Source organism: Desmodus rotundus, chromosome 2, assembly GCF_022682495.2.
Source record: "Desmodus rotundus isolate HL8 chromosome 2, HLdesRot8A.1, whole genome shotgun sequence".
In the NCBI taxonomy this organism is placed as follows: domain Eukaryota; kingdom Metazoa; phylum Chordata; class Mammalia; order Chiroptera; family Phyllostomidae; genus Desmodus; species Desmodus rotundus.
In genome coordinates, this window is record NC_071388.1 from 12,368,581 (window position 1) to 12,512,759 (window position 144,179).

A 144,179-nucleotide genomic window follows, 5' to 3' on the forward strand; every position below is an offset into this window, starting at 1 on the left:
GGCGACATATCAGAAGGGAAGTTCAAAGTAATTAAAAGTTATGTCCCAGGAGAAGGAAATGTGCTGTGCTTAAGGCAATTCATAAACCTGAGCTGAGCACTATTAGGTACATGAATACTTGCCAAACAGAAGCATAAAAGAGGTAAGCAGTGGTTCCTAGTGACAAATTACCATCGAAAAGTTGCTAAACAAAGTGAGCAGAAAACTGAGGCTTTCAGGAAATGCTAAGAACAATAAAAACTTACTCACGTAACAACTACTTATACTCTGAGGAAGATCCGAATAGATGACATACAGAATTGATTTGTGTAAGTTTAGAAGCTGGGATTCAAAGAGTAGAATAAAGTACTCATCTCATATATAACTTTTCATTTTCTTTCTCAAAGATGATAATTTCCACACTTAAGCAACTAATTTAGTTAAAATTGAAGCCTCCAGTTAGTGAAATAAAAATAGCAATGGGCGTTAACTTTTCAATGTGTTACAGTGTCTAGTCCTGGTGAAATGTATTGTAAAGACCCAAACAAAATTTCAGGGGACAAGCCAAGTCCCCATAAGTAATCTTTGGTAACTCCTGGCAAACAGGAGAACCAAAAGACATAACATGTTTTTTGGTTTTGTTTTTTAATTTTCAAAGTGGTGATGAACGCAGATTTCAGCTCTGATTGGAGGCAACGGCCAGCGGAGTACTTACAGTGCACTAAGATTTAACTTAAGATTATTGCCTCACCTGAGGAATTTGGGGATTTAACTTCAATTGGACTTACTGCAAGTTTCTTAGGAGAACCTGGAAAACATAGGAAGTCGTTATCACTAGATAACACCTCAGATTTATGATTCTGGGAGGGAGTTAAAAAAAAAAGATGTGAAAAAGATGTAAAATTGTAATTAATAGAGAGAGTAAACTAAGATGGGTTAATTCAAATAAATAAATTTTTAATGAGTAAAAAAATAAAATAATCATTTTCAAAATTTATGTCTTTACACTTATTAAATATTTGAGGCTCAATATTAGCCCTTTTCCTCTCCTAACTGTTATTTTTTATATGACTCTTCAAGGCATCGTGAATGTGAGTCAAAATTAGGAAGGGGAAATTATGCAGGGGTGCCGATCCAAGACTGGGAAATGGCATGCTCATTGAGGCTGAAATATGTTAGTGATGACGTTATTCGAGAAACTAACTATAGACTTGAAGCCCCACAAAAGTCAAGTATAGCAGAAGAATGGCTCAGAGCCTGAGACATCATCGTTCGCCTGTGCAGCCTACCTGACATGAGGGCCTACGGTGTGTTAGAGCCTATCCTGACAACTAGAACGCTTAATGGTCGGTTTTGTGTGTCCAGTGGCCTAGGCTGTAACGCCCAGTCATTCAGTCAAACAGTGATCTGGGAGTTTCTGTGAACGTAGTTTGTAGATGTGATTAAAGCCAGGTGAACTAAGTAAAGGAGAGTATTCTTAACAATGATCTGGGTGGGCCTGATCTAATCGGTCCAAAGGTCTTAGGGTAGAACCGAGACTTCCTGAAAAATAAATCCTGCCTGCGGCCTGCAGCTTCAGACTGTGCTTGAAAGCTCAGCCTGCCCTTCCTGAAAGGCTGCCTTACAGACTTTTAATTAATAAAGCCAGTCCCCACAATTTCATAAGCTAGTTCCTTGCCATAAATATCCTAATATATATATTCTCTTTATTCTGTTTCTCTGGTGGAAACTTAACTGTTACAGATTTTATTACCAGAAGTGGGGCACTACTGTAACGAATAAGTAAATGTGTGGGAGTGACTATGAAATTGGGTAATGGGTAGAAGGTGGAAGAATTTTGAGACACACAATAGGAGAAGTCTAAATTGCCTTAAACCAACTCCTGGTAGAAAAATATAGATGTTAAAGGCATTTCTGGTAAAGTTCAGAAGGAAATCAGAAACATGTCATTGGAAACTTATTAAAGGCAATTCTTGTTATATAATGGAAGTAAATTGAGCTGAATCATACCCTATAGTTGTGTGGAAAGCAGAATTTGTAAGCTATTAACTTGCATTTTTAGCTGAGCAGATTTAGAGCAAAGTGTTGAGATCCACTTTTTTTTCCTTTTGCTTATAATAAAATATGAGTTAATTGAGGAAAGAACTATTTTAAAAAAGGAACCAATAGTGGAAACATTCTCAGACTATCCAGATTGCAAAAAAAAAGCTAAATTTTAGAAATTCATTACTAGGAAAGTATGTTCTGGACAGAAGGCCAAATGGACAAGAGTTGGCTAGTGCTGAAGAGAATAGGTGTGTGATTCACGGATCTCCTCAGCCCTCCCAGCAGCAGATAGGAAGAGAGGTGGAATCACGCAGGAAAGATCTTTGGAGGACACCTTTCCCTAATGAAGTGAATCCCCATGACATACACTGGGAAGCCACAACGTTTTTTAAAGAATTTATATCAGCAAAAAACTGTCAGCGTGCATTGAAAGTGAAAGAGACAGGAGAAAACAAAAAAAGGTTGTCAGAGTCCCAAACTTCTAGAAGCAGGAAACAGGTCGATAAAACTAGTCAGCTGCCAGGGATGTGATGCAGAGAGAGGGTAAACAAGCTAGTCTGACAGATCTCCCTGCCCTTGGTCAGAGACACAACAGGGGAGGTGCAGACCTGCCAGTCTCGGATGGGATTGGCTGAGAAGCTGGACACCTCCGCAGCACATGGAATTATGGGGCAGGAGATTTAAACAGAAGAAGGGCAGTGACTCGCTCGCTTTGTCTTCCTGGGGAGCATCCTGGATGATCGTGCTGCAGCCACTGCATATCCCAAAGGACAGTATCCTTAAATGGGGAAAAGAACCCTGGGCACAGCCTAGGGACTGGTCTGGCCTGGCAGAAAGTGGCAGGGTTATTTTTCTCTGGGTGCGGCAGAGGGGACAGGCTCTGAGGAAGAAGCTTGCCATTCTTCCAAATTTGTGTAGCTTTTGTATCTTATGTAGTTTTAGTTTGTCAATTAATCTTATAGAAATAAGGTAATTAAAAATTAGCAAGGGGAATTGTAGGGGAACTTAAGAGTTAGAGATTTTAGCCTAAATTAATAGACTTAAGTGGTTAAAGCTGGAACTCAAGAGTTATAGTTTCAGCCTTAAAAGATAGATTTATTCGACTAATGCATGTGGAAAGTTGTTGTTCCAAAATTGTGTAGGTTTTGAATAAAGACTCCTTTCGTTTTTCACCAAACCTTTGCCTCTGGCATTTCGACTAAAGGGTGGCGGCAGGGGGGGGGGGCAGCCAGACCTCACTTGCTGCTCAGTGACAGCAGGACCCCACTTGCTGTTCAGTAACAGGTGCAGAGGCTGGGACAGTGGGTATAGAGACTGGAACCCTAGGCCCAGAGAGTGGAACCACAGAGGCCAGAGCCTCTAATCCACAGAGGATTGTTCCCAGGCCCTGAAACCTAATGGAATTTGCCCTATGGGATTTCAAATTTTCATAAAACTAGTGGTTTCCTTTTGCCCTCCATTTTCCCCTTTTGGGATGGGAATTTCTGTGACTGTTATACCACGTCTACCCCACCATTATACTTTGTGAAGAGGTAATCTGGTTTCTAGTTTCATTGGCCCATGGATGAAAAAGAGTTTTTGCTTCAGGATGGATCATACCCAAAGTCTCACCTATTTGTTTTTAGATGATTTAGGTAGTGAGATTTGGAACTTTGATCTAAGGATATTTAAATGAGATTTTGGACTTGAGTTGATGCTGTGAGGCATTTAGACTTTTGGAAATGATGGGATTGTGTGAGTTTATTTTGGTTTTGGTATAGATATGAACTGAATAGTGGTCCCCAAAGATGTCAGCTCCTAAATCCTAGAAACTGTGAATGTTACCTTATTTAGGGAAAAAAAAAAAAGAGAAATATTTGCAGGTGTAATTAAATTAAGGATCTTGAGACTAGGAGATTACCCTATATTATCTAAATCCATTCACTCGTATCCTTATAAGAGGGAGACGGAGTTTTGATTCCAACAGAAGAGAAGCCAAGTTACCTAAGAAGGCAAGAGATTGGGGTGATGCAGCTACAAAGCCAGAGGTGCTGGCAAGCACCAGAACATGGGAGAGACAATGAACAGATGACCTCCTCAAGTGCCCAGAAGCAGCACAGCCGCACTGACACTTAGATTTTGGCCTAGTGATACTAATTTGCACTTTTGGCCTTCAAAACTGAGAAAACAAGTTCAGCTGTTTTAAGCTATCAAGTTTGTGAACATCTTTCTTAGAAAACAAAGCCACAGGAAGCTAATACAGTTACAGGGAAGAGCAGAATGAGGATTCTTCCATGGAGATTATCACAGTCACATGAGAGAGCCGGAGCGATGTTAAGGATAATTACAACCCCTTGCAATAACAGTGCATCTACATAAGAAATGTCCAACCCTGTAGTTTGTTGGAGCCAAGCTGATGACACATGCTAGCAGCAAGAATGCTCTAAAATGCTCTGGAGAATGACAACTTACAGTTTCTTCTGTGCATTTAAAGTTAAGGAGAGAAGGTAAGGAAGATTATGGGGAGATGGGAGAAAGCCTGGAGGGGTGTCAGAGTACAGGGTAGTTAAGACTGCTTGCTTGAAGGTGGTCATCTTTTAGAAGGAGGGGTCCGAAAGGAGACATTTCAAAGGTATGTTAACCTAGGTGCACAAGAACAATGGACAGGGCTGGCTTACACTCCTTTCACTGATGCCTGGAACGTAACCACCCACCATGACCTGCCCGGTTAGGAATTTATGATTTATCATCCTTCATTGTCCACAGTAGGTACACAAATGAAGAGAGATCAGTTTCTCCTTGAGTCAAGGTATGTAGCATAAATTTTCTTGCTATAATTACAGTTTAAATACATATTACCTAGATAAGTGAGAAGGTCATTAAAAGAACAAAGACCAGAAATAAAAGGTAAAGGGGAAATGAAAAAGTAAAGGGATGTTTAAAAATGGAAAGAAATTCTATTTGACTGGAATATGGAATGGATGAAAGAAAGGATAGCAATGAAGTAGTAAGGCGATCTGGGACCTCATTGTTGATGGCCTTGTATAGGGTACTAAAGCATGTAGATTTATTCATGTAAGAAAGGGGGGATTTAATGCAGTACATCAATAGAGGTTCATGAGACAGAGAAGGGATCAGTTAAATACAATGGCAACATCCCAGTGAGACAATATGACAAAAGTAACAGAAAGGGGAAGACGAAGTCTGGGTTATTTTTTAGGTCAATTGCCAGGACTTTTGACCAAATAAGTAGGTAAGGAAGAATCCACAGGATTTTTTTCTGCAACAGATGAATGAAAGCCAATGCCATTAACTGGAAAAAAATGATAGGGAGAACTTGTGGGCTGTTTACACAATTCATTTATTCACCTAATAAATATTTACCATCCACCTACTTTGTCCAGGCTCTGGGCTAGTGATGTTCAGCTGGGGTGACTCCAGGACCTTAATAAGGTCAAGCAATACAAGAAGGGTGAGGACGGAAGCAAGTCATTCAGGGAGTGTTTAATTTTTTGTGTTTATTTTCATTTATGGATTGATGATAGATTTATTAGTGGTTTGACAGTGCAGAAAAGGGAGATTAATATGTGAAGAGGTATGGTTTTAGAAGGTAGTATGTGTGGAAACGAAGAATGTAAAGAGTTGTTAAAACAAGGAGTAAACCAGCTGTCGATAAGAATGTTCTCTCTCCTTGAACACAAATGAAACTTGGAAACCTCTCAGTGGTTGATTGACTTTGACATGTTTTGGCTTTAAGGGTAAATGACATGCCATATGCATCTCTTCTTCCCTCTCCTCCTACATGCATTTTTTTAGACTTTGTCACTGTGTAAAAATGTACACTGGGTTATTGACATGTACACTCCAATATGTTTACAGGTGGAAGGTGAGACACTCAGCATAGCACTTCATTAACATTTCAGGCTCAAACTTAACCTCGAAGTTTAAAAACAATTGCATTTGTAATTTACTAACTCTTATACGGGACAAACATTGGTATATTGGTATGCTGTGAGGTACTTATTACATTTATATATCATCTAAACACAACTAAAAAAATGTAACAGCCTAGGCAATAAACCAGAATATTCCTCTTTTTATTTCTACCCATGTGTCAATTGTATGAAAAGACAGAATACAATAAACAATGATTATTTTGTTTTCTGCTTGAAAGTCAGCATTATTCTTAGTCCAAGGGCATGGTGATTCCTTTATATCAATTATCAATGAATGTGCAATGCTTTACAGGCCAATAAAGGTGATGGCTACATGCAAACACCTCACAAACTTGATGTCTCAGCTCAAAAGAAGATACATTGAAATAATGGAGAAACTTTGCATAGCAAGAATTATGTACAGGGTGTTTGACATCCTTCTTGCACAGTGAATGGTTTGTTTCACACATATAAAATGGTCCTATTCTTATCCTGAGCAGAATTTAACTTCGCCATAACCTCTTGGAGAATACTCCACAGCATTGCTAATCTGTAATTCTGCAGCAAAGCCATTCCTAATAATTAAAGGCCTCCAAAGTACCTGGTACTATATAAAAATGACTTCTCCTCTGCCCAACATTGCTGAAACGGAAATGTTATTGTAATAGGTGTAGAAACCGGTAATTTTCTCACTTTAATAGATGAGAAAAATATTATTGGGTGTTTTAATAGATGAGGAAATGTACCTGGCAGAGTTGAGATTCAAACTAAACGCGTGATTCTTCAACCTGAAAGCCATGCTATTCCTAGCACAGTAAACTACCTCATAAAAACACCACTTAAGATCCCTAAATAATCAAAATATTTATCTGGGAGGAGGTTTGACCCCGATTTAGCTCTTTGGAAGAAACATAATTTTTCTATTGCATATCTATGGGCATTGCCGTTAGCTGGCTTAAAGGAGGCAAGTAAAGGAGAACATGCTCACTTTAACTAGAGATATCACTTCTTTGGAATTGAAAAATATTTAATTAATTTATTTTTAACCAAGGTATGCACTTTGCCAAAATATTTAAGCTAAATGAAAACTCATGGCATAGTCACATGCATTTTTTAAATAATAGATTTTTCAAAAAAATAATTTCTGTTGTTCTCATAAGCATACAAAATTGATGACAAGTATTTTTGTCCTCTCCCTTCCCTTCTCAAAAACACAAGAAAGGAACTGGTTAACCACCTTATTCTCCTACTCTCCTAGGTCGCCCTGCCTCATATTGTCTCTCTGCTCAAACCTCCAAAGTCTTCTCTCTTTTTTTGCTCTCTGCCAACAAGTTTGCTTCTTATATAGTGGGGAAATATGACTTTCACAAGCTACTGATTTTATCTACAATTTTTGTTTAACTATTGGGTACATATAGAGAGAAAAAATAGGTGGGGTGCTGTATAAGAGATTGAGTTAGCATATAAAGTCACTGAGTGGTGATTAAAATGGTTAAATCAAGAAATAACATTATGAACATACTACCTAACAACATGGAAGTAAATAGCAAAAGGACCAGCTAAACTCTTTGCAATAGTTTCTTCTGCGGACAAGAACTAGTGGGTCTGGAATCATAGGCATAGTATTTTTTAACTCTAACCCTTATCCCATTTGAAAAGAATCTATATGATAAAAAATACAACTGGCCCTGGCCAGTGTGGGTCAGTTGGTTGGACCATCATCCCATAACTGCAAGGCTGCAAGTCCCATTTCTGGCCAGGACACAAACCTAAGCAGGGGTTCTGCTCTCTGTCCGGGCGCATACAGAGGGCAGCCATCTGCGCCATCTTCCTTGCATCCTTGTTTCTCTCTCTCCGTTCCTCTCTCTCTAAAAAAAAAAAAGAAAAAGAAAAAGAAAAAAATGTCCTCAGGTGAGGATTAAAAAAAAATGCAATTGATAAAATTGTAAAATTAAAGACTGGAATAAGGTACACAAAAAACTATAATTGCCTGACAAGATATTCTTTTGGATGATAATTTTATCATGTTTTCTCAACATTTGTAAATGTTACTTAAATCAAATAATTACCAATGCATCTTTACAAAGAATACATAAATGTCTTAGTCATTTATGTAGTCAGGACAAGAGATTACTGTCATTGACCCTTTTACTGGCCTCCACATGCAATGAGAGGGGACAAAAATGTTTCCAGGACTAAAGCAGATGCCAGCTTTATCAGTAAATTTAATATGTCGAAGAAATTACTTACCAAGGAAGGTTGTCAGCACTGACAGGGGAGTGAGCTAGGGAGATGAAAGGCCCCGTGTTTTATCTGCGAGCTAAAGATCAGATCTCAGGCCATGAAAACTCACCGAGGTAGTAAGAATCTTCAAGGGTTGTTTTTGGTTTTTGGTTGTGGGGTTTTTTGGTTTTTGTTTTTTGTTTTGTAGACAGCAAGCTGATCTCAGAAGACAGTCCCTTCATAGCTCTGAATGACATCCCAGCAGAATCATCAAGAGTCGTTCTTAACAAGGACGACCTCAAGCTCCAGGAAACTGGAACAACTCAGGGCCCCCTGAGGACGGGTGATACTGTACAGAAGGAACAAGATGCAGACTTGGAAGACTCAAATTAATGCCAGCTCTGCCACATACTATCTCTTTGGTTTTGTCTAAGTCACACATTATTTTCAAAACTTCAACATACCTATAAGCAAACTACGATTTATATACAATTTATGATGTCTTCACCATAGGATTGTTAAAGGATTAAATATACTCCTCTACCAAAAGTGACTACTCTAGTGACTGTCGCATAGTAAGTGCTCATAAATATTTGGTTATTGGCCCAAATTGGTACAAAATGAAAGAACATGTGCACAAGAGAGAATAACAAAGCTTTACATGTGTATCCTACATTACCATTGTCATTATTGATTATTGACAAGGAATGTTTGAGACTTAAGAGCCAAAAAGGACTCCAGCAGAGAGAGCTGTGCCAGCTGCCAGGAGGCCACTTGAAGTCAAGGACCCAGGCCATAGGGTCCGCAGTATTTGTGATGTCCAGAAGCAGACAGAGCCAATGTCTGGCCTCCTGCCAGGCCTCTGAGTAACTGGCAGAGCACTGAGCAAGTGAATCATTATAAGTCAAATTGCTGTAAGTGAGGAACCACCTGTAGTTAAAACAAGTGCCTCATTGAAGTTTTTAGGGCATAAGGAAACTCAGGGAAGGAGTAAACTCTTTGATGCAAAATATGCAGTCCTCAACCCTGACTTGCAGGACTTTCTAGGAATTCCCTCTTGCCACATCCATATCTGGTCAAAGCATCTTTTCTAAGCTTCCTTTTTGGAGGAAACAGGGGTCTGGGCCCATGTGGCAAATATACGTGCTATGGCTCTCCTTCGTTACAACATTGTGAGTTACTCTAAAATATCAAAAGGGCAGTTATTTCCATTTAGCTTCGTGTGTGACCCTTCCTAGAAAGCCCTGTCCTACCTACTTAGTCTGAGACCTGGTCCACTTAAACACACTCAAACTTTAATTCAGTTTCCTAAACCAAAATATCATCACCATTCACAAATCTGTTTGTTTCCTCTTGCCCTTCAGCTTTGTCAGGGCAATTTTTTCTTTTTAACATTAGAGTTAAATCCTACCTGGATATTGCCACACCTTGCCTGACAATTTCCTGTCTCTTCTCTCTTCACTATTAAAGTTTCACAAACTCACTAGTTCTCTTCGTCCCTCTCACGGGGCCCAAATCCACCTCACTTTCTCTCATTATTTTTTCTATATTTACATTTCTGTTTCACTTCTGGGCTTCTTTAAAACTTCCCTTTCTTTCCGCTCCTAAGTTCTCAGCAACATTAGTCTCCCATGTTTTTATCACGGTTGCACTGAGGTTGTAGGCGTCTAGGAGGAATACAAAGGAGATAAAAGGTGAAATGTCATTCTCCTCACCTCACATCACATCAAGGGGACATGTTAGGGACATTACTTATCACTGGCATTGTTAACCTTGATCACCTGGCAAGGTAGTGTTTGTAGAATTTCTCTGCTATAAAGGTATTTTCCCCCTTTCCAAACTATTCACTGGATGCCAATCATTAAGTGCAATCTATAATCAAAGCATAAAGGGCTAAGCTTCATTTCCTTAAGGGAGAAAGTATTGACATATTATGTGGAATTCTGTATGAATAGTTGCCCCATTGTATTCATTCATTCAATAATATATTATTTATATCAGTATATACTCTTGGATGATTATTATATGCTTGGATAATTTGTAGTGTTGCTCGAATTATCCCACTTTTGGGCCCTGAGAGTTCTTTCAGGCTGGCTCTCGAGTTAAAGTTCATAATAATCTCCCTTGTTTTATTATTTTAGATAAATGCTTTAACCAGTAGCATGCAACATGTTTTTCATTTATGTTGAAATTCAAATGTTAATTAACATGTCATGTCGATCTTGCATTCATTATTTTATCTTGTATCTCATGCCTTTCCTCTGTGCTGACTTGCCTTCTGGCTAATTTTTATCTTTTCACAGTCTCTATATAAAGGCCTGTTGGTTGATGGGAAAATTTATTAGTCTTGGAGATTTTTAAAATGTCTTTTTTACCTCATTCTAGAAAAAATAATAAAAGGAATAAAACTCAAGGCTTACCATGATTTTCCCTGAGTCTTTTAAAAATATTAATGCACTGTTTTCTGTTACATATTTATTTTGCTGACAAAAAGTTTACAAAGTGTTTATCTGGGTTTGCCCCACTCTGGTGACCCTGAGATAAACTTCATGTTAGAAATCTTTCACGTTAGAAAGTTTCAGTCTAATTCGTCTAAGTAGAAATTATTTCTATTAGTTCATCTTTGTACTCAGAGTAAACTCGTGACCTGATGAATTCTGAAAACCTATCAAATATTTTCTCTTCCTGGACTTGTTCTCTACCATTCTCTCTGCTCCCCACTCTGTTGGACCCTCCCCGATTAGTGCTGATATCGCTTACCTGCTCGTTCAGTGTGCTGCTCTGTGATGCTGCTGGGGTCTGCATGAAGGTGTCCTCCCCAAATCCGTATGTTAAAGTCACAATGCCCAAGGTGGTGGTATTAGGAGATGGGGTCTTTGGGAGGTGATGAGGTCATGAGGGTGAGACGCTAATAAATGGGATGTGCCCTTACAAAGTACCTCACAGTGCTTCCCAGCCCCTTCCACCATATGAGGACAATGGAAAGTTGATGACCCAGAAGAGGGCCCTTATCCAACTTCACTGGCACCCTGATCTTGGGTGCCAGCCTGCAGAATTAAGAGAAATAAGTGTTTGGTGTTTACAAGCCACCCAATTCAGGCTCTTCTGTCGTAGTACTCCCAAGTACTGAGACAGATGCACTGTAGGCAAATGCTTCAATGTTTTCTTCCAAATCACTATTTTTAACGGTATGCAGTTTATTGGGTATATTGTCTGTATTTTTTATTTTCTCTGTATTATGATGGTTTGACATCTTAATAAACCATTCTGGTTGGGAAGAGACTGCTCCACACAGGGCTAGCCAGTTCTCTTAGAGATAGAAAGGGATTCAGCTGAGGAGCATGTCTGATTGGCAAACTCGCCAGCCAGAGGCCTTACCTCCTCCATCTGGCCTGTGCATCACAGATGGCAGGCAATATTCCTCTGCCTTACGCATTCCAGGGCCCGGTACCAGGCACCTAGGGACCATATCTGAGTCCCTAAGTGTAACAACATTATCCAAACTAGACAATCTGTTGTCTAGTTTACCCTGTACTGTTTACCCTGTACTGCCTTGCCCCTTTACTGGGAAAACCCCAATAAAAGCCATGGCCTAAGCGTGCCCTGGCTTCTGCTTCTGCTCCCTGACTAACACCTAGACTCCTCCTGTGGTCCTGTGAGGTTAGCTGTGACTGTCATTTCTAGGGGACCCTGAGAGTGAATCAAATTTTTTTTTCAATGGCATTGATCTTTCTGTGACATCACTCAGTCACCTCTATAATTAAGACTTCAGCATAGAACAATGGAATTAATTAAAATAGATATATATTTTAAAAATAAACTTTTAAAATTCATTGTAGCTCATTTCTAAAACAATATATTGCTTACGTTAGCCTGTAAAAGATTGATATTATTACTCAGTGAATAAATAAATACTTCTTTGAGTTCTATTTGCTATTATGGTAACTATAAACAGATATGATCACATATTGAGGACCCCACATAAACCAACGTTTTTTGGCATCCTCAATAATATTAAAGGAGTAAAGGGACCCTAAAAATGTTTGAGATTCATTGCTTTGTGGAGGATGAAAGTTTATTTTTACTGTTTCAGCAGAAACATGAAGAAAAAGTATAAAGCATTCTACCTTACCCAGGTGTCAAGAAAATATTGACAACCCACACGTTTAAAAATATCACCTTAGTACCAAGTATTTGTGGACATTTTTGAAAGAAAAAGAAGAATTTAACCACGTCTTATATTCTTGTTAATGGAAAGTCAATAAACATTAATGGAGTTCTTATTCGAGTCCCTTAATGTTGGGAAACGACAGAACAGAAAAACAAGTGAGTCTTAATCCCAAAATATGCCGCATTGCCACAAAAGTAGATGAGTCAGTTTGTCCTTGGCCTCCTTAAATCCTCGTGTTTGCTTACCCATCTCATGGATGACTGAATGTTCGGGAAGGTATTTTCCTCATTGAACATGTTATTGCTCCTCCACGAGCTTCTTTTCAAGGGAACACTTCTGGAGCAATGAGTCCAATAATGCCTGTGTTGACTTCCAATGTGTCAAAGAATAAAATGCTTCTGGAAGTTTCAAACCAACACTTACTCCAGGGAGCTTAGTCAACTGCCTCCTCTTGCCTTCACCACTTTGTAGAAATGTTTGCACTTTTGACTTTCTCTTCGACCTCATTTTAACGGAAATTCACGGTTGGTGCTTTTGTGCGTAACAGCACATTTCGTCACCTTGCAGTTCTTCCGAATCTTTTATCTCTTTTGCGAGTAAACCCTGCATTGCATGAACGAACCACCTGAGCCTCCATCCCCTTCCCCCCTTTTCTTAGATGCCTGGGCAGCATAAGTGAGATTGTTCGCCTGGTAGACCTGAGCCATTACTGAATTCCTTTTCAAATACACAAGATATCTAATTTATTTTCTGCCTTAAAATACAACTGTCACACACTCATTTACATTCTCCTTGCTTCTCCCACCAACAAAATAGTTACCTCCTTTCAAGAAATGTCCCTTTGAAAAAAACAAAAACAAAAAAAGACTTTAGTTTTATGGGGTTTGCTTTTGCTTTTTGGCTCAAAACAACAAAAATGTATTCTCTCATATCCTGGAGGCCAGAAGTCCAAAAGCAAAGCATCAACGAGGTCACAGTCCCTCTGAGGACACCAGGGGAGAATCCTTTCTTGTCTCTTGTAGCTTCTGGTGGTTGCCAGCAATCCTTGGCCTGCCTTGGCTTATAGCTGCTGCATCGCTCAGATCTCCACCCTCACGTGGCCATCTGCTCCCTGTGTGTGTGTCTTTATCTGTGTCTTGTAAGGTCACCAGTCACTGAATGTGAGGCCCACCCTTATGCTGTATGACCTCATCTTAACTAAGTATGTCTGGAACAACCCTCTTTCTAAATGAGGTCACATTCTGTGGTTTTCAGTGGTATCTTTTAAAGAAACAATGAGTTGTGGTGATAGTTTCTGCTGAACCTCGTTACCGTAGCTGCTTGCTGTGTGATCATGAGTATTTAAAAGAAAACAAACAAAACCCAGAACCAGAAATGCCAGGCGATTTGCACAGGCTGACCACATTACAAATGATGAGTTGCCATGCCCTACATATCTAAGAGCTTCAGGAGCCGCCCGTGATTGGCAGTGGGGATGTCATACTCACTGTATTACATCATGTGGTAGGAAAGATAAGAGTTATTGTGTTCCCTCAAGCACCAACAGCCACTATCTTACCATCACCACTTGAATTCTCTTCTGGACGTGGGCCTCCAGGATGCAAAAGTCTCTATAAAACTGAGTTATAGTCATGATTATTTTCATAAGCTAGAATTCTTTCTCTTTTTCTTCAACTCAGACCAAGATCGTAACAAATAAACAGAAATGGAATATTTTTGGCTTTGTTTCTCCTTACCCAACACTTCTGAGATTGGAGGAATTGGTTTCATTGAAATTAATGTATGCACATTTCTGTCGAGGGGCCCTGAGTTCTGATGTTGTACTAGAGGCTGGAGGCACGTTCAGCTGGGGCTAGCAGTCCCCACACTCTGTGATGGCAGGAGAGAGAAAAAGACAAGCACACAAATGACTTTAATCCTACCAGGAAGCATAAACACAAATGGGACAAATAAAGTGGTGTTTAACATTTGTCTGTACAGTTCACACAGATGTCAGAGGTAATGATTGTTAGAAGGGGCAGCTCTCAACCCTTTCAGAACTTCTACTTCGCCATCAGCCTTGCGTCCATCTTTAGCACCCGGAATATTTTAAATATCTTTATTCTTCACAGCCATAGTGATTTTCTTTCAGCACCTCCTCTCAGAACAAAGTCAGAGACACACTCTTTGACCCAAAATATAAAATGGACATGAAAGAGTCCAACCCAAATCCTGGACAGCTGGAGTGGAGTCATTGTCGTCATTGTAGTGATACATTTACTATTTATTTACTATGGACCAAACACTTCACACATATTTAAACTGTTCACCTTCTGGGGTCGGGAAGCCAACTCTATTAACTGGATTACTAAGGTATGTGTTACAATTGTCACACTTTAGCATATGAGGAAATAGGTACACAGAGGGTCTGTGTAACTTGCCCAGGATCACAGAGGTACCTAGGTTGGTATATAAACTTGGGCTTTTCAGCTTGTGGATGTTGTTGTTCTTGAAGGGGTGTGGCCAATCATACCGAAAGTTAGCACAATGTACGTCTTCTGCTAATCCCATGCCTCACAATACCCCGGGGGTTTTGTTACAATGCTCAGCTCTGACAGTGGTCTGACTGCTTGGCGCAGTGTGGTCTGTCTCTGCACTGCAGGGTGAGGCACAGTGAGGAGGCTGGTGAGCCGCCCATCTCCTTGGAGTACACACTGGAGGGGTGTAGGTGCCCATGTGTTCCAGAATTTCACGCATTTGCGGTACTTAATAAGATTAAACAAACTTAGAATAACAGAAACACAATGGTGTGTCAGTTTTAACTAATCGTAAATGTCTGTAATTAGCATATCAACCCAGATACAAGGTGTTGACAGTTTTGATGCAGACCAGCACGAGACAGGAACAGGTGAGCGACAGAAGGCAGAATAACAGAAAATGCAATAATTAAATAAGTGGCGTAGTTATCAGTTACTTGAGATAACAATCTTCAGGAACGATGAACGATAGAAGCTTAATAGCTAGTTTCAGACCAACACATTATCAACGAGTATTTATTCTTATAATCTTTGATTCGAAAATTATTTAGACTACCACATGCAAAGAATTGAGCTGCAGACCAGACATAACATGGAAAGCAAAACAGAGGTGTGTTCATCCAAATGCTATTTTAGGTAACAAATTCCTGATAAACTAACATAAACAGAAATAAGGATTTTATTGACATTGCTGGACTCAAGGGTTCTAATGGTATTATCTTCTCTTTGTTTTTCTTTTTTTTACGATTTTACTTATTTTTAGAGAGGTGGAAAGGAGGGAGAAGGGCAGAGACAGAAACATCAGTGTGTGAGAGAAATGTTGATCTTTGTGCACTCCCCCAACTGGGGACCAGGACTGCAACCCGGCCTGTGTCCTGACCTGGAATCCGACCGGTGGCCTTTTGCTTCACAGGACAAAGTTCAACCCGCTGAGCCACACCCATCAGGGCTCTTTGTTTTGGGGTGTGGGTTTCCTTCCTCTTTCTTACTTTCTCACTCACATTCTCTTTCTCACCACTGCTTGGCTTTATTCTTAGTCTTTTTCTATTATGTGGCATCACTAAGATAAATGGCAAACAGCAGAGACCGATTAGATGGGTTTTTTTCCCCTTTCTTCTTGAGCTCACAGCTGCTCTATATTCCCCAGCTGCCTACCTCCACCTTGTATCTGGATGGGGCCGTGTGGATAGTTTTGCCGATGGGCTGCAAGCAGATGTGAAGTGTGCCACTTGTAGAATGAGGCAACTGGGGGAAGATGGCTTGTCTACCCTGTCTTTCTTCCCTTTCCAAGTCTGCCTTCAAGGTAACAGGTGAAGGATGTGGTAGGATCCCAGAATGGAACAAGCCTGAATTCCTGATTGATTGCATAGACTGTTACCAACCCACAGAGAACTGTGATATGAGCAAAGAATACAATTTGATCATGTAAGACCACTGAGGATTTCAGGGTGGGTTTTTTTTTTTTTTTAACAACAATCAAATAAACTTCAATTGTGTGAGATCATTGAGGATTGGGGGTTTATTATATTGGTAAGACTTCCATTTTAATACATGGTCTGTATAGCAGCTGATCATGGAGAGTAAGTACACTTGGCTAATGACTTGGGGAAATGTCCTGAGTGAGACTCCAAAGGGCAGAGTTCTTCCTGGGAACAATAGCTACGGCCAAGTGCCTGGTGCACTGGGAAGGTGTGAAGTGCCCAGACCTGTCAGAAGGGGTCAGGAATGGGATCAGCTTTATTCAAACACATGGATTGGGTTTCCCTGGAAAGGTGTAGCTTTATTCTTAGAGAAAGAACAGTTAAGAAAGGTGACAGACAAATATCAAAGGACTTTAAAAATAATTAATCGACATGTTTTGCCTTCTATATGTCAGCTACTGGGGTTGAAACTGGAGATACAATGGTTGACAAAGACAAGTATGGTTCTGTTCTCAGGGAGTGTGCATTCTGGTGGGGAGGATGAAGGGAAAGACTGTGGAAAGAAGGAAGGGAGGGAGGCCAAGAACAATTCTGAAACATTATTTTGAGCATGCAAAAAGTACTTGGGTAGGAGGGACCCAACCACTAGACTTGTCAATGGTCAACGATCAAACCAAAAACAAGGTTTATGATGGAGAGAGAGGAGGGAACAAAAAAACACGTCATAGTCTCAAGACATTGTTTTACATTTGGGGGAGGGGAAATTGTTTGGCTGGAAGCCAGGAAGAGTCCATTTGGGATTGGTTGGTTGCCCTGTAATCCTCGGATTACCAGCATTTTTTAAAAGTTCTTTTCTTTTCAGGCTCTGAAAATGCCACTGAGTTTAGTTGTGTGATGTATGTGTGAGGCTGTCTTTGTGTCAATGCTAACAGACCCCTCCGCAAATGCCTCCACCGCTGTGCCATTTCCCTCACTTGATTTTTTGTTTTAAGAAAGGCATCTCATAAGCAGATAGATGAATAAAATAATGACCCATTTGCTTAATGCTCTGGCATAAATAAGTCAGGACCTGAGATGTGTTAAAAACAGGCTAAAGATTATACAGTTAGTTGTGTTTAGTAATTCACAACCAACTACTGGAAATCCATTCCAAAGTCATGAGTTAAAAGAATTCTTTCAGATCTCATTCAGCAGTCACCTAAAACATTTGGGCCCCAACTGGCTTGTGCCATCGAGGGGCCGATTACCTTTGTTGGCAGATTCCGTGAGGAAGGACACCTTTTGGAGGATGATTTTGAGCATCGGTTTGAGTTTCATGAGTGATAGAACCACAACCTCATGCTTTCCTGCACAGCCTCTGTTCTCACAAGAAATTGGAGCCATGCCCCCTTCCCAGCCCATACCTGAAGGAAAAGGAGAATCTTGTTTAATCACTGACAACGGTGTCAATCAGTGGGTTGGAAGAGTTTCCTGAAATGAAAAAAAGAGAGGCACAAAATCAATAATTGGGCCTGGGGACAGAACAGAAGAAAATGTGGGCCATGATTAGTTCTCAGAACTATACATCAGTCAAGCCCTGCTTCCTATTTGCTTTCTACTGTCTCCAGCTCATCTGCCCATGTCTTTAAAGATCAGAGGTGGCAACATTGTTGGGACTCTGGGGCATGTTAGCTAGTGGTAAAAGGGGAGATTTCAAGCCTGGCCACCTGGCAAGGGAACTGAGTCAGGGGTTCATTGTGATTGTCACATAGGGGTTCCTTCCTGAGACTTAGCTCCTAATCTTCATTCTGTCCGTCAGGTGGCCTCATTTCCTGTTTTCCTGTTTCCAACGTGACTCAGGGGCTGGGAAGAGGGGTATAGGAAGAGTGGCCTCTCCTAAATAAAAATAAAAACTGCAATGCCTTTACCTGAACCTCCGTCCTCATGTAGGATCATAACTTGAATGCCTGTTTTTCTACTTGCCAGTACCTGACTAGGAAATTATGTATTAGAAAGGTATGATGGTCCATGGGCAGCCATGAATAAAAAGGACACTAAATATCTTTATTAAACCATGCAAGCAACTTGCAGTGATCCCAGCATTGTGCATGGGAGGTAACCTTGTTGATTAGGCCACTACTGTTTCTCTTTTCTTACTGACCAGGGTGAGTGAGGCAGTAACCAATGATGTTACTTTACCAATCAGAATAAGAGAGATACAGTTCACAGGGAGAGACTGGATAGTTTCCAGGAAGACTGTGATACTCCAGAGTTAAAAGGCTAATTGCTAGGCTGTGGAACAGCTCTTACCTGCTACAGTTACAACTAGAACTACCAGTCATTCAGTAATCTGAAATCTTTCCTTGAATTTGCCATCATGTAGGAAAAAATAAAAACCTCAACTGTTTCAAATTACACTAGGCTGGAAATTCCTGATTTTCCATGTGTTTCCAGTAAGGTTTGATTTTGAGATGATTTCCGGAAAATAGGGGAGAAAGCAGAACTCGGGTAACTCATAAAAGCAAGTAATACGCGCATAATTGTGTAAGGAAAGCTAAAACAACATTTCACAGCTGGTCAACGTAAAACTGACTTGTTGGTTTTACTTCACCAATAGCACCTGTATGTCTTAAATAATTCACATGTACATTACTCATGTGAAGACTTTTAGACAGTAGAAAATTCCCATGTATATGAAAAATGAAAATGTAGCTTTTCCAAAAATTTATTTTCTTATAATACTAAGTAAAATTGATTCTGAAGCATATGTTATCCATCACCGTGGATAGACTGGTCTGTAATATGTCCTAAGCAGATAGCAGGAAAATGTTCAGAATTTTATTAGGAATGCAAGAAATGTCCCTGAAAAAATAAAATCTCCACAGTGCAGGTCCCAAGAAAATTTTTCTTAGCAAGGGGTAAGGTAGGGTTGGTAAAACCCCCTCTCCTACTACCTCAGCTTTGCCCAGAACTTTCTACCCACCACTCAGTGTAGTTAGTGTACAAGGGAAACTGAGTCGGGGTGAGTGTGTGTGTGAGCACATGCGTGCTGATATGCCCTGTGTGTCTAATGTGTGTGAGATTGCACCTGTGCGCTGACACGTCAAGATGCATGTTAGACCACCGTGGATCATAGGAGGAGACAGAGAGAGAGGAACAGGGCTGGAAGAGGAGAGCAGGACTGTTCAGGCATCGTTTTATCCTCTAAAAATTTAGGATTCATATCAAAGTTGATGTAGTTAATCCATTCCTTTCCCTACTCCCAAAGTGTTATCTTGGGTTTTGTTTTGTGGTAAGAACATTTAACATGAAATCTACCCTCAGTAGTGTGTGAAGTGTGTACAATACAGTGTTGTTAACTGCGGGCATGATGTTGTACAAAAGATTTCTACAAGTTATTTTTCCAGCAAAACTGAAACATTATACTTATTGAATGACAACTCCCCATTTTCCTGCCCCTCGCCCCTGGCAACCATCATTCTATTCTCTGCCTCTGTGAGTTTGACTACTTTATGTGAGCTGACATGGTAAACTAAAAGATATCATGCTTTGTGAAATATAAACAAGTCACAGAGAACCAATACTGTATATTGCATTTATACAAGGCACCTAAAATAACTTCTGGCTTTAAAGAAAGTCTTCGGATAGTTAGAATTTGTGAAGCTAAGTGACACTGGAGGAAAAGGCGGGCCCAAGTGCCCTCAGGCAGCACACAGGGCTCAAGTAGTAGTGGAGTGTTCCACTCCCAACATCCACCATCTGCCACGGAGGAAGATGATGTTAAGGGAGCTCAAAATACTGCGAGGCCAAGGGTAGAGATCTTGATGTGAGAAAGAAACACTACTACGAAGTTGAGAGCCTGCGATTCTCCTACATGGGAGGTAAGGAGCAGGTGTTTGTTTGAAGGAAAATATTTTACTGTCAGTAACTGCCTCACTCTTACCATTCAAATCATAGGTGGGGGAGAGGAAGGAAATGACACTTCGGCAAATGGAAATTTGGGAAAATACAACTGCAGGAATGCACAGATTCTATGGAGTGAAGCTGTAGTGGAAACACACAATTTGGAGAAGCTGTAGGAGCTATTCTCTTGCTTTTTTCCCTTCTGTACTTGCATTTTCCAGCATGTACTCCAATATGTCTTGGTACTGTTGGCTCCATCTCTGAACTGTGAGCTTCTCTGAAGATTAATCATGGCTTACTCGTCTTTATATGCCTTCAGAGAACCTCACAGAGTACTTTGCAGTGGTCCCTGGATGGGTATTTGTCAAACTGGATAGATTTTTAAGAGGTGCTGTAGATTGAATACCAATCAAGGGAGTAAGGGATTTCAGTTTCGGCAGAGCTGGCCACTGGTGGATGTTTTAACCACAGGCAAGTCACTTTGGTCTCTCTTCTCAGTTTCTCATGAGTAGAGAGAGGGAGTTGCCTTAAGTGACCTTCAAGATAACTTCCAACTGTAATAGTCTGCAGTAAAAGTCTCTCTTCCTTTTGGAAAATGTAAAATGTAAAATTATATATCAGATGTGATCATACACTCTATAAATGCAGTGGAAATTTCTCATTAAATATTCCCAAATAAAACTGCTACTTGGAATAATGAAATAATAAAGTAGCAGCCAGTTCACCTAAACATGATTGCTAATATATTTTATCTTTCTACTGTAAAAAAAATTTAAATAAAAACTACTTTCATTCAGTGCAAATTTCTTCCTTGGACTGACAGGCATGAATTTTTTAGGAAAATAACAGTTCATCCTAATCCACTAGGGTAATATTTTTAAAGTATCACCAAATGTACTTTATAAAGTATCCAAATTACTTTCACAGAAATAAAAGTTATATCCAAGTAGAAATTTTCTGAATATGAAAAAATTTACTCATATGTTTAAACAGTACAAGTCCTTCCCTTGTGAATAGATGATTCTAATAAATATTTAGTACTTGATATTCACATTTGGAGTTCTGTTTCTCTCCTTTCCTTCAATGTATTTCTAAACATTTAAATAATTTATCTGAGTGTAAATGTCCTTATTTAATTAAACTTAGAGTTAAGCATGAAATTCAGAGATATAATTCATGTGAGCAATATAGCATTTTAGAAAGAAGAGAAAATTTTTCATGAAGAAGAATATTCAGTTGAAATTTCTTTCCATGCTAAATAAGAAATCTCTGGTCTGTGAATACAAATAATTGTAATCAATAAATTTAAAGGACTGTCCTCTGAAATGCCTATGAAAATGATCCTGAGGTTAGCAATAATGAAATGGTTAAAATTAGTGAATCGAAATTGTTTTAGAGATGGTGTGCAGTGCCAAATATTGAACTATTTGTCATTGAAATTGTTAGAGAAAAAAAAAATGCTTAGTGTAGACACAAAGACCACAACACTTGAAGGCTATTGGAAAGGAGAAGACTGCTGGGACCTAGGCTCTCCTTTCTAGCCTGATCCAGAACATCTTTGGTTCTTCAAAATATTCAGCTGGTAGTAGTGAGGGTGGGCAACTAACTGACCACTGAGGGACAGGGGTGTTGGGGAATTAAAAGGCCTTTAGCAACAGCAACTTCCTCCCAAGTCTGGAAGTACTTCAGAATCCCCGAGGGGCTGTTGGGTGGACCAGGCCCCCAGTGCCCAAGTCAGTTATAAATGTGAGCTAAATCTCAGGACGAGTTTCACTCCCATGCCTCCCAGGCGACTCCAGAGGGTGCACGGGGCATAGGCAAAGGGAATCTGCTGAGCAAATCTGGGGTTTCGGCCTGGGGTTCATGATCCCTCCGAGGGCCTCAAATCAGTCCAAGACCCTCCTGCTCTCCCTGGAAAAGTAATCAGATCTCTTAGCAAGGATCTGGGGAAAGCACTGAAGCTTGGGGTCCCCTGAGGCCTCCACACCCCTGTAAGTTAAACAAACATAGAAATACCGATTCATTATTATAACAGATTCTAATTATACCGGATTCATTTTTTCACTGATATATGCATTAATTTGCCTAAAGTATAATGAGGGAGGAGGATGTTCCTGCCCCAACAGTGGAGTCCTATCCATGACCAGGTAATGCTTACGAAGTCATCGGATTTTCTTTCTTTTCTAATAAAGTTGCTGATTAGAACAACAAAGAAGGAGAAAACAAGGCACAGTGCCAATGTCACTCATATAGGCACTAACCTGCATCATCCTGTCCCTCACCCCAAATCTCTTTCTCCTAAACGGACATTCTGAGAATGATAGCAAGTTGGGGCCTTGGGCGGTCGGTGGTTGTTTCAGGAGACGTAAATACAACTACCAGTATCTATCATTTAATTGTCAGTGTGGGCACAAATTTTAATATCTTTTTAAAAATGAGCGCAATTCCTTTCAAGCGTTAACTCCTTCAGGCCCAGCCTTCTTAAGGCAAAGGAAGTTCCAGTAGTCCGGGATTAAGTGACAAATTGTGGGCGCTGATGCAAAGCACGCTGAAGAAGGGTCGCTGCGGCCGGGGGGGCGGGGGCCGCTGCGGCTCGCACACAAAGACGCGGAGTTCCCAGGCCGCGGGCGGCCCTGCGGGGGGCACAGCGGAGCTCCGGGCGCAGCGACGCGCCAGGAAGCGCCTGCGGCACTCTGGCTGCCCGGCCCCTGTGCTGGTGGCTGGGAGAAGTTAGTCACCCGGAGCCCCGAGCCGGCCAGCGTCAGAGCGCGCAAACCCGGGGATGGGGAGGGAGGAAACTCGGTACCGGGACGGCTGGGAGGAGGCGACGGGAGCGCGGGACCAGGGAGCGCCAGGGAAGCCGAAAGCGCTTTACCGGTGCAGGGAGTTGCAAGGTTTACCAGGCCGGAGCGCACGGGCGTGCGGAGGGGAGAAACTTGCGGCAGGAACTTCCTACCGAGGGAAAGAAAAGCAGGAGAGAAGGAGGCAGGGAGAGACTTGAACTGTCTCAGTAACTTTAAAAACACACCAAACACCCCTTCCGAAGATGAGGTAAGCCTAGGTTAGCCAACCCCGACTCGTTGTGAAATATCAAACAAATCCCGAGCGGCTGTGGCTTTAAATAAAGCCAAGGAAATCTTCTGTTTTTCTTACCCCAGTACTTTTTCCCCCCACGTCCTTGCTCCCTCCCTCATCCCTCCTTCCACCTCGCCGGGTCCCTTCCTCCTTCCCCGTCTCCCTTTCCTCGATCACCCCCCCTCGCCCGCCCTCCCCCATCTGATTAGGCGCGGACTGGGAAGGGTGGGAGTGGTGGGGGAAGCTCTCCCTTTAAGAGGCAGCTTGCAGTGACGAATTGTTGAAATTGCCATTGCAGGATGGCATGCCGCTATAAATGCATTGTTCCACCTCCTCGCATCTTCACAGCGCTCGCGCTGCTCTCCGCGCTCGCAGCGGCAGACTGGGGATGACGGCGGGCAGGACAGCACTGCACCCGAAGGGACACGGACGCGCCGCTTCACCGGCTCGCTGCAGGCCGCCCCTGGCATTTTTGTTTTAATTTTTATGACTTTTCTCTCTCTCTCTTTCTTCCCTTCCTCCTGGTTTCATTAGAGTCAAGGAAACCCACGAAATAAAAAGAAAGTGGGCTCCGGAGCTTGGAATCCCCGCTGCCAAAGGGTCCCGGGCAGCAGGGGGGCGGGAGACAGTGCGCACTAGTTGCCCGCCTGGTGCGCGGCACCTTCCTTACTCTCCTTGGTGCAGCGATAGTGGCTGCATTTGGGAAGGATTTAGGGTTTTTTCCCCTCTTTTCTCGTATTTGCTGAATCTCTCCAGTCCGGCTTTTCTCTTTTTAATTTTTTCCCCTTTCCGGAGCACGAATCCAAACATTTTCCAAACCAACAAAGAAAAGTTCGCACGCTGGCACCGCGGCCCGGACAGGCTGGCGTTACCGCTGGGTCCCCCTCCCTCCGACTCTTGACTCAACTTGCAAGCAAGTGTGTGTGTGCCCCCACCTCCCGCCCCGGTAACTTCCATAGCGAATAACAAATACCCATAAAGTCCCCGCCGCGCAGCCCCTCCCCGCGGGCAGCGCACTATGCTGCTCGGGTGGGCGTCCCTGCTGCTGTGCGCGCTCCGCCTGTCCCTGATCGCGGCTGGCCCCGCCGCGGCACCTGCCCAGGATAAAGCCGGGCAGCCCTGGGCTGCTGCAGTGGCCGCCCAGCCCCGCCGGCGGCAAGGGGAGGAGGCGCAGGAGCCGGCCGAGCCTCCCGGCCACCCGCACCCCCTGGCGCCGCAGCGCAAGAGCAGCGGGCTTGTGCAGAACATCGACCAGATCTACTCCGGTGGCGGCAAGGTGGGCTACCTCGTCTACGCGGGCGGCCGGAGGTTCCTCCTGGACCTGGAGCGAGATGGTTCGGTGGGCGCCGCTGGCTTTGTGCCCGCAGGAGGCGGGCCGAACGCGACCCGGCGCCACCGGGGCCACTGCTTCTACCGGGGCACGGTGGACGGCACCCCCAGATCCCTGGCTGTCTTTGACCTCTGCGGTGGTCTGGACGGTTTCTTCGCCGTGAAGCACGCGCGCTACACCCTGAAGCCACTGCTGCGCGGGCCCTGGGCCGAGGCTGACGCTGGGCGAGTGTACGGAGATGGATCCACGAGGATCCTGCACGCCTACACCCGCGAGGGATTCAGCTTTGAGGCCCTGCCACCGCGCACCAGCTGCGAGACGCCCCCGTCCCCGCCAGGGCCCCGCGAGCGCCACCCGCGACAAGGCAACGCTGACCGACGCTGGACGCTGGCTCCGCAGTTCCTGGACCAGTCGACTCCCTCTTCGGATGGGGGCCAGGGACCACAGACCTGGTGGCGGCGGCAGCGCCGCTCCATCTCCCGGGCCCGCCAGGTGGAGCTGCTCCTGGTGGCCGACACGTCCATGGTGCAGATGTATGGCCGGGGCCTGCAGCATTACTTGTTGACCCTGGCCTCCATCGCCAACCGGTTGTACAGCCACGCCAGCATCGAGAATCACATACGCCTGGTCGTGGTGAAGGTGGTGGTGCTGGGCGACAAGGATAAGAGCCTGGAAGTGAGCAAGAACGCGGCCACCACGCTCAAGAACTTTTGCAAGTGGCAGCACCAGCACAACCAGCTGGGGGATGACCATGAGGAGCACTACGATGCGGCCATCCTGTTTACTCGCGAGGTAGGTCCAGCCTAGACGGGCGGCTCCAGCACTGATGGAGGTGGGTCAAGCTTTACTGACCGCCTTGTTTCTCCCACAAACCACCTGCCACTTTGGGTAGGCTTAATTGCTTCTTGAAGGAAACCCAGTCACCCCCCAACTCTGCTCCTGTACTGAGTGTAACCCCAGAAGTCAACTCTTGCCTTAAAGAACCAGACCTGGTTAGACAATCTATCAGTCAACCAGGCAGGATGGCTGCAGTGGGAGATAGCAGTGTCCTAGATGCATATGATAGGACAGGGCTAGAATGCCTGGGGAAATGCAGACAGCTAAGTGGGAAAAGGGAAAAGCAAGTTTGTCTTTGACATCAGGGACCTGCTACTTTCCAGTGAACCCCAACATAGAACTTAGTCCAACCTAATGGAATGGGCTTAATGGTTCATCCACTACAGTCACTTTTATCCATGATTCTTCTTTGTAATGTCCATGTACAGTCTTACTTAAACCTCTTCCACATTAAGTTGAGGGAAGCGCTCACGAAGGAAGAACTCTCTTTTCAATCTGGTTTCCTAATGAGGTTCGTACATGTCCACCCCGGTGGAATTTCATTCCCGGGAAGGAAGGAATGCAGGAGGGTGGGAAGGATACAGAAACCCAGTCTTGTGAGGTTCTTTAGTTACTCCTTTGCACTGCCTGCTCCAGTGAAGGGTCACTTCCAGCTTACATTTTTGGGTTTTGGATGATGTTCCTGAAGCCCCAGGGTGGAAAGATCTGGGCAAAGAGTCAAGAAGACATGGGGAAGAATGTTTTCCCAGGACTTCCTCTTTTAAGGAAGATGGTTACAGAAAGGAAAAGAAATTGATCTGTGCAGGCCCAGAGGTTCTGGGAAGAACACAGTCTCTATTTGCAGAGTCATTAGACCACCATGGGAGTGTGACAGGCAGGCACAAAGTCTGGGGGAGTTTGAGCCGGGCTTGCTCAGAGCTCTGAGCCTCAGTTTTCACAGCTCTACTCTGATTGGCAGTTATGCTTCTCAGATAACTGGTAAGAATCACCTTCTAAAGCTCCTTCTTTAAGTGTTTGAGCTGCAGGATAGATGAAGGGTCAGAAACTTTGAAATATGCAAAATCATGGGATGAAATGGCGCGACCAGAGCTAGGATAGGAAGTGCAATGATGACTCGCAGGAGGCTTTAGAATCGCAGAACTCCACCACCAAATTCCTGTTTTTTTTACAAAGGCACCCCCGGAATGAAGGGAAAGTGTTGATAAATTTGGAGTGGAGAAACGCTTGTGGTTTATGGGGTAGACACAAATGTAAACCACATGTAAACAAGGACAGCAGAGGGCAGCAGTTTAGGGACAGCCGGGCAAGGACACACGCTCTGCACAATGGAAAAGTCTTTCTCCTCATTGAAGCGATCTCCTGGAAACCGTCCTGTAATTTCTGCGCACAGTATTAATCTTTGAAGAGGAAGGACATTCGTTGTGTAGCCTTCAGTATGAAGTTCTCCTGCAAAACTATTTCTTTCTTGTTTAGTTTCCAAGTTCTTTTTTTTTTTTTTTTCTTTGTGAGCAACTTTCCATGTCTGGATTTCTTGCCTTGCTCCACCACAAGAGGCTGCCAAGAAGGAGGCTTCAGAGAGTTTATGGAAGGAAGTTCTCTAAAGACAGAGGAAAAAAATACTTTTGTAGGCAAGCTGTTCCAAAGAGTAGGTCATTTAAATGCTTCGCTTTCATTTTTTAATACAAATGCACATTCTGTAATTTTCTAAATAAAAATTAATAGACAACTTCATTACTTCTTACCACCTGCCCCACAACTTCCCTAATTGCTTCCCTGGAAAAGGGAGAACTGGTCAGTGATACTAAATGACCTGTCTGTTGCTTTTTCTGGATTTGTTTTTAGTTTGGGGAGCTACCATTTCCTATTTCCCAAGCTCTGAAACCTATTAGTATATTTTAAGTAGATAAAAGCAAGGAAGAAATAAATCAGCAGTCTCTGGTAATTTTAATAAGTATTATACTAACGTTTATTTCACAAACTAGGCTATACATGAGCTCTCCCTGGCCTCCTCACCAGGCAGAGGCATACTTTTAGTAAAGCACTTGTCCTTTAATGTGTAGCTGGCCCTCTGGTATATACATTGAACTTGATGAGAACCAAATATTTGAAAAGCATGTGTGTTATGAATGCCTGCATTTAATGTAAAAGAGTGCTATTAATTAGGGGACTGAAAAAGTACTATAAGACCCTTATGCAACATTCACTGGAGAATAGTTCAGAAATGTAAAGTTAATCTCCACCTAATACTTTAGAATGTGGAAAACACCCGCTAGACTAGAGGCGAAGTGGTCTTAGCTCTTCTGTCCCATGGAAATCAGATATCTCAAGACCTAAAGAAAAATGTTCACGGCTATTATTTTTTCAATGAGAAGTACCCAGAGTTGGCACCAGGATCCTACTTTTACAACTCTGTTTTGATGTCAGAAATCCGTTGCTTAGCAGCCGGACGCCAAGCCATGAAATCCATGTTTTGATGGGCTCTGAGCTCCGTTCAAATTGTGTGTCCAGATGTCTTCTCCTAAATTACTTGTTTTCCAGGCATGAAGCAAATGTGTGAGGGTATGTTTTCCACCCCTGTTTACTAGCGGAGGCCACCTTGAGCGTTGTGTCTGGGAGTCAGCAGAAGAGTGCTTGTAATTCGTCTATCAAAGGAACACGCTCCATTCTCCGGACTGCACCCGGCACTCAGTACTGTTCTAATTAGAGAAACGTTAGCACCAGTCAGTTGTCTGGCATAAGAACCATTTTTTCATTCTGGAATGGCACTTATGCTGGAATTCACACCACTTTTGCCACCAAACAGCAGAAACCCAGTCTCCCCAGGACTTCATGGTGCTTTCCAGAATCCTTTGCTTGCTCCTAGCTTCTTCGTTTAACGTAGTTTCCTTAAAGACAGACTTTTAAAGCCCTTTTGGAGACCATGAGCTCTACTTGAGAAGCAAAAGCCTTGATAACAAACCTGGCAATGTTTAGCATCCCTTAACTGGTACAACACCCATGAAAGTGTCACTCGTTCATGGACGGAAAGCTTTGGATTGAAACTGAACCAGCTATGAGACTAAGCAATATAAAAGGTTCATTCACTTTCACTAATCATCAGTGTGCCAGGTAACGGGCAGCTGTCTCTCAACTAACACCTCCCTTTATGTTCTGCCTTGTACTGCTGTGGTAGGGACTCCACAGGTAGCATTTCTACATCACCATCTGGGTTCTCGTTAGGTTCAGACAATAGGGGGCCCTAGAGGGAGACCAGAAGCTTGGAGAAGGCAGAAGGATGTGCTTTTTCTTATTTGCTGGCTGACTGGATTGACAAAAGCAATCTCATGTTTGAGTTCAAATCCCACTTAAAGCCAAAAGTGAACCCTTAGCAAGGAGTTATAGCCTATAGGTCAACCCCAATCAATAAAAGGCAAAATAGCTAACAAATGGGAAGACTGGGGCAGATTAAGCAGCTCTAGTTGACATTTGGAAAATGATTGAGGAACTGAAAGTTGCTAAGAGAGTAGATTTCGAAAGTTCTTACCACAAGAAAAAGACTGTAACTGTGCCTGGCGACAGATGTTACCTAGATGTACTGTGCTAATCATTTCATGATATGTACATACATTCTGTTGTACACTTGAAACTAGTATAATGTTATATGTCAATTACATAACAATTAAAATAAATTGTGAAGAATATTCTGAAAAATCTAAAATCTGCTAGAGACAATGTAGCGCAATACACAGAACCCATGTCATTATTGTCTCGTGCAGCACGTGCCAGTAATGCTTTCTATGGGTGAGGCACTCTTTCGGCATCTGAAGGTGGCAAAATGGAAAATACCGGTTCTTCCCACCAGGGCCTATCCCAGGGGAGAGGGAGCAGATACACGGACACGTCTCTCTAATGTTGGGGAAGCTGATAAATGCTACAACTAAGCTAGAAGCAAAGCCCACGACAGGAGAGGGGAGGTAACAATCCATTCTGCCTGTGGATCTTTGTACAGGCTTCATTGCAAATGTAGGATTGAGTTGACCCTTGCAGGATGGGTAGATTTTATTAGGAATCAGCCAGCTTTTAGTGAGCATCCTTTACATACTGTCCATAATCATAAACAGTTTTACAAATAATCCTTTCAACAACCTATGACCTCAGTATCGTTGTTATAATTTGACAGGTAAGGACATTCATGCAGAGAGAAATAGAGATAATCTTTTCAGAGTTACAGTCGATGAATGACAGAGAAAGTAAGTAGTCTGGTCTACATCTAGTGCTCTCTAAACTAAAAATATTATAATTCATTTACTCAGATATTTAATATGTTCCTAAGAGGCAGAGAGGGACTCAGAGGTTTAAAAAGTGGCCCCTTTCCTAAAAACCATTCGAGGAAACAGACAAGGAAATGGTCATTGTTGTACAGCATGATGACTTTTCTGAAAGACGTGGTCATTAGAAATCATTCAAGTACGTAAGAAGGTCACCTAACCCATCTGGTTCAATTTGGAAGAAAAAATAGGCGTCAGTCAGACTCATAAGGAGGAGACAGGCAATGCACACACCCAAACTACCATGTGCCATGGCCCAGGGGCAGCATGCTGATCCTGTGAAATGGGGGGGGGTTGGATGTGTTAAGACAGACAATATCAGAGAGGAAGAGTGGTAGATTAATCTAGAGAAGGCAATACCAACCAAATTATAGAAGAAAGTATATGTCACATGTTTTAGTCTGCTTGGGCTGCCATAACAAAATATTATAAATTGAGTGGCTTAAACAACAGAAATATATTTTCTCACAGTTCTGGATGCTGGGAATCTCAAATCAAGTTTTCAGCCTGCTAGTGAGAGTTTTCTTCCGGGCTTGTAGACTGCTATCTTCTCGCTGTGTGTTCAACGTCCTTGGACGACTCTCCCCCAGGGATTCAAGGATGAGGATGGGGGAATGGATGGAGACAGAGACAGAAAGAGGGAGAGAGAGAGAAAGAGAATGAAAAAGAGAATTCTAGTATCTCCTCCTTCAGGACACTAATCTTATTGGATCAGGGCCCCACTATTATGGTCTTACTTATCCTTAATTCTTAATGACCGCCTTATGGGCCCTATCTCCAAATACAGTCACACTATGGATTTAAGGCTTCAACATAGGAATTTTGGGAGGGCACCCAAGTCAGTCCATATTGTAAATGATATTCAAAGAATATCTATGGAAGGAAACAGCACTTTCCAGAGGTATGTCCTGGAATGAGCCCTCTGGCCTATGGAGTTGTGTGGATCCAGTGACCTTCAAGAGGACTCTCAAGGTGGTCTAAATGAAAGCGGTGGCGTCAGAAGTAGAGAAGTGGGGATCAAGGCAAGAAATGTTGAAATGAGGTGGGTGTGAGCTAATTCATCCTTCTGGCAGAAGGGATATTGAACCTGAGGTTGGGGCCAAAATGTTGATGAGATACGCAGGCAATAATGGACAAGATGGACCACGAAGGTGCAGTAGGGGCTGACAGGAAGCTTGGGTTACATTGTGCAAGCCTGAATGGCAGGCAGGTGGTTGTGTCTTTTAAATCTTGGGAGAATGGAGGACTCATAAGATCTGGGGTGTTTTTCATACATGTACCACAATATTTTAGCTACTCATCTGTTGATGGGCACTTGGGGTGCTTCCGTTTCTTGGCTATGGTAAATAGTGCTGCGATGAACACAGGGGTACATATATTCTTTTGAATTAGTGTTTTGGAAATATCGAGAGGATCATTTTATAAAGTATATGATTGTCTAAGCACCTTGCTGTATGTACATCTGAAACTTATACAAAGTAATATTGAATGTAAACTGTACTGGAAAATAATTTTTTCAAAAAAGGTCTAGGGTCTAAGAAGGTAACCTGTCGCAGCATATAGGTAGGGAAGTTACAGGAGGCAATGGGACCAGCTTTGGGTGACAGTCTAGTCAGGAGGAAATAATAGGATGAATGAGAGAGAGGGGACAGCTATGGGAGACTTCTGGTAGGCAGAGACAGTGACTTACAGTCATCTGTCAGATGTGGCAGGTGAGAGAGAGGGAGGTGATGTAATGATGTCACCGGCTTTCTTATCCAGCACGTCTGAATTCTTGTTTTCTGGAACATCTTTCTCAGTGCATTTTGTATGTTTAGTATGCCTCTGCATTGTTGAGATTCACCAACACACCATAGGGATAAAGACTATGCTCTATTTTTTGTTGAAAAAAATAAAGGAATTTGCTTGACTGAGCACAGTTTATCAATGTAAAGGATAAGAGTAATATCGAGAATAACATATGCAATCATCTCACAGTACCATTGCGAAGTAGGTTCAGGAACTGGTTGTTAGTCACAGGTTTGAATTTCAGCTATGCTGGTCTCAAGCTTCCCACTTGGAATACTTCTTGCCCCTGAGCTTTAATTTCTCCATCTATAAATTGGAGTGTTTTGATTTAATAACAACACCTGTATACCTGGAAAGCCATAGAGATCACCTGGTCCAAATTTCTCATGTTAATGATTAAGAAACTTTGTCTCAAAGCATATAAATGACTTAAATAAGGATTCTTACTAATAGAGTTTGAATTAAGAAGGAATTGACCTTCTATTTGTTATCTCTGATCAGCTTTCATTCCCGTTCTCCACAATGATTCTTCAAGCATCTACTCCCCTCAAACTCCAGCTTTCTCATCTCTTCTTCCCCATCTTCTAACTGCACATTTATCAGAGAAAATTTCCTGTCTTAGAACTCTGGGCCCAGCCTCTCTCTCCAGCTTCCCCCAATTGCCCTGCACCTAACAAATCCTGTGGACTCCAGTCCCAGCAAATGTCTTGTCATTTCTGAAACAGACCGTGCCATTTACCAGCCCCTGAAGGATTCACCATCTTCCCTGGCTACAGTGCCCTTCCTCTGAGACTGTCAGGCTTCTGCTCATCCCTCAAGATCCAATTACCTCCTTCCAGACACCTTTATTGATTCCCCCAAAGAGCTGGTCAGTTCCTCTGCTGTGCTCCCTCCACAATCTGTTCATAACAGCATGTCACACACAATCTGCTCCCCTCATAGCATATCTGTGTCACTCACGAGATCCTCATGTTTCTTAAAAGTCACGATCAGCTTTTATTTCGGGTCCCACAGTGTCAGCACTTAGTACAGTGTCTGGCAGATTGTGGGCACACCGTAATTGTTTGAGGAATAAATGCACTTGGGTCTCTTGGCGCCTAATCCAGCCGTGCTCTGTGTATGTGGTATGACTTGGTTGTATCCAGAAGCATGGGTAGAGATTGTATAACATGGGTTAGTGCAATGGTTAGACAAACAGACCCAATTAATGTAGTCTCAACTGAGATCCAAGTCAAGGCCTTTATTATTGGGGTAGCCAGAAAGCCAAATGACAGTTCCAGAATCAGATCCATAACCATTGTGGATTGTGGTGTGTAAGTGTATAATACAATGACTAATGTATGTTCCACACCAGACTAATTCTTCTATCACTAATCCCTCTTCAAAGGAACTGGGTAAACAGATAAATAGACATCCGAGGCTACTGAAACCCTCTTCTTTACCCTTCCCTTGAGCTCCACACTTGCCCCTACCAGATGGTGATGTTTGTAGAAGCAGAAGCTGCCGTTATTTAACTCCAGAGTCTCCTGTACAAGGTATCTTCCCTCGTCCTGGCTGCTGTTACTGCAGTGGTGATGATATGGGCTCCGATTGGCATCTGTTTTCATTTAGCTCCTTTCCTTAGCACATTTATGCTGCGGGAGGGACCAGTCTCCTGGGCTAGAAATCCTGCCACTCCTGTTATTGTTCCTCGTCGCACTTTCACATCTGCTCAGTTGTACTACCGTCTCAGCACCTGCTCCCCAAGGTAGTACACTTTGCTCGCTCTCAACTCCAGCTGCAAGAATAGGTCTGGTGTAGCATTAGTTCTTCTAAATTCTGTGATAAGTCACGGATATTGCCATGTGCATAATGACCAAACCTGGGGAACGGTCACCATGCCCATGACCTCCCTGTCAAGTCTTCATCGGTCTTGCTGACCATCTCGGTTGTATTTTTAAATTAGATACAACATCCCAGGCTTGTGTCCTGGCCAACACCACGCCCCCAGCCCACTGCTTAAATCTCTGTATACTCTTGCAAACCTCACTTTTCGCTAAACCTCCCTTTGCATTACTGTCTATACCACAATGATAAGATACTGATCTTGCAAGAAAAGAACCATCTTTAACATAACAAAGATATAAATTACTTTCAGATCTACACTAACCATGCAGAAAACCTCTTGTCAGCACTTTTAATTCATTTACCTCTTATGTGATTACTGCATGTGACTCACGGTTCTTCAGTATCCTCTGCCCCCAGATACAGATTAGATATATAGATAGATAGATAGATAGATAGATAGATAGATAGATAGATGATTGATAGATGCTGTTGCCCCAATAGTATTACTACTCCTGCTGTGAATAATAATAAAAATTCTTATAAATTTCAAATAAGGTTCTCACCTGTAAATATTGTTATAAGTCACCACCAAAAAATAGACATGAATGAAATGTGCCATATTCTTAATAATTTGATGCACACATAGAATTTTAATGCATTGGAATAAACATTGGATCACAAAGAAATACAGGCCTTTATTGCAATCTTGCTCATAACTGGGCTTCCGAGGTTTGGGACTGTGTGAGTGAAAGGGAGAGTTTACCAGTTTATATAACTATAGCTACAGAAATATGGACAGGGTGGCTATGTCGTCAAGGGTTTCAATCAGTGCGTTTTTTTAAAATAGCTGCTTCTGTTCATAATTTTGTCACATGCACACATTTCCATGGCAAAGGGCCAAATGCATCTAATGCAATTCAAGGATGACAAGGAGGACTGATGGCCTCTAATGAGCAACTGATGAGTTGTTAAGAAGCCCAGTTTAAACTCTGTTCAGAGGAGGAGGGCCACGGCCATTTGCTATGGCTCCTTAAGGTTATTAACTAAGTAGGACTGAGAAGGGGAAACAGTTCTTGGATTTTATTATTCTATTTGAAGATAGAGAACCCAAAATTGTGAAGATAAACATAAATCTTGGTTTAAAAACCTGTGTGTGTGCAGAAATGACTTAGAGTGTGTAGCAATTCACTTAAACCATGAGCTGGGGCTTTGGTCTTAAAGTTACTAAACTTGTGGGGGAGGAACGGATTAAAAAAATGTATTGTACTGTATTATTATCGCAAAGACTGATTATTATGCAAAAGTGTGTTCCAATTTCAATTTTAAAAACTACTAATTTGTTCTCAACAGCTGTAATTTGAGATCCCACGGGATGACATGTGAGGATACACAGGAAACTTTGGTAGGCTCTTGTTGGTTTGGTGACTTGATTCAGCAAGGCTACTTGGCCGAGATTTCTTCTGTCTGAAACTGTAATATGGGGGCAGCCACAGAGTAATTCCTCACAGCTGGGATCTCACAATACATGGACCACAACAAGGACCTGAAAATGTACTAGAGAGACCATAGGATATCTCTTAAATATTTTTCACTTCGGTTGGATTTTTTAAAAGATTTTTGTTTATTTATTTTTAGAGAGGGGTAAAGGAAGAGAAAGATAAGGAGAGAAACATCAGTGTGTGGTTGCCTTCTGTGCACCCCATACTGGGGACCTGGCCCATAATCCAAGCATGTGCCTTGACTGGGAATTGAACCAGCGACCCTTTGGCTCACAGGCAGGTTGCTCAATCCACTGAGCCACACCAGCCAGGGCTTTGGTTGGATTTTTATGTAGCAAAATAGAGAAGAGTTAGAAGAGTATGTTGACAATGGGCAAGTGGCATTAATTATGTAGTACAAACATCTCGTGCTGGCTTCCTGAAGGCCATTGAGGTCTTACTAGCATGTAGCATGTTAAGGTGTGTGAGGTCTACATTGCATCTGACTGTATACCATTTCACTGCAATTAAGCGAATGTTTGTTGAGTTCATATCATAAGCCAGACATTGCAGTAGTGGGGATACAAAGATGATAGCTGGGATAAGAACAGCAAGTTATTTAAACAAGTGAATTGTCATCTTTCTTAGTAGTTAATACTTTTTAAAAAATCCTTTCATTCTGTAGGTATTTACCCATGACATGGTAGGACACTGTCTTGCTTTTTTGGATATAAATGTACACACCATCAATTGATTTTTATCGAACACTGTAGTCAAGCACAAGAAATTCTAATGAACGTTTTTTTGAATGCATTTATTTTTCTGCATTTCCCCCACACCACTCCCCCACCACCCCAGCCATCCCCACCTCCCTCCCCTGATCCCACCCCCCTTTGTTTTGTCCATGTGTCCTTTATATTTGTTCCTGAAAACCCTCCCCCCCATTATCTCTTCCCATCTCCCCTCTAATGTCCATTTTATTCAAATGCATTTCAGGGGAAGTTTATCATGATATATCAATCATGTCAAAAATTCTGGCTTCCATTTTCTCTTTCTGCTTCTAAATTTTAATTTGCCTTGTTGATGTCTCTTTCATGTAAATCTATAACTTGTTAACCATTTAGTGGGGGTTTAATCATGTTCCTATTTGAGAATCTCTTAAAGTACAACTTCTCTCCAGAAAAATGCATATACTCACTTATATAAACACTACATACAATGTGTATTTTCCTGAGGATTGATCAGCTTGAGAAATAGTACATTAGATACTATGAATAAGAGGGCACACTTTTCTGAAGACACAACCTGTGAAATTACAACTCAATTTTGAACTTAAGAGAAGATTTTTCAAGATATTATGCTTTGGATTAAAGTTTAGTTTCCTACCTAAATTTCTGCTAAATGTATATTCTGCTACAAAGATGTGGTTGCATTTACACCTGTGATGGAAAATAAGTGTTTAAGCCAGGCGTCCGGGAACGTTAGCATGAGTTTAGGTCAGAATTTAGGCTCTCCTGAGTGTGACTGCGTGTAAAAGTGATCTGTGACCTGTGTCTGCCTGCATGGGCTACACCTTTATTAAGGCTCCGGCTGTTAGTATGATGGGCAAGCTCCAATCCTCCAACATCGTTTTTAAATGTAGTTGAGTCCCCGCATCCTTCTGTGCTTCTGATGCTCAGAGAAGCTTAGAAAAGTCTATGCCATCAGTTTGTCTGGAACATTTCCTGAGCTGAACAGGTGACGCCATAAACATACCCCAGAGGTGCCTTTTGCAGTGAGCAAGTGGTTCTCCAAGGTGGCTCCTTCTGGGTGTAAATTGATTTTAATGATTTCTTTCTTTCTCCTGGGAAGGACTTATGTGGGCATCATTCATGCGACACCCTGGGAATGGCAGACGTTGGGACCATATGCTCCCCGGAGCGCAGCTGTGCCGTGATTGAAGACGACGGCCTCCACGCAGCTTTCACTGTGGCTCACGAAATTGGTATGCAGCGCCTTTTCTCTTCCCTCGCCAAATCAAACACTTGTAACAGCTGCAACAGGAACCGAAATACTTGGCAATTAATTCCAGATTTCTCCTGGTTCAGATGTACCCTCGGGGATTCAGTGTGTTTATATTTGCACTTTCAGGGTTAACTAATAGGGGAGAGGGAAAGGCAAAGTCAGGCACACAGTAAATGTTTCCCGTCTGACAGTGTCATTTAAAAGCGGAAGAGAAATTTGCTACTGCTACTGTCTTTTAAGCATCCTTAAGAGACTCTCAGGAGAAATTTGTCACAGCGGACTATGGAATGCAGAGATGTTGCTCTTAGAAGTCGCTCAAGACTCTGTTGGCTCGTCCAGGGCTAAGCAGTTTGCACACACGTTTTCTTGTGTTCTTCCACTGTGACTGATAATAGTCTGGTCCTGCCAAAGGCAATTAATACCTGCCTTGTTTTACATGGCAAAGCAAATGAATCTGAGTGCAGCAGTCAACTTGGTGTATTTTAAAATCTCACTGAACTGATTTGTCTGTCATAAGAAACACATCTAAATCCTAAAACCAGAAGTTTAGGACTGAGTTAATTGTTGAAAAATAGCCCAGCAATTAGGAATATGTGTTTCCTCCTCACTGACCCAGGCTACTAGGTGTATGAGAGTTTAGTTTAGTACTTAGGATTCCATGTTAGACTCACACACGTCTGGGCTCCATGCTTGCTAAAGTACCCTCTACCTGTGTCTTATTATTTAAACTCTCTAAGCTTCAGTTTTTATATCTGAAACATATGAATAGCTGTGCCTATTTCATGGAGTTATTTTCAGGACCAAACTGGGTAGATTATAGATACCATCTGTTAATTGATAGCCACATAGACATCTGTTTTGCTTTTTAGTTAAATAGTTCATTTACATTTTTTAATGTATGTATCACCTTTTAACATTATCTTTTGCAATGGCAAAGTATGGTTTGATAATTATTATAATTTTGCTGTATTGTATTAAAGAGATTAGTTTTTAAGCTAAAACCATAATTTTTAAATAGAAATTAAAGCTTTTTTCACATTTCTAGTAAACAGAGAATATTCTATAAGGTATCAATTCCTAGCCGCTATGTCTTCTTTGGGGAGTTAAAAGAACTTCAGATCAAAGGTGTAGTTGCATGATTGCATGTCAGTGGACTGCAGAGTAGAACAGAGAACAGTAGTTAAATTTCAGTTCTTACGTATAATCATGACTTGAATTTTCTTAACTGACACTCTTCTTATCTAAGGAAAAAGAAGTATTTGTTACATAAATAGCCATTCAGAAGCACCACTGATAATAATTCTACATAACACCACATGAATTGAGCATCTTTAGCTTCAGGAGCCAAATATCCGAGATGAGGTCTCAGCCTTGTCTCCGTATTCTGTGTTTTATGTCAGGCCAGTGATGTAGGCTCTGTGAGAATCCTTTCTCCCTTATGAGGTGACTGATAAGGGGGCTGTGGCTCTGTGATGTGCTGGGCCACAAGAGCTGAAAGCATTTTTAACATCCATATGCCATTTGAGCTTCAGGGATGGGATTATGTGTTCACCTGTCTCTCACTCATGCCTATTAAAGTAACTTATTAAAGCTACAGCCTCATATAGATGCTTACTCAATGTTCATTCCATGTCCGTGTGTTCATGAGTGAGTAAACAGGAGCTATGTGAGCACTGCCCAGGAATTGGCAACTACCCAATTCTGCGACAGAACCTAAAGAGATTAGTCCAAATACTCCAGAGGATTATAATTGAACAGAGAAGATTTTAAAAGTACACCAGTCATTAATCACTATTCTTCAGATGAGAGACGTCCCATAGGAAAGATTCTCAGTCTCTGGGAAGGAAGAGACTGGTTCTTCTCAGACTGGGCAGAGGGATGGTGAGGAGCAAGGAATAGAGTTGAGTTGTGGCATCACCCTTCCATCAGCTTATGAGTCAAATTCTGATCTTCCAAAGAAGAGATTCCAAATTCCTTGAAGGAAGGGCTGTTTCTTCCTTCAGTCCTGTAGTGATCGCTTTTCACACATGGACAGTGTCTGGGAGTCTTCCCTGTAAGAGATCCTGTGGCATAAATGCATCTTCTCTGTGGCTGCGTTGACTCTCAAGCCAACTGGGCTGGAGTGAAGAGCCTTCCAGCATCTTACACCAAAGGTCTTGGGTTACACAGGCAACTTCAGCAGTCTGAGAGACAAGAAGCCAGATATTGATGAGAACAAATGTTTTATTAAAACCAAATATGTACAATACAAACTTTTCTTAATAGTACAAGAATATATGACATAGTTTTGCAGCACAACAATGTAGGAGAACTGTGGGCTTCTGTGTGAAAAATCAAACCTGAGTTTTTGACATATGACTACACCCTTGAGTCCCCTTTAATGTCTTGGTCAAATCACCTCTGTTTACTTCTTTAGAATTCTCTGTAATTCATTCTCCAATCAAACTCTGCCTATTTAATTTCCTTTTTTTTTTTTTTTTTTTTTTGCATTACATATGGCCCATCAAGGGATCTGGCTTTCATTCATTTTTCTAATTGCTTTATTATTCTTCAATTTTACTTTTTGCCTAAAAATTGTGAACACGTGTTATAAAGTATGAGCCTTACAAAATTTAGAGGAGATAACTTTACAAAACACTTCCTAATCATCTGCATGTGATCACAGTGTCGCTTCCGCACGCAATGTGTTCTTGGGTGATACCACTCCCGGGTCTGTTTCCAGAGCTTTATTTTTAGGTTGTTGCATGAAGTCTTGCAACAAGTTATCCATGCTCTGGATTCTAATTCTACTCCATCCATCTCTTGTAATTTCCTCCTAACTCGAGCCCATCTCAGAACGTGCTATTTGCTTCATGCACAGAGACTGTAAATGTGTTACTATGCCCAAAACATAGGCAGTGGAGAAAGTTTCCAGGCTCTTTCCGTACTTTTTCTTCTTTAATTCTTCTAGAATCTGTAAAGGATATATTTGGTTAAGGATAAACTTTCATTAACTGACCTAACTGACTTAAAAATTTTCATAGAGTGCCCCGCTGCATCCTCTCTTTATACGTAGTGGTTTAGACTACAAAGTCATTGTACTTGAGTCGAAATTTTCTTTGTTCTTTCACCTCCTCCATCTGAAAAATTTGTGTGTTGAGAAGTAATATGTAAGATAAAGGAGGCCAGGCTGAAGTCCCTTCTGGCACCTTTCCAGTCCACGGTATTAGCGTCAGAATGAAGTGGGTTAAGTGAACAATTTGGAAAGTGACTCTTTTCATGTCCTGCATGTTAAGTAGGGCGCTTCTCTTTTCCTGCTAATTCTTTCTAAGAAAGAGCTAGATTTTGGAGGTACAGACTCAACTGATGCCAATACAGGCTTCTGGAAAGTGGATTTTAATGACCTCAGACAATAATTTTTGCCTTCCTCCTTTCTATGTTATGTGCATGTAAACATCGACTACATTGTTGGGACATGTATGAAATTGGCTTTAAACTCTCAAGAGCACAGTCCCCATCCCTGTTCCTTGAGTGGAGGAAAGAATGTGGTTACAGCCATTTTACAATCCAAATGTGAACCATAGAAAGTTTCAAGTGAATGTAAGCTTATATTTTGAGTTTATATTTTTAACTTGTCAAACTTTTATTATTGGCTTGTAATAATAAAGATTTCACCTGCTGCACACATGGTCCTTCAACATAATAATTTTATTGATGCTGGGCCAGCTTCTAATACAGCAGGGGGAACAATCTGACTTCATTTAGACTGGTGAAATCCATGATTTGCAAACTTGCCCAAGCTGTGCTTTGTGGTCGTTAATTATAAAATGTGCTAAGTGAATCTCTTCACCATGAAAGATTCCAAAATGCTGCCTGAGCTAAAAGCAGGCAACTGAAAAACCCGAAGTCAAATATTCAGCTGGAGGCTTAGGAAGTGGTTAAGACACAACAGTATGGCTGCCGGCGTTTGGCTGTGGTTGAAGGGAGTTCTCTGGTTGTGTTGGTCTGCACGTGACTACGCTCCCATCGATGATTAGATTAAACAAGGCTGTGTTTTGAAAAGCTACAGAGGCCCTTGAAACACCAGAGACCAAAGCCAAGTGCACAGAATCAGATGTCAGAACTGTCTGTGAGAAGTGCAGTGAAAGGAAGCTAGGATTAAACTTGGTGTTTACCCCCAAACCCATCGCTTTAATCAACACAAACTGAGCATGTTTTCTAACAGTTTGGAGCAGTGCCACACTGTCTTTCTTGGCCCCCAGATGAAAGGTGGGAATAGGTCTTTGCTCTGTGTCTGGCAGCATTGAGAGATTTAGTGTTTAGTGTCAGTTTTTTAAAAATCAAATTCCAATTCATTATTTCCTTAGGGGAGGCCTATAGATTTTCTGCCACATGTGGAAACCCAACCAGTTGAAGGTGGCCGAAAAAGTAAATATATCACACCCTTAATGTGTGATTTTTCTCTTCTTATGATTAGAAATGCCACCTTCCCTCGCAAATCAAGAGTGCTCAGTAATGTCAAAATACATCGAAACTACTGCAGTACTCAGAAGTAAAAGCATAAAAACCCCAAGGTATCAGTGAGAACAACAAAGTGGTTAACAATCACTGGGCGTTGGATATTTTTCAAACCTATATTCTAACCACTTTGAACCTTTTATATCATTGAATCCTCACAAAATGCCATGAGGCAAGTACTTTCAATGTGTCGCCCAAGAGAGGAAAAAACCGACACACGGAGAGATTTCTAAATGTGCCTACAATCAACAACGGGTATACTGCTAAAATTCAAACCCATTTCCTCTTGTCCCAGGGCCCGAGATGTTGATGGTATCTTCTAATGGTTTCTTGGCGTTTATTTTGAAGGAGACAAACTTGAATTTGATTCAAAAGGATATTGACACAGCTAGTTATAAAGTGAAAAAACCAGTGTTCTTCTTTCCAATGATGCAACACTTACTATTTGTGTTTAATGTTTTGAAATGGGAGTTTAAGAGTTTTATTATTTTTTACGTGAGAATCTGCATTTGAGTAAACATGTGCAGTCCAGTTATTGGAGCTCCTGGCTCTCTTCTCCAGGGATTCTAGATTCGGGCCCCATGTGAGCTATTGACTCACTTTGCAACCCTTGGCAAGACCTTCTTGCACCTCAATAATCCCAGCTGGAAAATTAGGTAAAATAAAAACATGATTTCATTAAGAGACAGATGCTTCAGCTGAGCAGTACTTTCATAAGTAAACACATTACAGAGCTTCTTGTGACATATTTTTAGGATGTGGTGCTGTGTCCCCTTGTCCATTGGTCAGTCTGGGGTCAGGAGACAAGAGCTTGAAATTCTGTTTAATTTGCAGACCAAAGTTTAGAAAAACAACCATTTCCTTCCCAAGGTTAATGTTATAAGTCAGCCCTGGCTGTACAGTAATACCTGAGTTGAACAAGAAGCTGAACTAACATTTTCCTTAAAGTAATAGGTCTTCACCCAGGTGAATATTATCTCAGATTTCCTAACACCAGATTCACTTGTGAATTTAGGAAGGGAAGATGATTTTAAAAATCTGTAGTTTGGATATTAGAGGTGAAATCTTTTTTTACTAAAATGACACTTTTGCCCATTAAAAAACCCAATTACCATACTAGAAAAAGTATAAGGTGACTAATTGTTTGCTATCTGAACTAACAATACAACTGAGACTCTTACCTTAATCTCTTCTTTTACCCTACAAAATTGCTTTGAGACCTCTTTTCCTATACTTTAACTTAAGAAAGATATACCTCTCTGTCTTTGCAAGTGTAACAATGGCTTTTCTGTGAGTTTCTGGAATCCATCCCTCCAAGATCTCCCCCTCAAATAACTTTGCTCTGCATTGTTCTAAAAACTTATCATAAAATACATTTTTGGTGAAAAAAAAACAATGAATTACTTTAGAAATTGTAACCATTTTCCCCAACATTTCTTTACATTCTCCATGGGCTGTTTTATTCTCTGGGGCACATGTGTGACTCCCAGCCACGCCACGCCTGCTGGAGGCAGGTCCTCCGAGAAAGGCTTAGTCTCCCATCCACATCTGCAATCTTAAATATCTCTGAGAGTGATTTATGAGCAAACTCTCTCTAGAAAAATGTGATGTCCTAGGCAGTCCATGGCATCATGATAAATTCTGATTCCCCTACACAACATGGACGCAGAGATATTGTTGGCAGCTGGGACATCACATTTTAAATTTCCTAGATTCTGGATCTTTCTCTATTAATCAACTTTTAGTGTTCTACTGTGTTGTCTTTACCGAGAGTCTCCCTTTAAAATAGCATATGCACTTCTGTGCACCTTGCCATTTTAGGGCTCAAAGACATCGGCAGACTGCCTGCCTCCCATTAGATGTCTTCCTGTCACGATGGGGGAGGGGGGGATCGCATTTGCAAATCGCCACTGCTCTTCCTGCTCACAGCCGTCAGTATGTGCGTCACGTCTTTCCTGAAGAGCATCCAAGCACCCCTCACATTGACCTTCCATTTTCATTCCTGTCTGGCTCCTGCAGGGAAGTCACATGGGTCTCTCTCACTGTGCCCTGGTTCCAACTACTGCAGAACTGGCTGCCTGTTTCTTGCGGAGTTTAAACGTTCTTCAGCTTGCCCATGGCTCTCATTGCCCTTGAGAGAGCATGCCCGTCCCAACCAGCTGACACACTTGATGGAGGACAGAAGATCCATCTGCCCTCAGAAGTATCCGTCTCTCTCAATGGATGCTCGAGCAGTCTGCTTCGGACTGACTCTTGGAGATCTTACAAAATTCACATCTCCTTTTAGCTCTTGCTGAAGTGGAACTAAGATTTGTTCCTGCTCAGAATGGCAATCTTCTCTGATGGCCACACAAGAATTTCTTATATGTATTTTCAGCGGAAATGAAGTTGCATTGGTAAATTAGTCAATTTAGGGAACATAAAATTCACAATATTATGCCAAATAGCATGCCAAAATATTCATAAAATTATACCAAAGTCTATTTTTATAAACTGTTTTGGCTATATAATTGAAATCTTTGACCACTTACCACTCTGTGAAAGAAAAAATCTCAGGTCCCTCAAAGTGAATTTGGTGTTTGCCACATGGCCTGCATTTTAAATCAGAAATCAGAAACCCATCCTCCAAATGAAGGGACAGTCCCTCGATGCAATAATAAAAATGCATTTGGTTGGGCTATTTATTTATATAAATTTGGGGAAAAAAGCTATTAGTCCATCCAGTAGACATGACTGTCTTATAAAGTAGAATGCAAAAATTACACTTTTTAAAATATAAATCTGGACTTAAATAAATGTCATGTTGCAGGGGTCACCTCAGGCCACTTTCCCTCTCTTCTATGCCAGGGAAAAATACTCAAGTGTGAAATTTCCCCACAAATCCCAGTGTCGCTGATAAAGATTCTCCCTTGGAAAAGTTCAAGAAGCGCAGAGGGCATTCTCAACCTGTGTTTTATGTACAGTGTAACTTTAAGCCATTTAAAATAGGACATGAATGAAAGCTTCTGTTTTTCTGAGAGCTGTGGGTTCCCTGAAAAATTCAGCATGCCATCCCCAAACTGGACGAGCCCCCCTAATCTTCTCTGGCATGTTATTTGGGGTGTACTTTGCAGACTGTGATGCACTTCCATTCTACTTACCACGTGGCTGCTCATGGGAGGTTTTCCCAAAGAAAACGTGCTAGCCTGGTGAACGCTATTGAAGTAAATAACTGCCTAAGTAGCATAAAAATGTTGAACCTCGGAAGGTCACCAAGCCCTAGCCACTTAATTTTAGCCACAACAGCAACCAGCTGCTTGGTGGACAACTTTGTTATGAGGTGTCGGTGATTTAACAAGTTGGCCAAAAGTAGTTGGAATGCAGTGTGAAAGATTTCATCTCTGTTGGGCTTTTACTGGTGCACACTGGACTTTCTTGGTGGAATGACCCAAGTTCTTGCCTTTGGCATTCAGAAACCCACAGAAAATGTGGTAATCATTTTTCTATAGGATTTTCTACATTCTTGTGTACTGATTTGTATATGATTCTATAAACTTTTGCAAAAATGCTCCTAGGATACCTGTTCCCAACTTTTCAGAGTTTCTACACTGTTGTCCCAGATTTATTTTTAACAGCATTTTAGATTTATTGGACAATGCCATTTTACCCTTGGACTATTTAAAAATTAAGCTATGTAATAAAAGCCAATTTAGTTGGATTACAAGGACGTGGTTATGAACTCTGTGATATAGTACCTACCTTGTACAAGGGAGAGGCAGTAACTGGGAGCCCAGAGAACGTGGCCAAGAGGCATAAACAGCAATACCGCCTTGCTGAGTGGTTTGGGATAATCACTTACCTTCCCAATATTTTTTTCTCTTCAAGCTATAATCCTCCATGATGGGCACATTGGTATGTTAGGCATTTCTTCCACGTAAATAAAGTACATCACTTATTTATGAGACTAATAAACATTCACAACTCACTAAATAACATAAAGAAATGAAAGGATGAAACAGGCTTACATTTGCATGGAACCAGAAGGTTACTAATTTCACTTCTCTCTCTTTCCCACCCCACTCGCAGTCATCTCTTATATATCTACCTATTTACATGGCTAAGAAAATAGAAGTCATCTACTAAGGTTTACAACATGCAGAAAATTGAGTAAAGCAGAGAGGGTTCAACAGTCAGTGGGGGAGAAAGTCCTCTGATCTCCTGGGGATTGCGGTTGATCAGAGAAGGTGGAAAATTAGACAAATAATCATAATAATATATAGTGTGAGCTATGACATAATTGCACAGTTGCTTTGCAAATTCTTGATTCTAAATAAGGCTGCCTTTCTACATGTCACTGAGCATGTGTGATCCAGATGGATTATGGGAATGGCTACTCCTTAGTGTAATGTTTCAGATTTCCTCTAAGTGCTTCTAACTACATGCAGCTTTAATTTCCCTAGGGGTCCAGTCTCTGCGTGAGAAGGTAGTAAAAACGAACTCATGTACAATTGGTGGGAAAATCAAGTGCTAGTATAATTGTCACAGACAAGTAGAAATGCAAAATTACTCTGCCTCGCACTTCCTGTATTCTTTCCCTTAGGACATCTGCTTGGCCTCTCCCATGATGATTCCAAATTCTGCGAAGAGAACTTCGGGTCCACAGAAGATAAACGTTTGATGTCTTCCATCCTAACCAGCATTGATGCATCCAAGCCCTGGTCCAAATGTGCCTCAGCCACCATCACGGAATTCCTGGATGATGGCCACGGTACGTATTGTCAAGGACAACAGAGGCCCAGAAACAAAACTTGGGATTGTTATGAGTTTTATTTCATGAGGTCCCCATGACATTCATCTTGCCCTCTAAGACAATGGTTGTTTAGATAGTATCAAAAAAAAAAAAAAAAAGGAGCAAGAGGACTGTCTGTTGGTGCCTAATGCCAACGTCCTTGGTGGCATTAGAAGCAATGATATTTTTGCGTTTGAACTGAAAAGTTCAAAAGAGAAGCAGTGTGGGAGACCACACAGAAGGCTCAGCTAGTGCCCTGAAATCCTGGCTTTTATTCCTTCTTTCCCCACTAGCTTCCTGTGAGAATGCTGGCAGACATCTTGTATCCCTGCTATTAATATGACTCGCACAATTATTTGTTACATGCCTATTACAGGGGTGTGGTTAAGAAGTGGGTGACAGTTCTGTCAGATTCTTTTTATGGCAACAGAAAGCCAGGAAAGAAAGCTCTTTAGATTTGCATTCACTGGAAGAATTTGGTTTCATCCTGACAGCAGATTCTCCTGAAGGTGGAGTAAAAACTGAGGACCAGAAATAGAAAATCAATCTGAATGGTGAGAAAACGCTTTAAGAACTTCAAAAGAAAATCTTTGGCTTTCTAATTCAGATACAGCTCAACAACACAGCATACTTTATTAAATTCTGTAAATGTAGGATTAGTGGGTTATAGTGACCTAGTAAGAAAGTCACCGTTTTAAGAAATAATAAGTTCTGACCCCTAAGTAATTTTTGAAACCAGTGGTTACAAATTTCCTAGCACTTCTTATTATTTAAAAATACTAGAAACACTGGAGAATAGACTCAGAGTTGAAAAAGATCTTCAGAGACCACTAGTTTGTTCAAATTTCTCATTTTACAGAAATGGGCATATTCTCATCTCTTGGGGTTTTTTCTCTTAAAATTTGTCTCTTTGTAAACCTAGTGGTTGAATAGAATATGACCACCAAGATTCAAGATTGAATATGAAAATCTTAAGTATAGTAATTGTCCATAAATTTAACTCATGATGTGTGATTCAAAGGTGGGTAAAGAGAATCTGTGATAACTGATTTTCCCTAGTTCCACAAAGTTTTTGACTCCATAATCGCAAAAGGATTAAAAATTCAGTTTGTCTCAGAATTTCAAAAGAAATTCTGCCACATAGAATCTTTCATATCTTATAGGCAAAAATCTGTTCATTAACTCATTTTTTGCTCTGTTAGTGGCAATGCTTTATCCACTTGGGACTTTTAACATTTCTTATTTGTAAATATAATCCATGCACAGCTTGCTTTAAAATTTTCCTTAATAAAAAATACATGTTCTTTGTTAATTGAAAGGACATCTCAATATCTCAGATACAACACCAAGAACCCATGAACTAGACCTTTGCTTTCGACTACTAGTAAAGTGGTAGTTTTCTGTTTAGCTCAGTTTACAATGTTGATTAAGTTTTGATAAAGTCCCCAAATCAATGTTTACTTAGTTATCTGCTTGTCTATATGATCAATTTGATCAAGTCAGTATCTAATGAAGTCCCTCTCGGGTAAATCTTACTCTCCACTCTTGATATTACTTTTGCTAGGGGTTTTTCTCAGGCTTTCTGAAAGTGAAATCACATTAATATTTTATTTCAGCATCACACGTTACACATTCCAAAAGTTTGAGCTAAACTTTGAATCACTAAGTGAATGGATTTAGTTGCTAAGGCAGCAAATACTTACGGCTAAAGGGGACCAAACTTTTTCCTGTGCGAGTATTAGGTCAGTTAATTACAATGCTGTACAGATTTTGTTTCTTATTGCCATAATTTTGGAATGATTCACTTATTTCATATTTGTGGAATCCATGATCTTACTTTCTATACAGTAAATATGCTTTAGTATTGACTTTTAACATTCTTTCTGTATTTAAAAGAGCCCATGTTCAGATTTGTTAAGTTTTTGCAACAAATTTATATATTTATATATCTCTCCACATTTGTTCCAAAAGACCTCATGGTCTATAACAAGCAATAAAATACTTTTAGTAGAAATAGGTCTAATTCACTTGCAATGATAAAATCTTATCTGAATTTCTCATATATATTAAATTAATTAATTATATTACCTAAATTCTTTGGACAATGAATTCTCTTAGTTGATATGTTCATTCATTTCATCAAACCTAGACTCTCACTTTTGAATATATTGGTTAGGCAGTCCTGTGTTTTAATAGCAACAATAAAAAGAAGACCTTTACCAGTACCTGTAATGAAGGAAGTAATTTCAGAATAAGGAAAACCGAAGAGAGGCCTTATGATGCAATGGCAAAGCTCAATTATGCCCATTTGAAAAAAGCGTGCACAGCAGTGCTCTTTGTAGTATTCTCATTTAATGTGAATTCGAGTAATATAATAACTTAAATTACAACCAGAAAAAGTGACTTAAGTGACAGTGTGGCAGTAGGGACTAATAAATGCAATTTCCAGATGTTGCGGTTCTGACGTTCTCACTCCAGAGCTTTGGAAAGAACCAAGATGAAAGCCAAAGTCCTAGACAATGGAGAAGCAAAACAAACAAACAAACAAAAATACATACATTTTTGTCCGATGGCTGAACTGATACCGCGAAAACATACCATAGAACCCTTTCGCTTTACTCACAGGGAATCACTCAGACTCCCATTCAGAGCCCGTGTATTCATATTTCATAGAAATAATCTGCTTTTGGTTTTGCTCTAATTTTCTGGGCCACCAACAATTTTAAGCAACAATGTAATCATGGTGGGGGTGGGGTGCACTTCAGAGAGGTAAACTGGGGGCAAGAAATTATATCATTTGACAGGAAGGGAGAAACCAGAAAAACTGTAAGATTAGCCTTAACACATTAAAAGCTTAGAGGTCTGGCACCGTTTTCCAAAAGGTCAAAGACCCAATCCCACCAGCGTGATCCATGAAGGTACCTCTGTACTTCAGCATGGTACAAAAATCAGTATGTGGATAAAAATGATTTTCCTTTATTTAGGAAGATTAAATTGTGACATTAGTATAAAGGCAGCAAAGCAATTGCTGTTTTTAAACAGATGCCCTCATAAAACTTATACAATTGGTAGATGGTACCTAAAGAATTCATTATCTGGAAAAATCTATTTTCAGATAAATCTATTTATGGGTAAAAAATAGCTCATCTGTCCCCCTCCCACCTCCAGCAATGATAGAGAAATAGGGTCTGAGAGTATAATTAAATTCAAACCATTTGATTTGTTTTTAAAATTATTAGCCATAAGTAGGTGGACATTTATAGCACTCAACCACTGCCAAATTTAAATTCATTAATACTGAGTGTTTCCTGATTCAGTTCCAACAAGAAATATGTAGCAATTAGGTTACGGTTGAAAAGCTGGGATGCACACACTAAAATAACTGTGTCTGCAGATTTGTGATTCAGAAAAAGAGAAGCCGTGTCTCACGGGGACCCCCCGCCCCTGCCAGCCTGGCCAAGATCCTTGCAGACATTCTGCAGTGTTTGTTCAAGTTAGCTGCAGGCAAGCTGGCCGGGAGTGTGATCCTCAAAAATAAAGAGAATCACTGGCAGAGAAATTGTGCAGTGAAAGCAGGTTATTGAATTTCCTCTCTGAAATGCTCAATAACCTTGAAGCCAAAAGCGATAGCTGTGCCTCTGCTGTGTCCCTAAGTCACAGGACCAGGTGATGAGAAGGCCACCACTTAGGTAGAAACAGTTCATTGCCCCCATGACATGGGCTGCTAAGGAAAATCTACAAACAGCTTTGAAAAATTAACTTGGAGCATGTTTAAAGGCCTCAGTTTACAGCCACTTACTGAACACAGAATTTTGGAGATAAAATGTTTTTAGAAAATCAATTCTCGAAATCCTGTGTAAGTAGAGACTATAAAGCTAGTAAAATGACATTAACTTTCAATTTCTTTTCATCTTGATCAAAATTTATTGGTATAAAGTTATTTATAACATCCTCATTATATTTTTAATATCTGGTATACCTGTACTTATAACCCGTTCTTCGTTTACATTTTTAAGGATTTTTTAAAATTTAAGTTTAGTTGGTATACAATATTATGTTCTTTTAGATATACAATATAACGATTCAACATTCATATGCCTTAATATGCATGTGGCCCTGACTTAAGTCCACAGTGTCATACATGGTTAAAAATCTAGGCTTCATCCTTTTACATGCAGAGATTTCAATCTAATTTCACTGGCATTGTATCTGCTAAACAGTGTTCTTCAATCTCCTAACAGTTTCACAAGCAGACCCTTGACTTACTTTTGGTCAGCAACCATTCTTTGCGCTTCCTCAGTGACCTCAGTAGTTTGTCTGTCCCTGGGCCGACAGGGCATCAGTTTCTCTTTAAATGTCAAACATTCAAATAAAGACTAAAAGAAGAGTTGCTGGGCCAGGGAGATGATGGGGGAGCTCGCAGTGATGTCAGCTCCTTTGAGTGAGTTCCACTGGAATGTTAATTGATTTCTCCTGGGCCATGGGTATTTGGGCCCACGCTTAATTTCACACCTCTGTAGTGAAAAGGAAAACAACAAAACTACAGTGTTAGAAACAGTGAAGAAAAAATGGAAAGAATGAAGAGCAACCAACCTTAGTCCAATAATTTCATTAATCATTAATATGAAAGACAAACAGTAGTGGAAGCCATACATATATCTGATGGCTTCTATTTTATATATATATATATATATATCTATAATAGATAATATATTATATATATGCATATATATATATATCTTTTTCTGTTGCATTTCCTGGAGGCCTGGCACACACCCCAGTGCCCCTAGGGCCCCTGCGATGAGAGAAGACCATTCTTTCCTTCAACTGTCCATCCTGAATCACCGCATGTTACTTTTTAATAGTTACCCTACTCATGGCATTAACTTAATATGTACAAACAAATGTACAATATGCACACATTTCCATGGTCTTTCTTTTAGAGACCGTCCATGTACACATACCAAATATTAAAACAAAAGGAAGGAAGAAAGGAGGGAGAAGGATAAAGCCACTCGGCCGTCCGATGAACGCAGCAAACAGACAAATGTTGGCAGCAAAGCCCAGATAGGATTTCAGACGGGGATGAACTAAAGGAACACATGAGGTAGATGTGAAGAAGTGGCTGAGAATAAAAATAAAACAGATCAAGAAAAGTCAGCAGTAGACTGCATGCTTTTAGAGGTCGATATTAATGATACTAAAAGATTGATCAATTTCCTCTGTCACCCCTCCCTGAAAATGTGCACAGTTTTTAAAAATTCTTTAAAATCTATAATCCACTATTACTGAGATTTTAAATATTTTATACTGCAAGATTCACAATAAAGCTTTTTATTGATTTTTTTATTGCTCTGTGGCACAAGTCTGCCATTTGATAGAGATGCCTATACCTATTTTATAGCAAAAGGACATAATTCAACATGTAGATGAAATTGATAGATTGTATATTTCAGAGTAAAAAGAAAGTAAGGCAGCAACAAATCTAACTGTTGAGAACCCTGGAGTAATATATTAGTGGCAATTCTGAAATGAATCATTTTGAGCAAGAAAGGGTCATCTCCAGGGAACCTCTCTGGGAAAGCCGTGCAGCTGAGACACCAAACCTTTAATAGCAAAGCAAATGTGTTCTTCATTTATAAAACTCATACTTTGGTATTACGTTTCATACAGAGATGCCACCTCTTGAACTCGTGTTTTTGTAAGCTGATTTCAAATTGTTTGCATGATCCATTGCTTTTGACTCCCCATCCGCTAAGTGAGGTAGGAAGGATGGCGGTGCCTACAGGTACATAGAGAGGTGCTGAGTTACTGCGGCTGTAGACATACCAGGTAGGCCCCTGCCGCATGCACCCACACATGTGACAACTTCCCAGCTAACAGTCAGCTGCCCAGTCTCATGGTCTGTGCTTTTTAGTAAAGGGGAAAAGTTTTTTAAAACGGTACTTTTGCAAGCTTGGAAAGCATTCTTGCTGTCTCAGAGATTTGGTGACAGTCTTCTAACACCAGCAGTCCGTTCGGCATGCCCTGGTGTATTTTCCACAATGCTTTTTTTTTATGTAGCAATGGAGATAACGCTCCGCCAGGAGTCCTGCGGGGCCCAATCTTCCTCTGTCTTCTAAACAAAGCTCAGTGAGGTTTTCCTATCATTCTTTCCTATTGACTTGATGTTGATGTTTTTCTTTTAACTCGGTGTTTTTCTCCCAAAGTTCTCTTTGGCTGGGTTCTTATTTTTAATGCTTTTTCTGGCTTGCCTTAAGAAGCTTTACCTCTTCAAACGTTCTGGCTCAGAAGTTAAATAGGAACTTTGCTCTTTATTCATTTTCATATAATGCCTCCATCACAGATTGACAAATTCTAAGGTATTCCCTTTGAAGAAAGTTGAATGTAGAAGTTGTAAAAACATTTGCAGTATATTTAAAATGTGCTGAATAGTTCATTTCTTGGTAGAAAGTAGGATTTAACTATGATGTTCTTTCATTGACTAAAAAGAATAACTCAAAAACCTTTAAGTGATTGTTAAATATGCTGGACATTGTTCTGTATTTTTCTGGCGTCCTCTTATATCTTCCTTGGCTAATTTTCCCTTTACAGTATCACTGTGAAAAGAGACACATATCACAGAGATTGAAAGTAAATTCGGGAGAGGTTAACTACCTTGGCCAGGCACACTGAGCCCTTTAGTGTTTTGTCAGAATTAGACTTTAGACTGGGTGTTTCTACCATCAGGCGTGATCCCCACCATTTCAAGCATCCCTACACAGCTTGTTCTTCAGCACTGAAACAAGAAATCAGTTCACATGCTGAGCAGAGGCAAAGATGGGAAATGATGAAGAGGGCAGGCTCTGAGCAAAAACTCTCATTGCTACGTGACCGTAGGCAAGTGATCTATCTTTAGGGTGTGGGTGAGCGCCCAGAGGCACCCAAACTCTCTCCTGCTCCCTGGATCCCCTTCTCTGGGGCCTCTCACTGCAGATCTGTGGGTGCATCATGGCTGGAGGGCTTCTTTTTAACTTCCATGATTTTAGTGGTTTGCAACCTAAACACGGAACCATGGTCAATCTTGGCTATTCTTTCAGGTAACTGTTTGCTGGACCTACCTCGCAAGCAGATCCTGGGCCCTGAGGAACTCCCAGGACAGACCTATGATGCCACCCAGCAGTGCAACCTGACCTTCGGTCCCGAGTACTCAGTGTGTCCCGGCATGGACGTCTGTGCCCGCCTGTGGTGTGCCGTGGTGCGCCAGGGCCAGATGGTGTGTCTAACCAAGAAGCTGCCAGCCGTGGAGGGGACGCCATGTGGGAAAGGGAGGATTTGCCTACAGGGCAAGTGTGTGGACAAAACCAAGAAAAAATACTATTCGGTAAGTGATTTTCCTGTCACACAACGCCTGGAGGCCCGAGACCTGAAGTGCATTCCTGTGACGTGTGGGGACAGTCACCCGAAGGCTTTGTTTCCTAGAAATCTATTTGCTGTTTCCTCCTTTACCCACGAGAGCCACTTCTAGTCATCAAAACATGGGGGAAATGCAAAACATAGGAACTCTTCCCAGATTCTGTCTACTTGAGATTCCAAGTAGGGCCCAATTTTTGGAAGTTTTCTCTCCAGCTCGTCTTACCAGAGTTAACAGAACACATTGTTTGAATTCATTAAGGAAACAGCAGTAGACCTGACACATGGTTCTCATACATGCTCAGTGAGCTCCAAAATGGTCATGTTCCCCCTCATAGCAAGTTCATCTGACCTGAGGAGCTAAAGTAACTTAACGCCTGCTCCAGGGAAACACCTCCACCCTCCCCCTATGCTCCACTTCCACGCCCACAACTGCTACCTTACTTTTTGTGGCCCGAACAAAGCTTCTGTTTATTTTTACTCACAAGATTTTCCAAGTCCCTAGAAAGACATTGCCATATGCACATTGTCTGTATCTTCCAAGGCTGTTGTTACCTTCTCAGATGCCCCTGCCAACGTTCTGCACACGCTACCTTGGCAAGGGAGTTCACAACATTCTTCCTCTTGGAGTCTCAGCTGCCTGCTGCAGCGTTTGCAGAGTGACAGACCTGGGGTGTCAAAACAGGGCACCTTGTTTCCCGTGGCGTGTGTGCATGTGGTGTGGGTGCAGCTCAGTATCTGTTACATTTGCTCTCTAGGGAATGAGACCCCGATCTAATGAGAAATTAAACTATTCTCAGGTCAAGTATGTGTTTGCATGTGGCAGAGGGTCTCTCACAGAGGATGTGTGGTGTCCACAAAGGCACTGCAGAACTTCCGTGCTAAAGTAGAACAATCCATACAAGGACAATGAACTGATGCCTGGTATCACACAAAACCTTTAGCATCATTATGTTAAAGATGCAAGATCAGAGTGGACCAAAAGTTCAGCAGGGCTCAGTGGGGAAGTGTGCGATACCAGAATGCGGAAGTTGAAATGGCCCAGAGAAACCAGGAGGTGATCCTTGCAGTGTGCTAAGTACTTAGGGTGAAGCGTTCAAAACCTCTAGTGCAGGGGAGAGGGAAAGCGGAAAAGATGAATTGCTGAGGATCAGAAACACATTGTAATTCCAGAACATACAATACCTATGACCGGGCTAAATTCACTGAAAACTCGACTCTGTGATGAAGTTTCCATTGTCATTGAATGCACGTGATTTCCAGGTGTGCATTTTGTATGTTTTCCTCCCATCTGAGTTAAAATGTCTTCTGTTTTCCATTTCAGACCTCAAGTCATGGCAACTGGGGGTCCTGGGGCTCCTGGGGCCAGTGTTCTCGCTCCTGTGGAGGAGGAGTGCAATTTGCCTATCGTCACTGCAATAACCCGGCGCCCAGAAACAGTGGCCGCTACTGCACGGGAAAGAGGGCCATCTACCGTTCCTGCAGCGTGACGCCCTGCCCCGCTAACGGTACACTGCCCCGAGCCCCGGCAAACACCACGTGTCACGTGCAATTTCTATTCTAGCAGCAATAAATCAGGCAGGCTACAGAAGTACCCTGTTAATCTTGTCCTGCGTAGTTCTACCAGTGTGAAAATCAGTAACACATACATGAGCGATTTTTAAACTATTATCACAACCAATCGAGTATTCAGGGAGTGGGAAGAAATAATTGATGTTTTCAACTCTGTGAATCCATAAAAATTCTTCAACACTGGTGTTTAAAGAGGCTGTAAAAGAAACAACTGAGCATCTTAAAATTATGTAAATGCACAAGAGTATGTGTAAGTTTCACCACAGTAGACTAATAACATGACATGTTTGGTTTTTTAGGCAAGTCTTTTCGTCATGAGCAGTGTGAGGCCAAAAATGGGTATCAGTCTGATGCAAAAGGAGTCAAAACATTTGTGGAATGGATCCCCAAATTTGCCGGTGTCCTGCCAGGGGACGTGTGCAAGCTGACCTGCAGAGCTAAGGGCACCGGCTACTATGTGGTGTTTTCTCCAAAGGTAACTCCCTGCGTGCCGTGTGCCAGACGCAGCGGGCGTCCTCGGCAGGGTTGTTTGGTAGAAGGAAGCCTACGGATACCAGAGTAAACAGTCGTTATTTTGGGGGTGGCTGCATTTTGAAGGGTTTTATTTTCATCTCTCTAATTTCTATCTTTGCAAACTTTATACAATGAATAAATTTTTTGTAAACGGAACAAGTAAATAGCTTTTAAAAGCTATTTTTGAAAAGTGTAACTCTGTCAAGTCGGGTGAGATGTGACCTTAACTTCAAAATAGCCCTGAAAACAACTGGTATTTCCAAGGCACATTTTTAAAGAGCACTAAAAAGCAAGAAAGCTGTTCTTTTTAATATCATTTACTTAAGAATTTTGCTAGTGATTCATGAAGGTAGATTTCAAGATCGTTGTCTCGGACCTAGATTGTTAAATGCCTTGCACCCTCAGTATAAATCAGTCAATATCCCTCTAATTGTACACATAATATACGCATGTAAAATTATTCCTTATTTTTCAGAGAACATTTTCTAAATTACTTCAGCTTTACTTTTCACAGCCAATATTATGCAGCAATTTATATAAAACCATTTATCTAATATGCAAACAAGTGCTACATTTATTATTTACTTTTCCATTTACAGTTACATTCAGTGTTATTTTGTATTAGTTCCGGGTGGACAGCATAGTGGTTAGGCAATCATATGCTTTACACAGCGTTCCCCCTGGTATTGCTGGTACCCATCTGACACTATGCGTAGTCATCACAATATTATTGACTATATTCCCTGGGCTGCACGGTACATCCCTGTGACTATTCTGTATCAACCTTCGCGGCAGGTGCTACACTTCAAACCCCCTCTGTAACTGGCCTTCAGATATTTCTGACTTATTACTGAAAAATAAGCTCATATCCAGTTGATATAATTTATAAGATACTTTATCTTTTTCTTACAAAAGAACACATTTTCATTTTAAAGAATAGTACAAAGGAATAAAAACAAACACGTCACCTGGAAATATAACCATCTGGAGAGCTGTTTACCTATTGAAGTATATCCTACTTCAACTTATTACACACACAGGGTTTATATATACACAAATACAAAATACATCTGTTTATATATGGCATGTTATTTATATACAGTGGCATGCACAAACCACAAGTAGTCCATATACATCCCATTTATAACTAGCTTTATAAAAATACGTTAATTCCTTTATTTAAATATACTGATTGTCTTCCCATAAGTAGTTCTCTCCGACTTCCCCAGACTCCTTTTCCTGTACTAATTTGTTTCTCGATTTCAGCATCTGCCAGTTCGACTTAGCAGGGAACGCTTTCCCACCACTACACTGTTTTGAATGTCAGGGTTAGATTTTCAAATACATTGCGATAATAACAATTACGCAACAAAGAAAGATCTCCTGTGATCTTGAGCCTGCTCATATTGTGGTCTTGACACATGGGACGGACGATCCCGCAGGCTAAGTGAAAAGACTGTGTCCCTCGATATGTAAGGTGACACTGTGCATTGGGAATGTGCTATACATGCTGGAATGCAGAGGGATACCTTGGGTGTCCCAACACATTCGGAGTCAAGCTCAGGACAGAAAGAGCATAACTGAGATCTGTCCCAGGTGCATTTTCCAATGCATAAAGGATTTTTCGGTTAGATACTTAAATAGTTCTTTATTTCTCAGTGGACTCTCTATTCCAGTCACACTCAAAACTCACAAGTTAGAATGTGTTCTTTTACCAAAGAAACCAAGTGCCTGGCACAAGTACTGTCCCTGCTAACATGTCTCTCATATTCAGGTGACCGATGGAACTGAATGCCGGCCATACAGTAATTCCGTCTGCGTCCGGGGGAAGTGTGTGCGAACCGGCTGTGATGGCATCATCGGCTCAAAGCTGCAGTATGACAAGTGTGGAGTGTGTGGCGGGGACAACTCCAGTTGTACGAAGATTGTTGGAACCTTCAATAAAAAAAGGTAATGTGATAGGACAATTGCCCATATGTGAATTGAACGAAACTGTGAACTCTTGCAAAATTGATAAAGGAGGACTCATGTTACATCGTAAGCTGTCTGTGAGAGGAGGGCTAGCAGGGCCCCTTTAATGCATTACAAATACGAGAAGGGAAAGAGAGGAGATGAGAAAAGCCCTGGTTGCCAAGTGGGAACTCGTGGCGCCTCTGGAAGCAGGTGAGCTGTGGTGGCCATGAGGTCACGGCCTTGCAGTATGAAAACTGAGAAAAAAGGCAGAGGCATTGCATTTGACCTATATCTTGCAGGTCCATCACTCCTGATACATAATTTAGAAAGGATGGCTGGTTTCCATTTTATGTACTTTGCTTTTTTTCTTTTTACAAACAAATTCCCATTGGGCTATATGATTCTTGAGAAAACATTTCTCAGTGAAAACTCTAAGTTAATTGCTGTGGTACAGACAACAGTCCCCTTTTAACTGTCCTGGTTTAAATCCACTCTATAAAGAGTCATGTCTTCTCCTCTTCTTTTCATGGTCCTAGATTACACTCTTGCTTTAAAGATGTAAGTGTTTAAGGTACCAATTTCTTGCATAGAACCTTATGCTATCAACGAGGATGGCTGACTCAGCTAAAGAGTGTTCTGGATGCAGGATGAGTGTTCTTCCTCACCAGACCACTCTGGTGCTGAGTGTCATAGGTAAAGCACACCTGTTGTCTTCACGTATGTGCCATGTTGTCTGTAACTGGACAGTAACAGACAATCCAAAGTAATGATAAGGATTTATTTTTAAAATTGCCTGCCATATTAATATAAAAAATTACCTTTGACATGATGAAAATGTGTATTGTTGCAGAATTTACTCTGAATTAAAATATGCATTGCTAGTCCTATTTGCTAGTGATACAATAATTATTCATCTAGTTGTGTTTGGTCATCTAAGTCGAAAACCCTCAAGTCCAATTATATCCTGCATTTTTATACACTTCAAAGGTGCAAGGCACCTTAGAAATGATCAAGTCTAACTTTTGTTTTACAAATGAGGAAACTGGGTCTCTGAAAATTTAGGATTTACCCAATTTTACATGGCTGGCGAATGCCAGTTTTGTAAAACTTAACTTAGGGTCATAGGGTGCACATACATTTTTTAGAAAGGAAGAAAACAGGAAGGAAGGGAGGAAGGAAAGGAGATTCAGGAACCAAATGAGAAATAAAATTATTTTTAGAAGATAATACCTTACATATTATATGTTATATATTTTTCCCACATAAACTTATAAACTACTTTCGAATGCTAAGTTTAGCATTTTAAGTTTTTTGTATTGACAACCAATATCTGAATATTTGACATCACACGAAAAGATGAGCTTCCTGATGTCAACAAGTGAAATGCAGCATCACCGCTCACAGATTGCTTTGACCAACATTATATTATGTGATACAAATGGCCTGTTTAAGTGCCCCGAATAAATTACCTTGGCTTCGTGTGGCTTATAAAAAGGAATATTTGCAGTCAAACCCTGGCTCAGTAATTCAAGAGCCATTCACTCTTGAACAGTCACTTAATTTCTTTACTATCAGAATTCTTGACAGTAGAATGATGAGGATGCTAATTAATTTTTAAAATTAATATTGCTTTGAGAATCAAGTGAGGTAATGCATATTAAAATATTTCATCAGGTTCAGACCTCTTCAGAAATAAGACCCTATTCTTAATTCACTCCTCTCTCAATTTTCCTCACATCAGTAAATGTCAACTCAGTCCTTCCATTGCGTAGGTCCAAAAGCTTGAAGTCACCTTTTACTCCTCATTCCCTCTCACAGGTTTTCCCATCAGCATGCCCTGTCAGTCTTGTTGCCAACATACGCTCAGCATGCGGTTGCCCCTCACCACACCAAGATCACTACAACCCCAGCCCAGTGAGCATCCCCTCTTCCCGGGACCAACCCAGCAGTCTTCCCAAAGGTCTCCAGGACCTTGCCTCCGAACCTCCTCCTCACAGAGCAGGGAGGGCCATCATCTATTACCTTTCAGAGATCACAGCGTTCCTAGGCTCAACAGCTTCCCCTGGCTTCCATCTCACTGTTTGTAACCTACTAGACGCTAAAAGCTTTGCACCCTGCCATGTTCTGTGTCTCTCCTGTACCATCCTCCTCTGTGGCTCTGCTTTACCCATACTGGACTTCCTGAAGCTTCTTAAACATGGCAACCCAGTGCATGCGCACTGTGTCCTCTGCCTGGAACCCATTTCCCCAGTGAATAAGCCATGCTGCTTCTAGAAATCCTTCAGGTGACTGTTAAGTGTTACCTCTCCAGGTAGTGGCCACCCTGAATGAAAACCTCCATCCCAGTCATTATTCTCTATCTGCTTATGCTGCTCTGTGATTCTTCACAGTTCTTATCAACAGATATTGTCACATAGTCCACTTGGGGGGAAGAGCCAGGGATCTGACTGCCCCCCACTAGAATGACATCATGCTTTTTATGCAGGAATGAATGTATTTCCCCCATGACAGGCACTGATAGTGCTGTGGACATAACCCTGAACCAAACAAGAGCCCCTTATCCTGCCAGCCATACTTCCAAATAGTTAAATGAAAACAACTGCATTCATTCACAGTAGCCAGGGAAGCAGCTTAATGTCCAGAGTGTAAGTGATGCCCAGCCCAGTGTAAATAAAATGAATGAGTACAATGATAACTGTGTTTTACTAAGGCACTAAGAAATCAAGGAAAGAAGGAAGGGAGGAAGGGAGGAAAGGTGGAAGGACAGGAGATTCAGGAACCAAATGAGAAATAAAATTATTTTTACAAGATAATACCTTATATGTTATATGTTTTCCCACATAAACTTATAAACTACTTTTGAATGCTAAGTTTAGCATTTTAAGTTTTTGCTTATACTTGTCTTGTGAGCTTGGTTTGGAAACCTGCTGCATTGCTGACCGTTGCCAGTGATTCTCATGAATGGGATTCAGGCTGTAGAGAACGGGAGAAAAAAAGCTCTCCTACCTGACTCCATGGCCTTCCTCCTTTACCTTCTTTGCATCCTCTGTTTGGTATCATTTCAACCCTGAATATACCAGAACTTACTTTCATCTGGCTGTTATAAAATATCAATGGCAGAGGTAAGGGATATAGGTATGGCAATATGGTGAAAAGAGCACCGGTTCAGAGTCAGGAGGCCTGGTTTCTAAGCCCAGCACTACCATTATATTAGTGCTGGAGCGGATTTGTTCAAATGCTTTAATATATCCTCACCATGTATGACTTTTATGTGAGATAAGATATCATCCCCAGCATCCCTCCTGGCTTTGTTTGAAGCCATTGTAGGGCGGCACATTATCTCTTGATAGTAGATACTTCAAAAGAAAACCCTGTAATGAAGTGTGATCCAAAGTGTATTACAACAGTAAAAACAATGGAAAATAATGGATCGAGTTGATTGGATCAGCAGCATTGTCAGCATTGTATCTTCTGTCTTTGGCACAGTAGGAAGCTCTGACACCTGTCGGGAAATCAGGGTAGACCAGATGCCCAATAGACAGGGCTTTCCTGGGGAGGAGCCTCCTCTCCAATTCAGGGGAAAGGCTTGAGTGGGGAAAACATAGGTGGATTTTTAGTGTATGAATGAGTTGCCCCAAAGCTCTAGACTTGGGTATGAATTTGAAAGTAAGTAATTAAATTATACATACATCAGTCAAACTGCACAATCTACTTATTTCTATTTAAATAACTAAGAAAGTAAAACAAAAGGATTCTTTACTATGAAATTACTTATAGAGGCAAAGATTTTGGCAATAGATGACTACTTCTCTCTGGTATAGTCTCTTGCTGCTTAATTAGCATTTCTTTCTTAGCATTTGCCACAAGCTTATGGATATTAGAGATATTTATGCCTTTGCCCATTTTCCTCAGCCAGTGATGGATCTTTACTTTTTTAATTATATTGAATTGATTATGCTATTATAGTTATCCTGATTTTGTCCCTTTGCCTCCCTCCACCCAGAACCCCCCACTCCCTCAGGCAATCCCCCCACCATTGTTGATGTCCATGGGTCATGGGTCTCTAGTCAAAGAACCTGTAAGTTCTCTGGATAGAGACCTATCCTACTTCCCACCCACATTAAACCCTCACTCAATCTATCATAACGCTTCACAGACACTAAGCATTTGGGGAAATTTGCTAAGGCATTAAAGATTCTTCTTTTTTTCTTTTGTTGATACTGGTAAGGGCTAGTTATCCAGTTACAGGATTTCATGTTACATTTTGTGTCCTGCCCATGAAATCCAGAGTTCTAGTAGAAATGGTAGCAGAGCCTCTACTCTGTCTCTAGTCCACCAAACTAATTAAGTCTGTGGTTCCCTAATGAGTCTGCACATTTGGAACAATGAGCAGCTCCGGGATCACTGCTGCCTACACTCCATCCTGAAAGTCAGGGTTTTAAATCCCTGGGCTGGGGCCTGGGGATTCAAATTTTTAAAAGTTCCCTAAGTGATTCTAATAGGCAAACAAGTTTGAGAAACATGAATTTAAAGATTTCTATGAGACTGAGGACAGATTTCTGTTAGTTTTTGTTTGTATTTATGCCCATTTGTGCCTGATGCACATAGCTTTGCAAAAGTGATAAGATTTAATAAGGGTGAGTGATGTTTGTAAGTCTTCAAATGAAGTCAGTAGAAATTTTTAAAACAAAGGCAGGTTGCTAACGTTATCCTGATTTCGAACATCGCAATAAAAATGCATGTAATATACTAGTCTAACCACAGTTTTATTTTTAAGAAAATTAATTTTTAAAGCCAACTTTAAGCTAATCTCTTAAATACACTGAAACTTTGTGTTACAATCAAGTAAGACTTTTAGAGAATTTCTTTTGTTTTATCCAGTTATTAAGTGTTCACTTATTTTTCTCTTTTCTCTTCTTTCTCTCTCTCTCTCTCTCTCTCTCTCTCTCTATATATATATATATATATATATATATATGTCCCTCTACCCCGCGGACATTCCTGCTTCCAGTAAGGGTTACACTGACGTTGTGAGGATCCCAGAAGGGGCAACCCACATAAAAGTCCGACAGTTCAAAGCCAAAGACCAGACTAGATTCACTGCCTACTTAGCCTTGAAGAAGAAAAACGGTGAGTACCTTATCAATGGAAAGTACATGATCTCCACTTCGGAAACAATCGTTGACATCAATGGAACAGTCATGAACTACAGCGGCTGGAGCCACAGAGATGACTTCCTGCATGGGATGGGCTACTCCGCCACAAAGGAAATCCTAATAGTGCAGATCCTCGCAACAGACCCCACTAAAGCACTAGATGTCCGTTACAGTTTTTTTGTGCCCAAGAAGTCCACTCAGAAAGTAAACTCGGTCACCAGCCATGGCAGCAATAAAGTGGGGTCGCACACCACACAGCCGCAGTGGGTGACAGGCCCATGGCTTGCTTGTTCCAGGTCCTGTGACACAGGCTGGCACACCCGGACGGTGCAGTGCCAGGATGGAAACCGGAAGTTAGCCAAGGGATGTCTTCTCTCTCAGAGGCCTTCCGCCTTTAAGCAATGTTTGCTAAAGAAATGTTAGCCTGTGGTTATGCTCTGATGCAGAGATAACTGGATGATGGATCACGCATCAGTCGTGGGGAACAAGAGGCCCGCCTACAGCACCGAAAGTCACCCTTCAGTGTCATTGTCAACAGGAGTCCGATTATGGGCAGAATCTGCTCTCCACGACCAAATGAGGAAGTGCACTATTCCATGTGACAGTGGTGACCCTGGAATATAGATGGACTTGGGAGTTTGCAAACATCCCCTGGGCCTACAGGAATGGAAAACACTGATGAATGTGGAATCAGGCGACATTTGACAACAGCAGAACAACTGTCTCCCCCTTGTCACCTACCTCTTACAGAATGTCTTCAAAGGCACTGTAACCATCTTCACCCACAATACACAGTAGCTTCTTTTTACTGTTTGTATATACATTCTCTCCTTGGTATGTCACTTTATATCACTTGGTTCTATTAAAAAAATATATGTGTGTGTATATATATATATATATATTTCTATAAAAAAATGTGTTTGACCAAAGTAGGTCTGCAGCTATTCCAACTCCTTCCAGTTTCTGGAAAGAGCTGTGGATGTTTTACTGGAAATTAAGATCTTGCTGCTGTTTTAATAAGACTTAGTATACTTTCAGACAACAGGAGATAACATTTGAGTCAAAAACCATTTTGACAGCAAGCATCTTCTGAGAAATTTTGGGAAGGAAAAGGATCTCAGTGTATCTAGCCATTTAAATACATACACGGGTCTACAGCATTTGACAGCCTGCATTTTTCCAGGCAGCCAGCCAAATTAATGCATAACTAGGTCATAGAATTAGTGTTTGCGTGTGTGTACGTTGTTGGTATTGACAAGTCTAACAATTAGTTTCTTTGTGTTAAAATTTAAAAGGAAAAAAATACTTCCCTGCGTTTTCCACTTATATTTTCACAATTGCTTTCCCTTTCCGTGACATTCATCTGATATCTCACGATGCGTAATGTGCACGTAGCAAAGGGCTTTCAGCTCACATTCAATGCTCTGAATGCTGGTGTACCTCTTACCAGCAAGCCTTTCAAATGTGTTCGTTTTTGCTTGTTCGTTTGTTTTGTTAAACGGTTCTGAAAGACCTACGAGGTTTTATACTTCTTGTTGACTTAGTTTAACAGGAGTATTAAAGCTCATTTGGTAGTTAGCCACTTCTAGAAGTGATTATTGTTAATGTGGTTAGTGCAAAAAAAAAAAAGGTTATTCATAAGACTGTTTCCACACCATCCAGGCAATAATTCCTTGAGTTAAAAAACAATCCAAGTACGCTGATACTGCACTTAATATTTTTCCTGAATAGAAAGCATTTGGTTGTACCAGTAAGTGTTTGAGTGATGAAATATGATGACTTTTGAGAAGTTTGTTACTTTTATTTCCATGGCCTGTCTAAGTAGGTTGTTAGTTTGAATAGTTAGGCATAGAAAATTTGTGCAATGATATGCCTAAAAATCTCTTTTTAGACAGTAAACTGTATGCCTTCACCCCACAGTTCAGAAAATACAAGGTGTTTTGTTTCGTTGGGATTTCTTTTCCTTTGTGAAACATCACAAAGCTAATTGTTTTTATAAAATTGTATAATAAAAATACCAAATGTGCCTATTGTAAAGATTTGCATATAAGAATGTTAGGGGACCATTGTTTGAGGTCCCTTAAGCTCATGAGAGTTTATTTTTATTATGAGATATTTTTAATATAAAAGAACTATGTAATTCATGTTGCTATAGCGCATCATTTCAGTGGGCCAGGAGAATGGATGTCTCACTGTTTTAAGTATTTTCTTAAGAAATTATTTGGTAAAACAAATAATTATTTTATGAAACTGATAATCATCTTTTGGATTTTTATACACTGACTTTGCTTGAGAGGTGGTCATTTTTTTCTTAATAAATTATCAGTTAGCAAAACGAGGTCTGTACAAGACTGGTAACCTGCCCTTGATGGAGGTGAACCAGGTATCAGGGCTGGAGACAGAGCTATTCAAATTGGTCAGGGAAAAAATTAAAATTACAACTGATCATTTGACTCTGCAGAGAGAATTATTAGAGAGGCCAACATTACCTTTTCCTATCTTTAAAATAATTTAATCAAATAATCCAGTTATGACCAAGTTTTATTTTATCTTTTATGGATATATTGAAGGCAACATTAAAAGATAATTAAAGAGCAAACACAATTGTCTCCCATTCTGCTTCTCTATGCTTGATTCATAGATTTTTAATATGATTTATCAATGATTCATTTTCCCCCAAAGAATGAAGTTTTACCCTTTTCATTGGAACAGTCCTAGAAAGCTTAAAATGAATAAACCACTATTCCATGCTTTTAAAGAATTTTCTTTAGTTTTTTTTGTGTTTTTTATTTTTGTATGAGTATCAATAGAATGACTAAGGAATGTATGTCTAAACTCCTGAGAAAAATGATATAGACTGGAAACTGAAATTCATATTAACTGATATAGATATAAAGAATGATAAGCAAAGGAAAAATCCTCTATAACACAATCTAATTCAGTCCGGTTTGATTTGGGACTACTCCTTCTATCTTTACATACTTGCACCTTGAATAAAAAGTCTAGGATACATGATGTCTGGGGCTACTTCCCCAAAAAAGTGTTTGTCTAAAAATGCTCAGGTTAGTAAGAATTCAACCTTACAAAACTGAACACTCCAGATTAACTTTAATTAAATACAATGGGAGCCCCCCAAAATAGCATTTATTTCTTCTAGAACAGAAAAGTTCAAATTAAGCCCTGTTTTGTTGTTTAGGGATTGAGGGGCATTGTTGTCATTTATTCAACAAATTCAACTTACTTTGCCTTCCTGTGGAAACAGTTTTATTCCATTAAACTAAGAATTAAGGGATTAATCACAAACAAAAAGAAAAGTTGCAGCACTGAAAAAAATAATTTATTGTTTTTTGCAACTGGTATGTGAATTTGTGTGATAAAGTTATTTATTCTTATTTAACAAAAATATGTGCAAATTCTATATTTAAATGTTTTGCTGTTGTCCTACTTTTTAATTTATGCTTCATGTTTGTGGATAAAGTACACTTTGTGAGTTTACATGATATATAGCACTGTTTGCTTTTGTATTTTTTTACAGAAAGCTTTCTGTGTGAAACAGGCATATATGTATATATTCCTCATGTATCCTTGTTCTGATACTGTAGTTTTCCTTTCTAAGGAAGTTTTTAACTTAATCTTTCATGACTAGTAGTATCCATTAATCCTAATTTTTCCAAGTCACAGATAAGAAAAATACTTATTCAACAGCTGTGCTCCAAGTTTTAAACCTGGGCACACAGAGAGCCTGGCAGTCCACTAAAGCTAAGGCACCGTCAAGAATCAGGTCTATTCATTTCACTGATACACTTGGACAAAGAGCTGTTGATGGATTACGTGGAAGTTGTATACACATAAACTGCAAGTGATATCAATTATAATAAAACCAAATATTATCTTTGGCTGCTTCAGAAACAGTCCTTGGAAATTAATATCACTTAGTCTCTAATCTCTGTAGGATTCTATACATGCAAGTAAACAAATTGGGTGTAAATGATTCCAATGTTAGTTGTCATAACTGTTTCTACGAACATGGAGTCTCCATTGCTAAAGGGTGACTTCTAACTTCTACCAATGTCTCTCATGGAGTGATAATAGGACTTAGGACAGGGAGGAACACCTCTGATCAGATTAGCCTGGCCCTGACTATGATTTCACCATCTGGTCACAGCAATAATGCAAAGCACCCTTGGACACACAACTGACCAGATTAACCCCTGGCTCTAATATTTCTCTCATAGACTCCTTCCTTATTATCAAGGTCATTGTCATGGTTTCTATGAGGACAAGAGCCAAATTCAAAGAAGCCCAGGACTTGTGCTATGACTTAGAGTTCACTGTTTGTGAAATAAGATTGAATGTAACAATGACCAAATTTGGCTAATAGTTTATGGCTGAGGATGAAATCTCATTGGCTTGATTGGTAAATATTACCAATTATTATTTATAATTAAACTTGAGATCATAAAAATACCTTACATTTTTCAACATTTCAAAGTAACAAAATAAATGAATAACCATGAGTACAGAAATGGTCACCCAAAGCTGTAATACGACCAAGTGCAGTGCCGAGGCAATCCATTATTTAGATGCACAGAAAAGGGACTTGCATGTTTTCTCTATTATTTTCCTCATTTGCCAAAACCTGTAGCTTTAGACTGTCTAACAGGTAGATCAGCCTAACTCACTAGTTCACTGAGGAAAAAAAAAAACGCATTCTTTCTAATAGCTTCTTTCTGCTAGCAGGAACTACAGAAATGACTTCTCAAGTTATATCATCATAAAACACATCCCTCTGTAATGCATAGTTGTGTTCTGGTCAACTAATGTATGGAAACATATTGAAGTAAAACCCATGCATCAATGAAAAAGAAAAGGAAATAGACATGGTATCCAGACCGGAAAAGCATTTAATCTGGCAAATGTCTTTCTGGTGCCATGATACCATAACCCTCAATGAAGATTATGTGGAAAAAAAAATAGTGAAATATGTTGTTAGAAGATGCTGGTTTTAAGAGAGAATAGGAGTACATGTTAGATAACCCAGTTAAACGCACAGTGCTAATATTCCAGCACTTTAGCAATAAGTCTGCTTTCTGTGGCCCTTGTCCCATAGCTCTGACTGGTCCAGGTGGACTACCATAGGTCAAATGAAAAAGCAAACAATGGCCCATCATCCTATAAGGCACTGTCACATCAAAGTGGTCCAGGTCTAACACTGTGAGAAAAACTGTGATTTATGAATGACACAGGGCATTCTCTTTTTTTTTTCATTTTTCTTTGGCATATCTGATGAACAATTATACTTTTTTATTGAGGTGCTAACATCTTCAGTGATCAACAGTCAAACGTAGTATTTCTGAGTTACTATTTTATCCTAAGTGATTTTTCCATTTTCAAGAAAGAACTGAGTTTGGTTTTTGGTTTTGGGAGTTTTTCTGTTTTTGGTTTTTTGTCAATGCTGGGCACAACTTGATACTCAAAGTTAGGGAGATTGCATCTAATGGTCATTCTGTTCAGCAGGGTTCAGTGACACACGACATGTACATCGAGGATGTTTAAGGTGACATCAAAACTCGCAGAGTGTTAGGCCGGAGCAGCAGGCTGTTAGATGTGTCATGTCCCATCACTTACTCAGACATCTGCATTCTTGTCAAACATTCCTTTTAAACAAACTTGTTTGGTTTGTCTTATACACACACAAAGTCCTGTTTATATTTTGCCTGACTTTGTTTAAGCTTTGCTATCTTTTATGCCCATACTGGGCTACCATAGCTCAGTCTTCGCTTTAACAACTCACAACGCATTCGAACCACCTCACCCCATACTGAGAGCATACTGAGAATAACAGTGTGTTGACTTTGTGAGGCTGGACTTTGGATTAAGAAATAGTTATTATCTCTGGGTGATGTTTTTGCTTTGCACACCCAGGCATGATGTAAATGTAGGAGTTGACAGATACTCCTTACATTTGAGTATCACATATTTGTCAGAGAAAATCATGCACATGTTTTGTAAATAGACTCCAGATACCTAAGCAGATTGCAGAAATATGTTCTATTTGATGGGAGCAGTGGTGCCAATATTTGATCTCTGTATGAGAGTCTATGAGTAAATTCAGGTAAAAGATCTAAGCAGGTAGAACCGAGATTTTTAAATCTTGAAAGGTGCTTTCAAGATATAGTAAAACTTTGAAGATTTGCATATTATATCTAAGTAGTAAAATGTAAGCTGCTTATTACCCCAGATTTTCAGAAGTGATGGCGTCGTTCAGTAAATGCAAAGCAGTTGAAGAACCAAAACTTTTTGGAAAACTAAAATGGGTCTCATTTAAAATGTCTCTTCAGCCTTGGCAAATTTCAAACTGAAATCAACTACTGAAAGCATTACTGTGTCTTATAGCCTGCATTCCAGATAGCTCTGTTATTCAGGTAAATCGCTTGAACTGAGTCATTTGGGGCCTGTACTGTAATATTTTTCATGGAGGAACAATATCCTACTTTGTAAAGCATTTCCCTATGTGTGACTTTAAACTGTAAAATTAAACATTGGCTTTGTGGTTTCAGTGAGCATAATAAATGTAAACTGTAAACTAGGTTAAAGTATGTACTGCATATAATGTTTTAGAGTTGGAAACCATTGTCCGTTTAATTTATATATTCTCATAACAGCAGTAGAACCCAGCCAGGTCTTAAGGAAACTTTAGGCTCTCTATAATTTTTACCATCCCTCCTTCACTGTGGCACAGACAAGTAATACGTTCACTGTCTTAAAGGACTATGGAACTATTGCTTCCAATCTTCTTACCAGCCCCTAAATCTGTCTAGTATGAACATTTTGGTACTAAATTAGAGCAAGCAACATAATCTACCTGGCTCATCTACTTTTTTAAAGATAAACTTTTACTGAATATAAAACTAAAGAGTCTAAAGGGTTATATGCATGCATGGAAATCCAAAAAGAATTGACATGCATGAGCAAAAGCCTATTTGTTTGCCAACACCATTGTGGCATTACTGTTCCTGAGGATCCCAATTCCTTCTGAACCTGAAATCATCACTGTCTAGCATGCATTGCAAACACTGAATTTCTCTCTTGTATCAAATATCATTTCAGAATTGTGAACTTTATTTTTTCTTTTAGTAGGATGTTTACTTTTTAAGAAATAATTTAAAACACCTATACTTTTAAAACCATCATACACAAATAGCCATCCTAAGTGGCTAAGAGTTGTTGAATATCTCTTTGGGACGGGCGCTGTGCTAAATACCAATTTTCTCCCACGTGTTCCTCTCCCTGACTCTCTTGACCTTGGCCTTAGATTCCAATGTTACGGATGACTGTCACATCATAATAACTGCTCACGGTCATCTAGCCGTTGCCAAGTGCCAAGCACTGTTATAAGCACTTTGGATATTTATTTTCAATTAATGGCATTTTAAAACATTGAGCGGTCTCCAATCCTTATGGATTATGAGTCTGATAAAGGGATTTTTGGGTAGGGAAGACCATGTGAGTTTGGAGAAAAGAGGGGAAGTGTTTAGATGCCCTGATGTGTGTAAAAGCAAGAGTGGTCCTAAAATTCCAATAAAAATGTCAAGGAAACCCTGGAGAATCAGGCAAGCAGCAGGACTAGAGGCAAGAGCTCAGGGTGTACAAAGGACTGTTGTTTAAGGAGAGAGAATTTGATTTAGAAAACTAGTAAATTGCTCGGAAGGATTTAAAAAAAGACTATGGTATTTAACCTTACAAACTCATTCACAGCTAATAAGGAGCTGGTTCAGACAAGGTCAAAGGCATAAAAATGGTCCGGGGGGTAGATTTTAGATTAGGAATAGAATGAACAAAGAAGTTTAGAAATAGAACTATAGATGTTTGAAAAGTCAAAACTGTCTTTAATTCCTAGGTTCTGTAGGGTGTTCCTTGGTATATTATTGTTTTATCTGTTCAGTTAAACTCATGTTTTTGCACAGAACGAAAGATTATAGGTTTTAATGTAGACACAAACAAAAGGGTGTAGCTCTGCTTTCCTCAGTTTCCTTCCATGGCCCATTCATGGTTAATAGAATCAAATCCCAGAGTAATTAATCCTCTGGGGCAGTTCCCAGGGATGGAAGAAATCAAGAAGCAGTCGAGGATCTCACTGTAACAGGAAGTCATAATATGTGTTTGCTGTAATATAGATTTCTCTTTCCACTTCTAGACACGTACAGAATTTTGTCTCCCAATTTCAGCTTTCATTGGAGTTTGACTGGAATTGTAGTTACAGACCTTTTGTTATTGCTATTTGTTATTAAAAGCATCTAAATATCAGAAAGCAGGAAAGCATCTTTCTTAATTGCTTGTAAGTAGACTCCACAAAACAGTGGCGGAACTAGTTTGAAGTTAAAAAAAAATTCTTTCTCTGCAAAAGTGTTGAGAACCATTAACTTACTCATGTTCCAAGGAAGTGAAGTACTTTCTAGACATTGTAGAGAATGTATCCAGATTGTTTCTTTACTCTCCAGCCCCTTTGCTATCTATTTGCCAAAACATCAAAGATGTTTTCTCTTGCTCCTTGGATCTCAGTTGCATTGTAGGCCATTTTGAGATGAGAGCTCAGATGTAAGAACTGGATGAGATACAAAAGACAGGTCCTATGTAAGTGAAGAAGTGGCTGGAGCCGTGACCCTCTGTAGGTATGTCGGATGGAACAGCCACTTCCTAGCTCTTCCACTGCCACCACTCTCCAAGCTACCAACCTCTCCACACTGAACAAGAAATGCCTCCAAACAGGGCCTCCTGTTTTCTTCAGCAGCCAGACCCACCAGCAAAATGTCAGATCATTAACTTCTTTGCAAAAATTTATCTAATGTCTTCTTATCTTAGAATAAAAAAGGTTACTTTCCATGACCTTCAAAGCCCCCTGGGGACAGGTTCCCCCTCCTCTCTGACTTCCTCTCCTACTCCCCACCTCCTGCCCCCAGTCCAGCGCACCAACTGCTGTCTTTGTTGTCGTTCTACTAAGCATGAAATCTGTCCCGAAAGTTTAGCCTAGAACATTCTTCCCCCATTAGAGGCTTGCTTCTTCCCTCTCTTCAAGTCTCTGCTTCAATGTTATCTTTCAGAGAAGCCACCCCTGACTAGAACAATTCCTCCTTCATTGTTCCTCATGGCACTTACCCACAATTGAAATTTCATTATATACTCATGTGTATATGTCTGATGTTATTTATATATATATGGATATATGGAAACAAGTGTACATACCAATACTTTGAGGGCACAATCTCTGGGGGTTTTTCACTGCCATATTGCTAGGTGCCTGGCATATGATAAGTGCCCAATAAGAACAGTTACAATGAATGAATGAATGAATGAACGAATGAATAGATGGGACTCCAGGCAGATAATCATTATTATTTAAGAGGGTTCAGCAAATGGCCAATGGTGTTTTTGCAAGTGGACCAAATAAAATAATGGAAATATTTTAAACATGTAACACGGGCATTTTAGACAGAGAGCAAGCCAGGGTGAGGCCAGGAGAGTGGGGGAACCAGGAGAGATGGGTGGTTGCAAGAACTTGGCTCCTTGAAGTGAAGACAGGTTTTCAGTTAGTGAGAAGACATGTTGTAGAAGGCAGATTCCAAAGATGTTCCTCCAGAATTTTCATCCCTTCCCCTCGTTCAATCAAACACTAATATTGTTGTAAAAGTATTTTGCAGATGGAATTCATGCTACTAACCAACAAACCTCAAAACAGAAAGACTACCCTAGGTTAACTGGGGAGGGCTGGAGGACAATGTAATCATATGAACTCTTAAAAGCAGAAGAGAAAGGCAGAAGTCAGAGAAATCCCAAGCATGCAAAGGATTTTGAATTTGACTGCTGTGAAATTGAACCACAAGTGAAGAAATGCAGGGAGTGCCTAAAAGCTGAGAACACCTAGCCAACAGCCGGCAGGGAAACAGGGATCTGAGGTCTACAACTGCAAGAAACTAGATTGAAGCAACAACAGGAAGGTGCTTGGAATCAGATTCATCCTCAGAGCCTCCAGAAAGGAATGCATCCCTGTTCACACCTTGAATCCAACCTGGTAATGCTCAGAGCAGAGACTGGCTGGGCCACGCTGAGCCTAGACATCTATAGCACTGTGAGACAATAAATCAGTTTTATGAAGCTGCTAAATGTGTGGTAATTTGTTATGGTAGTTACAGAAAATGAAAACAAGGAAGGATCTCAATGTACAGAGGAGTATTAGAAAGGCTATCAGGTTAGATCATTAAGTAGAATAAACAGGCTAAGACCCAGTTATTGGGACCACACACAGTACAAGGAGTATCATAAAGAAAACACAGACCTGGCACGATGTCTTGGAATAAGACCATCTAAACTTAATTTGACAGGGAGTCACTTGGGCTGCTAGACAAGAGGTTCATATAAACCCCCTGATTCAAGGCCACAATTAGCTAAAAGCTTGGTCTGAAGCAAGAACCTGTAGCCACAGCAATAATAGGTTGAAAATGGGGGCAACAGGGATAGGAGTTTATGGATGGGGGGATCTGTTGCCTGGAACAATGTTTTCCAAAATGCAGCTAAGAAATCCTTTGTTGGCAATAAATAAGTGAATAAAGGTTTTTGAATCAATTAAATTACAATTTTATGAAAGGTGCCCTGGTTATGTATTGCCCTTAACAAATCATCCTAAAATTTAGTTGTTTAGAATGACAGTTTATTGATTTCATGAGTCAAGGCTCAGTTGGACCACATGCCTGCCCTTGACATTGCTTGGTGTCTGTTGGTGAGACTCATCTGGTGGCTGACCTGGACTGCAGGATCCAAGATGGGTTCACTCACTTGCTGGTGTGCTGGCAAGGATGGTGAGAAGGTCAGTCTCAGCTACGCCCTTCCCTTTTCACATGGTCTCAAGCCTTTTCCTGCAGTATCTTTAGGAAAATGTGGTTAGTCTTCTAGCAAGGTGGCTCAGGTAGGTGTTTCCAGAGCACCAAGTGGAATCTGCAAGGTTTCTTACGTCAGAGACTTTGCCGTGTGAATCAGCAACACTCAAAGTCCCTTCCTTGATTCTTCCACAAGTTAAAAGATTATATAACATGACATCCTGTATAGTTTGGTTATCAACATTTTCAAGTTCATTTTTTTTGCAAACGTCATGTCTACATGCAAATAAATAGAGGTTTTCATTTTAAAAACAACATTGTTAAAGACATAATAGTTAACATTAAAGTGGAAATCATTACCCTTGATATTCATTTGAGTACAGAACAAGCAAGTTACAGACAGTAAGTCATAGAGTCCTAATTCAATCAGTGCACCAGCCCTGACTCTGGGGAACCTTCCTCTTTGGGTGGGAAGGATGAATTGATTTTTATTACTTTTTAAATTTTTTTTTGTTTTTCATGTTTGCATGTATTTCCCTGAAAAGAACATTTTAACACAAGCGGATCAGGAGAGTGTGACTTAAGGCGGCTTCCCAATGAAGAATGCAAAGAAAGTTTTTGGTGCCAGGTGTACAAGTGGAGTTGGACATCTTTAGTTTCCAAAATTTATTAAGCCAAACACACACAAAACCATAATAAATTGTTTAGTCATCTGCAGGATATTTCTTGAGCAACGAACCCCCCTCTAATTAGGATTCTGAAGACTTAGGAAATGTGCTCTTTAGTAAACGTGTCTAGCTCCTCAATTTGGCCCTCTTTAATGGACCCATGATCAAGCGCCTGTTCTTTTAAGGTGACAGACCTCCCTCTTACATCTACCAGTTTCTCTACCACGGGTCCTACAGTGGGCCACATATTCGATGAATCCATACAAATCCATCACCACAGTATTTAAAAGGCATTTGGTGAAAATGGGTCTACAGCCTATAGAAAAGACAGTTGCATGTTTATCCCATTTATAAAATAAGACCATTTTAATATTGGTGGTGTTTCTGGTGCCTATTACATCTATAACCATAATCCAATTGAGATTAGACTCTTAAACCTTTTCTACATTATGGCATTGAATAGTCTCCGTTATGTGAGCTCAGTGGCAGAATTTGACATGAAACCCAGGACTGCCATTGAAGATGCTTTTATTTATTCAGTTTTTAACTTGGGATCATAGGGAAAAACAGAAATTCCTCCCAAATAGGCTTTTTCTAGTCATCCAATTTTCCTGAACCCATGTCTCCTCTCAGAACATCTTCCCTTTGATCCCCCTTTTATCCGGTTTTGAAAAATCCATACTGCATAAGAACTTAAAGTTTCTTGAGCCAAATACCACTTGAAGAACCTGATTAAAGCCGTGGTTCACTTCATAAATGTACACAAAATGCTATATAAAATTTCTAGAGAAGTCATGGACCCCCAGAAGCTAAACAAAGAATTCCTATATGCAAAAACAAAAGTAAATATGTTCTAAACAAAAATTTTCTAGTAAACAACTTCTTACAAGTGAAAATTTCATTTCTGAAGTTAGAACACGTTGATGTACATTGGTAATTTTAAAAATACTTTTAGTGATTACTTATGTATATAAGCTGTAATAATATTAGAGTGCAATAGCAAATAACACCTGGTCCCGGTAATCCAGGATCTAAAACCAAGGAGAGACAAATTACATTGTAGTGGAATAGTAGTCGTGATACGGTTAAATAGAGCATCAGTCCTGTAATACAGTCGCCAAAGAAGCAACGAGGCCCTTCTAGTGCACTGCCCAGGGACAAGCACAGTGTACGTACAGTGGTCCCGCCTGTGCTGCATCCGTAACTTGTGTTGCAGACACTGTTGATCCTCACATCCTCGCCGCCCCCCTCCCTTTTTGCTCTGTGTTAACAATGGTGGGACAGGTGGTCAGCGACAGACAGGGTCCTGGAGCAGCTGAACTAATGCCAGCAATCAACCATCTTTGAAATGCTTACTTTGTGAGAACATTTTTAAAGGTTTAAATTCCTACTGAACTTTCTCTTTCTGGAAGACAAAAGCATTTCTGACTGATTCAAGTTCCCATTCCTATCCTGGGAATCATAATTTAAGAACAATATCGACAGACTGAAGCTCCATTAGGGGAAAGGCATTAGAAAGATGAAGGAACTTAAAACTATATCCTATTTTTCCAAAAATGTTGGAAAGGGACTTTAGAATGATAGAGTCCATGTTTTCAAATATTTGATGGGCTCTCATGGGGAAGACAGATTAAAATTATTTTACAGAACCAGAGGGGTAGAATTAAAAGCAATTAGGTTTTAATAGAGACCAATGAGGAAAAAAGCTTCTACCATTCACTTTTCTCCCAAACACAGGTGCTTCAGAAATGCGATAAGTGTGGAGGTTTGTTTTTACCACTCCCCTTGCCAGGGAAAACTTTTCTAAAAGTGTCAATCTATGCTTGATGGTATCCACATTACTTTTAAATATGTTTAATAAATACATGTATTATTATTCCTTTCCATGCTATATACTGCTCTAGGCCATGCATTCATATGCAACATTAGCCTGGTATAAAGGTTGGTTTTACTTTTCCCTTAGTATAGTAGTTCCCACACAGGAATTTTAACCTCTCGGAGACATTTGGCAATGTTTGGGGATATTTTTGGCTGCCACAATGCAGGGGGTGCTGCTGCTGGCATCTAGTGGGTACAATCAGAGGATGCTGCACTGCATAGGACGGCCTCTACCATGAGGAACTATCCCTTCCAAAGTGTCCACGGTGCTGAGGCTGAAAACCCTGTCTTGGTAGATCACTGCTGTCCTGCCCACCTGTGTGGTGCACTTTCTCAGGGGACATGTTTCTTACCTTCCACTTCGATGTGAGTCAACATGCCTGAGGCTCTTTTCCCTGCGCTGTTATGGAAGTTGGAGCAGCAGGCGCTGGGGGCCAGGCCTTCATTCTTGGAACGCTGGCACTTGGTGTGTGTTTCCTTACCCAAGAACCAAACAGCCTCAGAGAGGTTATGAGATCTGGGCATTGTTGGGACAGTTGATGGATTATGCAGGTGAGCATGGCACAGACTGATGACAGGCAATTACTGTAAATCACCACTGGTCTGCCAGCCACGTGCAGCTGATTGCAAGAAGTGTACGGGAACCAGCCCTGGTCCATCCAGTTTAGAAAATTAATACTGTGCCCAAGGCCAGGTTTGCACATTTTCTGAATGAGCTAAGTGGAATGTTTTCCATATAGCCAAGTGAGGAAATGGAGAAGAATGAAAGTTTTGTTCCTTCAAGGGAATTTTTTATAGATTTTATTTATTTATTTTTAGAGAAAGGGGAAGGGAAGGAAAAAGAGAGGGAGAAAAACCATCAGTGTGTGAGAGAAACATCTACCAGTTGCCTCTTACATGTTCCCAATCAGGGACCTGACCCACAACCCAGGCACCACCCAGTGGTGACCTTTCACTTTATGGGACAATGCCCAACACACTGAGCCACACCAGCCAGGACTCAGGGGTATTTTTAAATAAATTTTGTTTTAGGGGCAAATAGCACTTGTTTTTAAATTGTAAGCACCATAAGTAAACATGTTTCAGTTTTTAGAGAATTCTAGAAATACAAAAACTGTAGGAAATTCAAAAACACAGTCATACAATAGACAATTCCCGGTTCACTTTCTACACTAACTATAGATATTGGAATGTTTTTTGTTTGGTTTGGTTTAAACATCTTTTTGTTCAAGAATAAAAGTTGAATGAAGCCTTAATATAGCCAAATTACACATTCTTAAATTTGGTCATTTAGAATAACCCCAATTCTATTCTAATTGACTAAAGAGAAAAAATATTTTTTCTTTTTTTTTCCAACCACAATATCCTAATGTAGAAAGAAAATCACCAATAATATAATAGATGAAAATTTGGTCAAAACCAAAAACAAAGCACAATACACAGTATTTTAGAGATTAAGTAGAATGTGTGTGTGAGAGAGAGAGACAGACAGACAGACAGACAAGCGTTACGGTTACGGTCACGTAAGATTGGGGAAGGACACACTATGAAATTTTGCTTGCACTTTTATGAAGTTATTATTCATTTTCTATATATACAGTGTACTTGCCACTGGCTTCCATCATGCCAAACCAGAAGGATTCCTGAGGTTCTCGTTTATTTCTGCTGTCTAAAGCCATTACCTTCCACCTCCTAAAAGACTCAACACCACAGCTTTCAAGTCAAGGCCAAAAATACTACATCTCCAGAAGTGAGTGAACAATTTGAAAAATGATTGCTCTTTGATGTGCTTTGTTTTCCTCTCACAGCAATTATTTTCAATCCTAAGAGTCAACCTTGGCTTCATTCAAAACCTGATACACCATGAATGGTGTCACTCATGAGCCATCAAAACTGAGGCAACCTCTAAAAATGTGTTACCTTTGTTCTGAATCACTGAGCATGTGATTATAGATGGGCGAGTGAATAATTACTTTTGTCAGTTCAAAGCTAAGTTCTAGAGGCAGCATATTTTCCTCGATGTTTAACTAAAACTTCTTGGCTAAGTTTACTAGGCCAGAGCTACCAACTTCCAAAATACTGTTGCATTTAGAAACACGGGGGGCTCTCATTTGTGGGGATTCCAGACTTTGAAGAGTGTTTACAGCTCTGTTCGTTGCCCTAGAAGATGAGGCTCTGGAATTCTGCTGATGATGGGTACTCATAACATTCAAATCCCAAACAATGTCTCCAGCTACAAGTCCAGCTATCATATCCGATCATACACACTTATGATTCTGCTATAAAAGCCATCTCCTTTTCTGAATTTTCTCTGTATTCCCAGTCTCTGTGCCTTTGCCACTTCATTCCTTCAGTTTTTCTTTCCATCATTCCTTCTAACAAAACCCTACATGGTTAAAAATCCCATTTTTCATGATGACTGCCCAGATCTTCTATATAAGCACACGTACACCTCCACACAGAGTCAAAAACCTTGTATTCTAAACACCTGTATCATGGGTACATATATTATTATACTCTTATTAAAATTAATTGTCTTAAAATTAGTTGTATACATCTGCTTCTTCCCTCACCCCATGGACTTCATCACCCCACATTTCATTTTAAGTCCTTTAAAGACAAAGGCTATGTTTTCAACATCCTTGTATTTGCAACAACTCCAGGTTTATTGTATGAATGATTGCATAAGCATGTATTTGAATGTTATCTTCGGCAAACACTAAAAACATTAATTTATAGCAAGCAAATATCAATTTTAAAATGTAGCCTGTTTGTATTTAGATCATTGTTATTTTATTCAGCATAGATATTTTGCACTGATTTTCATTTTTCCAAAATGTGACACTAGATTTTTTTCTTAATTACTGAGTCTTATGTCACCTCCCCCTCCTTCTAGTTGGTGCTACATGCAAGTTCTTCACTCACCTTAAATCTGGTGCTAGAATAGCCATGACATCTAACATAACTGCTGAAAAGTTAGTGGAACATAGTTTTTATTTCATTTGCTTTGCTCAATGCTAATCAAATCCTAATGCTGAAAAAAATATTATAATATGTAGAATAGAGAAGGAATGAAGCTTGAAAGCATATCATCTGCCCTCTTCCTTGCATAGATGAAGCACCTGAGGGCCAGAGAGTTCAGGAGGAAGTAGTCCAGGAAAACAGTTTGACTTTCTTTTTGGTTGGTGATGCTAGATCTTCAGGTCACTCTTTGGGTTCTGTGACCATAAATAGAGCCCAGTCAGCCTCCCTGTGCAATGGCCCAGGTTCAAGGCCTTTGTCTTTACTAGTGCTGGTCTGTTAGTCTGAACTCAACCAATCTTGGGATAACAATGTCTCTAAATAAAAAAGAGACAGACAAGGCCTACCTTTTGCAACAGCATGGGTAGAACTGGAGACTACTATGGTAAGTGAAATAAGCCAGTCGGTGAAACAGAAACACCATATGATCTCACCTATAAGTGAAACCTAATCAACAAAATAAACTAGTGAGTAAAATAGAACCAAAGGCATAGAGTCATGGAATCGACTGACAGCTGTAAGAGGGTAGGTGGGGACTGACTGAAAGAAGGCGAAGGACTCATGGACATGGACAACTGATTATGGACCACATGGAGGGGACTGATTATGGAAGTGGGGGGTGGTCTTGGTAGGGGGGCTAAGGGGGAAAAAGTGGGACAACTGTAATAGCATAAAAAATAAAATATTCAAAAAGCCCCATTAAAAAAGAAAAGAAGTAAACTTCAATCATATGCAATTTCTGCTTATCTCGTATGCTGTTTGACTCTCATGTTTTAATATGGGCATATATTTCCTTGAAGCATTTTATAATATACACATTAAAGGAACATTTCCAAGAAGGTAGGAGAAAAACAATAGTTTGCTGAAGATTTTCTTATTAAAGGTTTCTCCTCTACCAGATAAAGAAACTGCCATTCAGTGAGAGGAACATAACTGTGGAGAGATGTTCTTGCTAAGACAATGTTCTAAACCACTTCACATTAGAGTTACATGGGGACACTTCTAAAACATACCGTGACAGGGGACTCCTCACCAGTTATTTCAGAAGCTCTGGCACTGAAGCCCAGGTGTTGGTAGTTTTTAAAATCTCTTCAGATTAATCTTGCAGCCAGGAAAGCGAAGTGTTGCTGCATGTCTTTGTGACAATGTCTTGATTCTTATTCTGTATTTTCGTATCATAGGCTACATGACCTGATTTGGTTTAGTTTTTAGCTGCTCATCTTTAAAGGCTATCCGTACATGATTTTTGCAATGTAGAGAACCACCAGCTCTCTCATAATCTATTTTAATGTTGGGAGTTTTCCTTTGAACCTAAAAGCCAAGACCCCTCTTACATAATACTTTGCTCATCTTGTGGGCCATGGCAGGGATTTATCTATCGGGGGGCACATGGAACTGAGTTTGCATCTTCTTCAACATTAATAGTAGGTTGTGTTGACAATGCTTGAACTGGATGCAGTTCACAGCTCTTCACATCTTCAGTGTGCCACCAGAAACATTTCCCATTTCTGTCGACCATTACCCCCCTCTACGTCCTGGCCTCTCGTACACTAGGACTTGCAGTCCTTGAATGACTGTCAAGACATTCATTCAGGGATTACAAGTCTTAGGGCCGAAATGGGGTGAAAATGGAGACAACTGTCTTGAACAACAATAAAAAAAGAGAGAGAGAAGTGGATGCATATACATAGAAGAAAAGTGGGAAAGAACTTGGCTCTGAACTTCAGGAGTTTGGAGTTTCTAGCATACCCACTTTCTCTTCATGGAGCTCTACTTAAAACTGTCAATGTCTACCAACATCCAATTATTCAAATAAAACTCCTAGTGCTGGCACACTGGGGTATGCACAAGATCAACTTCCTACTTTTCCTCTTCCTTTGTTTTTGTCTTATACCATAAGGTCCCTCTCACTGGATGAAAGAAGATGAAGGAATTAGCCAAAGAGCATATATGCATCACCCAAAGACACAGACAGCAGTGTGGTGACAACCAGAGGGAAGGCGAGGGTAGATGCTGTGTGGAGGTGGGCCAAAGGGGGTGGGGAAATTGGGGACATCTGTAATAATGTCAACAACAAAAAATAAAGTTAAAAAATGGCTTGGCCATCACTCATATACTTGAAATTAAAGATCCCATTCCCATGTACGGTAGAACTCTAACCCCCCCTCTTGTTATTGAAATCATGCCCTTTCTCTATGGGCCAATTTAATCGCCACCCCCCTCCCAGAAGCTGGGAGGACCTCACTCCAAAGACAAGTTTCCAAATTTAGGGACTAAAATTCATCCCTTGTTTTTTAAAATCAAAAGTCAAATAAACCAAGAACTTATTTGAATTCGTACTGGAGTCAACAAATGGAAGAAGAAAATAAATGTGCCAGAAAAACGAAAACATGCTAAAATGTTTTTAATTAAAAACCTGATTCTTCATTCACACACTTTTTATTTCTAATTTTAACAAAGTCAGATAAGCTAAATGTCATTTGTTTCATTTCAGCTTAACCTTCTCTTACCCTAAAAGAAAGGCATGTGCTTACATTAGTTCCGTATGTAGATGAAATTCTTAGATCATCGAAGGGTCTGGTATACATCCTGTTTGCAAACTAAGATTTCTTCATGAATGAAGAATAAAATGCACCCATGCAGGCCTGAAACAGAAACCTTGCTTTGTGGCATGGCTATCAGTTCCAATATTTATAATCGGCATCTCTGAAATGTTCCACTTTCAAAGTACAGAGACTGTTTTCACAGTTCTCTCCCATACACGTGTTTTCCTAATGCACTCGAAGCTGATGCCAGGACGTTCCTGTTGTGTTTATTATATTCTGTCTTCTCTCCACCCAGGCCCCCTCCCTCCGATTCCACATTGTGAGCAAGCCTTTGAGTATAACCAAAAGCTTATTAACGAATTTTCCAGCAAATAGCATTTTTTGGAATTTTTTCCACCTTTGGTTGATGGGCTTCCACTGAAATAAACCAGTTATGTTTGTGCTGAACTTCTAAGGGAACTTCACTTCCAGTCACTTTAATGAATAAATGACAAGCTGAATATACCAGCAAATCAAGTCATGAGCAAAAATAGAGGCAAAAATACATTGAGTAAAACAGAAAGAATGTGAGAAGGGGAAGTTGGGAAAGAAAATGAGTGTTTAGTCCTCTAACTTCTGTAACAAAACTTAAAAACTGTAGTTTTCCCTAAATTGAATATGAATATGTGAATATCTGAGAGGATTTTAAGAAGTTATACCCTTATTTTATTTTCATGTAGATCTTATTCTTAACTATTGATCCCCTCAAATGGCATCATAACATTGATAAATCCATTGTTCAAGTGCGTGCTAAAAATCACAACATTAACATGAAATCACAATTAACTTAATTCAAATATTAAGTAGATATATCCAGTTGAGTTGAGAAGTATAGAATGGCAAGGACTTATGGAAAACATCAATTAGAATAGGATTTAGACTTCCTTACTTTTTAGAAGTTCTAAGTCCTCAAGGACATTCACTGCTTGAGTTTTTGGTCCCATACTATGTCCTTTCACTTAATTTCTATGTATTTTTCTTATTACCTTTTCAAAAAGTACAAAAGTATTAGCTTTGACCTAAAATAATAACAATATCAATACGGGAAAAAGCAACCAAACAGAGAAAATAACATCTCCATGCTCACATTTCCATCCTCTAAATCAGTTTCACATATTGGCTCAACCCATAACCATTTATTGTTAATTCCACTGAATTTAGTCTCAAGGATCTGAGAAAACTTTAGAAGATGATCAGAGTGTATAATCTGACCCTGGATAATATTAACACCTAACATGTTCTAAATACCTCAAAATAATTCTAAACCTCGTTACATAAATGATAATAATTTCTTACACATAAAATAGTGCTGTGGATTTTCTAATAAATGCTTTCAAATACAGCATCATATTTAGTCTTACTGTTGTAACCACACAGAAGCTTCATTTCTTTAATATGACCTTTTCTCCTTCCCTGCCTTTTGATTCAAACTGGCCTCCACCAGTCCCCTGACTCATCCACCTCCTTCTCTCCTGCACACCTACTTTGTTAATCATTAAGCTGTCCGGACAATGAGGTTCTTTCTGGTCAGCATCAAATAATCTTAGGAACAAAGCCTCCCATCTGTGGACCAAAGAGACAGAGTTTCAGTCAAACTAGAGATAACATCTAGGCCTCAGTTGTGTTTCAGCTCCAGACCCAGAAGAGCAGAAGGACCCCAGCAACCACATCCTTGCACAACCAGACAGAGTGATGCCAGGACTGACATCAGGACCAGATGCCCTGATACACTAACCCCTAGTGCTGACCAGTCAATAGAGACCATGACCCTAACCGTGACCTTAACTCCCTTAGTCCCCTTTGTAACCCATCCCCTAAAAGCCGTCTGGGAGCCAAGTCTCTGAGCACAAGCCCACCTGTGGCTCTGGGTGTGGTGCTACTTCCTTAAAAAAATCTTTCACTTCTTTAGCTGAAAACTCCTGTTTTATTGGACTTGGATGCACACAGGCAAATGGGCCCCGTTAGTCCACTAACACTGATCCAAGATAGTTAGACTGATTCAGTGCTTGGTTAATGGGATAAAAAATATGCAGAAATCATGTGAGAAACTAATTAGTATTATGGACCTGAGAAAAGAGAAGTCAAACTAAATATTAGTTTGGGGACAATGCTTGGTTTGTATGGAGCCAAAGGAGAGCTAAGGTCCAAGCTTGTCGGAAGAGTTGACACACCAGAACAGCTGAATTTAGTTTATTTACCTGTGGAAGAAAACACACAGAGATGACCAGAGGCTGATGATGCCAAAACTAACTAGAAAATGTGGTCACCTGCCCTGTTGCATTTTTATGGGTAGAGATCAATAATTCATGACTAGAAGTCAATAACCTGCCAGTCCACTTAACAGCGGTCTTTCATCTGTTGATTCAAAGGGACTAAGTCTGCATTCAAGTCCTCACAACGCTTCATATTTCCACACTCTTTGGGGTGTTCTTCTGTGGCAAGCGTGGGGCCATGCCCAGCCTCTCTTATTGCTCCCCTCCCACCACATGCACTAACTGAAATCAACAGCTCTTTGAGATTCAGGGACCCAGCAAGTACACAGAACACCTGGTCCTCGCTAGGAAATCTGGAATTGTCCCACCTGCAAAGCCCTGTGCCTCCTCTGTGATGTGCCAGATGGATTTATGGCAAGAGCAGGTAGTACATAAGGAGTAAGAGTAGACAAAGGGATTGAAGCGAGACTCTGACCAGGGGTAGAAGCATTGCTTATACATGTCTGTGAATGGAAAGGGGCCTCTTTAAAGTACTGTTTGGGGACTGTCACTATTTAAAGTTTCCAAAAAAGAAACATTGAAACTCATCTTTATCTGTTACAGGCCAGGGAGCACTATGTTTAATTGTCCCTTCTGTGTAGGTTTACTTGCATGAAAAAAATAACTCAAGAGAGCAAAGAAGTTCACATTCATACAGTATTGTGTGTGTGTGTGTGTGTGCTTACATTCTAATTTTTTTCTTGTCTTTTTGTTTATTTGCTTTGGAATCTGATGTAAGAATAAGATTCTAGAATGTAAAATGAGATTTAAAAAATGAAAAACTTCCAGCAGTACTAGTTCAATCTAAAGAATATGAATTTTACTCTGAAAACTATAAACCAAAAACAAACAAATCCTATCTGGCTGCTTTAAGGATGCTTTTGGGAATTTGTTTTCTAAAAGGTTTTAATCTTCAATGTCATTATCAAAATTGAAGCCATATTATTATTCTGACAGTCAAAGGTATGTGAGGATTCTCAAAATAAAAGCTTCTATTACTAAGTCCACTTACAACAGTATATTTGACGAATGTGCGTTTTGAAAGTAAACTATCATGAATTATTATTTTGACAGATTAAATTTCAAAACATATATTAAAAAGTTGACCAAAAAACTGCCACTTCTTCCTGTGACACAGTCACAGGAACTGAGCTTGCCTTCCCCTTATAAATGAGAAAACTGACAACATGTGCGAAACCACTGTTTTCAGGAATTGGACAACTGGCCGTACGGGACTGTGATACCCGAGAGAAGGGAAGTGAGTGAGGTCCACTACATGACCACGGCAACTGGCTTCCTGGAACCGCTTTCTAAGTTTCAAACCAGGGAAGAGAAGCCCAAGCAAAGCACGGCAGTCCCACTGAGTTGATGGGACAGGGATTGAGTTTAGAGAACGTGAGGCAGCTGGATCCACAAGGCCAAGTACTTAATAACAAGGAAGCTCCCAAAGAAAGAGCTCCATGAACCTATGTGGGGCCCCTAAGACCTTAGCAGAACACTAAGCAATACAAGCACAGGATAAGACTGAGCAATGAGTAGAGTAAAATGCAAGGTCGCACAAAAATAAAAATCTACTCGGGAGCAAGCTATAAGATTAATAAATCCACAACTCCTGCAAGAGTAGGAGACTGTTTTGTATGGACCACCCAAACTGGAAAAACCTGTTGAATGCCTGAGGCATTTAATGCAGACCCTAAAAGAGGTCTTCATTGTAAAGCTACCCTATGCCACCCTATAAAAGTTGAAAGATAAGTTCAAAATAATCCACAAGAAATTAAATTTCCTGTCAAAATGTACTTCAATAGTCTTTGAACAGACAGCAAAATCCATACCCTTATCAGGATAACATTCACAATGTATATAATTATATAAAATTTACTGAATGTGGAAAGAAGCAGGAAAATGTAGCTAGCTCATAATCAGGAAAAATGTTTAATAGAAATAACTTGAGAAATAACAGAGATGATGAATTGGGAGGCAAGTAAATTATAACAATATTATAAATATTCTTAAAGATTTAAATAAAAACAAGGACATAATGGCAAGAGAAATAAATGATTTAAGAAAACAAATGTAATTGTTAGAGTTGAAAAACATAATATTTGACAGGGAAAATTAACTGGATGGACTTAGTAACAGATTAGACTGGACAATAAAAAATTAGTGAACCTCAATATATAGCAAAGGAAATGCAAACTTTAAGTACTAAGGGAAAAAAAGTTGAAAAATAAATAAATAGAACCTCAGTTATCTGTGGAACAAATGGACTGCCAGAAAGAAGAAGTAAAGGCAAATAAAAAAGAATGGTCAAAATTTCTCCAAAATTATTATTATTTTTAATTTCATTTATTTATTTATTTTTAGAGAGAGTGGGGAAGGGAAGGAGAAAGAGGGAGAGAAACATCAATGTGTGGTTGCCTCTTGCACACCCCCTACTGGGGACCTGGCCCGCAACCCAGGCATGTGCTCTGACTCGAATCGAATCGGCAACCCTTTGGTTTGCAGTCTACTGCTCAATCCACTGAGCCACACCAGCCAGGGCTCCATATTATTTTTAAAACCACTTTACAGCAGTATGAATGGCCAAAAAAAGAGGTACATGTTTAATGTGTTACAACCTGATGAGTTTGAACATAACTATATATCCATGAAATCATCACCAAAATCTATGTCATAAATATATCCATCACCTTCAAAAGTTTCTCCTACTCTCTTTGTTTATTATTATTATTATTGAATGATAAAAACACTTAACGTAATCTCTTAGCAAATTTTCAGTTTATACCACCCTATCATTAACTGTAGGTACTATGTAGTACAGCAAATCTCTAGGGCTTACTCTTCTTGCATAACTGAAACTTTGTACCCTTTGGCCAATACTTCTATAAATCCCCAGATCCAAGAAAGTGAACAAACAGGATAAAGACACAGAAAACCACAAGCAGGCCGATCTTAATCACATTATTGGAAACCTGTGGGGAAAAAAATGCAGCATCCAGGAGAAAATGTCTTGGGCTCAAATGCCTTCTCTGGTGAATTCTACTAAACATTGAAGGGAGAAAAAGTAAACTTACATAAACCCAGAAATTAGAGGAGGAAAAGATAATTCCCAATTCAGTTTATAAGACTAGTTTGCTCATATACCAGAACATATAGAGATATAATTGGAAAACTACCAATGTTCCTCATAAACATAAACACAGAAATCCGTGTCAAAGTAAGTTAGCACAGTATGACCATTTGGGGTTTACCACTGGAATGCAATTTTGATTAACAGTCCAAATAGCAATAAACTAATTATATTAACAGAAAAAAAGTAGAAACATATTATCTCAATAAATAAGGGGAAAGCATTTGACAATATTCAACGCCAGGTCAAACAGAATAAAAAGAAACAGTTGTTACTTGAAGACAATGTGACAGCACACATTTAAAAAGACTTATGGGATCTACAAAAAAATCTACCTAGAACATCCTGATAATTCTACAATGATGTATGGACACAGGATCTAATATCAAAGATCAAAATTGAAAAATCAGTACTACACAACCAAATAGGTTCCATTGGTATTACCTCACCCAAATCAAGACACAGAAACACAGGAAATGTAAATTTTCAAAAAAGGGCAGGATTTTGAAACTTTCTTATGGTAACATTATGATTTCTTCTCCCACTCCCACACTTAAAAACATAAAAAGAAAACTATGCAAAATCAAGTTACATACTGGAATAAAGCCACATTTAAAACCTTTTTAGTAGCTGAGAATTTATTATTCTGAGACCAAGGACACCTATTATCCATGAAAAATTACCAGAAAATACAATCAGGAATGCACTAACTTTGCATGTATTTCTCAGGGAATGAAGTTTTGATTCTGGTAAGTTGCTCAAAATGGTTTCTGGTCCAGTAAGTTCCATTATATTATTCCTGATATAATAATCCCTGAAATCCACAGAGAACGACACAGTTTTGTTGCCAACGGTAGGGTGAATTCAAGGACTTTCTCCAAGTTATCAGGCAGGATTCATCATGCTCAATAAATAACAACCTAAAAAAAAGGTAGCAATGACTAACGAAATGCTAAAGCAAATCCTTGTAAAACTTTGCCCAAGTCACATCCCCCACTTTTCATCACCAGCATGCTCTTCTATATTCCATCTCAGAAACTGATAGATGGCCATTAACGGGGCAATATCTCGGCACTCACCATCCCAGGCTGAAAAAGGAGCTTGTGAAACAAATAGGAATCTATCTTCAATTCCATTCCACCTTCGCTACCAACTCATCTCATCTGTTCTACAAAAGAGTAATCTGTGCTAGACAAAGTAGCTTAACCCTGACATAACTGTCCCACATGCAATGGGTTGGGAGAGCAGGATTATGATAATCAAGGAGAATTTTCCTCTTAGAATAGCTTAGTAGGTTTGAGACCTTTAAATCAATCTTCATTAGAGCTGTCGGATTTATCAGTAATATATACATAAATAAAGTAAATACATATACATTTCCATATACATATATATACATTATATATCATATATATATATATAGACACAAACTCTTATAACATTCTCTAGAACCATCGAATTCAAAAGCAACTGATGAAGCAAACTTTCTGGATTTCTCTGCATCAACTAATATATATAGTTACAGCTCCGCAAAAGGCCACTTCTTTGCAACTTACAGATAGTAGCTGATTTTGTAGTTGAGAGCTGGCATTTAAATCCAGGCAGTCTGGCTTACATTGTTGACCACATCCTCGACCACAACAGTAACATAAAAAGTTCGTTTTTGGAAAACATACCAGAGGTTGACTAGTCCAAGTTATAAACCTATATCTAATGTTTTCATCATTTGTGGCAATGCATTAATTCTCCTAGCAGTGAGGATAAGAAAACATTTCTGAAGCAGAAAGAATATGTCAGGTCTTTTTTTCTGTGGGACAAATAAAATAGTTTAAAGTTAATCCTTAGTTCATGCAACTGATTTCTAAATTTTGAAGATTACTTCTTCCCATCTGCTGTTCCCTAATTATCTTTTCTACATAGATAAAGAAAAAAAATCACACCCATGAGAATTAAATTACAAGTGTAAATACATGAACTACAAGTCATTATTTATTTTCTAGGACATCCCTGTAATTTGGGAAAAGAAAAGAAAAAAAGAGAATTTCCAGAGTAAGTTATAACATCAACTATATAGATTTATTAAGCCAGTATATAATATGTCTAATAAAATTTAAAAAACCATATTTCTCACAAAATGCTAGTTAGGTTTTCAAAAAGTACTTTTTACCCATCATGTCTAAGGCCTCATCTGTTTTTTACCCTACTAAGGAATGCAGGCTTTCTCAAAGTTGAGCTAGTCTATGTATGCAGAAAAAGAGAAATTGTTGTTATCTTTAAAATGTATTAAAAATGAAAGAAAATAGAAACATCATCAAAATCAAATAAAAACCAATGTAAAATCCTTCCATTGTTTTTGAAATCAAACATAAAAGCAGGACCTTTAACTTGTTTTCTCAAAAGGGGTGGGGTAAGGAATCTTTATAGCGATCTCTAAGCAAAACCTCAGACAGGACTGCAGCCCTGTTTCCCACATTTGCTTAAACAGGCTTCCTGATGATTTGACTCTGTAGCACCCAGACTGTCTGCATACCACACAAAGCCGTAGTTGGCACAGGTATCTCCCTAGCTCTGCAGTGAGATTAGAGGTGGACAAAATATCAACATCTACTAAGACCAGTGGAAGTAAATTTAAACTCTCTCTACCACCAAACAAACAACCCCAGCCACATCTTACAGGCCACGGTCAGGATGACTGACTCGGGCCCCACAGTCCTGAAGTGGCTTCTCGCATATCTTAGTCCTGTAATTAGTGCTGGGTGTTCCCTCCGGACATTCGAGAGTTAGAGATTTGGTTTAAATGTTGTTCTAAAGTTTATCCAAATAAGGCTGCATTTTTCTTCTGTGTTGGTTCCTCCTTTTTCTCATATGGTTTCTTTCCCACTCCACCCCCAGCTTACTCAGTTTTCTCCTGGAAAATCAACATAATATTTCCTTCCAAGCCTGGAATTTCTCATTGTGTCTCATTAGGTTAGTGCTTGTGTACTACTACAATATTTTTTACATGTTAGTTTTATTTTCTAGGCCCTAAATAATAGATTAAACTTGTTGTCAAAGGGTGTATCTAAATTAAAGACCCAAGATCCTTTTACCCAAAAAACTAATTTCTCATGCCCCTCCTTCACAAAGCTTCATTTATTTTTTCTAAGATAAATGTTTTCTAAACAGAAAACAACAGAAGTTATAATCAGCTAATCAGCTTGAAGTGGACATTGGTAATATTTGGGTGACTAGCACCCTTTTTTTTTCTTCCAAAGAACACCATCATTTCCAAATGTTTGAAGAATTACCCGCTTCCCTTCTTGTGGGACTATAATTAGGGGCCCAACCCTGCACTAGCTAGGCAGTGGAGATGTTACTCAAGATGAGCAATAATTTAGAGCTCTCTGGAATTTGAATCTTGAATGTAGAGAAAGAACTGAAAGGTGTTGTGGTTTATCCATTTCTATAGTGGCTTCCTGACTAGCCCCTTCCTACAACAGGACACTTCCTGTGGTTCTTGCTTGTGCTCTGCATCTGCTTGTCTTCCTCCTGCCTTTTTCCAAGCTCATTTCTCCAGACTTTATGTCATACCTTAGAACTTCAAATAACATACCACAATACTCTTTGGTTCCCATGAGTCAAAGTCAGTTTCCTTTGCATGCAGTTAAAGAATTCCAACTGATATCCAATTAAAACATGTCAGTCATTCTTAGATGGAGAACACTGTATGTTGGATTCACCGAATTGTTTACAATTGATTAAAAGTCAATTAAGATAGTGGATCACATTTTGTGTGATCTGTACTATTCTTAGTGCTGGAACAAGTACTTTAAAAAAGAGAAGATGGGGCCATAAACAGATATACTTTGCCTCCTCACACAACTGAGAGGACAACAACAAATTTAAAAAAGAATAATAACCAGAAATTCCAGAAAATCAAGCTGTATGGAAATCTAACAACCAAGGAATTAAAGAAGAAACATTCAGCCAGACTGGTAGGAGTAGTGCAGACAGGCAGCCCAGGTGGAGAGGACTCGCAGCAATGCAGCCACTGGCAGACGGGAGCGGATGAGGCAGTGGCTGGTGGACCAGGCACGGTGGTGGCTGGTAGATCAGGTGGTGCCACATTTGCATGCAGATAAATCGGGAGGAACAACTGGGGAGCGAGACAGACCCCACAACCCAGAGTTCCAGCACAGGGAAATAAAGCCACAAAGCCCCTGACTGAAAACACCTGTGGGGGTTGCAGCAGCAGCAGGAGAAACTCCCAGCCTCACAGGAGAGTCCATTGGAAAGATCCATAGGGTCCTAGAATGTACACAAACCCACCCACCCAGGAATCAGCACCAGAAGGGCCCAATTTGCTTGTGGGTAGCGGGGGGGAAGTGACTGAAAACTGGCAGAGAGCAGAGCAACTGGCATCGTTCCCTCTCAGACCCCTTCCCCACATACAGTGTCAAAACAGAGCAACCACCCTGGCGAATACCTGAGGCTCTGCCCCTTACTACGTAACAGGTGAAACCGAGACAAAAAAATATGACCCAAATGAAAGAACAGATCAAATCTTGAGAAAAAAAATACAACTAAGCGATAAAGAGATAGTCAACTGATCAGAGCACAGTTCAAAACACTAGTAATCAGGATGCTCATAGAATTGGTTGAGTATGGTCAAAAAATAGAGGAAGAAGTGAAGGCTATGAAAAGTAAAATAAAGAAAAATATACAAGGAACCAACGGTGAAGGGAAGGAAGCCGCAACTCCAATCAACCATTTGGAGCAGGAGGAAGAAATAAATATTCAACCAGAATGTAGAAGAACCAAGAATTCAAAAAAATGAGGAGAGGTTTAGGAACCTCCAGGACAACTTTAAAGGTTCCAACATCCAAGTCATAGGTGTGCCAGAAGGAGAAGAGGAAGAGCAAGAAATTAAAAAACTTATTTGAACAAATAATGAAGGAGAACTTCCCCAATCTGGCAAAGGAAATAGACTTCCAGGAAGTCCAGGAAGCTCAGAGAGTCCCAGAGAAGTTGGACCCAAAGAAGCACACACCAAGGCACATCCTAATTACATTTCCCAAGATTAAAGATAAGGAGAGAATCTTAAAAGCAGCAAGAGAAAAGGAGACAGTTACCTACAAAGGAGTTCCCATAAGTCTGTTAGCTGATTTCTCAAAAGAAACCTTACAGACAAGAAGAGGCTGGAAAGAAGTATTCAATCAAAGGAATGAAAGGCAAGGACCTACATCCAAGATTACTGTATCCAGCAAAGTTATCATTTAGAATGGAAGGTCAGATAAAGTGCTTCCCGGATAAGGTCAAGTTAAAGGAGTTCATCATCACCAAGCCCTTATTATATGAAATGTTAAAGGGACTTATCTAAGAAAAAGAATCAAAACTATAAACAGTAAAATGACAGCAAACTCACAACTATCAACAACCGGACCTAAAAGAAAAGAAGAACAAAAACAAACTAAGCAAACAACTAGAACAGGAACAGAATCACAGAAGTGGAGATCACATGGAGGGTTATCAGCAGGGAAGGGGAGAGGAGAAAATGGGGGAAAAGGTACAGGGAATAAGGAACACAAATGGTAGGTACAAAATAGACAGGAGGAGGTAAAGAATAGCATGGGAAATGGAGAAGCCAAAGAACTTATATGTACAACCCATGGGCATGAACTAAGGTGGGGGAGTGCTGGTGGCGGGGGGGGGGGGTAGAGGGTAGAGTGGAATAAAGGGGAGAAAAAGATGGGACAACTGTAAGAGCATAATCAATAAAATACATTTTGAAAATTAAATTAAATTAAATTTAAAGAAAAGGAAGACACTGACATAGTCTCAGAGGGTTTACTGTACAGTTAAGATTAATGCACGAGCAATCATTACTGTTCGCAGGCCTAAAAAGAACTCAGAAGGAATGCATTCACCATCCAAGCAATGACTTTCCTTGTCACCCACCTAGTTTCCCAAGCCTGTACCTGTAACTCATCCTTGACTTCTCTCTCTTCCTCACCCCCCACAGCTAATTAGTCACACTTCATTCATTGAGAAAATAGTTGTTAGCAAACCAGGTTGATTGTGCTTACTTTAGACCTCTTACTTCTTTCCATCACCAAAGCCTCTCCTTTAACTTAGCTCCTTGCAGCTCATTTGTCAATGGACTGACTATAGCAACGCAGTCACTGGCCCCTTGGACTTTGTCTTTTTCTTGCTATCCCTTCTCCTCTAAGACAGACTTTTCTTTCTACAGTGTAAATCGCACTGTGTTGCTCTCCCCATGAGGCTTGCCAACATCTTAGAAGCGCTCTAAGTGTCTCAGGATGGTATTCACAGCCCTTCAAAGCACTTGAAAACTCTTCTGGAACAAAGCAAGCTGTAACTAAACAAACAAACGGAAAAGCAAGGTCTATCGTGTTCTGGCTCTTGTTTGTCTCCTGAGCTTCATCTCGCACCACTCGGTGCTACCAGCATATTGAACTACTTACAGGTCCTTCCAGCACCATTATCTCATCCTCTGCCTCGGGCACCAGCTGCTCCTTTGCCTTGAATGTCCTTCCTGCTGCCTGGCCATGTTTCACCTGACAATCTCCTACTTTTCCACCCTCTAGGCCCCGGGGAGCAGCAACTTCTTCAACCTGGAGTCACTCTATGCATACATCCTACACACGGTGCCTCTCCATGTCATAATGCACACGCTATCACTTTACGTTATCATTTTCTTTTCCTTCGAACACCTTCCTTTTCAGAAGGCAGCTTCTGTTCTTTCAGTTGGGGAAGTCTGTCTGATTGATCTTTGTTTTCCCCGTGCTTGGTAGAACACCGAGCACATGCAAATATTCAAAAAATGTTTATTGAACTGAATGAATAAACATAAAATATTATCATAAATAATGCATATGCTATCTTTTTTACTGACCCAATAACACAGAGCACCTGGATAGAATACATTTTAAGCATTCTATTTGTAAACACAGGAAACATCTTAATATGTAGACACTGCACAGTTTCAGGACTCTCTAAAGATGCCAACCCTAAAGTTAATGAATTTATTATAGCAAACAAGTAAACTTGCTAGATTTATGTGACATTTCTATTGATTCAATCAATCTAGAAACTCTCATAGAAACAATGAAAAAATGATCGATGTCCATAAGGCTCTGGATTGCGTGAGACAACATTTCATATATTAATGCATCAAGCTCACTAGAAGGAGAAGCCAGTCCAGAATTGGTTTTATGGAAAAATAAGACAAATTAAGCCAGTTCATTATAGCCAAAGAAATATGCGACATTTTCGACAATATTGTCTGAGTTAATTAATTCAGACAAAAATAATGGAAAGCTGTACAATAAACCAGATGATGACTGGGCTATTATGACAGATCCTCTCCTAGGATGGAGTCAAGTGGAATAAAAGGTTACATTGTTTCACAGGCATTTGTAAAAACAAGAGGCAACATGTATATGGTAAAGTGTGTGGTAGGCTGGTCACAAAATGCATGTGATATAGTCCTTTATAAATTTGTTTCTCCTACGATGAATAGGCCTCAGTTGTTAGTCTTTTGCCTATCTCTGTATATAAATTGTCCTTCAGCAAAATGATTCTTTTCCTATAATTACAATCTTGGGCATTAATTACCTCTATTCCTTCACAGCTTTCTCAATTTATCCCACTTAGCATTAATCCCAAACCTATAACTCACTTCTAATTAAGTTTTATTTCTTTATACTCTGGTGTCCAGTAAGCTTGCCCTTTTCTCAAACAAACTTTCCTTAAAAGTGAATAAATCATTTCCAACCTAATCTCGGTTCCTTTTATCATCATCTATTTCTGCAGAGATTCTGCTGGTCTTCCAGTACCATGTCATCCTCAATTCCTTTTTTATCCTTTGGATGTAGTCTCAGCCCCCATCATCACTGAATGCTCCAAAAATCAGTTATAAAATGTCCATCACATGCCAAATTTTTGATACTAGCTGCTTAGGTGGGATATTATCTTAATTAGATCCTGGGAGCATCACAGCCAACATCACCTTTTGGACCTTGTGCCTACTGCTTCCACTTTGTCACTTCCACGCCCATCTCCCTCAGAAATATCATGTGGATTCTCATACCATTTTCTCGCTCGAGATTCATCACACCTGTAAAAACGCATCTTGTCTTGCTATAGCAAGCTCATCTTACTATACAGCAGACATTTCCTTCCCCACAACTATGCTCCGAATCTCCTGCTCAGTGTTCTTTCATAGCTTTCTCGACTTATCCCAAAATTTACCTGTCTTCTAAAAATCTTGCTCTAATCTCACATCTGTAACGACCTGCCACCACAAAATTCTTTCTGCTACTATAATAGTTCCTCCAATATGACATGCCAACTAACTTGAATTCCTTTTATAGACAAAAGCTCTACATAACTGTATTAGGCAAGATAGGCTACATGTATTTATGCTGTTCTAACAAACAATCCCCAAATGTCAGCGTCTTAACCACAGTTGATTTCTCCTTTATACTGTGTGTCTCGTGTGGGTATTCAGGTAGTTCTACTGAACAATGACCCCAGGACCCCAGCAAACAGGGGCTTTAGTATTTGGGGCTGCATTAACCTCAGTGGCTGTGGCTGGGAAAGAGAGAAGCTTGGGAAACCGTGCAGGGATTTTCATTCCCTCTGATCAGAGGTGACGTCATTCACGTCAGCTCACGGGGTCTCACCTAACTGCTAGTGGCCTGGAACGCAGAGGAGCCACAGCATACTTGGGGAGCTTGGCTGTTTTCGTCACAGTAAGTTTGTATATCAATCTCAGCATAGACGTGTAGGAGGAAGAAGTCTCAACTCAAGCACTGCAGAGTTCCCTGTTGGAGCATTACTACCAACAGTGCTACTGGGAGGAAAACAATGGAGGGTATGACGGCCTGCCCAACAGGTTCATTTTTGTCAGCTGCTATCAGAGTGGAAACGCAGCGTGGACAGAAGTGCGATCTTAGCCTCTCAAGGCCAAGAGCCCAGGCACATTCGGAGCTCTCTGCTCAGCAAGGAGGAAAGGCTGCCATTTACTTACGTTGAGGTAAGTGGACCAGAAAAGATGGCCTGGAACGTATCAGATGTGATACAGCCAAATTTCCCTGAGTGTCCAGACAAACACCAAGAGCTGTGGGTGAGCAGTCGTCTTGTTTTGCCATGTTACTCTTTCAGGCGTCCGTGTCCTCCACAATTGGAAAGAAATCTGTGACAATAGGGATAGCATAAGGTGACCGTCCTCTGTGCTCTAGCATTCCAGTATCACAGAATGCGCAGGCTTTCCCCTAGGGGACAAGAACCTTTTCACTAGAAAGGCCGTTTGTGGATGGGTAGCACATACTTCCTTAGCCCTGGCCTTTTCTTCTACGTGAGAAATACCCCACCATCATACGCCCAGACTCCCTCCCCCTTGTACTCATTCCTACACAGAACAGCTTGTCTGAGTGGTGCGTTGGGAAGGAGGCCTTGGGCAAGCGGGCGGCACCTTTTCTTCTTTTCTCTGGGGGTCTGCGTTTGCTGGGCGAGCCTGCGCAGGGAAGCGCTCCTGCGGCAAGGTAGGGCTGGCTAAACGTGGTATTTAGCCTTCAGAAGCCCTCATGCTCCCAGACGCAAAACACATTCTCCAATTTCAGTTTTAACTGTAATATGGGGTATTTTTTTGTCCTCCATATGTTGATTCATTTAGTGTATTTCTTAATTGAAAAAGAATCTGAGTAGGTAAGTGGGATACAATTTATTGTGTCTCCCAAATACCTTCTACAGATAGTATATTGTTTTATATTATTTATTTAAGTATAATTTGTCTTCAGTAGTTACAACATGTTGTTATCTACCTTTATAATACTACAGCTACTCATTTGGTATTCGCTGATGCTAATACATTTTTGGTCAGTTATTAGAATGTGCAGTTACCACTAATTTTTTCATAGAAAACTTTATTAGAAATTTGAAATAAATGTGTTCATATACGTGCATATTCTTAATCTATTCATACAATGACTTGGTTATTTACATACGAGCCAAAAACAAAAAGTAAGTATCAGTTTTAACAATATTTTCTACTAGCATTTTCTACATCCCACAGTCATGCAATAATGGATAAATTTGGATTCAGATAAAAATCATTCATTCATTCATTCAAAGTTTATGGTAGAAGTACGACTCAAAAGAAAAGCAAATTAACCTACAAATGACAATGTTTTCCTGTGACAAAAAAAAAGGGGGCCACTAGTCTTAAAAGCTCAACAAGCTAAAAGATATTCTGTTAAACATACATGGCTACAGTACAAATGAATTTCAAGTATGTTCGGCTGGGCTGAAGTAGAAGTCACTCTTCAGCACCTTTACAAGCTGCCAAGAGGGAAACTTATGCAAAACATAAAAGAGAACTGAAGTTTGTCTCCCATCTTTTTTCTCTCATTGAATTACATTTACTTAAAGGTCACGTAAAGACTATCTGCTTTTTAGTGCCACCTTTCGGGTGGTCTTGTCATTACATAACATCAACATCCCCAAACTGGAAATGCCGTGTGTGGGTGGGTGGGCACACACGCGTGTACCTGTGTTAATTGAACTCTAGCATATTAAGTCTAGGCTCTTAGTTTTTCACATTAACTGTACAGCTTATTACACAAGAACTCTGTTCACTTATGTTCTGTAATAAAGTAGGAGCTGTGAAATTTCCTTATTAGAGTCTTTTGAAGCATGAGATTCATCCCCTGTCTATCCCACCTGTTATACCCTCATCCTACCACACAAGCCCCAGCACTCACACTCACACAAACTTAGGTCTCCATGATGCCTACTCTTTTTTCTTTCAGAAACCTTAAAAATCAGTGGTCGACGGTGGCTGCTTACAGGGCCCATGTTATTAGTACAGCCACAGGCAGAAGCTTTTCCGACGTCTCAACATTTGTGAATATGGAGTTAAAAATCAAACCCAGGTCTCATAAAACTAATTCCACGAGCTGCATTCCGGCACTTCAAAGAAAGTATTGGCTCTAACAAACGTCCTCTGCTACTCATATCTCGATAAAGTGGCTTGAATTCCAGGTGAGGCGAATATGGTTAAATGATTAGAGAACGTGATCTTTAAGATATGGACTCACTGGCCCTGGAGGGAGAAAGCTAAAATCAATCTTCAATCTTCAGCTTGGCTACTACCCAGGAGGTGCAATCAGTAGAACCACTGAACGCAAAACAGATGGAATTAATTGTCACAATGCAAAGATGCATGTGAAATAAAGATAGGAAGTCTTCCTGACTGTGAAAGTTATTTAGCTGTTGACAGTTCAACAGTGTTTTTGTTTGGAGCAAATAAGAAAAACAATGTGCACAATCACATGTTATCATGTCCTTGATTTTTTTAGAGTATTACCACATATGCTGGCATCCTTTAAAAATATGTCAAATTCTAGATGTTTCTAAACTTTATTTAATAGAATGATACTGCATATAGTCTGCAATTCACTTTTTGTTTGCTCAAAATTATATTTATATAAGTAATCTATGTTAGGGTTTTATTTGTGTTTTTCTTCCTTTGGAGAACTATCTTGTTTTCTGGTACCACATGATATTCCAAGCATATCCTCCATTTTCCCTGCCCCCTTCACCAAGGAGTCCTGCTTTGTTGTATTGCAGAGTGGTATTTAGAAATCAAGATCTGAGCTACAAGTGTGCTTATAGCTACTGGAGTATCTCTGTGTTTAGATCCTCTCAGTATACAGAATGCAAAGATATGTGTGTGTACTGACCCATGCAGACGTATACATTATATTTATTTCTCCGTCTATGTATCTGTGTATATACTTCAAAAATATAAGTACGTATGGCAGAAAATGAGAGTCAAGTGTGTGTTGTATGTTTCTGTATATGTATGTGCGTGTATATAGCACAAGTTCATACAAATATCTCCAACTCCCGTATATCACCACCCCCTTTCTTGTTTGTAGGGTTTTTCTCACACAATGAGAAAGAAACTCAGATTTCATTTTTTACAATATAGGTACTCTTTAAAAATCATAGCACATACGCATGCAGTGGTTTCAGAATTATTAAAACATACCTCTATGAGAAACAAATATGCTAAGTACAATGCAGTTGCGTGATGCTATTTTTGTATTTGTCTTTAGGTGAGCGTTGTGGTATGGAGTACTGTTGGTTTTGAAAATTGCATAGAGTCAGGTAAGCACCATTATAGTTGTGATTACAGTGTCACCTACCCCCAAATTCTCTCGTGGTCCCTTGGTTGTCAATGTCTCCCCCACTCTGGAACCCTGGCACCTATAGATCAGCTTGCCATCCCTGCACTTTTGCTTTTTCCTTACTAGCATACAAATGAATCAAGCGGTTTTTGAGTGTGGCTTCTTCTACTTAGCAAAATGTATTTAACGTTTATCCATGCGTAAATCAATCGTGCTGTCCCTTATATTGCTAACTACGCAACAATTCACTGGTTAAAAAACACCTGAGTCATTCCTAGTGTAACAGTGATTGAAATAAAAACAATATGCCAATCAGGTGGTAATTTAGAATTGGCTGTACCAACAAACTCCTAAAAGATTCATGTACTGAAAGCTTCCTTATAAGTATTTTATGGACATCAGCAGTTGCAGCTCCTGCTTAACCAAGGAATGACCCTGACCCCGAGAAACTGGGCAAGCGTCAGCGACTCCTATCAGAGCCAGCAGAAACACCGCCTGCACGTCCTGCTCCCAGATACCAGCAGTGAAACTGCAAGATGAAGCACACAGCAGACAGCAGCGAAACACCCAAGAGCAGGTCTGGGAAACTGCACATCACCAGAAATCCCTTCGTTCCCCTTTTCCACGGTTCCCCCATATAAACTAGCCAGGACGCCTGTGATGCCATGATGGACTTGGAGATGAGAGTCCCCATCTTCTCGGTTGCTGGCACCTGAATAAAAGCGCTTTCTTTTATATCAGCACCTGCCTCTGAGTATCGGCTTTTGAGGAGGCAGCAGCTGGACCTTCGCTTGGTTGCAATATAAGTGAAGAAGTTGTCTTGGAAGTAGACCCTTCAGCCCCAGGTGCTCCAGCTGATAACACGGATCAGAAATAGGCCATCTTGCCAAGCCCTTCCAGAACTGCTGAGCGGAGAAGAGCAGGGAGAGCAGAGCAGAGCAGCACATAATGGAGCCAGGGCTGTGCAGAGCCTAGCAGAGTAGTCTAGCTGGAGAGGGGCCTGGCCCCAGGGCGGGCGCACAGTCATGCTGTTTCTCAACCAGGCTCCTGCATGATTGAGCTGTAACAACACTGAGTTGTTCCACAGTCCTGCTGTTCTCACAACTGAGCCATCTGTGCTGTGTAAATCTTCCTTCCTCACCGCACCCCAAACTGGGTATTCCTGTTGGTGCTGACGTGACACCAACCACCATGGCTTGACAGGAATGAATTTCTTAAATTTAAGTTTACTTTGTCTTCCATTTTTCTTAACCTGGCTTCTCTACTTTGCACTCTATGGACTCTGTTACATTCCTGGAACTTTCTCTATTCTCTCTCTCTCTCCCTCTAGTTCACACATTTGCGTTTCATCTTTGCCTAACCTGCTAATAAACCCATTTTATTCAGATTTTCTGCTTGGCCCTTTTTGTAGACCCTCACTTTGGAAATTTGTTTGCAGACCATTATTTTATATCTTGTGTTTGATAATTCACATATCTAGTTTTCTGAGGGTCTGATTCTCGGTTTGTTTTTTTGCTGCTGGGTCCCACATAAAATGGCTTGCTTTGGTTTTGTTTTGCATTGCTTTGTTTTTGTGTTTATGATGAGCTCATATTATGGTAGATATCATTTGAACCCTGAGCTCTGGTGCTTTTGTGACAAAGGGGTTTTTCATGGTCCTACCAGGTCCCAAGGGCACTACTAGCCATGTACTACTGTATACCGAATAATTGTGTGTTGAGTATTAAGACCACCCAGGAAGTATGAACTCAGTCAGTAAAACTGAAATCAGACAGCTTGTGGTTACAAAGCGTAAAAGAAAGTCTTTCATTCCCGTCCATATTGTGTTGAAGCTCAAGACAGATTATGTTCCTTGTCCTCGTGTGGCGTGGTGAGATGATTGCCAGTGAGCGTCCCGTCTCACACAAACTTGGCGTTTCTCTGTGTTCCCTGCTCCCAAACAATCCCCCAAAACAAGCCTTATCTACACAGAAAATTCCCTCAAGGGGAACTGACTTCTGAGTTTTGTTTCCTTCTGTTGATTCTTTGACCTCTAAGAAATTCTTAGGTCTTGTCTGTTTGCAGATGCATTTGTGAAGATTGTCACTAATCATCAGAGAAATGAACATGAAAACCACAATGGGATATCATATCGCCTCACACTGGTCAGAATGGCTGTCATCAATAAATCAACAAGCAAGGTTGGCGAGGATGTGGAGAAAGGGGAACCCTCATGCACAATTGGTGGGAATGCAGATTGGTGTGGCCACTGTGGAAAGCACTACAAGGCTACCTCAAAAAATTAAAAGTGGAACTGCCTTATAACCCAGTGATTCCCCTTCTGAGAATTTATCCAAAGAAACCTGATACATTAATTCGAACAAATATATGCACCTCTATGTTCAATTGCAAGGTCATTTACAATAGCTAAGTTTTGGAAGCAGTCCAAGAGTCCATCAGTAGGAGAGTGGATAAAAAATCAGTGGTATATTTACACAATGGAATACTACTTGGCCGTAAAAAAAAGAAAAGAAAATTTTACCCTTTGCAGCAGCATGGATAAAACTTGAGAATATTATGCTAAGTGAAATAAGCCAGTCAGATAAGCAAATAACATATGATTTCACTGATGTGTGGAATTTAATGAACAAAATAAGCTAACGAGAAAAATAGAGACAGACTCACAGCTCGGGTGGAGGGTGGGGGTTGGAGGGATTGAGCAAAGAAGAAAAAAGGGCAAAGAACTCACGGACACAGACAACAGTGTGGTGATTGCAGGGGTGGGGGGAGGAGAGATTGGTAGAGGTGGAAGAGGGAATAGGGGAGCTGAATGGTGATGGAAAAATATAAAATAAATAGAAACATATAAAATAAAATAAAATGACTGATAACACCCCAGAAGAAACAACTTGATACAGCTATTTAAAAAGTCATTTCAATGAGTAACAAAGATTCTTCTCCCATTTTGAACATGAATTGTATGCCTACAGTGAATGACTTGAGGCTTTCGACAGCCATCCATAGTCAATAATATTCTTGTAAAGCAGCAAGATTGCTGTACTTGTTTTAACTAATACACAGTCAAGTGTAAAATGTTAAGAGGGAAAGAAAACATAGCACAATAAATCTTAGGGAAAAATAGATATCACCTTAATGGAAGTTTTTCTCACTGTTCACTCACTTTCTATGTGCAAATTAAGTGGACACAGGCATCTGTGATTTCACATACATATGGAGCTAATAGGCAAAGCCTAATTTTTTCCTGTCTATTTGGTTCCCACAATATGGCATTTACCTTGTCCCCCAAATCATCAAGTTCTATTCTTAAACCTCAGGGAAGAATTGCTTTTCATCATGGCACCTGAGCTTAAGACAGGGAATGGGTGGCTACCAGTCTCAATTTTTTGTCAAAAGCCATATCCTATGTCCCCAGTTACTCAGAGATGACATCTGGCTTAGAAGGCTAATTTGTTAAAAAAATATTTTCTCTTAAAAATTATACTACTTTGCATTATACTTTTGGCTTATCCCATGTAATATTACTAATTTCCTTTTGATTTAATTCCTAATTTTGCAAAACTAGAGGAAGATGCTTTCCTCGAGCCTTCTCGCTCACTGGTGCTTCTCATTGTCACACCGCGTATGTTCTCTCGCTTCAGCGGCTGCACAGGTGGTCCCAACAGAGCTCCGAGTGTGTGACACGTGTGTTTCTGCAGCAACGAGCCTTCGGGTTTCACCTGCTTTTTTATTCGAGCTCCAACTTGTAATGAGAAGTATATATAGCTCCTGCAGTTGCCTTCAGTTTGGGTGAATGTCAGCTGCTCAGCAAAGTTTGCGTAAATGTCACATTCTTCCAGATAGAAAAGTTTATTTTTTTTCTTAAAGTTTACCATATATTTATCCCTTCATGTCTTATGAATTTAGAGATGACTTTTTAGCAAAGCCCTGTAATATGTGTGAAATACATCATAGGTCAGTGTCTGTTCGCAGTAAGTTCTCAATAACGGTTAAAGATGAGAAGGCTGACATTGGTGGCTTTCAGAAAACATTACACTTATCTACCCAGAGTCTGATATATGTACTCAAATAGGAGTTAAAGTCATTAATATTGTAATTACTATGTATGGTGCCAGGTGGGTACTTGAATTGGTGGGTGGATCGCTTCATAAATTATATATTTTCTAACCACCATGCTGAACACCTGAAACTAAAATAAAATAATGTTGAATGTCAACTTTAATTGAAAAATAAGTATTAAAAAAGAGTTAAAAAGTCATAACACTGGCATCATCGTTTTATATTTCTTGCCTCGGTGATGCAATATGGAAATTTGGAATCCATTTCTTTGTTCCAATATATATGCTTAGACACCTATGTGGCACATGTATACATAGATATGGTCATTTGTGGCACAGAATCTACGAAATGTGGTACTGAACCCTCTCAGAAATTCAACCACCTTCAGCACCGTATCCCCCGCTGGGTAGCAAGCTGAGTGCTGTAAGGCAGAAGAGCCCCGCTGCATGCTGCACTCCATTGCTTCCTGGCACGTTGGACAGTAAGACCATGAGCTACAGTGGCTTTCAAAAAACAGAAAATAGTGTGTTTGATTTTTAGACATGGACAATGTTCTAACCTAGGCAAAGTTTCATTGAGGAATAATCACCCCAGCCAGGATACAGCATATAAAAAAATCACTTATCAGACAGAGGCATACCGTTAAAACAAAGATCCAGCAATTTGTACTCAGTCATTCGAAGTGCTAAGCTGCATTAACAGTTGTAGAATATTCAAGCTGTAAAGTTATAGACTGTCCAGGCCACAGCTGTCCAGTGCACTTGTTTTTCAGGCTGAGAAACTAGGTTCCAGAGCCCGTGACCGAGAGCACTGAGTAGGTGAGTGCACACCTGAAATTACTTACCCTGACTCTTAACCCAGTCCCGTTTTTTCCGCACTCCCGCCACCATTAAAATGTGTTCAGTGCAAGTGTGTACACATTGTGCTTTGATCACATTAAAGGTTAGAAGAACAGATTACATGACTCCTGGACTTATCAGCTGGGTGTGGGCCTGGCCAAATTTCTCAACTTCTCCATGCTTCAAGTACCTTACTGGTGAAACAGATATTAATAGCAGTAAATGTACATGTGAGGAATAATTAGCACATATATGTAATACATATACATATATATTAGCTTAGACGTAAGTGTGCATAGCATGTATTAAGCACTCAATAAATGCCAGGTGGTATTATTGTCATGGTAAAGCCCTAGAAATATATTAATTCTGACATGTCATTCACTATTGGTTCCCATCTCCTGCCTAGTTCTCCTGAGTGGACTGGAGTTCTAATTTAGTCGTGTCATAAAAGGGAAGGCACAGCCTGGCAGGGGACGGCAGGGACCCACTGCCCAGAAAACAAGGAATTGTTAATTCAGACTATGAGTTACCCCCTACATACATGTACCCTCAATAGTCTCCCAGCCCCATGTCCCTTGACTAGATGGACAAGCAGAATGATTCCTGGGATCATTTCTGCTTGCCCGGACATCTCAGAGAGACACCCCACTAAAAATGACGCTAAGTGGGCAGCCAGCAGCCAGTGTCATAGGGCACTTGGGACCATTCTGACTTGGCCATCACATCCAGACCCCCAGAATTTCCTGCTAGCTAACTGCACACCCTCCACGTCATATCATTAACCTTAAAATAATGCAATTCTGCATTTTTACAATAGAGTCTTTGTAAATTATGGAAAATTTTTCACAACACTCTAATAAACTTTTATACTGTCATAAGTCTGTCTTAGGCAAATGTAATTTAATATTACCATTATTAATGCAATGCTCCTAGCAAATATTGCTTCCATTCTTAAATTTTAGAAAATATTTAGGGACCATAATTTGTATGGTCATTGTTTCTCTACAAAATTTCTCCAGAAAAAAATGAACTTTGCCCAAGAGGCCAGGGATGGAGGGGGAGGACAGATGTTGAGGAGGACAAGCGTACTCCTAAGAAGCACTTGCCTCTACTAAGAACTCGACAGTCTCTTCATGAGGAGAGGCTGCTCTACTGCAGCAAGGGGATCTTAGCTGCCTCTTACAACCTAAAAGTCCAGGAGTCCATGGGGGCTCAAGAGTCTCTGACTCAGCCACCAAATGCCTGCCTCTTATGTCTTGGGGTCCCACACTTCTACTAGGACCCTGACTGTGGACTAAGGCAACTGCAAGATTTCACATTTTCAGATTTTCAACACAGTCTGCTCTCTGGCTAAAGAGAATGAAGTGACTTTCATGGTAGGCCTTGAAATTAAGAGTTAGAAAAAAACATAACCTCTCTTTCTAAATTTTTTCCAAGGCTTCTGCAATGTGAGTCAACAAACACCTTCTTCAAAGGCTGGATAATACATATTTTGGACTTGTGAAGCACGTGGTATCTTTTGTAGTTGCCCAACTCTGCCTTATAGCACAAAAGGAGTCACAAACAACACATCGACAAATAATTGTGGGTTTGGTTTGTTATCATTGGTATTTAACTAATTATTAATAAAAAGGAGGAGCAAAGGGACTTAGACAATGAGTGTAACGAAATGGGGAGCATAAGCATGAGTGCTTAGCCAGGAAGCTACAGCTTCACACACCAGGGGATCACAGCATTATTCTGCCACAGGGATTAGCACTCCTCCCTTCCCGCTTTGTTACCAAATTGTTGGAGGAAGCATGGGGAGGTGCTAGACCAAAGAGGCCTGTCAGTCTCACTAGGGGGTGGGCCTATCAAAAAGCCATGAAGCCCTGGCTGGTGTAGCTCAGTGGATTGAGCAGGGGCTGTGAACCAAAGGGTCACAGGTTCGATTCCCAGTCAGGGCACATGCCTGGGTTGTGGGTCAGGTCCCCCAGTGGAGGACACCATACGTTGATGTTTTTCTCCCTCTTTCTCTCTCCCTCCTCCTCTCTCTAAAAATAAATAAATAAATAATCTAATAAATAAATAAATAAATAAATAAAAAGTCCACAAAAGCCTAGAAAATTGATAGGTCATTTTCCAGAAGCACCTAGTCTGTCCCAAACCCAAACTCCTGGTTATAATCCCAAGGGGAAAACAAACTCTTTATCTGTCTCTCTCTCTCTCGCCCGATGACCTGCACTAACACAGTACATGCACCTGTTCTGTCTGTGGCCACATGGTCCTAGCAGCCCATGGCCTGTGGCCTTGTGGACTTCATACACAGACTCCAAGAGGGAGCTGATAGCACCGCACATCAATGAACTGCAGCTGGAAACACACACTAAGCTAGCGGGATGCTAGACTGGTCTGTACCTTAATGCGGGGCAGAAACTCTGGACAGTAGCTTTTGTCTTGGCCTTACTGAGGGCATCGTAAGACTTTTCCATTGTGGGGCAAAAATGAGACATTGGGAAGTCAAGAGGGGACCCCTTTAATTCTATATCACCAGTAAAATTCACCATGGAACGCCATCCTCCCAAGTGGGTCTCAGGAATTGCTTTCCTCGTGATTCTGCAAGAACTCTACTTCCACCAATAACAGTTCCAGTAATATTTTATCTACAAAAAAAGGAAGGAAGGAAGGAAAGAAGGAAGAGGGGCAGGCCACAGGCCATATTTTGCTCTGAAGCAATTATCAAAACCTATCCAACTTCACACTCTTTTTTTTTAAAGATTTTATGTATTTTTTTTTTTAGAGAAGGAAAGGGGGAGAGGGAGGGAAACATGGGTGTTCAAGAAAAACATTGATCAGTTGCATCTCACACCCCCCCGACCAGGAACAAGGGCATGTGCCCTGACCTGTAATTGAACTGGTGACCTTCCAGTTTGCTACATGGCGCCCAACCCACTGAGCCACACCAGTCAGGGCCTTCACATTCTTTTTCATTGCTTCTTGTGTTGTTCTGTCCAAATGCCACTGCTACCTCATAAACCTGCACCTCACCCCACACTGCCAACTCATCCCACAGGGAGAGTCTCTGCAATTGTAATGCCGCTGCCTGCCTTGGGCGATGCCATTAAGTTGACCACCAGCAAAGGGATCCAGTCACTGTCCGATCAGCCGGCAGTCAACCAGCCAGCAGCCCCGCCTAATGGATTTTCTGACACTCGTTGTTTCATTAGACCCAGCTGAGCCCAGACAGCAGCACCAGAGAAAAGGACTGCTGTGGATGCAGCCCCTGAGGTTGGGAGGAAAGGCAAGAAGCTCGTAAGCAAGTTTAGGAAACAGGAAAAAGGACCTGGTAAGAATAAGACAGAAAAAGCGGGAAGTCAAGGCAAGAGTGCATTATCAAGCGGGTCACTGCTAGGGACCACGGGGGGTTTCTGTCAGGACCATCTAAAGACACATTTATAATGGGCCTCCATTCTGTCTCCCAAGGGACAGAAGAGACAGCATTTCCCACTAGCCTTCTTTCTGGTCAAAGGCTGCCACATGATGTTCACTGATTCTACTGAGCTTTCCAGTTGCATTTGCGGAATTGTCATTCCGCAGCCTCGAGGAGCCCCAGGTCACAAAGCGTTCAAGACACAGGGTGAAGCACTGTTGGGTTACACCCACCTGCAAGTGCTCAGCGCTGCGCTGGCCAGAGGAAATGACGGAGGATGTGAGGCAGCAACAAGGTGTCCAGCACCGGTTTGGAGAATAGTCTGTCCATTGAGGTAAGTTGGTTTATAGACTGATCAGGTCCTAAGAGCAATATGCAACATGGTAAAAGGCAAAATCTACATAAAGCCCAGCAACTTTGACTTGGAGGCATTTCGTAAGCAGATCTTATTGATAACTTTGGAGGGCCTTCTCTTATACCCTTTTTCCATGCCCTGCAGGTTTGAAACTCTGGCCTCAGTGTTTCTGTTCCTGCTTTCCATCCTGTGTCTCCAGTGATTTCTCACTTCCCTTTATTGCTCTACATTAGTGTACCACCCACGGCCTTAACCCTCATACACCAACGTTTCTTGGCTTTTTTGAACCACTCCACCAATAAGATGATCTTTCTAAATGGGGAAAACCAACCTGCTTCATTCCTTAAAAAAAAAAAAAAAGTGTTCCCACTTCGTACTCATCTCTGTTGTGTTCTATGGCAACAAAACAAAACCTTTTCGAATTCAGTATCTGCCCTCTCCCCATTCCCTTTGACATTCTTTCACCAACACTTTCAGCGCCACCCCCGCCAAGTTTCACACAACCAGTGACAATTCGATGCCAGTCACAACTCTAAGCCCTGCAAAAACTCTTCAAGTCAAGGCTTGTTATCTCTTTTTTATACACGACATGAGAAGGTTGAGCAGGGACAGTCGATTCCGGACCCCATAAAGGAAGGCTGTGGTACGTCAGAATGCAGTTTTCCAATGTGGCATCGCCGACCAGCTCTCAGTGCAATGAGCGCAGGAGATGGAAGGGCTTCCCCCACTTGGACATGGTGCTGCTTTTGAAGGACTTCCAACTCTAATGGTCTCCATAACCTGTTGCTGAGAGAGGTTGTCTAGGTCCCAGCTTCCCAACGTGTGTAAATATACTAAGTAGCCTATCGTCAACTGGTTACAGGTGCACGAGATAGCTGTCTCCTCAGTTCTCAGGATGGCTTGGAAGCCCCTGAGATGAGAAAGCTCTCAAGGTCAGTGTTTCCAGCAGTCCCTTGATCCGCTGACCCCAGCAGGTTACACAAGTATAATTTTCCATGGGTGTAACAGAGGAGGAAAGGGGAAAAAATGTCTGGAAACCAAACCGAGAAGTGAGAATGTGTAGATGTCTGGGAAGTGACACTTGTGAAGCAGTGAGGAGTAAGTCTCTTATAGTCCAAAGAGAAAGAGAAGGAGTCAGACTAGACAATGTGGAAATGAATGGGGCCACTCCTGAGTGGGTCTGCCCATATTAAATTGGAAGGAAAAATAGAATGGGGTGAGAGAGGGCTGAAGAGAGAGACTGGGTGAATGGAGACAGTCAGAAACAGTGTCAAAATGTTAGTTAGCTCTGGGAAATTGAAAGAGCAAAAGAGAGAGAAAAAGTGGTATTTGAGAAATCCAAAGCTGCTGTTAGGAAGCACAATCTAGCACTCTGAAAATACTCAAACGTCAGTGATTCTGAGCTACTCATTCTGATACCCTAGGCTAGTGAATTGCCAGTGGATCTCAAAGCTTCATAATTCAATCGCTGATTACCCCTAAAATACAGAGTCATAAATCCCTGTAAGAAGGAAGATTAGAAATCACGAAATATTGCTCTTTATCATTGGCAATAATTGCTTCCAAAATATCTAGACAATCAACTTCTAGCCTCTGCTCAAACAGCTGTATTGGTGTGGGGGGGTGGGGGAGGCCGGGTTGCAGGACACTTCTATGTCAATCAGATAATTAATAAATTTCAAAGCTGAGAGGTGGGAAATCTTGTTTAAAATTTATTCTGTAGTCTCATGCGCCCCCTGCTGACTAAAATTATCTGCTTCCATACTAACAATTCCAGAATTTATTAAGCTAAAGAGACTGTTAATATTGATTCATTTTAAGTAGTAAAAGTTCCCTAGAATATGATTTGAAATTCACTCGACATTTGGAAGTCACTTGTATTCGAGGCAAACATTTGTATGAATTACTGGCTCTTAGCAGCCATTTAAAATGTTGTCTTTTGTCACCCCCTGCTGGTAGAACATTTTTCTTACTCTTTCTCACTTTTGTGTGTTGCTATGGAAAAATCTCTAAACGAAGAAAACGAGTTACCTTTGGCACTGAGAGTCAAGTACTAAACTTTATCACTGATAGTCAAACATTAATGTACATTAAGCAGACAGTAGGCACTTAAACATCTGTTGATGAATGAGGTTTTGATTTGATTTAGTGGATTGCAATGTCTACGGTCTTTTTATTTGAATTGCATAAAGCTCTCAAATGTGACAAATGATAGTGATCCACAACATTATCTTATCAGAGGTATTTGGGGTTTTTTTAAATTTAATTGATTTTTGGTTTAAGCTAACAGAGCTACACAATTAAAAAGTAGCTGGCTCGGGCATTTCATTAAGAGTGTAAATACACTTAAAGTTACGACTTTTAAAAGATATTTTTTGACACCAAAAGGTGAGAGAAAATTTGATAAAATGTTATTAAATATGATTGAAAAGGTATAATCACCTTTGCAAATTCCGGACTTGAACAACGAAGAAAAACTGAGCTGTACATTATTTGTTGTAGACCGTCGCCACCTTGTGGAATGAAAAAGAAGTACTAAAGGCTATGGACTTTTAAGGTGGAATTGTTACTGCCAGAAAATTCTCTTCACAATTCAAATGAAATTTGAACATTGGAAAAAACAGCAATAACAAATCTGACAACATACGTACCCTAGAAAACAATTAGATAATTAAAATTCCAAAGGGGTATTTGGTTAAAAATTACGAGTCAGAGTCACATCTAAGCCCCCAATTTGGCTTACATTCAAAGCAAGCCCCCTTCAAGGCACACTCAGGGCCCGAGAAACAAGGGAAGCGCAGTGGCCGGTTATACCTGGCTCAGTTCTTGCAAACGTGTGGTTTTGGGGTCAAAACAGTTCGCAGTCCAAGTGCAATTTACACTTAATTTTTCTGTTTCCAATATTTGTTATGTGTCTGAGCATATAACCTGCTTAAAATAAATGTTTTGTATCTATTCTCTCATTTATGAGCAAATGAAATATCCAGTTGTGCGATCTTACTTTAAACCATATGCTCCCAAAAGGACCACTAAACGGCTTTCCCATTTCCAACTGGTAAATCCCATGGTATGCAGGCATGAATAAGAAGCACTACATGTTGACGAAATGTGTGCATCAATCAGTTCTGTAGGCAACAGTCTTACTAAACCATGCTAATAGCACACGTACGTTAACAGTCTCCCGCATTTCAGGGCTACTTGTCGAACTTAATTTGGTGTGGACTTCCTACGACTTTTGAATACTGTGTCTGATATATGAGTAAGTGAAACACACAGACACATAAGGTATAGGTACAAATCAATGCTTGCTTCTTATACTTTAAAATACTTGAATCGTCCTCATTTCTCTGTTAACAGAGGACAAAAATGCTTTGAAAAGGTCAAACTGTTCATTGTAAGAATATTATTGTCAAATTCAGGGCGGGGCGAAAGTAGGTTTACAGTTGTGAGCATGTGAAGAGAAGTTCATTATTGTATTATTTTCCGTATGAACACTTGTAAACCTACTTTCGCCCCACCCTGTATTTTAACTTTGGTTAGCTCCTCTCTACAAAGAATAAAAACTGGTTAAGGCCTATAAATTAGAACACATCAAAAATTACACTTGTATAAGCACACATGTATTCCACGTGTGCTTATACAAGGAAAGGCAGAAATATGGTAGGGCTTGGGACACGCTGTGTCCTTTCGGGTGTCCTTTTAAATCGAGGAGCAAACACTTTATGAGGGGGAAAGTACAAAACATTACTAACAAGGACTCAACATTCCATGTCATTTTTACTAGTGCCATGAACACATTTTACTTCTCTTGGTCTTGTTTCCACGGTAAACGTTTTTCAATTCACGATTTTGCTAATAAATATACATATGCTATATGCATATATTTATGTAATACCACAAATGCCCAGAGAGTGCTGGTCTCAAAAAAACAAAAAAAGTAAGTAGATTAAATGTTCTTCTGAGCATGGATGGAGTTTTTTCAAGCCTAGCAATTGGCAGCTCCCACATCCATGCCTCTGTTCAAGCGATTAAAAAGGAATCATTTCCCAGAAGTACAGGTGCAGGGCAGACTGGAACCATTATGCAAAAGAACAGAAATCTGGAGAGAAACCTAGTGAATAAAAAAGCCATGTTCCTGGCCATCCGTTTGCCTTTCGTTCTGTTTTCTTCTGCTCTATTTGGATGTACAGCAGGCAATATGCAAAAATTATAATGGATTTGAAATAAAGTGTTCAAAAGAGACCTATGCCTTGAATCAAACAAACGTCCACCAGGGATGCACTGGGGGCAGAACTGAACTAAAGGCCACGCTTGCATTCATCTGTTTTAAAAGCTGAAGTTTATGTGGGGGAGGTAACAGTTTGACACACCTTACATGAGTTTTTAGGAAATTACACGTTTTCTTCCTGGTCTTTTGAACTTCCCATCATGTCCCAATTCAAGGGACTCACATGTACCCTTAGTCCTCTGTTAAATCTCTCAGTCCCTGGGCCACCTCAAGTTGCTGAAATGTCCATCTCAAAGCCACTCTGAGGCCCGAGGGCTGGTCACCTTAGATTGTTTTTGCTGCCTGCTTCTCCGCAAGAGGTTTGAACCTTTGTTGACAACTCTGCCATCTTGCTTTCCTAATTCCACAGTCAGTATTTTGTAAGTATAAAGTGACCGTTCTTCAAACGTTCTCCCAAGCATCTAACTTAATAAAATAAAATCATTCAAAAAACGGAATGTTAAAAATAAAATTTCTGTTGGGGGGGTAGGTAAAACATCTCTGGAAACTGAACTGACAAGTGGGGATGTTTGGGAAGGGACCCTTGGGAAGCAGAGAGGAGCAAACTTGTTCCTGCAAAGAGGACACGAAGGCAGCCACTCGTGAGTGCGTCTGTCCGTGGCAAAGTTAAAGGAGAAGTGGAATGGGGCGATAGGCAGAAATGGTGTCCAAATATCAGATGGGGTGTGGAAAGGAAGAGCAAAAAAAAAAAAAAAGAAAGAAAAAAGAAAGAAGAAAAAGGGGTAATTAAGAGACTTCAAGCTGCTGTTAAGATATATGTAATTCCTGGGTTGGTCATTCAGCATTTAACTCTGACAGTGACCTTCCTTTCTAGGAAATGTAATTTCCTAGAAAAAAAAAAGGAAATTCCATTTAAGAAAGCATACATTCCCAAACGTGTGGGGACCAGGGGTTGTTGCTAAACTCTTTCAGGAGTGAAGTGGTTTTGATTCTCTGCGCCATTCTTTCTCACTTGAACTTTCCGAGAGAGTGGAAAACAAAACTCGGAGGGTTGCTCAAATAGGCAATCTAGAACTCGCAGAGAAAAAAGAAAGAAGATGACGCTGGAAAGTATTCTGAAGGCTCATTCGGAAGAGGGACGTACTGGGGGGACAGAAGGGGACGGACGCCTCTAGCTGGGGCAGAATGAGGTTGCAAAGACCGGCGGAGGGGTGAGGAACGGGGGGCCCAGCTGAACCTCGGTGGAAATGAGGGGGCGGGCACGGTGCGACCCGAGGCCGCGAAGGCCGGGAAGTGCAGCCCGTGCGTGCTGGGGACCCGGGATTCGTCGGCCACTCTCACCATTGTCCCCGCGGTTTTCCGCCTGTGGAAGCATTATGACACATTTCCTTCCCCTGTGTCATCGAGCCCTCCCTCCTTTTCGATGGAAGAGCTGCCCAGGTTTTTCTTAGGGACCTAACGGTGGAAAGGCTCAGCTGTTCTCGCTTCCAGCGCGGATGCAGCCTTTTCCCCTCCTGCTGGGAAGGCGGGCGGGGTCCGGGAAGGTCCTGGAGTCTCCTCTGCACACTTTCTAGCCCCAGCGGGCCCGCGGGCCCCTGCACGGAATAGCGGGGCTCCTCGGTGTTTCTGCCAGCCCGGCCTACGTCCTGCCGCCGCTCTGAGGTTGAGGGAGGCAGGCAGGCTGAGCGGGATCTGATCATTTCTCGAATAAAAAGAGAAATCGCAACTCCCTCCCTGGGCTCTAGGGAACTGAACCGCGTTCGGGATCACCTATTCCGGAAGTGTGAACGTGGGTCCCCACAAAGAAAACTAAGGTGGCAGAAGGGGGAGACGATGTTGAAAGGGGCAGGGGTGAAGATCGATGCCCACGCATCTTAAAATCCAGAGCTTGGGGAGTGCCTCCCGGCCCCCTCTCCAAACATGCTTTCTAGGGGAGGCACTGGGCCAAAAAGCTCTCGCCGAGAAAAGTTGGGGCAAAGAGAAAGCTCGCTGCAGCAAACCGGCCCGCGGCGGTCTAGGGAGATGAAGAGGCGGAATGGGGTGTCTTTCTCGAAAAGGCTGGGGAGTAGGGGGCTTCGGGGATAGGGGTGGTGAGAGAGGAAGGAGGCGCAGGGCCAGTTCCTTGGCAGAGATATCTCGGAGAAGGGACTCGGCTCCCCAACCTGCCTGCCGCTTCTGGGAACTGCAGCCTAACGCGCGACGTGCGCTCCCGCACCAGAGGGGCGGCTGAAAGGGAGGGGGGTCCGGGAAACCGGCCCGCGGGGAAAGGCGCGGTGGAAGTGAGCACCCCGACCCTTCAGCAGTCCCAGACGTACAAAGCGCTGGCCACAGCGCCCCTCCTGCGTCTTCCGGCCCCGGATTGACGCGCGCAGGGCAGGCAGCTAACACGGAGGTCGCCCCCTCCCCCGCCCGGGGCTCGCAGCGCACAGCGCGGTCTAGCACCGACTTCAGGGCGTGTCTTCTGGCTGGAAGGGCGGCCAAGAGGGAGGAGAAAGGGGGGAGGGGGAGATGTAGCCGCATTCGCAAGCTATAAAAGAGCAGCCGGAGTGCCCGGTTTTTGCACTCGCTGGAAAGCCACTCCGAGCCAGGGGCCGCTCCAAAGCCAGGTCGTGCAGCGGGGCAGAAAACCCAGAGCCCTGCGCAGAGCGAGCAGCACCCTGGTCGAGGCGGAGGTCGAAGAGGAGATCCAGGCTCGGATCTTCGCGTGGCCCGGTGTCCCCGCCCCGGGGTCGTCCCACGGTGCTCCTTGTCCCCGCAGCAGCCACTCCGCCAGCGCCTGCCGCGCGGTGCCTCTAGCTGCACGCATCGAAGAAAAACTACCCCTTCGCAGACAGAACTGTAGCGCCTCCGCCCGAGTGGCTCCGGGAGTCCTGTCTGCGGCCGGCTCTGCAGAACTTTCAAAGAATAGTACTAACTGTTAACTTTAAGCATCCAGAGCGAGGCCGGGGAGGTTCTTCACTCCCAACCCAAACAATAACCTCCTCGCTCGGTGCGCTCCGGCGCGCGGTGCCCACCAGGACTCGGGCGCAGCTAGCGGTCCCCGCAGGGTTCCGAAGGCAAACCGCAGGCAGCGACATGGGGCAGGCGGAGCTGGCACGGCGGTTTCACGGCTCGCAGCCTGCGTCCGCGCTCCTGCTGTTTGTGGCCGCAGGGCTGCTGGTCCTGCCGGGCGGGCACGGGCGCCTCGCGGAGGAGGACGAGGAGCTGGTGCTGCCGGTCGAGGAGCATGAACCGGGCTACAGGAACGTGCGCCTCCGCCTGGACGCCTTCAGCCGGCAACTGACCCTGCAGCTGCACCAGGACCGCGACTTCCTGGCGCCCGGCTTCACCTTCCAGACCGTCGGGCGCAGACTGGGACCCGACGCTCCGAGTCCCGACCCCGACGGCGACCTGGCGCTCTGCTTCTACTCCGGCACCGTAAACGGCGATCCCAGCTCCGCCGCGGCACTCAGCCTCTGCGAGGGCGTGCGCGGCGCCTTCTATCTGCAGGGCGAGGAGTATTTCATCCAGCCAGCGCCCGCCGCCTCCGTGCGCCTCACCCCCGCCGCCGCCGGGGAGGAGTCGCCCACGCGGCCCCAGTTCCATCTCCTGCGGCGGAGACAGCGAGGCGACGGCGGCGCCAAGTGCGGGGTTATGGATGACGAAACTCAGCTCGAGAGGGGCGCTGGGCGGAAGGGAGAGGAGGCCGGCGCGGAGTGGCGGCCGAGGGACGCTGCTCCTGAGCGCGCGGGGCGGCCCACAGGTATCTGTCCCAGAATTTGTCTCTCTCCATTCATCTCTCCTCTCCCCACCTTTTCTCTGTGCGACGAGATGTAAAATTAGACTCCCGTTCGCAAACAGGCCCGGGTTGGAGGGCCGGCTGGAACACTTAGCTACGTCTCCCCGAATAACGAATGATCAGGACAGAACAGACAGACCAATGATTTTCTGCTGACTAAGGCCAAGCGTTTAGACCGGGAAGGGAGAGCTGGGAATCCAACTCGTTCCGCCTTAGTCGAGTGAGAGCTTGCAACCTCTCCCCATCCTGCTAACTTCATCTTTGGTGCCTGTGTGTTCTTTGGTCGAGTTGCACCTTTGCACTACTTCGTAACCGCTGCCCGTGCCCGCACCCTGCGCGCGGGGGAGGGTGGGGACGGAGGGCGGAAGAGCTATGGTGACCCCGGAATGTGCAGCCTGCCAGGTTGCAGGGCTGTGCTCTGAGCTCTGTTCTGCTGGCCTCTGTCCCCTTCCCCTTCCCCATTTAAGAAGCTGACTCCGACCCACGGGAGACGGCGGGGCCCTTTTGCAGAACCTGCTTGGGAGGTCTTTGCTCAGCTTGCCCCGCCTCTCCGCACCTCCCACCGGGCCTCCGGGTTTGCGCTCCCTCTCGCGGCCGCAATTCTGCTCTCAAGCCCTGTTGAATGTTAGTCACCATTGATCCTGCTACGGCTTCCCCTGACTCTTTCTGCTCCTGACCTCACTGTGGTGCCTTGAATCTTCTTTAACTTGCTCACCTCTCTTGTTTTAGAATTCTCCACTTTCTGCTGCGCATCTGCTCCTCGAATCACTTATGTGGATGTGGTTACAGCCTACTGGTCCCTGGGGTCCGAGTCTCAGGAGTCAAGGGCTCCTTTCTAAATAATCAGCCGTGGCCCAAGGCAGGAACTTATTTCCCTGGGGCAGCGGGAGTGGGGTGATGGGATGCTGGGCAGAGTGGGTGGTCTTTGTGCCTGGGTTTGGCAGGAGCAGTGCACCCCAGGGACCCCTGGAATGAGAGTGCCGAGCAGTGCAGGCTGAGATTCCTTGAGGCCAGGCCCCTTGGCAGAGGCCCCAGTCCTGCCTTGGGCTTTCCACGTGGAGCCCGATGATCTCATTCAGGATCTGAGTCCTGGCCTGTGAAAGAGTGACTCAGGGCCTCTGCCTGCTGCCCTGCTCCAAGTTTTTACTACAGTGGGGCAGGAGGAGGTGCTTGCTGCCGGTTCTGATGGCAGCGTTTCAAAGAGGACAGAAGACATCCTGCTGACCAAGAAAATTAATAAATACTTAAAAAAAAAAACCCTGACCCCTCAGAGGAGCACATGGCCTGTTTTTAAAGTAAAGGAGAAACCTTTAAAACTAACATTTGCAGTGACAGGAGATACAAATATTTTTGTTATTGTTGTCCCGGGTGTATTTTTGTCTTATTTGCTTTGACTGGCTAGGCTTTCCTTATATACCCTGTGACGGTAACTGTTTTTGGCCAGTCACCTTGTGAGCAAACTGTGTTTCTTGTTTCTTTGCAGGAAGGGGAAGCATAAGAAAGAAGCGATTCGTGTCCAGCCCCCGTTATGTGGAAACCATGCTTGTGGCCGACCAGTCGATGGCAGAGTTCCATGGCAGCGGCCTGAAGAACTACCTTCTCACCTTGTTTTCGGTGGCAGCCAGGTTGTACAAACACCCCAGCATTCGGAATTCAATTAGCCTGGTGGTCGTGAAGGTCCTGGTCATCCATGAGGAACAGAAGGGGCCGGAAGTGACGTCCAACGCCGCCCTCACTCTGCGCAACTTCTGCAACTGGCAGAAGCAGCACAACCCACCCAGTGACCGAGACACCGAGCACTATGACACGGCGATTCTTTTCACCAGACAGGTGAGAGGAAGACAGTACCAATTAAGATGGGGGCCTCTTGGGAGCCTGCTTTGTAACGAGTGTCTGTGAGGCATTTCATCAGCTTCTTCAATTGGCTAGCATGGTCACTCTCCTTATTTCTTCTATAATTTTAATATCTCCAGTTTCATCGTCCTTTTTGAATAGCATTAGGAAAACTCTTGATCAAAGTCACCCAGAGTACTTCTCAAATGACAGCTCAACACATGTGTGATGATACAGCAGCCCCAAAAGATCCCCACCTTTGTGCTGTGTCCCTCTTAATGAGGATACACCTTTGCTTCTTCCAGGACCTGTGTGGGACCCAGACCTGTGATACTCTTGGCATGGCCGACGTTGGAACCATATGCGATCCCAGCAGAAGCTGCTCTGTCATAGAAGATGATGGCTTACAAGCAGCCTTCACCACAGCCCATGAACTAGGTAAGTCTGTTTCAGAGTAAGAGTCGAGCCCAATCTGTGAATTCAAAATGATGAACGATATATTAATGAGAACGAGACAGTATGCAGGCTATATTGCTGTTTTAGGTGCCAGGACTCCTTAGAAACTACAGAAAATATTACTCAACTATTCCTAAACACGATCATCTTCGTTAGAATCCAACATAAGATAGTTGGAGTTCTGGACACTTGGACAGTGTATGTGTTTGCTTACACTCCGGGGAAAGTAGACATTGTCTCCAAAATAGATGGTCTCCAAAGTGCATTTTTTTTGTCCCTAGAAATACCACTTGGAGACACATCCTTGTTAGGAATAAAATGCTGCAAATGCTGCATGTTAACGTGGGTTTCGGATTGCTTCTCAGGCCACGTGTTTAACATGCCGCACGATGATGCAAAGCAGTGCGCCAGCCTCAACAACGCCAGCCTCGACTCTCACATGATGGCGTCCATGCTTTCCAACCTGGACCACAGCCAGCCCTGGTCTCCCTGCAGCGCCTACACCATCACCTCGTTTCTGGATAACGGTCACGGTGAGGCCCTCCAACTCCTCTCTAGGCAGCAGCCAACCTTCCGTAGGTGGCGTTCCAATTCAACGAACTCATTTTTCTTTTTTGTGTTCTTTATGGTTTCCCTCCTCCACAATTAGTTTCACTGCCAAGAATATACATTTTTAGGTCTTAATTCCAGTAAAAGATAGTGCTTCTGGCCAAGTGGCTCCCAACGTACATTCATTTGAATTTTTAGCAGAACAATCATTTCCTGTAATTGTTAATGTAGAAACATCCCATTGAGGATAATATCTTAATTTCAATCTTTCTGGCATCTTCCCTAAAAGTTCGGCAGCTTTCAAATCACTTTGCTATAAATTATCCCCTATGATAAATATTTTCCCCTGCATGCTTTCATCTACTATTTATTAATAGTGGTTGGCGTTTTCCTTTCAGGGGAATGTTTGATGGACAAGCCCCAGGCCCCCATACAGCTCCCCTCGGATCTTCCCGGGACCTTGTATGATGCCAACCGGCAGTGCCAATTTACCTTTGGGGAGGAGTCCAAACACTGTGCAGATGCAGCCAGCACGTGCTCGACGCTCTGGTGCACCGGCACCTCTGGCGGGCTGCCTGTGTGCCAAACCAAACACTTCCCTTGGGCAGACGGCACCAGCTGTGAAGAAGGGAAGTGGTGTGTCAACGGCAAGTGTGTGAACAAGACCGACAAGAAACATTTTGATGTGAGTTTTCTACTCTTGCACACACTCGTTTAAAATTTGGAATTGAACACAGTGATGCGCAGACATTCTGATAACGCCTTAAATACCCCATCCCTGTTCTCAGGTGGCGCACAAAATAGATTATTTTTATAATTGATTCTTTGTTTCGTATTTTTGTCTGTTATTCCCTAAGAAGGTTTCTGTAGAGAATTCTAAAACTGATGACTTGCGTCCCCATGCAGACCCCTGTTCATGGAAGCTGGGGGCAGTGGAGAGCCTGGGGGGAGTGTTCTAGAACCTGCGGTGGAGGCGTTCAGTACACAATGCGGGAATGTGACCATCCAGTCCCGAAGAACGGAGGGAAGTACTGTGAAGGCAAGCGTGTGCGGTACAGATCATGTAACATTGAGGACTGTCCAGACAATACTGGTGAGTAGAAGTGGGTGAGCAAGACGGGTCCACTGAGAGGCAGTTGAGGGGTGGAAACTGATAATGTTGTCATAACATTCTCCTCCCAGGAAAAACCTTTAGAGAGGAACAGTGTGAGGCGCACAATGAGTTCTCCAAGGCTTCCTTTGGGAGTGGACCCGCAGTGGAGTGGACACCCAAGTATGCTGGAGTCTCCCCAAAGGACAGGTGCAAGCTCATCTGTCAAGCCAAAGGCATTGGCTACTTCTTCGTGCTGCAGCCCAAGGTAGTAACTTTTCCACTTACTTTTTGGCTAAGACCGAAGGCCGTAGCTTGCTACCTTTTCGTGCAACCTATGAGGCACTTTGTTTAATTTGTATATTAACATGTTCAGGTTCGAATTAGAATTCATTTTCTTCTGGATACCTCAGGAACTGCCAGATTTAAGTTTGGCGTTGATCTCAGTTATGAATGAAGCTTGCATCCAGCACTTACGGTTCTTGCAGTTGCTTATTATTACTCTTACAAACAAGAGCCCGTTACCACTGGTTATATAAATTATGTATTAACATGGCAGCCAACTGGTGGTTTGGAAAGATAGCCTAGGCACAGTCCAAAGTACTTGTTCCTGGGTGACTAGCACTAGCGTGTACAAACAGACTTTTTAAAATGGAAGTCTAAGTATTGATCCCTTTTGTGCTTAAGGACCTATATTGACCTAGAAGAAGCATCACTGTGTTGTTTAACTGAGGGGTTAAACCTTGTGAAGATAGAAAGTGGCATTGAATTTGGTTGAGACCGCCATGTGTCATTATCGCTGAAGCCTATAAAAATATTCCCCAGTTGCCGATTCAATATTTAGCAAGTGATGTATTCAGCACTTGCTATTGCCAAATACCATTCTGGTCACTGAGGATACAGCGGGAAAAAATTTTTTAAAATGAGAAAAAGTTCTGCTTGCTTGACCTTAGCTGTAAGTGAGACAGGTAAGTAAACAAAGATTCTGTTAAGTTTTTCACATGTCTGCGTGTACTGTGAGGAAAGAAGACAGAGAAGGGTAGTGTATGACGTGTGTAGAGTGTTGTTTGATAACAACGATCAGGAAGTCAGATGTTACGTGAGTGAGGGAAATCCTTAGAGTTAAAGCTTCACATCTTCCCTTGTTAATGTGGGACATCGGCGAGTGACACCAGATGCACCTTCTTCCTCTCTCAGGTGGTGGATGGGACTCCATGCAGCCCGGATTCCACCTCTGTCTGCGTACAAGGACAGTGCGTAAAAGCTGGTTGTGATCGCATCATAGACTCCAAAAAGAAATTCGATAAATGTGGCATTTGTGGGGGAAATGGATCTACATGCAAGAAGATATCAGGATCAGTTACCAGCTCAAAGTAAGTTTTAAAATGCCGTACTCCCGAAGGTTGTATCATTTAGATGTAACTTTTCTTTAAAGATTTTATTCATTTATTTTTAGAGAGAGGGGAAGGGAGGGAGAAAGAGAGGGAGAGAAACATCAATGTGTGGTTGCCTCTCGCACATCTCCAATTGGGGACCTGGCCTGCAACCCAGGCATGTGCCCCAACTGGGAATTGAACAGGCGACCCTTTGGTTTTCAGGCCAGTGCTCAATGCACTGAGCCACACCAGCCAGGGAGGGCACAGATGTAACTTTTTATAGATCTGGTGAAAATCATGTTCTAAATGGCTAAGTGGCCATGTAATATAATAATTAGCCAGTGAATGAGCGATCTTGTTTCTCTTGCCTGCAGACCTGGATATCAGGATATCGTCACAATTCCAGCTGGAGCCACAAACATTGAGGTGAAACAACGGAATCAGAGGGGATCCAGAAATACTGGAAGCTTTCTTGCCATCAAAGCCGCCGATGGCACATACATCCTGAATGGTGACTTCACTCTGTCTACTTTGGAGCAAGACATTACATACAAAGGGAGCGCCCTGAGATACAGTGGCTCCTCCGCCTCGCTGGAAAGAATCCGCAGCTTCAGCCCTCTCACCGAGCCCTTAACCATCCAGGTCCTGACCGTGGGCCATGCCCTGCAGCCCAAAATTAAATACACCTATTTCGTAAAGAAGAAGAAGGAGCCTTTCAATGCCATCCCCACGTTCTCAGAATGGGTCATTGAAGAGTGGGGCGAATGTTCCAAGTCCTGCGGACTGGGCTGGCAGAGAAGACTGGTAGAGTGCCGAGACCTCAACGGGCAGCCTGCTTCCGAGTGTGCCAAGGAGGTGAAGCCAGCCAGCACCCGGCCTTGCGCAGACCTGACCTGCCCCCACTGGCAGCTGGGGGATTGGTCGCCCTGTTCCAAGACTTGCGGGAAGGGTTACAAAAAGAGAACCTTGCAGTGCCTGTCTCACGATGGGGGAGTGTTGGCTCATGAGAGCTGCGATCCTTTAAAGAAGCCTAAACATTACATAGACTTCTGCACGATGGCAGAATGCAGTTAAGCAGGGCGGGCGTTGAAGGAAGGATGGGGAGAGGAAGGGCTGAGGCACGGAAATCAAGAAGGCTGGAGGGGATCCAGTGTGCCTTGCTGGTGATGTGACAATCCCTGTTCCCTGGTACTGATTCAATACTTTGTACCCTGGGGGTTGGGAAATGCAAAGCAGAAAAAGGGTGAGATTCTTAATTTAAGGTGTGGCTTACTTTACCTCACTAACAATGGAGGGAGAAAGGAGTACAAACAGGAGCGTTGACCAGCACTGCTTACTCACACCTGCAATGATTCCGAGAATGTTATGTTATCTTTTCTACCCAGAGTTAAGGATTCAGGAATGGCCTCCACCCTGGAGAAAAGTGTGTAGCAATGTCAAATGGCTCCATCGTGACCTTTTGGTACCATCCTCACATCTTTGTGAATTGGTTTTGACAAAGAAACATGCATTCCATGTGTCTGTATGCTTGAAGTCTCCAAGGGGAAAAAAGCAGCGATGTATCAGGTGCTGGTAAAAACCAGAGGAGGCACCCAGAGCTCAGGACCTCCTGCCTTTCATTCCTCCTTGTATAAGCCTATGTTAGGAATGGGGATGTGAAAAACCAGTTTGTGTCTCAAGCAAGTGGGCAAGATCACACAAAAAGGCTGGAATGCCAGCACAAGAATGGGGTGAGCAAACCCGGGTCCCCAGTGTTTGGGGACAGTGAGATCACTTGTCTCGTGGCGGGGGGGGCTACTGAGGGGTAGCAGGTCCACCCCCAGCAGCTGGTCCGAGGGTCATATCCTGGTGAATGTCTGTTCAGCTCTTCTACTATGAAAGAGGATGACTTTGCCGTATGTATATAGTAAAACACGTTACTATAAATTCTATGTACTTTATAAGTATTGGTTTGTGAGTTCCTTCTAAGAAGGACTATAGTATGTAATAAATGCCTATTATAGCATATTTATTTTTATACATTTCTTTTTAATGCTAAAACTCTTAAGTTATATCGTGATTGTAAAAAGGCATATAAGAATATATTATTTATACAATATATGTTACTAGAAATAATAAAATAACACTTTTCAAATATGTGTATATTTTTTTAAGTGGGAATTTAATTCTAGGAAGGAACTCTGAGACACAGATACTGAATTTGAAGAATGAGTATTTTCTTAAATTCTTTGGAAAAAAGATTTCATTCTGATGAAATGTTTTTTCTGTATCCTGGATTATGTGACTGTTTCAAAGGAAGCAAGCTATGGTATCTTTGGTGATAGATAGGTTTGTTATTAATGTATAATATACACACATGATTGGCAGACTTTTTTCTGTAAAGAGCCAGGTAATAAATATTTCCAGCTTTGTGGCCCCTACCATCTCTGCCACAACTACTCAGATGTGCTGTTTCAGCATGAAGACAGCCACACATGAATGAATGGGCATGGCAGTGTTCTAATAAAACTTTATTTACAAAACCAGGCAGTGGGCCAAATTTGTTCTTTTGGTGTAGTTTGCTGACCTGTGATGCATGCCATAAATTAAAAGGTGAAAGATTTATACAATCTGAAGAGAAACCAGAGTATAGCATGCCATAAATTAGATGAAAAAAGGGTGGGATTCTGGAAGTACTTGGAATTTGTGTGTCTTCCTCAACTTCATCACATAACTAAGATTTTATGGAAGTATTTAAGCTACTGAATAGAATACACTGCCTTAGATTACATTTAGAATAGACAGTGGCGAGCTGAGCCGTTGAATGTTCCGCTTTCTCTTCAAGCATACCTCAGGTGTATCAGGGAGGCTGGGACGGCAGCGCCCGTCTAGGCAGCCCTGTTGTGAATCACTGTATTTTAAACACTAAGTGGTCCATCGGAGGTTTTAAAGCACAGACTGCTTCCAGAGAACCTACCTCTCAGGGAACAGGGGATTTACTGGAAGTCTTGGATTACATGGTTAACCACAGACATTTCCCACTTCACACTTCCATCCTTTCCTTCACCCTCCTTCAAATAGTTTCCTTGAATAGTTTTATATAACATGCTCATTGCAGATTCAGATGATTATTATTTACCCTTGCAAATGATTCACAATGTTCTTTTCCTAGAAAAGGAATGTAAGATTCTCAGGAGCCACCTATGTAGGTCAAAGAAGGGGGTGGCGGGGAAACTCATGTTAGTCTCTGGTCAAGTTTTTTACTACTTACTGGGCTACCGGACTGAAAAGGTCAAGTCTTTTCACACTGGAAACCAGTTTGGTCCCATAGAGCTCAATCAAGCATTGGATTTGGCCGTGTAATTCAGTGGCCTAAGATGCTCTCTGCACCAATCATCTCTACCACAATTACTTACTTGTTTATATTCCTATCAGTGACATGAAGGATGCCCTCACCCTCAATTACTACACAAGCTGTTTGATAAAATGAGATAAATGTACTTAAAATGATAACCCATAATACAAAGAAGTCATTTTCAGATCTTGTTTAATTCACTGACGAGTTTGTCTCTTTTAAAGGGCTTACATTGATTTGGCAGAGTAAGTAGGGAGACTGAAGTTCAAAACACAGAGATAAAAATAGTCGAAAGATTTTCCACTGTTGTCTGTCGTCTCAACGCCAAACAACTTTCGAAGTCGCCACATCAGTTTTTCACCCTTCTGCTGATGAGATTTTCATTTTATCAATAATCTGAGAGGTTTAAAATACTCACTTTTGACAGCAAAAGATTCAAAGACCCAGTTCTGTGAGCTTGATCAGGCACCTGCTTAAAAGAAGGAAAAATTCTGTGCTCACTCATGGTATAGGTATAAGTGATGAGTCAGCATGATATTGAGTTTTGATTAAAATACTTAATTTGCAAAGCACTCAATGGGCACTTTCTCTAGCATTTCAATAACCACCACATCAGCACAATTTTTGAATTAGAGTTTTTGCACAAAAATTGACAAAAATTCTTCACAATGTCTATTCCTTGTTTAATCTGTCTTTTAGAAGTGGGTAGCACAGGTCTTATGTGATTAGGAATAATGAACAATAGCCACCACTTGCTAATCTCCTTGATTCCCCAAATGAAAGAAAAGCGAAAACTATTAATACAGAGTTTGGGGCTATCAGGAAAACTGACCAAAGGCACCTGGGATAAAGTGCCGTCTGTCCTGCTGTGCATGGACTTCTGTGACGTGAATGAGCTCATATGACATTGGCAGGAAAGGAAATGGTAAAACATGGAAGATGCTTTGGTTATCCACAAGTTTCCCAGCCAATAAGTGTTTTGTACTTTTTTCACAGCAGTGGGACACAACCTCTACTAACCCACGAGCATGGCCTCGTCGAGGAACACGACGGTTCAGAATGCCCACTCACCCCCTTGGTCTCAGTCACAGAAGTTCCTAATAGAGTCTTTGTCCCATTTGCTCTTGTCTCCATAACTCAAAAGCCTCAACTTTTCCTTACAAGTGTCTTCTATTAATCACACTGCCTCCATTTAAAGTAAATTTCTATAATTATTATACAATTACTTGTTTAGAATTTAGCATTTTTGTTAACTATGGTAGTTTCTTTTTCTTTAGGATTGCTATTGTTTCATGTTCTCCTGCTTTTAGGAGAAGGCACAAAGCATTGACTTGTGGGAAAGAGATGGAGTGGGATTTTATGTGGAACAATCCAGGAAGTCTTCCTCAATGAGGAGGTTTGAGGGAGGGAATGAGAGGGACGCAAGGGGACAGCCTTCCAAGGGACAGGGTTGTTTCTTTATTCGAAGAATGGAGAGGTAATATATGCAATACATAACTCATAAAGAAAAGATAGAAAGCAAACATATGGTGACAGAATCACAATCACATTATCGAGACAATACATTGCTTAAGCTTTCCTACTAAAAGATAAATATCCTCCAGATGTGCTTAAAAATAAAATCCAAAACACGATAAATGAAAAGAAACTAAATCAAAATGACATTTCTTCAAAGAAGTTCAAAGGTTTATCAAACAGTAGAAATAAGGAGGAATAAAATATCAGCCAAAATTATATTGAAGTTGGAAAAGCACTACGCAAAGTAAATAATAACATTTCTTATGAATAAAAGGTAGAATCTACAATGAAATATGTTTCCAAGATAATAGAACATCTATGTATCCATTGTAAATTGTTAAAAATACAAAGGACAATCGATAGGTAAGGACTATCCTATTTGTCTTCGAAAGTTCTAGGTAAAGGCAAACTAAATGTGTAGGAAAAAAATGCAAAACTGTACAAAGACAAAAGACGACTAAAGCAAGAGGCATATATATTTCTTTACTCTAAGTGATAAACCTTTTTATTGTGTCCTAAAATAATGAGTAGCTATAATGAAATTCTAATCATTAGCCATTCATAATTTTTGGAACGTGATAGCATGATTCTAAAGTTCATCTGAGGAAACCAATTTGGTGAAGTTAAGTAAAGAGAAACACAACTAAACACAAAGCATAATGTAAGATATTTGTTTGATCTGATTTGAAAATGCACCAAAAAATTACAATTAGGAAAAAAGTGGTAATTGTAGAAATATTGACAAGTATATCTATGGGTGAGACATATAGCTCAGAAATAAATGTTAATAACCATAACCGCAAAATCTTAGTATGTGATGACGTTAGCAACATAAATCTGTGAGCTAAAGAAGATCATTCCAAACATAGCCTTAAATTTTAAAAAATAGAAATTTGTTTGGAAAAAATAATTGGAGATTTTCTCAGACCATTCAACTTAAATTCCAGATATATAAAAGGTTAAAACATTTAAATAGAAACTGTAAGAAATATTAGCAAATGTAGAGAAATAGTTGTCTTGTCTCTGCATGAGGAAAGAGATTGAAAACAAGGAAACAAGGAAATATTACACAGCAAGAAAAACACACAAAAATGGATTGATTTGCTAAAATCTTTAATCTTCTGTGTTTCAGAAGAATCCATTGAAAATATTTTTTAAATTTTTTTTCAATAAACACAAAAGACAGCCCAATTTGCCTCTATTTGGCTACTTGTTTCACCCCAGGATCCCAAATGGCCACCTAATTAACCACTAATCACCCTTAAGATCTCATGCCACATGTCACTTTTCCAAGGAAACCCTTCTTGAACATTCAGCTAGATTACACTCTCAAAACACTCAGCACTTTCTCTTCTTGTCACTTCACAGAAATCATATACACTTCTACCTCTGGGTCTGTTTTGTTCATTATTATTTTCCCAGGTCCTAGAACTGTGCTTGTAAGATATTATTTTTATTTAATAACCCTCAAAAACAGTCACACTATTGGATCTAGATATTTCTTACTCCTAAGAATCTATGCTTAATAAGTAATCAACAAAATTCACAAAGATTTATATACAAATGTTATATAAATCTGAGTGCAGATTTATATAACTGAAGACTATTGATGATATGAAACTTGAATCTGAAATAGCAACAATGATGGTTAACTTCAATTAAGGTCACTACGTGTATTGCATAACTTAACTCTTAATACTACAAAGAACTATGATATAGATACTATCATTATCCCTGTCTTATAGATAAACAGGCAAAGAGAAATTGAACTGCTTGGTGAGGTAGGACAGCTAGCAAGAGGCGGAGCAAGGCTTCCAACTCAGACATGGCACTCTGAGAGCCTGCCCCCTCTCCACTCTCGAGCACTTAGCCACCATACTATGCTACCCACTTGCACACACACACACTCTCAGTCCCATTCAGTGCATATACACAAAATAATCTAACTGGCTATCCTTATTTTCTTCGTTATACTTTTATGCATTTTCCAAATTTTAATTAAAAAATTTTTTAATTTAAAAATTTGGAAAAAGTTTAATTAAAAACTCAACTATATTATTTTTCTAATCTTAGGTAAAAGCTACTTGAGAGGGTAAGAAAGCCCTACTTAGAGTAGTTTTCATTGTATGAATTCTTCCTAAGCAGTAATTTACAGACACCATAAACATTTTCTGCTTTATTGTTTAGTTTGATCCCTGTAAGAACTCTTTACAAATCTGAAGCATTTTTGCGGTACCACATCATAAAAGAAAGTCAGTTTTGTTGGTATTTGGATGGTGATGGCCACTCTGGGAGTGGACGTAGAAGTCAAGATGGATAAATTGGTCAATTTATTACTAATTGACTTCATACTGTAACATCAGTGTAAAAGATAGTTTTCAAAGAAATGTGTATCATATATAGCAAAAAGAACAAAAAATAACTTTTCAAATTCAAATCTGTTTGAGTTTTCCACCATTTTTCTAATTTTATAATACTTTGTCCCTTTTCATCTGTGAAGAGGATGAATGAAGAGTAAATTCCTAAGAACTTAGAGTAACTGACACTTTAATTTTTTTTTTTAAATGTGTACCTAGCCACCAGAAGAAAGCCAGGAGAATCAATCTCATGGATCCTATCAGGCACAGAATCCACATAGATGGTGTCGCTATGCATGTGAGTCTCCTTGTGTTATTACACCGTATAGTTTCTGGCTGTCTAGGGCAAGAGTAGCCACATGTCAGCTTTGAGAAAACAGCTCCACACCGATATTCTCAGTCATCCGAGATTATCTACAGACCAAAAGGATTCACTGAAAGCTAAGAGCAAAGGAGTAAATTACAATTTTCCTTGTAGACATGTATATAAAGAATTAAGTCAAGGTGTGAAACAGTGATATTCCTCTTTATTACAGAAGTTTTGGGATAATAACTGAAAATTTCTTCAATTGTTCTTTTCAGTTGTCCTCATTTTCCTTGAGGAACAGAGAAAGGTTTTCCTTTAGCTATGTGAGCTAGCTAAGAAAAGAGCATCAAATAAGTACTGCCATAATAACACATTCAAACGGAATGACAGTCTATTGACACGATGGTGACCTTTCAATGGTGACATACCAGTGGGAAGGTCTTGTCATCTAATCAGGGTGTCTAACCAGGGTAGATGCCTCTAAATTGTCCCATGTCAAAAACTAAAGCTAGGGACTGGAGCAAAATGATATATCTAAAATTTTCTTTAAAATTGTCAACCAAAAATAGTGACATTTTGCTGATCCCATTTCACCTATCCCACCTTTTCTGTCTTTAAGGCTGAGCGATAGAGGCTAATGCTTTGTTCTCCCCTCTTGGGTAACAATTTTTCTACAATAAAAAGCAAAGAAGATAAACTAAAAAAATTAGAGAAGTTATATATTTTGTGCAATTTACAAATCAATGCCAGTATTTGAAGTCATTTAATACATGATGTGTGTCTGTGCACTTTTCTACTCTTTTACTTATTTTTTGAGGATGAATGTGTTTAAAGTACATATACTTAAAAACACTGAAACTTTCTCTAAAACATCTGGGTACAGAGTGCAACAGGAAATGATGTGAACTAAGAGAAAGAGAAAGAGAGGGAAACATAGTTTTTATTTATAGTACAGAACTGTAAAACAATTAAATAAGTTCTCTGTTGTAATAAGCTGTGAATATATCATTTCTCCTACAGAAGTCTTATTTAAACATTATGAAAAGCTGTTAAATATTCATTGTTTCATATCATAGCCTTCTAGAACTTTTATTTTGCACCAAGAAGAAGAAAATTAACTAGAGAGAATGAAAATGGGAAGGAACCTCATGTTTTGCTTGCATGGATTCAGAATTCAATCTTAAGGATAAAATTTTTTAAAAAGACCCTCTTATAGTTACATGAAGTGTTTCCCAAAGGGGGATAGATATACAGATGGATGGATGGATAGATAAACATTTTATACACGTGAAAGAAAATCTTAGTGAAGATTAAGAGACAGGAATTAATATGAAGACGCTCGAAGGGATTCTCATTCCCCAAAGCAGAGGAAGGTGGATAACGGTCGCATTTGAAAACCTTGCAGTTGAAGATGAGGGAGCTCAGCTGAAAGGTGAAATAAGTGGGCCAAAATCAAAGATCTCTGATTTCTCGCTGAAGCTCTTCACCAGGTGGATTAGATTAGTTGTGCGTAGTTTTTCTCCCCTTTTCCTTCTTGAGAGTGGGCTGCGTTTACCGGGTGTCCGCAGGCAGCGCGTCCCTAAAAGCAGAGAAGTGCAGCGAGTGAAGCACGCGGCCGCAGGGGAACTGCCTGCAGTGAGGTGGACGGTAATGTTGTTCTGGCTTTTCGCTTAGTTCGAGTTGGTTTACTCAGTTCTGAATGTTCCGGAACCTTTCACCTTCAAAATATTCACCCAAGTCGTTAAGGGGAGTAGAAGCAACAGGCTTGGCTTCCATCTCCGCTCTCTCAGAGCAGGCCAGAGGTAGAGCGGGACCCACTCCAAAGGACACTTGGAGGGAAAGGGAGGACGAGCAGGGGCGTTCAGCATCTGTCACCTTGGTAAACAAATGTTGAATAAATGGATGCTGGCCGGGGGCCTTCGTTTCGAACAATAAAGACACACAATCTCAAATGGTCGATCTCCAGTTCTTTGGGCAGGATCCTCTGCTCTTAAAGGTCCACAGACATGATATCTAGTTTTCAAAGTACAAGATATTCTGGAATGTTCTCTGTATCACTGAGACAATTTCTTTGAGAAGCAAGATATTAGTCAAACCCTGTATTTTTTTAATTAACACACTCTTGAGCTCATACCAATACTCTAATACTCTGCATTATTAGCATCCTATAAGTAGGCGGTAGTGAGGATAGAATTTCCTTGAATGGGACGTCAATACGTCTTTCAGTTCGAACCCCGAATTTGACGCGACTACACAAGATTGCTGAAGAAATCGCATGATTTCCTGTTTACCTTTGGCCTAGGCTCTCCCATTCTCCTTTCTTAAAATAATGGCCATTGGTTTTTCTACCCAAAGCCATAAGAGCATTGCACTTTTTCCTTTAAGAATCATGGACATGTGAAACATTGCATGTAAAAGATTAACATGTAAACAAAGCTGAACACCTGGAAAAGCTTTTGATCCCAAACAGTCATAAACATGTCTAAAAATATAACTTTGGATTACACAAAATCACAGGCACAGTTGAAATACACTAATATTCAATTCTTAGCACGACTGGGAGAAGGCAACAGATCTAATTTCAAAAAAAGAATTTAAAAAAGCATTATGAAGAGTCCAGAATTAGAGAATTGCATATTTTTTCTGAGAAATTTTGCCACCCACCAGTTGTGGGACTTTCGTGGGGAGATACCATGCCATTAATTCTTTCTAATATATCTGGCTTAAATGATCAATAATCACAAAAACCATACAATCTAAAATGTGAAGTTTTGTTAATTATAGAGCATCAATAACAATGAAGGGTTTTGTCTTTGGATTACACTTATTTATATTCAGAACCCAAAAGAGAGAGGAAACTAATAAAATTGAAACAAATGCTAGCTTTTAAGTAATACTTTGATAGAGAGTGCTAGAGAAACAAATTGTCAACCACAAAGGTTTTATGTAGCAAAAAGAGTCCATTACAGTGTAACAACATACCTTTAAAACATCACTTATGAAGATAGAATCAATTCTTGGCAATATGTTTGGCCTTAATCACTTTGAATAAATAACTAAAGTGTTTAATTCAGTCTCCCTTTCCCTGAAAAATATTTACACATCTTTAAGAAGTACATGCTCCAGAAACAAAAAGAAAAAGAAAAAAGTAATATTTCCTAAGAAAATTATATTGAAGATAAATCTGCAGGGTGGGTGATTAGGTCATCACCCTGCTGACATTACAAATATGGGTAAGAATGAGTGAGTATCACTGAGACCTTACCAAGCACTATTCTAGAAACTCAGAAGGAACCCTCAAGAAAGGCATAAAAGAAAAATAAATAAAAGGGTGGAAAAAGAGGGGGAGAGGGAGGGAGAGAGGAAGAAAGACAATCTTGCCTTCCTGGAGAAATAAAAAGGCACGCACATGAGAAGTTCATTAACAATACAAGGAAGTGAGTCCAGTGAGCTGCCAGCATGCATAACAGAGGTTCAGAGTTGTCAAAGGAGAGGTCACTGCAGGTCAAAGTGTCAAGGAAGATTTCAGGAAAGGATTGGAGATAGTAAGCATGACACCAGGTTAAAGAGAATTAAAATAGGCCATTAGTTTGGGCTGCTGTAACAAAGTATCAGAGACTGGGTGACTTATAAACAAGAGAAATTTATTTCTTGCAGCTCTGGAGACTTGGAATATGAGATCAGGATGCCAGCGTGGTGAGGCATGGCGACAGTGCTCTTCCGGGCTGCAAAGCGCCGACTTTTATACCTTGACAAGGCAGAAAGAAGGGGAGAGAGACCTCTGCTGTCCCTTTAGTCAGGCCACCAGTCCATTATGCTCCACCTTTCTGATATCAAAGGCCCCACCTCTTAATACCATCACACTGTGAATTAGGATTTCAACGTATAAATTTGGGGCCACAAACACTCAGTTTATTACAGATGTGTCCCAGACGTCAGGGAAGGAAGAGCAGTAGTAGCCCAACGCATGTGATGCATGTGATCGGCTCTTCCCCAGCTCCTCATGATGGCAAGTGAATGTGTCGATGCCGCCCCCCGTTGGACTGGGTAGAGCGAGGACCAGGAAACCCGTCCAGCACAGAGCAAAGAATAGTGAGTGTGCATAAGGGACCCAGAAAGACGCTTCTTGCCTTGTAGTTTTATCCCATTTCATGCAGCTGGATAGGTCATCTTAATTTTCTAAAAAATTATTTGAAGAAATTATAGAATATTTGGGTATTATCAATTAAACCAAGTTACAGAAGCAGGTGATGTGACCTTTGAATTAAATGAGCCCAAACTCACATATTTAAAGTGTTACCTCTCACATATTTAAAGGGACTTTGTTCTGTGAATCAGGAGCCTGGGGCCGCCACTGCTCCAAGGACTGAGCTCTTCCTTGGAACTGTCCTCAGAGCCAACAGAGAGAAGCAACCAGTCACATTGCCTCCCAGCTGTGTTTCATTTTTGACCAAAAATGGCATCACCCAGCTTGGAGACCCACCTTAGTCATCATAGTTGGCCGTAAGGGACTTCGGTTGTATCTCAAATAAAATCTTCCTACAGAGATAGACTTGCTCCCACAGGTGACATTCAAAGAATGAGCTGCAGGCTCCGAAGGTGATTCCAATGGAGTCATTCCACAAATACTGAAGCCATGGCAGCCCTACTAGAAAAGGTGTATGTGTTTCCCAAATAACAACCTTAAAAGGGCCAGAGTGCTATCTCAATGTGGATCTTGGTTTGTTAAAAGAGATTTAGTTATATTGAGAGGTTGCTTGGCATGATGGCTGAACATGCAAAGTCTGGAATCAGACTGCTTCAGTTCGAATCCCACCTCTTCCATTTACTTGTCTTACTGTTAATTTGCCTTACCTCAAATTTCCCATCTATAACATGGGAACAAGGATAGTAGGAACTTACTTTATGCAGTTGGTATAAGGACTTAATTCTGTAATACCTGTGAAGTGTTCAAACCCACCCCTGGTGCGTAACAAACAGTGCAAACCCCCATGTGGTAGCAGATGCTAGGTAACAGTTATAGCATGGGGCAACATTTTAAAGGAAAGATTAGTGTGGAGGCAGTGAAACACATACTCTGTCCTGTTAACAAACACCTTTGACACCAATCCTATTACTTGTTACATACGATTCTTTTATTTTAATCCTCAGCTGAGGATATGTTTACTGATTTTAAAGAGAAAGAAAGGGAAGAGAGAGAGGGAGAAGGAGGGAGAGATATTGATGTGAGAGAAAAACATTGATTGGTTGTCTCCCATATGTGCCCTGACCAGGGACTGAACCCACAACATTTTGGTGTATGGGATGATGCTCCAACCAACTGAGCTTCCTGGCTGGGGCACAACTCTTTATGCCAAGGTCGACTGTATACTTTTTCTCAAGGAACCATCTGCATTTCTGGGCTTTCCTCTCCATATTGACTGGTGTGTTTCAACTCAGCATCGAAATGCATGTCATAAAAATGTGTCTTTGGTTCTAGCAGGAGTATAAATATATAGGCAGGGATAATAAGTGAATGCATAATATATGTGCATATCACTGTATATGCCCTAGAAGAAAACAGAGTTAGTTTATGATAACAATTTTATTTTGACTAAAGCCACAAAGAATGTAGAGTCCCTTGCAGAAACTCATCTCTCCCCCCCTTACAACCTGGTGTTTATTAAAGCTCTTCATAGTAAATCCACAGTCTCCTCACTGAACTTATTTTACAAAGAAATAATCGGTCTTTGTAAGCACTAGTTTGCTCTGCCTGCTGTTACAGTTTTCTAGCATGCAGATCTTGCCGTGTTCTCGTGCTGTAATTTAGCATATTAAAAAAAACCCCATTTCTCAGTCCTTTCTGCTTGCAATGAACAGGTTAGAAGTCCTGGATCTTTTACTAATTCAATATGTGAGCTTGAGCAAGCTTAACTTCTCCAGGTCTCAGTTATTTCCTCAACAAGGTAAGAGCACCGGATTGTTTTATCTTTGTGGTCTAAGATCTTTTTCCTTGTTTAATACATCTGTCATCACTGGGTGACAACTTGGAACGCTGAACGCCATGTGTAATTAATTATATCCTGATACTGGACTTCACCTCACAAATATGCACACAGAGGCTGATGTCACTGTGATGGCCTGGGCAATTTCCTCAAAACATTTTTTAAAAATTTCCCCCTATCATACTGTCATTTTAATTGTTTTCTAAAAAAGAAATATCCAACTCGGTGTAAATGACTTTTATTTAGCACAGAATCACTTGAAGTTTTTCATTTCCCACTATGTACATCATTTTCCATGGGCCAAACCCTCCAGCTGACACGCAGCTCCCATAAAAATGTTCCTCTGGACTTTATGCTCTTTCGCTGTCTCTCTATAAGTGCATTTTATGTTTCTTAATAATAAAACCACGTTTTTTTTCTTTTATAACTCTCCCTCCTGTCGGGTTCCTAGAATTGCAGTGCACGCATAGCAGAAACTCAATAAAAGTTTTGCTCATTGACAGACAGATGGGGCAACCATGGCTTCCAACCTTTGGCAGGTGCTACGGCTAACGCGGCCTTACAGAGGAACCTGCTCCCTTGCTGCTGCTGCGGCGGGCACATCTGTGGTTGTGCGTTGCCTTCTTTAATGAGATATTATTTGTACAGCTTCCAGCACACCAGAGAGGTATTACTATTGTTTGGACATTAAGATCTGGAGCACTGAGTCCCAGTCCCACCCTGACTGATGGACACAGTTCAGTTCCTTTAGGAGGTTTCTCAGTAATAAGAACTGGTCTGAATTAAATTGGCCTCAGAAACTTCTAGAAGCTGACAAGCTTTTCAGCTCCAGCAAAAACATAGACAAACCAGAGTCACCCATGCCCTGGAGCATGGACGCCCTGCAATAGCAGCAAGCAATTTGAGTGGTGAATTCTATTAAAAGGACAAATCTACTTTTCCAAGAATTCAATTAAGAGTAATATTTTTTTTACCATGAACCTTAACCAATTCCCAATTTCATGAGCATCTTTTGATACATTTTATTTTCATGATAACTGAGACAATTTTGATAGTGGTGATGGCCTCTAAGTTCCTGAGCTACTACTTACATTGTTTCAGTGCTTGCAATCAGAATTCTATTTTCCCCTTTTCTTGTTTTCCACTTCAAAATAAATTATAGAATAATTGGCACGCACTTTTGACCAATCAAAAGTTTAACGATAGGAAGTCAGAACTTTTAGAAATGCCCAATGATAATCATATGAGAGAGACTGTGAGTGCTGTATTTTCTTAATTCACTAGTGACCTGATTATATATTTCTCCTTTACAGTGATTGTTTCACATAAGGAAAAACATTGTTATCTCTATTTGTTCAAGTACACAAAGAGTATTGTGGCCTTTTTAAAAGGTATTTTAAAATGATGGATGTTATTGTAAGGGGCAATGTACAATAAAAGTTTAAACCTTGAAAAAGAGTACTAGAACTTGTTTTTATTTATGGTGGATTCTAAAAGTACTGTTATCCCTATGGTGATTGTTCTCTCCAGCAGTAATGTGCTAACAGAGCATGATGCACAGTATCTTCCTTTTCCCTGAAAAAGGCAACCTACACTGCGACCTCTGGTGGAACTAATGGGAACTGTTCCACTGACTGCTTGTCTTAACCTCACACAATTAACAAATTCTCCTCTAGAAAACGCAGGGATTTCAATAACTTTTAAAGCCTGCATATTTTATAATACTTTCTAACAAATTTTCTGTTAATTTCTTTTTAAAACCTGTGTATTAACCTCTTGAAGAGTTAGCAAGTTTTTCTTAGAGCTTTAGAATACGTATTTAGTAATAGAAATAAACATGAATAAAATTTGGAACGCCAGTTGTGGGGACGGTCAGTGTTTCATGGAACTCAGCGTACCGTTTGGAAACCCAAAACATCATTTGTTTGCAAAGCTGTGCTATTCCCTAGTGAAATGACTACCTGTAATGTCGTGCCCTGGGGAAGACAGGCACACTGGGGGCCTAGAATCCTGTAACAGCGACGGTGCAGAGACTACAAATACCGGACATTTGTAATAGTGTGGCATCCCGGGACATCAAAGCAGTGCTGAAATGCTGCCCCCTTCCCCCAGTGATAAACACTGCAAGGTACCACCTGAAGTATGAGGCCACCTTGAAGAGGAGAAATTCGGAAAGGAAGGTCATATGAAATACTAACGATGGGGCTGAGAGCAGAACGTGAAGGTCTGCACAGACTTAAACAGCTGCACTTGAGTTCCCTGCAGAAATACTTAGGTCATATGTTTTTCCACGTTCTTTAATTTATGGTTTTATTTATTTGCATTGTAGAACAAAAGCCAGATTGAGTTTGTAAAGAGGATCCCTGAGGCATCATTTATAGATAACTCTGGTTGGAGATTGTCCAGAAGGACATGGGACTGTTCAGCTCAGCAAACATCATTCAAATGAAACTGTTCTGAATTCGAGTAGGGGAAAAGCGCTTAAAAATAAGGTGTGGACACAGTTGTTAAAATGCCAGTAATTCAAAATGAAAAAAAGAAAAGGTGTTCCCAAAGTAATACATAATTGCAAAGTCAAAAACTAACTAACTAACTTAATGTACATACATTTACAATAAATTCAAGGTGAAGTTTAGAAATATACAACATTGATCTTATACTGAGTGGGACCATAGCATGTTTTACTTAATTCATTCTTTCAAAAATATTTACTAATTCTATTTCCATACAGAGCTTTTGGTTTACTTCAGAGGGAAAGTTGAGGCACATAGGAGTGAATTTCTCCACGCTAACTGAACAACAACAGAATGTAGTATATGCTTTGCTACTAGCAGTAAGAATTACAAATAAAATAGGCAGCTGAGTGAACAGAGAGAGTAATGGAGACTGGGATGCTGGAGAAAGGATTTGCAGAGGAAAAGGAATTTGAACTATGCCCTAAATAATGGGTGGGATTGGGATAGGCAAAGAATGTCATTCCTGGAGCTAGGGCAGGAAAAGAAGCACAGTTTTAGAGGTAGAAATGAGCCCAGGACAAGAGTATCTTTTAAGGAAATTATGGAGAAGAAAGGTAAAAAAAAAAATGCCCCATTAAACCATTTTGAACTTGGGATGGAATGGAGACAACTGTAGGCCATGACGATTCCAGGAACCAGGACAGATACTTGGGAGGTTTGCTGGTGATGCCGGAGAGGAAGTCGGCGTTCACCAGGGGCCTCAGGAGCTGCGGGTCAGTGTTTGCTGAACACTCACTTTTCTATGAGTAATGTAACAGGTGGTGATGGCAGGGTGGCAACAAAATAAATCTTGACCCAGGCTTTAAGGAAAATGTAACTCAACTGTCAAGATAAAATGCATGGTAAAAATATTTAGAAACACATACAAATAACTTATGAGTGATATGAAACCTGATGAATGGCTAAAATAACACAGAGGCTAGGAAATGATGAACCGATGAAGTTTTAACACTTACGCTTTCTAGAAATCCATCCCTTTTTTTAAAGAAAGTGCATCATTATGATGGGCAATTTTATTTGATAACTTAGCAAGCCATGTACTCAGATATTTGGTCAAACATGCTTGGATACTGTTGTGAAGATATTTTTTAGAGGAGGTTAATGTTTGAATCAGTAGAGCTTCAGTGCAGCAGGTTACTCTTCAAAACATTGCCGGGCCTCAGCCAGTCAGCAGGAGTAGGAGACCTTACATAAAGGACTGACCTGCCCTAAGGGAGATGCGAGCCTGAGTACAGGCCGCCTTTGGAAGGTCTCGAACTGCAATGTCAACCCTTCCTGAGACTCCACCCTGCCGGCCTACCCTGCAGGTGTTGGACTTGCCTGTCCCCACAATCCCGTGAGACAATTCCTTACAGTAAATTTCTGCCTCTATTGCCCTATCTCTGTTTCTCTCTGTGTACCGCAAAAATGAGTGAAATTCTGGCATATGCTACAGCATGGATAAACCTTCAAAACACTATGCTAAGTGAGAATAACCAGAGATAAAAGTTCACATATTGTGTGATTCCATTTCTGAGGTGCTTAGAGTAGTCAGCTTTATAAAAACAAAAAAGGGAATGGTGGTTACTGAGGACTGTGGGAAGGAGAAAATGTGAAATTATTTTTTCACGGCTACTGAGTTTTTGTCTGAGATGATGAAAAAGTTCTGGAGATGGATGGGGGTAATGGCTGCACAACAGGGTGATGTCACTGCAGTATATACTTAAAAATGGTTAAAATGGTCAATTGTGTGTTGTATATTTTACCACACACACACACACACACACACACACACACAGTACCTCTTTTCTGGGAAGGCAAGTGAGCCTGCTAAGGGGGTCGGGGAAATTAGTAGCTATTACAACTTGGCAAAGATATCCTGAGCCGAGGAAGAGAAAGATGGTCACGCTAGGATTAACACTGGAAGGAGATAAAGAAATCCGCTGAATGGGAACTTGAGGGCCTTGAGAGCTCCATGAGCCAAAGTGCACATTGTAACGAGTAGCAGAAGCCCCTGAGAGGATACGCCCCCACATGAAAACACACACAAAAATTTTCTGTCTAGATATTTATCCGTGTTTACCAGTGGTGACGGCAAACAATCCTTCTGAATTCACTCTTGAAATGGTCATATGATTACAGCAAAATAACGTGTGCTCCAGCTTAACCCAGAAAGAACATGAGCTCTACGAGTTTTCCATTTGTCTCCACTTCTCATTCCTATGGACACATTTAGTATACTGTTGTCATTTTTATGCTACTTCTTTACTGGAGAAGATTTTGTTTATTAGAAATACTCAAAGTGCACATTTTCAGAAGCACCTGATATAGCAAGAAATGTTGTTTATCTGTTGCTACCCACGAACCACCTAAAAATGCAGTTGGCTCTCAGCTGGGAGCTCCCCTGTGGATTACTTCCTCTCCGCATGGGCCTCTCCGTGTGGGTCTATCCCTAAAGTGATTTTCTTTGGTTTCCTCACAATATAGTAGTTGGATTTCGAGAGCAATCATGGTCCCAGGAGAATGTCTTTTAAAATACAGTGTTGGAAGTCACATAGCATCACTTCTGCCAAAGTCATAGGTTTATCTTGATCAGATTTATGGGAAAGGAGTGGACGCAAACCCCTTCCCTGCATTTGTGAGTGCCAGCGTTACATTGTAAGCAGAGCGTGTGAAATAGGAGATACTGTTGCAGTCATTTTGGGAAAATGCTATCTATGACCCTAGAAATGATAAAGGATAAATACAGCTAAACACAAATTTAAAAGCTTAGTTACTTACATTTAAAGTGAATATCATGCTTAAATACATGGGGCTTGCTAAAAGTGATACTATGAAATTTAGTTTACTTTTGGCACTTTATCAATTCTCCAGTTCTTTCTTCTCCCTTACACACTTCCCTGGGGGCATAGAAGCTGCATCGTCTCCGCTCCTGAAGGTGGCCTTCTCATAGTCATGGCAAAAAGTGTTGTGTTACCCTTCCCTCACCTCTGTCTCCCTGATTCTTATCTTGCACCTCGTCTTGAATGTATCAAATAATTGCCGTAATGAATTATATCTGTATAGAAAACTGATGGAAAGCTTCCATATTTCTGTCTACTAAAGGATAAATTTTAAAAGAAGATGAAATCGTGACTCATAAAAACATAAAATAGATATGAGTCAAGATTTTATTTAACTCATTAATTAATTGAGGGAACCAATGAGATGCCAGAACAGATTCAAACAACTTGAAAGACCACACACGTACAGTAGAAATGCAGGATTGAATTTACAGGTGGATACAGAACTTCCAAACTGTTCCATTTCCATGGTGATGGATCCATCGATTGCAATCAAAGGGATACAATTTACGTTCTCGTGGACAGGAATTATTTCCATTTCTACCGATTTCCACAAGTTAATTTCTCTAAGGGTTATAAGGGATCCTGGTTAAAGATGAAGGCACAATGAACTTAGCAGGTATTATGCAAAGTGGAGTAAGTCAGACGAAAGACAAATACCATGTGATTTCACTCATATGTGGAATCTAAAAACAAAACAAACAAACAAAACAGAAACAAATTACAGATACAGAGAACAAACAGATGGATGCCAGATGGGAGATGAGGTGTGAGCCGGGTGAAAAAAGTGAAGGGCGTAAGAACTACACATTGGTAGCCACAAAATAGTCATGGGGTTGTAAGTACAGCCTAGGGAATATAGTCAGTAGTATTGTAGTAGTTATGTATGGTGCTCAGCGGAAATTTCGGGGGCACTCAAATTACATAAAAGTCTAACCACTGTGCTATGCATTTGAAGCTAATATAACACAATATTGAATCCTAATTGTAACTGAAAAACTCAAGGAAACATTCCTGCCGAGGGCCTCTGGTAGGAACGCAGCCCAGCGAGCACCTTGTCTTCAGCTCAGGGAGTCCCGTGTCAGAACTCAGACCCGCAGAACTACAAAAGAACGAATGAAAACAGGTGAAGGCCCGTACTTCTGCAGGATTACCTCATCTCCAAAGGTTCTTGCATTTTATGGAAAGGATAGTCAATAATTTCTTCTTTCTACTTCAAAATTTTCCACAATTTTCTCAAATCTTAATGGATCTTATTATCAATGTAACCAGTAGGGCTCATTTTATTTTTCTAATATTATAGTGGTTAAAAAAGTAAGATGATACAGTCCGATAGAAAGAGTAGAAAACACAGTGAGTGCGGTGTGAATTTTCCGATGGTTTATTTCTGGAACCTTTCCATCTCCACTTCTTCCTTCACGTGTGGATCCGCTTTGTTGACTGACATCCACAGTACATTCCACCGAGGCGGTTCTCTAGAAAACACATGACCGCGGTGGCACGGCCCAGTGTGTGCCTGCCGTGAGAAGACACTCACTAGAGTTAGTAGGTGGTCACACCGTAAACTATAAAATGTCAAGTCACTGATTGTACACCTGAAACTAATGTAACTAATATAATATTGTATACCAACTGTACTTTAAAAAAAAAGAAAAAAGAAGAGAATTCCAACAGATGAACTTCCACATGATTGTTAGGCCTTATAGATGATCCTAGTTCTACCGAGGCTCAAAGGCAAACAAGAACATTGTGGAACTCCCAACTCAGCTGTTCAGGACTTACGATGAACTTCTCCGCTGAAGCCAGTTCCTGCATAAACAGGACTTCTGGGTGGTCATCCTGGCAGCGTGACGTCCGATTCATCGAAGTGCAGAGAATTAGAGATGACAGAGACACAGATGACCCCTACAAGGGTCAAATGAGGGAGAATCCAGGAGCAGTGATGAATCCAAAGAGAAACTGAAGCTGAATATTATTCTGTCTAAATTCAAACTACTCTCTCAACAGGGAACACAGCCCATCAACACACATCTCCTCATTTTATTGGGCTTGACACCAAACCAGATTTTGTCATTCAGATCTCTGTTATGCTGAGGCTCCATGGCCGGAATTAACACGCGGTGCTCGTCTTATTTATTTTTGACTCTTTCACTGGGAACTAAAATATTTGGATTACTTGACTCATGACAATAAGCGTTCTGGTGGTGAAAACATGATCACATTCATACACCAAGCTCGTCAGACACAATTTTGTATGCCATGCATACAAAAAATTTGCATAATGTGTTTGTGTATAAGTTTCTTCACCACCTTTCTTTTTTAAAAGGTTTTTTATTCTCATAACAAGCCCTAAGATAATTAAAACAGGTATTATTATCATATATAATAGAAAATTTATTTTTTTGTTATGCAGATTGCAGTGATAAATAATTGTGCAAAAATCACTTGTGCATTACAAAGACCAGAAATAAACATCCAGACACCAAGACCTGCTCACAATATACATGGATAATAAGTGACATGTTTAGGGCCCAGCCAGGGAGAAAAGACTGTTAGCCAGATGTTTTCAACACGAATTTCAAGCTCTTGCAATGGCTCGTTTGGTTTAGTTTGGTTTATTTGGTGTGTAGTTTGGGAGTTTCAATGGGAGTGGCTTTGACCTCAGACATAAAGGTAAGTGGCAATTTCTACAGCATGAAATAGCAATGATGAACCTGCTGACTTCCCATCATACTTTACCCTTTAAAGAGCTACAAGTGGAACAGTAGTCTGTGACTATCTCGAGGAATGCACGCAAAGACTAAAAGAAATACTTTCATGCTGAGTATTTGTCATAGAAAATTTCCTATGACCTTCTAAGAAAAGAACCATTGTTATAAGGAATCAATGAGGTATAAAAATGACTACTAAATCTAGCAAATATTTATTGTTGATCTATCTCCAATTTTGTCACTATAGTATGCATGTACAGGAATGAAACCCAGTGACCGTATCACTCGACTGCTACCCCACTGCGGAAGCCAGTGTCTCTCAGCACTTGTATGACCGAACGGGGCAAAGAAAGGCCGCTACTCCAGTTTAGAAAATGACAATGCTCAAAAGTCAATTTCTTTTCCAAATTAAAAAAATCAAGCTCAACATCTAATATACTCTGGAAAAAATAGGAATACAAAGTTGGATTTTGTTTGGCTGGTTTTTGAACAAAGTGAGGCTTTCCAATGGGGCCATAGGTTCCTTCTGCACAGATCTAAATTACTGTGGCTAGAACTACATGTCCTAGTAACAAAGCTAATGATAAATGAATTTTTGGCCCTTTTCTCATCACTTAAAAAAAACCAAACTGTTGTAATTTTCCTCTCTGTTTTAAAATCTGGAGATCAATGAATCCTTCATAAATAGATGTGCACAGGAAAAGCCATTAGGAGAGCATCATTTCGGTTAAGTTCAAGAAAGCTTTGTTTCTGATGTAGATAGTGTATTTTTCCATCCTAGTTTGACTGCCGCAACATTAAATACTGAAAAAAATATGAAAAAAGCTTCTAATCCAAGTGAAGAATTTTAACCAAATTGTATGAGAATTCCGCAGTAGTTGTACAAAGTAAGAATATTCTCCACCACCAAATCCGGAATCGATGGTCCATCCAAAGGCATAAAAGCCGTTTGATGACGAAAGCAAACTCTGAGGACAATTTGATTCCTTTTTTCCAAAGGGAGCCTCCACCCTAAATTTCCAACCATAATACTTAATTTGGCAAGGTGACAGGAGCATAAAAATGAATTTTGTTCATGAATTATCTTTTTTCCTATGCTTTATGACATTTATGCATGCCAAATATAAATGACTGCACAGGGATTAAGTAACAAAGGTATCTTTTCTTTCCAGTAGCACATATTTTATTAATAAGGACTTGACCCAGTAAAGAAAAAAATATTTAGACTGGTTTCTGGAAGTACGTAGCATAGCCCATCTGAGGCGAATTATCTATTTCAAGTTCCTTTTAGCATCTCAGAAGTTTACTTGCCAAAAAATTAAAGTTATTTCTTGGAAGAAATAATTTTCCTCAGGTAGAAAAGGAGCAAAGGTAGTCTCCTAAACTAGATAGGTCTATGAACACACC

General features: G+C 41.0%; 2 protein-coding genes and 1 long non-coding RNA gene across 4 annotated transcripts; 2 read left to right on the forward strand and 1 right to left on the reverse strand.

The window, feature by feature from the left end:
* Positions 1-12,295: 12,295 nt before the first annotated feature.
* On the reverse strand, positions 12,296-24,647 carry LOC128780183 (uncharacterized). The gene is made up of 3 exons (XR_008426099.1): positions 24,513-24,647; positions 17,674-17,740; positions 12,296-14,202 (listed from the first exon to the last, which is right to left on the reverse strand). It is a non-coding gene; the product is annotated as an uncharacterized lncRNA (long non-coding RNA).
* On the forward strand, positions 22,922-72,751 carry ADAMTS5 (ADAM metallopeptidase with thrombospondin type 1 motif 5). 2 transcript variants are annotated; one of them, XM_053918007.1, is made up of 9 exons: positions 22,922-23,203; positions 23,526-25,349; positions 36,646-36,778; positions 45,875-46,042; positions 53,143-53,426; positions 54,780-54,963; positions 55,327-55,502; positions 57,315-57,490; positions 62,505-72,751. In XM_053918007.1, exons 2-9 carry the CDS (start codon positions 24,246-24,248, stop codon positions 63,070-63,072), a joined length of 2,793 nt encoding a protein of 930 aa, XP_053773982.1. In that variant the 5' UTR covers positions 22,922-23,203; positions 23,526-24,245; the 3' UTR covers positions 63,073-72,751. The 2 variants fall into 2 exon arrangements, with proteins under 2 accessions (XP_053773982.1, XP_024421044.2); XM_024565276.3 differs by lacking the exon at positions 22,922-23,203 and having other exon boundaries at positions 23,350-25,349.
* A 42,188-nt stretch (positions 72,752-114,939) lies between these two features.
* ADAMTS1 (ADAM metallopeptidase with thrombospondin type 1 motif 1) lies at positions 114,940-123,745 on the forward strand. The gene is made up of 9 exons (XM_024562606.3): positions 114,940-115,883; positions 117,403-117,749; positions 118,058-118,190; positions 118,574-118,741; positions 119,156-119,442; positions 119,664-119,850; positions 119,940-120,115; positions 121,045-121,220; positions 121,598-123,745. The coding sequence occupies exons 1-9, from the start codon at positions 115,217-115,219 to the stop codon at positions 122,295-122,297; spliced, it is 2,841 nt and encodes a 946-aa protein (XP_024418374.2). The 5' UTR covers positions 114,940-115,216; the 3' UTR covers positions 122,298-123,745.
* The last annotated feature ends 20,434 nt before the right edge of the window (positions 123,746-144,179 follow it).

Bases quoted from the DNA above. Each gene is read 5' to 3' on its own strand.
- ADAMTS5 (XM_053918007.1), top strand. From the start codon at position 24,246: ATGCTGCTCGGGTGGGCGTCCCTGCTGCTGTGCGCGCTCCGCCTGTCC. The intron at 53,427-54,779 runs GTAAGTGATTTT...TTTCCATTTCAG, and splicing joins CCAAGAAAAAATACTATTCG to ACCTCAAGTCATGGCAACTG. The intron at 55,503-57,314 runs GTAACTCCCTGC...TCTCATATTCAG, and splicing joins ATGTGGTGTTTTCTCCAAAG to GTGACCGATGGAACTGAATG.
- ADAMTS1 (XM_024562606.3), top strand. From the start codon at position 115,217: ATGGGGCAGGCGGAGCTGGCACGGCGGTTTCACGGCTCGCAGCCTGCG. The intron at 115,884-117,402 runs GTATCTGTCCCA...GTTTCTTTGCAG, and splicing joins GCGCGCGGGGCGGCCCACAG to GAAGGGGAAGCATAAGAAAG. The intron at 121,221-121,597 runs GTAAGTTTTAAA...TCTTGCCTGCAG, and splicing joins GGATCAGTTACCAGCTCAAA to ACCTGGATATCAGGATATCG.